General features: G+C 29.3%; 5 protein-coding genes across 5 annotated transcripts; 2 read left to right on the forward strand and 3 right to left on the reverse strand.

Annotated features, from left to right (window-relative positions):
• The first annotated feature begins 3738 nt into the window (after nt 1–3738).
• Nucleotides 3739–5352, forward strand: LOC136977739 (uncharacterized). The gene has a single exon (XM_067273289.1). It carries the CDS (start codon nt 3739–3741, stop codon nt 5350–5352), a length of 1614 nt encoding a protein of 537 aa, XP_067129390.1.
• Nucleotides 5353–9790: 4438 nt separating this feature from the next.
• On the forward strand, nt 9791–15023 carry LOC136977740 (uncharacterized). Its single transcript, XM_067273290.1, has 2 exons — nt 9791–10923; nt 14849–15023. Exons 1-2 carry the CDS (start codon nt 9791–9793, stop codon nt 15021–15023), a joined length of 1308 nt encoding a protein of 435 aa, XP_067129391.1.
• A 34015-nt stretch (nt 15024–49038) lies between these two features.
• On the reverse strand, nt 49039–50907 carry LOC136977741 (uncharacterized). The gene is made up of 2 exons (XM_067273291.1): nt 49725–50907; nt 49039–49661 (listed from the first exon to the last, which is right to left on the reverse strand). Exons 1-2 carry the CDS (start codon nt 50905–50907, stop codon nt 49039–49041), a joined length of 1806 nt encoding a protein of 601 aa, XP_067129392.1.
• Nucleotides 50908–51300: 393 nt separating this feature from the next.
• Nucleotides 51301–81957, reverse strand: LOC136977760 (uncharacterized). Its single transcript, XM_067273308.1, has 5 exons — nt 81840–81957; nt 71393–71522; nt 67051–67193; nt 54348–54492; nt 51301–51546 (listed from the first exon to the last, which is right to left on the reverse strand). The coding sequence occupies exons 1-5, from the start codon at nt 81886–81888 to the stop codon at nt 51303–51305; spliced, it is 711 nt and encodes a 236-aa protein (XP_067129409.1). The 5' UTR covers nt 81889–81957; the 3' UTR covers nt 51301–51302.
• Nucleotides 81958–135967: 54010 nt separating this feature from the next.
• On the reverse strand, nt 135968–139254 carry LOC136977742 (uncharacterized). The gene is made up of 2 exons (XM_067273292.1): nt 138449–139254; nt 135968–136412 (listed from the first exon to the last, which is right to left on the reverse strand). Exons 1-2 carry the CDS (start codon nt 139252–139254, stop codon nt 135968–135970), a joined length of 1251 nt encoding a protein of 416 aa, XP_067129393.1.
• Nucleotides 139255–144179: the final 4925 nt, after the last annotated feature.

Below are 144179 nucleotides of genomic sequence, written 5' to 3' on the forward strand. Positions count from 1 at the left end.
CGTTATAAGTATTTTATTCTTTTATTCTTATTATCAATGATAACTTTTCATACACATTAAAAGTAACTATGAGGAAAATTGAAAATTTAGAAGTATTTTACAAATAATTTGAAATCAACTTTTTATCTAGTTCTGCTGATATTATTTGCCTGTATTTTATTTTTGTATAGTTATCTATCAATTAGCCTATAAACTACATCTTTATATTATAACTTGATTAAAAATGCTACTTTTAAGTATTTAGAACAACAAAGAATATTTCAATACATAGATCTGAAAAATTAAATGAATTTATAAATAATGAATTAAACTGCAATATTTAAGACTAATATATTTAAATTCTAATACAGTCAATCTTCAATTTATATTAAGTATTTTCTGATAATCAAACTCATCATCCAAAGAAAAACGGGCTGATGGGCTTGGTTTCCCAAAAGTATTCAAAAAAGTGCTTTTATTTAAGAAATGATTCAGTTAGTGAGCTCCAATAAGCAGATTTTTAAGTTTAAATGCTTACATTAAAGTTTAATTGTTTATCTTAATAAAAAAATAATTAAAAATATGATTATAACATATTTAAAATATTAATTTCTAATGGTTTAATGTTTTTGAGTTACTCTGTCTTTCAATTAGCGATGAGCTATAAATGGCATCATGTTTGTGAATAATAAAAGTTATAATATTTTCTATTAGATGGGATTTAGGTTAATGATTTTTTTTAGTGTTTTTATAATTTAGAAATGTTTTTGTGATTGTGGGGTTTTGAAAGCAGTATAATATATATATCATACTGCTGACTATAGTATTTATTGTCTATTGACAAGAAAATAAACTGACAAAAATATCCTCTTTATCAGAAATAAGTATAAAATCTTCAAAATTTATGGTTTGTTTATATAAAGATAGCTTTACTGATAAATCTCAAATAATACGACATTTTTCACATAAAATAGAAAGCTTTATTTTTATAGAAATTTAAAAGATGATAGACTACACTTGAATTCTGACAGATTGAATGATATCAAACAACAACGTTATTGAATAAGAGTCAATGTATTTCCATGGGAATCCACAATAAATTTTTAAAAAATGGCCTACATTTTTATTATTCAGTAAATTCGATTTTAAATAGTTACATTAGAATATTCTGTAATAATAATCAAAATCTTAACAGAAAACAACTTATTTGCATCATGAGAAAGTTTTCTTATATTTCTGAACATAAATATATTTTAATTATAGTAAATAAAACGATAAAATATTAATATAATAGTAAATAATAATGATATAGAAAATATAGTGTAGGATGAAAGGTCTCCAAAAAATTAGTTGACCATGGTAAAGATTAAACTGCTGTCTTAATTCGAATATTGCATTCTATTACTTGTAACTAAGGTTAGATAGAACATCCACACACTAAAAATGATACTCGTTACAAATTTTATAACTATATCATTTTTGATGCTTAGATGTCCCAGTTCTACTTGCGACTACAAAACTTGTTCGAAACAAGTTATATTAATTACTAATGCTTTAATACACAAATTGCTGATTTTAAATTATTTTTGCAAAAAAAAAAAAAAAATAGCTTAATTGGGTTACCATACGTTCAGTGGCGAATTTCTGCACAGGCGCGCGCCTGGGGCCTCATAAATCACGGGGGCCGAAAATTCAGCTCAAAAATCTAGGTTAATGTTACCTATGGTTCCAAAATGGCGGCTCGTCTCTGATTCCAGCAAACAGAAGAAAGGAAACAGTGGGAACGAACGTTCTAACCTGGTTTAACATTGAAATCCGTAAGTAATATAAGATGGGAGAGCAGAATAAAATTATCAAATATTTTAACGGATTTTTTTTTTAACTTTTGTCAACTATACAGAATTATCATAAAACCATACCAGTAAATTCCTATCGGTTGGGTTAAGTTATTCTAGAAGATACGAAAGGTCATGAATAGGGACAGTTCAAGTGCATAGATTATGTCACTAAAGTGTCAATGAAAGGAATTCAAAAGAACATATAAATATAAATCTAGGGTCCAATATCACTTCACACTGTTTAAATTGCCACCGTATTTGATTTCAAAACTATTATTGTCCTCTGTTAATAATAGAAGTGCAACTTAAATTATTATACCTTTTTAGTCATTTTTAAGCTTGTGTATTACAATTTTGTTACGGTCCGAAATTAAAAAATTGAAACAACTTTTAAACTAGTAATCATTTTAATATAAAAATTTACTAAAATGTATTAAATTATATTACTACTCAGACACCTTATACCTCTGAGAAATTATTAATTTAATCATGCAAACGTTTTCCACCTGTTCCACAGGCCATCTTCAAGCAATTTTTACTTTTGGAATGTTATTTCGTGCAGGATCGAATGTATATGCGCAAGATATTTCAAATTTTAAAAAACCGTTAGAACATTCCATGTAAAATATAAAATATAAACAATAATAAAAACATTAATAAAATTAATTAAATAAATTATTATTTAGCGGATCAATACGTTTATTTAATTAATTTTATTAATGTTTTTATTATTGTTTATGTTTTATATTTTACATGGAATGTTCCAACGGTTTTTTAAAATTTGAAATATCTTGCGCATATACATTCGATCCTGCACGAAATAACATTCCAAAAGTAAAAATTGCTTGAAGATGGCCTGTGGAACAGGTGGAAAACGTTTGCATGATTAAATTAATAATTTCTTAGAAGTATAAGGTGTCTGAGTAGTAATATTTTAAAACTCTGAGCATTGATTCAAGTATAGAAATGGCGTTACCGGCCACATTGTATAGGAAGTATAGGAAGATAGCAGTTAAAATGATAAGGATGGATACTAAGTTGGAATTCCTGAAGGAGTGCAAATTAAATGGGGTGTACCCGATGTCAATATTTCGGATCAAACTTCCAGAAGAATGCAAGTCGGTAAGAAGAAGAATACAAGAGATTTGCTTAAATAGGTCAGTCAGACACACCAAGAATGTTAGGTATAAAACTCTAAATAAAATTATTCAACTAGAGAATCAAATTAATGTACAAGACCGTAGTATGCTGGTAGATATCAACGCGGGTGTTACCAAATTAACGGACAAACTACAGCATAAATTAAGAATGAAGTATAAGAAAAAATTTAGTTGGATATGTGCCAAGCAAATAAAGATGATTACAAAGGAAAAGCCAGTTCCGTATATATTATGGCACCAAGGGCGTCGCCAGAGGGGGGCAGAGGGGCAGTTGCCCCTCCCTAGACATGCGAAAAAAATTATTTAAATGCTAAGTCATTTATTGCCCGATTTATAATTCCCGCGCGAAAAACCCAAGAAGATTATGTTTTAATTAAAATAATCTTCTTAAGCTTCTTAAAATTTATGTATCGTTTTTATTTTACCTACATACAATTCATATCCTCTATCAATTTATATCATCTTGCCCCCCCTGGCCCATTGGCTGGCGACGCCCTTGTATGGCACCAGATATCGATTCCACCGGATATTAAAAGCGTACTAGAAAAAGGCCCCAACTATGCCCTAGACAACAACAAGGACTGGAAAAACACCATGGCGGAAATTGAAAGAGGAATCAGAGGCATGGAAGAAGTGAACAAAGACTATTTTCGTTGGAAAACAACCCTTAAGAGCATGAACAAATTAAGCGCACGAAACGGTGGTTGGCCGACAACAACTTAATATTGACACGAACGGACAAAAGCAAACACTTAGTAATAATGGATAAGCAACATTATATCAACACACTGGAAGAATATATAAGAAATACAGAATGCGAAAGGGTGGATCAAAATATAATTGATAACCTAGACAGGAAGGTCAAAAAATTACAGAAATCACCAATCACCACAATACTTCCATTTCTCAAAGGAACAAGTGTAACAGGCCCAAGTGTACCGAGACTCTTCGGATTCGCTAAAACGCATAAAGATAATAAGCAGATTAGACCAGTGGTTGAAAAGCACAAAGGTCCAACTTACAAACTAGAAAAGAACCTGCATAGATATCTGTCGGAGCACATTGAGAATAACCAATATGTCACAAAGAACTCGTTGAACGTCGTTAACGAGCTCCAAAACATATCTTTAGTAGAAGAAGAAATTGCTTCAATTATGGATTTTGAAAATCTATATCCATCAATTAAACTGGATGCATGTTTTCAGGCTTTGATGGACACCCTCAGCACGTTAGACCCAAGGATAACAGCCTATCCTGAGGACATGAAACTACTGGCTGACCTAATATGTTACCATTCAGTGTTCGTTTTTGATGGCAAGATTTATAAGCAAAGGAAAGGTGTGCCCATGGGCAGCCCAATGTCTGGGCTACTTTGTGAATTGGTGATACGTAAGTTGGAGGAAACTACTATTAGAGCATTTAAGGATGATATCGTTTTATACAAGCGATACGTGGACGACATACTAATTGTATGGAAGAAAGACGAAAAAATACAGCATTTTTTGAATGCGATGAATTCGAATAACCATGGCCTAATACTAAAACTGGAACAGCTCAGCACAACAGAGGTACATTTTTTGGATATCACAGTTACATTTAAAGAAGGTTCCATATCCACGAAAGTATATATCAAACCCACGCATGACCCACTATACATTCCCTCCACATCAAACGATCCGCCCACTTACAAACTATCGGCATTTAGGGCCATTATTAGAAGAGCATTTGCCTATTGCTCCAACGTTTATGACAGAATACTAGAGTTGAATAGAATTAGAACCATTGCGACAACCCTAGGATTTAAAAAGTCAATAGTCGAAAACCTAATAAAATCTTACATAACACCTAGTAAAAAGAAACCGAAAGGGAATTCAAACGGAGAAATAACTAAATTCACGTACAGAGAAGGATTGTCCACCATAATGAAGGAAATAGCCAAGTGTAAGAATGCTAAGCTGATTTATAAGCGGGCACCCACCATCTACAGTGCCCTCAGGAACGATAAAGATAGCACAAAAGCGGATGAATGCTCTGGGGTCTATAAAATACCATATGAAAATGATCAACTGGGCCTGAATAAAGAATACATAGGAGTCACTAACAGAGGCTTAAACAAAAGACTAAAAGAACACATGTATGACATCAGTAAAGGACACTGCACTACCACCTTATCAAGAATGGCACAAACGGAGGGATCAGTAATTAATTGGAATGAAGCCAAAGTTATCAAACAAGTACGCTCACCATCGTTAGCATTAACCATGGAAAAATTTGAAATATACAGATCAGCGACAACAGGTAGATGTTTGAACTATAAAGACGCAACGAATTTGCCAACTGCGTGGAAATTCATGATTGACAAACACCCCATTTAATCAAGCATACAGCGTATTCTCATCCCGTATAGAATATAGAAATATATTATGTCAGCTTACATTTCTTATTATTTAGCGGATCAATACGTTTATTTAATTAATTTTATTAATGTTTTTATTATTGTTTATGTTTTATATTTTACATGGAATGTTCCAACGGTTTTTTAAAATTTGAAATATCTTGCGCATATACATTCGATCCTGCACGAAATAACATTCCAAAAGTAAAAATTGCTTGAAGATGGCCTGTGGAACAGGTGGAAAACGTTTGCATGATTAAATTAATAATTTCTCAGAGGTATAAGGTGTCTGAGTAGTAATATTTTAAAACTCTGAGCATTGATTCAAGTATTAAAATATATTTAAAATCTGTAGATATAAGTAATTCTTATAGCTTTTTTACGTAAAATTAAAAAAAACAGGTGTGTTTATACATTTGTTACAGACTAGAATTCGGTGTATATTTATATTAACTACAGAAACTCCCTCTAAACTCCACATTTTAAATGTCCCCAGCCACGTGAATTTTTTGACAAGGCATACTCAAAGATAAGGCAGAAAGCTACCTCTGCACCATGCCTTCCTGCTCGGCATTGGCGTGTGTCTCTCTTAGTTGAATCCGGCCGCAACACTCTGACGACAAATCCCATCAAGACACTGCAGCACAGATCACCAAGCCTCCCCACCACGACAAGGTGGAGACACGACGGAGAGGAAAAACTACCCCCTGCCTTGTTAGCGTATTCCTATCTCGCTTCCCGTCACTGACTAGGGTACTTATGGGTTAAAAGGACGTCAATCGGAAATTGCGATTTTTCCGAATAATGCAAGTTTTTATTTAGAAAAATTTAGAAAAATATTTAGAAGTATTTATTATATCTAAATTATTTATTTAATGTATCATTGTAATCTTATATATAAAATTCTCGTGTCACAATGTTAGTTACCTTACTCCTCCGAAACGGCTTTACCGATTTTTACCAAATTTCATATGCATATTCAGTAGGTCTGAGAATCGGCTACTATCTATTTTTCATACCTATACACCATTTTCCTCCTTTCAAAAATATATTTATATATGGATTAAGGCTTTTATGTCCAACAGATGGCGCTAACTTCCGACGACCTAAGTTTGCTTTTCTGTCAGGCATTATGCTTTTCTGTGAGAATGGACTGAAGTAGATCATTTTCTATCTATCTATATAAATAAAATATAACGTTCGTTTGTTCCTACCGATTCCTTTGAAATTTTGACACAACGTTGCATTCGAATACGCACGTGTTTTTATATAATATACATGTCGAAATTCCCCCCAGTGGGGGGAGATGGACGGGATTAAGGCTTACCGTGAAGAACTCGGCTTCTATTATACTATTTTACATGCGGTTTTTTGCGTTTTTAATTGCGTTTTAATAGGTTACGTCAACAGAATATACACTAAAAAGGGATTTTTCGATATTCCCCAGCGGGAAAAGTGACGGGATTAAGGCTTACTGTGAAGAACTCGGCTTTTATTATACTATTTTAGATGCGTTTTAATAGGGTACGTCAAGAGAATGTACACTAAGAAGGGATTTTTTGAAATTCCCCCCACGGGGGAAGTGTTATACATTTATAATAGATACATTTTGAGCCACAACAACGCGTGGGTGGGTCAGCTAGAAATTACCTAGAAATAATTTATATGGCAAAACAACGTTTGCCGGGTCAGCTAGTAATATATAATATTGTGATCTCGTGTTCATTGTATCGCAGTGTTTATTTTTTGGAGATGGTTTTGCTACACTAATCAAGAAGTGTATCCACTAGGGGATACACTCCTTGATTAGTGTAATAATAATAATAAATAAATAAATAAATAAATAAATAAATAAATAAATAATTTAGAAATATTTAGAAGAATTTATAAAACTATTTAGAAAAATATTTAGTTAGTATTTAACTAATTTCAAAAACTACTTACTTGAACGGTAACAACTTAATTTTGTCTTACAACTTAAACAGTAATTTTTGTTCTTTTTAGAGTAAAATTTACTAGTCTATTGTTATTTAGATAATTTCGATCGCAATTTCTGACTGGCGTCCTCTTAACGCAGAAGTCCTGGTCAGATCACACGAGAATGCGGCAGATAGGAAGTACCCCGGGGGCACCACGAGGAGTAAGGCTAGGAAAATTTGGGTTTTCGCCCCCATTTAGTCCGGAGAGACGCGTATTTCGTCTCTTATTTCCGGACTAAATGAAGTCAAACAAATAAGACGTCCGATTGTTATATTACATTCTTATTATTTGTATTGTCGATTGTTTATTGTTTCGTCAATCGGTATATTGATATTTTCACAGAAATTTTTGCAATTTATAAATCAAATTCTTAACAATTATATTAATGTGTAATTAATGAATTAAATTATTGCAGACAATTTGTAAATTCGTTCTAACAACAACATTCTCCATTGCAACTTTTTACTTATCCTGTTTTAAATTTACGTAAATTAATAAGCATTCACTTTTTCTAAACATATTTCTTGTCATTGTCTTAACGGTAACCACAAATTAATTATTTAATTATTTTACAGAGAAATCTTCTTTTTAGTCATCTTGAAACACGTTGTTTTGCACGTGGAACGAACAAGGGAGGGTTTTCTCGTGCGAGTCTTACATTTTAATAAAAATATATATCATTGGAGAGAGGGGGAAAGTATTTTTACTTTCTCGGCTGTTACATATAGCAGCGAGAAAGAATGGCGATCGGTCAAAGAAATGACCCTTCAAAATTTTCACATTTTTGGACTCGGGGACCGTGAAATTACGAGAAATGCAAAGAAATTCGGGTGGAGGGGTTCTGCATGTATGGATGTTAGTGTGTGTGTGTTGCACGATTTTGTTCACCCTGTTTGAAGCCTAATAACTCTTGTGCTTTTTGTCGAAAATTTTAGGAATTTTGCAGGAAGAGTTCGTGTATTACAGGAATTGATTCAATTAAATTTTGGTGGTTAAAGTTCGAGAAGGTTGGGAGATAATGGGAGTTGTGTGTATCTCCAGTAGGATCGGATCTAATGACGATTTTACTCGTTATTAGCATTTACAGTTTTTTTTCTGTAAAACTCATCTCTACCCTCAAAATTGCGCTTTTTGCCATTCGATAATAATTAAAAATATAAAAAATTATTTAAAAAGTAAAAAAATTAGCAACGAACAGAATAGTTACACAACTTGTTGCTGGATTTTTTCACCAGCTGCTAGATGTGAAAATTCGAACCCGCCGGAACCAAGCCGTTAATAATAAAATTATTTTATTACTTGGTTCCCACGGAGAAAATATGAATCAGGAGGAACAAGAGTCGAAAAACGCGGGTTGGCGAAACTGGAACTTGTGACCAAGAGAATAAAAGGGCGACGACTGAGAAAAGGGGGGTCGGTTACGTTTGTCTTTTAGACTGTGCGTGTGCGGACAAAATCGAGGGGAACCGCCTGAAATCAACGGAATATTGTCGGCTACGAGGACCGACCCGGATCACGAGGTATGACCCGAATTTATGTAAACTCTCCCTCCGCGAATCCAGAAAGAGGCGACCGTCGCGCGTCCCTTTTGTAATTATCCTGCTAGCTTAAATAAATTCTCGTTGTTGTTATTACCCGTTGGCTATGTCTTTTATTCGGGTATCGTCTCCGCCGCTCTATCGTCGGACCCATTCACTTCCTCCACTCGCATAAAAACGCGTAACGCGTAACACTTCAGAACCGCCATCTTGACGTGGGCAGGTCTCACGGACCTGTTAGCCGACAAAAAGAAAGAACGAGACTTTGGCCGCCTCCCGGCACCCACATAGATTTAAAATATGGTAACATTTTAAGTTCCTTTTTTAAAAGAAAGAGATGTTAATAATTTTTACTGGAAGGTATTTAATGAAATTTGTGTTAATGGCATGACGAACAAAAGGTTAGTTCATGTTAATTTACTTTTGTTATCCAGAACGATGCATATACTGCACAATTTGTACACATGTAATGTGCAGTTTCTATATATCAGTCTCTTGCACTTCCTGGCATGTTTTCTTTGTCTATTTTTGATGGGAATGAGACACTTCTATTTCTTACAATTATTTGCTCCTTATTACTTCTTTGATGCATTTCAACTTCAACAGTGTGGTTCATAACATGACAAAAGTCAAAATGTCGTTCTTCATTGTAAATATTTTCACAAATAAACTATAATTATAATAAAAACACAAGAACACTACTTATATTCTGCAAAAGAAAAAAAAACAACTCTGAAGTGAACTCACTCAGCTAAAATTATACGATCAGAAACAACCAAACACCTTAAGTTGCTGAGAAAAATTTAATAAATAACAAACGTTTTCAGCCAAACCTGTTGGCCATCATCAGGTTAAACATATTCGAATGCAAACACAAAATGGAACAAAGCATTAGTCATCATGAAAAGACAAACGTATAATAACGCTTTGGAGGATTATATTAAGAAAACCGAATGCGAGCGTGTTGACGAAAAGATTATCGATAGCGTCGACAGAAGAGTTAAAAAACTTGAAAAAGCTAAAATCACTAATTTATTACCTTTTCTCAAAAATTGTCGGAATCCTAGGCCAGGTATGCCGAGATTATTTGCGTTTGCCAAAACCCATAAAGAGGGCAAGGAAGTAAGACCCATAGTTGAAAGATGCAGAGGACCAACCTTTTTTCTTGAAAAGAGATTACACAAGTTTCTCACCTCTCAGCTCGAGAATAACATATATGTGGCACAGGATCCCAGGGAAGTGGTTAATGAGATACAGGATCTAATTTTAATGGATAATGAGGTTGGAACTGTAATGGACTACGAGAGCTTATACCCCTCTATAAAAATTGAGTCATGCAAGGTAGCGCTTTTGGATTTCATGCACAGCAAGAGCCCAGATTTGGCAAATTACAATAATGATTTGATAGAACTAGCTAACCTTGTCTGCTATGAATCTTTTTTCGCCTTTAATGGCCGTCAATACAAACAAAAAAGGGGAGTCCCAATGGGAAGTCCTATGTCAGGATTGTTGTGTGAACTTGTATTGAGAAGGTTAGAAAAGAGTGTTATTTGTGGTTTCATGAATGACATTATGTATTTTAAAAGATACGTGGACGATGTCCTTGTAATATGGAAAAATGACCAGAAAATCGAGGAATTTATTAATAGAATCAACAACAACGATGACGGCCTCATGCTAAATATTGAACAGACGTGTTCCTCACGGATACATTTTTTAGACATTGACATTGAATTCAAGGAAGGACATTTGACCACTAAAGTGTACGTAAAACCAACGCATAGCCCTTTGTACATTCCGTCGCGTTCGAATGATCCTTATCAATACAAAATGGCTGCTTTCCGTGCTCTTGTTCACAGGGCTTTTCTCTACTGCAGTAGTGTGGTTGATAGACAAAAAGAAATCTGCAGGATATCGCATATCGCTAGAACTCTAGGGTACAGGGCGGATATGATAACCGCACTAATCAAAAACTACAAGATTCACAAAACAAAAGCTCAAAGAGGGGATATCCGCAAATTCACAAAGTTCACGTATGACAGAAAGAAAGAAGCTATCATGAAGGAAATCTCAGCCCGCAAAAATACCAAATTAATTTTCAAGAGGGCTCCAAACCTGTACAAATTATTAAGGAACGACAAAGACAACATTGATAAAGAAAGAATGGCTGGAGTGTACAAAATTCCTTATGAAAACCAAGAACTAGGCATTAACAAAAACTACATTGGAGTCACTAATAGAAGCTTAGGGATTAGATTGAGGGAGCACAAGTACAACATCAGCAAAAGATCTAACGCCACAATTCTATCTCAGATGGCGCAGGTTGAAGGCTCTGTAGTCAAGTGGGGTGAAGCAGGCATTATTAAACCTGTACATTCACCGACTTTAGCGTTATGCGCCGAAAAAATTGAAATATTTAAGAGCAAATTACATAATGCCTGCATTAATGCCAGGGATGCTGAAGGGTTGCCTTCGGCATGGAAATATTTAATTAAGAAGTTTGATAGCTCTTAATTTAATGCCTTGATTTTGTTATCACTGCATATCTTATATTTGTCAGAATTTCATATAATTTATTGATAAATGCATGTCTTGCATTTATTAGAGTTTCATGTAATTTATTAATATTTACTTATTTAACCTATACATATTTTTTATATTTTTTGTTATTTATATTTATTTTTTACTTTCTTATATGTATAATTTATCCGTTATTTTATTTTGTTTGTATTTAAATTTTTTGTTCCATTTTGTGTTTGCATTCGAATATGTTTAACCTGATGATGGCCAACAGGTTTGGCTGAAAACGTTTGTTATTTATTAAATTTTTCTCAGCAACTTAAGGTGTTTGGTTGTTTCTGGAAAAAAAAACACTGTCCGAAAAAAATCAACAACGTACTGAGTATTATACGGATGAGAGTGACCTGAGGACAGTATAATTATTCAATCATATGGCTGAGAGTAAAGCTCTTTCAAGAGTTGGAACGCACTTACATTATAAAAATATTGGTATATTAAGGGTTAAGTACTACACATACAAGCTTAAACTCTGATCTGACTTTATAATAATTAAAATAAAAATAGAAAAGAGAGAAATTCGAGATGAAATAATGTAGATTTATATCATTTAACTAATCACTCTCATTGAACTGGAAAAATTTCTGTCTTTATTATCTAATATTACGAAGAAATCAGTCCCCACTGTACTCGGCTAGAGATTGGTTCGGTTAAGCTTTTGTGTAAGTAAAATTCTGGCTCTTTCGGCAGGGTTTTATTTATATCCTCAATTCCTTGATCTCTTAATTATTTAATTACTTCTTAAGTAGAAATAAGTTGAAACCGGTTACTTTGTACCTGAATATTTGTAGTCATGGGAAAAAAGTGGAAAGACAAATTTTTATGACAACGGATATATAAATCGTAAATTTAAGGAAAATAAATTCTGGAGCTTTTTGTACCTTGTGCGTCTCATTCATTAAATTTGGTTGTAAATGATGCTGCCAAAGTAACAGTTAATTTTTTACAAACGTTTTTTCCTACATACCCTTATAGATGGGACATACGAAATCGTAATATCACTGGTTTAACATTGAAATCCGTAAGTAATATAAGATGGGAGAGCGGAATAAAAATATCAAATATTTTAATGGATTTTTTAAAAAACTTTTGTCAACTATACAGAACTATCATAAAAAACATACCAGTAAATTCCTATCGGTTGGGTTAAGTTATAAATGTACTGTGGTCTGAAGACCACGTGTTCTGTTGCGTAACCGGCTAGTAACCAGCCCCTTGGGTGGTTTACGTAGTAAAGGAGGGATGGGCCCTCATAGTGTAAAAGTTCCCCGTTTGTTGTAAAAGTTAATGGGAGAAGGAGAGATATGTGGTCTGAAGATCACGTGTTCTATTGCGTAACCAACTGCTTTGGTGGGCTACAGGGTAAAGAAGGTATATGCATTCTCGATGACAACCGAAAAATCCGGATCAAAGAGGAAAGGAGGTGGATCGCGCATGCTCAAGGGAAGAAGAGGGACTTTTTCGGAAGAAAGAAAGGGAGTGAGGACGTGTAGACGAGAGAGTCGCGAGATTGTTTTGTTTTGTATGATGTTTCCTTTGTTTTTGTGTCTGTTTTAGTGGAAGGACAGAGTAGTGATTGGATAGTGATTACAACCATTGTTCTGTTAAATTTTTTAATAATTTGTATTCTACTAATGTATAAATGTACTTCCCCTCGCAATCAGAAAATTTTACTACTGTTAATCAATTCATTACTTTTGATAATTTATCACCACGAGATAAAAAAATCTGTTAAATTTGGAAATTTCTTACAAGACATGTATTTATCATATAAAAATCATGATTTTGGAATGTCATAGTAAGGTATATGAAATTTTATTTAACTTATATAAAAAGTACAATATAATTTATTACAAGGAGGAAATATTGAATTTAATTTTTTAAACTTAACCGAAGCAATAATGTACATAAAAATTCCATCATTTGACATTGAAAAGTTGGGGGTACCTAAATCCTCAAAAATTGACAAAAAATGGACAGATAGAAATTTTTATTTTTTAAATAAAACTACAATTATTTAGACATCGAACTTCTTGAATGTCTAAGATTAAATAATATTTTTAAAAAAATTATTATTACCACAAATATTTTAAAAAGAAATGTTTTTTTTGCAATATTCTATCTTACGAACAATTCTTAATTACACAAGTAAGAAATATAATTTAGATAATTAATATATTGAACTATTTCTGTATTTTACTTTGTCTTATTGTTAAAATGTTATTTTAAGTTGTCGTGTTTTAATTTACTCTTTATATTAGAACAAATTGTAAAAATTATTAATGCAAATTAATTTTATAATAATAAATTTAATAATTAGAAAGAATATATTAATTAAACTTTGCTTTACTGTTACAAGATGTTTTATAAAAACTAAAGAAATGAACTGAAAAGTTTTCTAAATATGAAAACTGAAACAATGAATTGTATTGATCTATTCGACAAATTTTTATTTGTAACCTTAATTTAATATACTCAATAAATATTTATAATAAATATGAATTGAGAAAATAATTAATTTAAAAACATAATTTCAAAAAATTATTTCATTAGATTTTAAAAATTATCCGTAATCTTAATTTAATTGACAAATATTAATTAAATTATCGCTGCAACTTAATTTTATATTAAAAGAAATCTTAAAAATTAATTTTATGATCAAAGCTTCCAAATATTGTTCAAATAAAATTAATTTAATTCAAATTTGTAATTAGAAAATTAATTTTGTGATCAGTATGGCCCAAACCTATTCTACTATTAATTTAAAATATTTCTTCATTATTAAAATTTTTAAATTTTATGTTGGAAATGATGAGACGTTAGGTTAAAATTAAATAATTTTTAAAAGTTTGAATTAAATAATATAAACATTTTAGTCGCAAGATGGCGCTTAGTGCATATAAAACAATTACTTTCCCCCTTTTTTAATTGATTAAAATATATAAATATTAAAGCCTATTTCTTTTATATATACATTGATATTAAAGATGTTGATTTACAATTATCAATATATCTGTATATTTACATTTTGTCTCTAATTTTAATAATTTATCTTCTGAAGTTAATAGCTATTCAGCTACTATGAAGCTATTAACAATAATAAAGCCATTGATTGCAATTAGAAAATTTTGAAATTTTTGTTTACGAAATTAAAGGGTTAAATAAAAATAATTGTATATATTGATCGGATTATTTAAATAATAGCGAAATTAGTTAGTACTTACGGGGTCCGATTTGCAAGATGTATGCTCGTGCTGGACTAAATATATTTTTTTTTATAACGATCATAAAATTATTATAATTGTGATAATTTATTGTAATCGTCATAATTTTGTGATAAATTATACACGTTTTTACACATGATCTAACTTGCTAACTCAGTATACCTTTCAAGGATACTTGGAACACTTTTTATCTCTACCCTCTTAGCCAATTAGATTTCTTACTTAGCGTTACTGAACATGGCTCAGATCAAGAACTTGAGGTAGATAAAAATGATGTCATTGTTGTGACTGAAAAGTGCAAACATCCAGCTTCGTATTCTGGATTAGCCTAGTTTAATTATTCGGCTAGCTTATTTTAAACTACATTCATTGCTAGTACATATAAAATATAACGCAACGTTTTAAAGATATTTCGTGTACGAACTAGAACCATGTGAGACGAGCAGTCGCCAAACAAGTACAGGGGAGACAATGCATTTGATAGTTTTAATAAATGAACTGTTTTACTAGACGTTCAAATTGGTAATATAACTTGAGTCTAAACCAGGGATTATATTCGAACTCGGATGCAATGACATTAGAATGGTTGCTTCCATGGCCAGGTAGAATTTCTTTTCCAACACATTTCGATTCGTATAACTTCAGAAGATTTCTTAACTTTAAGATCTACGTTAGTAAAACTTATAAATTAACTTTTATTCGTAATTGGTCTTATAGAATTATTACGTGAGTAGTCAATAACTTTTTCAAAATGATCTTAGGCCTATATTAATTATTGGAATGGACTCGTGTTAGAGTTACTATTCGAAATTGAGGAGCTAGATATACAGTATTGGGATAAATGCAAGAACTTCCCTTCCTTACATTTATTGAGTTTTCTACAAAAACAATCTTCATTTGCTTACAACCAAGAAAACAAAAGAAAAAACATCGTAGAGTCATTGAAGGGTATTTTGGTATTCTTGAAAATCAAAAGCGTTATTTCAAAATCATAAAAATTCCTCAAACCAGACATTAGAATTTTTGCAACAGGAAACAGTACAAAAATTATATATTTCCATATATTTAGTTCCTAGATTTTTCTCGGGACAATGTATTTCCGATAAACCGGAACGCTTGGACAACTTAATTTATATCTTTGTCATTGTACAATATCGAATTCAGTATTCTTTGATAACTTATGCTAATGTATACATATGTTTATTTTTGAATAAACATAAAATGCATGATGTGAATGGTAATTTTCAACTTGCTGAAATGAAAACAGAGCTTAGATATGGCCGGTTTTACTTTATTAACAGTTGCAGTAAATAATAATGATCTAAAAACTTTATAGTGCATAAACTAAATTAGGAGAGATTGCAATAGATACAGATATATCTGGAGCATTGAAAAAGCAAGGTTAATATAAAGAGTGGCAGAGCAGTCTTCGCCTTTTCCTTTTTTCTTGTACACACAATACGTGACACAATTAGCGACATAATTCATTTCTCTAATAGCGATATGTTTAATAATTAACTTTTTGTGGAAAATAATGCTTTTCATACCATGCAATACTGGTGATACTCGAAATATTCTTATATTTAAAATTTAAGATTATTAACTATTAAAAAAATTATGGATAGCTTCCAATGTGGTGCTGTCGCCATATATTCACTTCAGGCTGTTGAAACAATGGTTTGTTTACTAAAGATTGTGTCTACTTTGAATTCGCTCCAGGTCATTAAGAAGGCAATGATAAACAACAAACTTTGTATCTATTAAAAATGTTGGACGATGATCGTACACTTGAGATCGTTTTGACGAGTTAGAAAACATCCACTTGCAATTGCCTAAATTTTGTTTCCGCCGCAGTTGATGTTATGTTGAAGATAAAAAGATTTATGCCTGTTATAGGTTAAGTGAAGTTGAAGTACTTTACGTTAAGCCATAAAGAGCTTTAATGGTGATTTTATACGTAATTTCAGGACGTTCATTAATACTCGCCATCTGATGAAAAATGCGAGAAATATTTAAGCATTTTGGTTCGTTTATATTACAACCTAAATAATATAAATTATTTTTAACTTATTTAAGTCTGTTTATATCAATAAGATAGCATGTATCTATAAAAATAGTCATTATTGAATTGTCACAAGACAGTTTCTATAAAATAAATGAAGGAAAAGAAATTTCAGAATGACTATATGAATCTTTAAGTTTATTTAACATAATAAACTAAAAATTATACTTATCATTCAATTTTATAGTTATACATAATATTATATTATAAAATTTTGGTGTTAACAATTATTCTCTCACTTAACATTCCTTAAAATACTTTAAACATAAATTACTTTAAAACCTTGCCACTAGCTGAAAGTATCATACTTTATGATACTTTCAGTACCTATCAGAGAAAATACGCATGAAAAAAGCCCAAACCAAAATTGCCACAGAAAAACTTCATTGTCATAAATACATATAAGAATAATGCGTACACGAAAAGTTGCTCACACAGAAAAATGCCTACTGCTAAAATGTTTATCGTTTAACATAGTCATAAGAATTGTTTTGATGAATATAATTTATTTTTTCAATTTCTTCTTAAATAAATGGAACATTTTTGTAAGGTTTTTCCCTCTTTATTTGATGACATTTTTAACTTATACAAACTTTATTCAGGAATAATGATTACAAAAATATTATACAATTTATTCTTCTTTTAGACACATTTTTATAAGTGTAATTTTAAATTTTAAACCGCAATCCATCTGTTTATTGAAAATTTTAAGCAATCGAATATATCTTTCAATTCGACTTAATTCATTTGCGAAACTAGAAAGGCCAGAAGGCCCGTACTACTTTATTTTTATTTATTATTTACCTTTGGTAAATAATAAATAAAAATAAAACTAAGTAATTACTGGAAAATGATTTGAATGTGAAAAACACACTTACACATATGTATATACAATATGTAATAGCTTAATCCACAGCGCTGATGACTAGATCCACAGTATTTCAGTAAATATAGGTTCGCGTATTCTAATTCCCCTCGTAATTTCGGTTCTAGTTACGCTACTGAGACGTTTATTGTTTTAAAATTATTTATTTTGTTTATATTATTAAGCTAGAATTTTCAAGTTTCAGACGTGTATATTCTCAATGGTGTCTGCCTCTCTGTTCTTTAATCTCGAGAACGGAGTTAGATAGATGAAAATCGACACCAGATATGGAAAGCTAAGGACCCGAGGCCCCGATTAACTATATACGAACTTCGGACTGGACCTAAAGTTATGTAATTTCAATTCAAAATTTTCTTGACAACAGAGTTTTATAGATGACCGGCATGGCTCGATTGTTATCAGAAGAAGCAAGACACCATTAAAATCGAGACCCAATACTGAAAGCTTAATAGCCAAAGACCTTAATTAAATATATATGAACTTCTGGTCTGTACCTTGAAATTGCGCACACATTTTCACCTTTAGATTAAAATTTGAATTATAAATTAAATTAAGTTTATTTTTTAAAAATTAATTTTCCCAGAATTCAAATTATAAATTACACGTATACATACTACAGACGATATATTTTATTTCATTAAAATTACTAATCCGGCCTCATTAATCCGACATAATATTATTATAATAGGTTTGTTTCTAATTCATGTCTTTTTTAAAATAGAGTAAGCTTGTAACATTAAATTTAATAAAAAAATATTTAAACTTTCAATTAATGTATAAATTTACAGTACATAATTTCGCAATAACAAAAATAGTACAGCTCCAAAAAAGAATCAGTGCCAAAGGGCGATAGGTGACGTCATGCATTATTTTTAGCTTAATTAATAGGCTAAGAAAACAATTTTCTTTCGAACGAGATATTCGGAACAACTTCAAGTGTTTGGGGGTCGGAGAAATCGACCCTCGAAAATTGGTAACTCTGATTCCTGTATATATAGTCAGTGACTCTTTTACTTGGCTGGGAGTCACTACCGTGACTCCTGTTACCAGTAACCTGGAGCTCGCAATAATCTGGCATCCCAAGGAATTGCCAGATTATCGAGAGTCTAGTGTATTTTAAAAATAAATAAAATTTCTATTCAGATTTGATTTTATTTTCAAAAAATAATATATTTTATAAAAATATTATGTAGTTACTTTGTTTTTAACTGTAGAACCATAATATATATGATACTTTAAAGTTTTGTCTAAAACTTTTTAGTCAAGTAAATTAATATGATATTGTTTTTGATCAATAAGCCATTAAAAAAAATAACTTATAACTTTATTTTACACACAGATATTAGAATTTTTCCTGTATGTTTCCCATTTTTTTATATATTTTCTCATTTTTATTTTCTATTCTATTGAAATTCGTTTTCCCTTCATATGTTATAACTTTTAAATCCAAATTATTTATTGAAAGATATACATTTAAAAATATTTATCTCTTCCATAAATTCTATAATATATATATGTTTTTTATTTAACAATTTATGATGATGCCATTAATCTAGATTCTGGATTTACACCAGTCGTGAATCAATTCTGCGCTTTGTTTCTAAATTCTCAAAATGTATGAACCAAGTATCGATTCCAAGATGTAGTACTACTTGTAAAATATAATTTATGGCTATACTTTTATTAACTGAAAAATTATACGTAGACGATATTTAAGTTAGCAAATTAATACAACTCGAACTCGTTTACACTTTTAAATTTCCGCTTTCATTTCTTAATTAATTCAAATTATTTAAAGATATATATTTAAATAATCGATCATATTTTTTGTATTTAATATCTCTAAATTTGGATTTATTTTAAAGAGTTGATCCTCTATTTTATAGGAAAATTCTAATTTTTGTTGGTCGTAATTAGGTAGAATATGGTGTGTTTAATAAACATTTTAAAAAAATCACTGGAGATTTTCGTAATTTATTTGGACAGAGATCCAACTTCTCTATTCTCAGTGAAGCATAAATATTAGGTCTGTTCCATTGATTGTGATAATCTCATTTATACACAAATTTGACGCCATTCTTTAGAATTTTTCATTGTGAAATTCACGTCAAAATATACACTACCCCAACCAATCGTACTGACCCATTACGAGACTTCCTTAATCTTCCTGCATTAATCTTACTATTACTATTACTATTAATCATACAATGATATATCTTACTACTACTTAATCTTTCTATAATAGTCTTACTATTACAATAATATTGTAACTTAGTATTTCGTCATGATCTTTGTTTCTTCCAGTTTTTGTCTTAGAGCAATGTTACCTTTATAGCCTTTGTGACAAAATAAAATAATATCAATCAGTTAACCAATTGTCCCCTAACGTTAAACTAAATTCGATAATTCTATAATTTTGAATAATGTTATTACTTTTTATTGCATATTACTTTAGAAATTTTAATTTTTAATTATAATTATAATATTATTTGAATGCTGCACAGAAATTTAAAAAAAATATTTAAAAAATTAAAAATTATTTTATGATTATTTTAAATGAACTTAATATAATTATTCAACATTTAGATAATTTTCTATGGAGTAATTGAAAATAAAATTTTCATTAATATTGGAATAATTCAATGTTTTAAGTTAATGAAACACAACTTTGAAATTTAATTGAAATTTTAGAATTTAAGTTATTGTTATTTAATATTTTTAAAAATAAAATTTAAGAATTAATAGATTAAATCTTCAACTAAAGCAACAATTTACTACTGAAACTAAATAATTGGACATCTCTTGTAATGTGTCAACCTTTTGGTTCTTTTATCTACTTGTAATTAAATGTATCTAAGGAATTAGCACGTCTGGCTTGATGTTTAATTAACCTTATCTCGATGTATTCTAACAAACGGGAAAAGACAAAAGTAAGGTCATTTGACAGCAAAGCCGAAAATGAAAGATGTTAAAAATCAATATCAATCAATGTAAAGTACTATTCATTTCATTAAATCAAATTACTCATTTTCTGAAATCCAAACGAAGAAAACCACCAAAATTTAAGGTGTTAAAGTAGTTTTAAAATAATAATTTTCATTCAAAACTAAAAAATTAGGGTCTAAGTCTACATTAGCAGTACAGACTAAGGCCCTGTATAATGAAATTTTTTATATATAATTCAGTGATTTCCAAACATTTAATATTTACATAACCTTTAAGTGTTATTTTTTCGAACTCTCAGTAATAAAGTTTAAAGAATAAAGAGCACACGAAAAAGATTTCAATGTTGGTTTTATTATTTTTTTTAAGTAATAGCTCTTCTTATAGTAGAATTTTTTACTTTTTGATATTTTTACGGTTCTATGTTTAAGTAATATTCATATAGTTTTCCTTGATCCTACTATTATGGTGCTGTTTATGGTGATTTTTCTAAAAAGTTGCATTGCATGTCTAAACTATTATTTATTAAAGTACTTGTTTTGTTATCTAATAATTGAAGACACGAGTAGATGAAGGTGTTATGTTAGAAAATTAAAGTTTTGAGTGAATTGATATTTAAGTTTTTATTATTTGGGCTAATCATTTCGGTATAAGTTTGTCTACGAAATAATGTATGGCAAAGATTATTACGGTGTTTAATTTCTGAGATCCTTGATGGTTGTATGTGAGAGGAAAATGTAATGCACCTTCATCCATACAGGACAATCGGATTTTGAATGATTGTAACACACCTTCATCTACTCATGTTTCGATTGTTCTTAAAAATTAATATAAAGAAGTATTCGATAAATGAAGTCCAACTATAAACTTTATTATTAAGTAAATTACAACATTTGTAAATATTGCAACATGATATTTACTCAATATCATTTTGAATTGTATTTTTGATGCTTAACTATTATTTTACTAACTTTTCTTATGAAATTAATCATAAAAGTTTATTTGATAATATTCAAATACAAAATTTTTTATTTAAATATTTTGAATCCATCGTATCAAGTACTGACAATTTCACCTGTTTTAACTTATTCATCTACATTTAAGTGAATATAGAATAATTTCTTTGATTTTTAAACTTATTTAAGTTCGGGTTTCGATAATATACTATTAACCACGCGATTATATTACATTTAGTAATGTTATTCTGCTTCAACTTTGATGGATCATAAAGTAATCGGAGCAAACTGAAAATTAGAGTAAAGGTTGAAGATGATGGATCATTAAACATGCATATGAATATATATACATATAACTTATGTAAATTTAAGGAAATTAACTATATAAGATTTACATATATGAACCATTAAAATTTTGTTAAATTTTGTTTAAAAATTAAGTCTTTGGAGGAAGAAAAACTAATTTGTAATTCTTGGAATAATTTAATTTAATGCGTTTTTCCCCATTGCTTTCTTATTAATTTTTGTTTATTTTATAGTGCGTAAAATTATATAAAACACTTATCAAATTAGCAAATAATAGGGTTAATGTTAACGAGTGTTAAATTCATTTCAGAATCAAAATGTCATCAAGGCGAAAGTAAACAACTTAACGTTAAGTGAACAAGGCATAAAAGAGAGAAACTGTTGTAAAAGATAATTAATGGGCTTGGTCACTACATAAATTAAATCTATTATAGAAGACAAGCGGAAGATATTCGTGAATAGCAAGCAGAAAATCATTAAAATTGAAGTAATCGGAGAAGTATTTGATAGAGAAAGGACTGTTAAATAACCCAAGAATATTATTAATGCACTTATAATAAAGTAGGGGATTATAATTCTTATTCTCATAATATAGAAGTGAATCAAATCATTCAGATTTAATTATTATTATTATTATTTTTCTAAAATTTCAATTAACAAAGCTCAAAAATAAATCATATTTAACTGAAATCTGTGTAAATTGTTTAATTGAATAATTAATATTTATAATTTGATATAATTTTTTCTAATATTTTTATTAACAAATTAAAATTTCATTACATTCGTATTCAAGATGTTTGACATTCAATATTAATAACTAGAAACAAACTACTTAAAAATGTATGCAGTAGTGTAATATAAAATATTAATTAAGTACAATATAAACAAACTGTTAATTTTTAAAAACTAATATAGATACGGATGGACAGATATTAATAAAAATTTAATAAAATATTTGTTTATATATTGACATATAATTATTAAATAAAATTAATTAATTAATGATTTTATACTATTTTTATCTCAATGAAGAAATCATTAGAGGAAAAAAACATCTATTTTTTTAAATTTTACTTATTAAATTTCGAAATTTATAAGTAATTTTATTAACCAAATAAGCGAGAAGATGGCATAATAAATTTTAATAACAACTTTTTCCGGATTTCTAACGTGTTTTTTATTATAATTAAACTATTCTGGAGAGATTTACTTCCTCTACTCTAGGAAAAATCAATTAAATATTTTATTCTTTCTAATTTTACTTTATCTTTTTTGTTGAAAATTCAGTGCCTTAAAATGAAAAGATTATAGTTATATAAGAAATATATTAAATTTAGAAATTTTATAATAAATATTTGCTGCGAGTGTTTAAAGATTTCAATTGAATTTAACAAGTTTATCACAATTGGTAGGAATAATACATTTATATGTTAATTTTATTTGTTTCTCATCTGATTCCATTAACCTGCCATAAAAGAAGAATCTTCGGCACAAAACGATTTTTTTAAAAGTAAAATTTGTGTAAATATTTTAATATATTTCATAATTATTAAACAGCGAGTGTCAAAATCCTCTCTTCCGTTTATCTCATTCTAGTGGTAAGTTTTATATAAGTCTTATAAGTTAAATTTTATGCATTGCTCTTTCATATAAGCTATTTTCATTTGTAAAAAAAAGTCTTAAATAATCAAGCATAAAGTGACAATTTTACAAGCTTCGCTGCTGTCACGTATAAAATGATAAAGCTTTTCTCACAGTCATAAAGATGTTTTTTCTTTTCCCGACTATTATAACACGGGAAAGTATTGTAATCGTGTCAAATCTGACCCAAATTTTTTGCAAATCTGGACATGAAACTTTTTTTAATTCAAAAAGCAGTAAAAGTTTTATCGTATTAATTAAAGTTTTCACTAAAATAATAATTAATACGGTTCTAAAATTTTATGAAAATAAAGTCTATGAGATGCTATATATAGTTTATACATTGAATTTTATGAAATGTATTTTGTTTGCAATAGTTTTTTTTATTTACGAAAAATATCTATTTGAATCATGCCAAAACAATCTTTTTGTTTAGCTGGGAAACAAAATATGAGTTTATGCAAGAAGAATTCATACAAAAGGAAAATTAATTAAATTAACGTTCAATTGACAATAAAACAGGCAAAATTACTATTTTCTTGACAGAAATCTCAAAACGAATTTTAATACTCTGATGGATAAATAACTGAATTTAGAAATTCAAAAATATTCGAGCCTGAACCAATCAAAATCGAATCAAAATTCGAACATGAACTGAAAAGAAACACCAAAGATGTAGGTAGCATTTACCGGAAGTTCCCATCTATATGAAATTTTAAAAAATTTATAAGATATTAATGTGAAGCAAATTAGATGCCCAACTTCATAAACATTTTATAAACTGTTTCAAGTTGGATAGCCATATAAAAATTTGCTTAATAAGTATTTTCGAAAATATATATTTTAGTATTCAACGCCAGCTTGATTTAATATTGGCTCAAGAAACAAATTTTATTAAACTGAAGTTTGTTTGATTTTAAGAATAGTATCTGAATAACAGAAGAGATTTAGAGCGAACATACGTCACAATACAATTTAATATCGATCAAATTTATTCCAACATTTTATGTTATTTTTCGAATATTTATTGAAACAACAATAAATCTCCTTTTGTATTTTATTATTTTGTATCGCATAAAGTGTTTTTTTTTTTGCCAACATAATATAAACACCATAAACTCAGCTCTTTATTAACAATTACTGTATATTGAAATGAAGATGGGTATTTCGATATATTGTATTTAAAGATTAATTAATTATTTTTAAATTAATTTAATTATTTAAAAGATTCCAATTGTTATTATTCATTCCATTAAAAATAACGTCCGGAAATCTGCTGGGAATAGATAAATCTGGGAATAAAGCAGATATGCGAATTTACATAAAGAATATCTGTACAGCATTTGAATAAGCATAGCAAAATGTTTCCTATCTGGAAAATCTTCATTATTTTTAAGAGAATTTGATAAATAGGTAAAATTTTATTTTAAAAGCTGTCAATTTGAGGAAAATTTTCCCTCAAATTAAATATATTTGCTTAAAAGTTAAAATTTGATCAATGGAACAGGATAATTTATTAAACTTTTAAAAAACTAATCTGAAAACATTTACAAGGATTAACTTCTCGTTCAATGCCGATTTTTAGAGGTTTAGCATTTAAGTTACAGTTCACAGCAGTCAAAAGAAATAGTTTTTATTTGATACTTTTTAAAAAATTACCTCCTGCGCTCCCACTGAAGCGGTCTAGACTAAGTAATCTAGACGAAATGCATTTGGAGATAATTTTTTAAAAGTATCAGAATAAAAACTATTTCTTTTGACTGCTGTGAACTGTAACTTAAATGCTAAACCTCTAAAAATCGGCATTGAACGAGAAGTTAATCCTTGTAAATGTTTTAAGATTATTTTTTAAAATATTTAAAAAAAATAATCTTAAAGTTTTAAAACAGCATTGCTGTTTTAAAACTTTCTTTTATTCCAAAAATTCTCTTTTACATTCGAAGTTTATAAAGTTATCCAAATGATCTACGAGTATATTTAATTAACGAACATAAAGCACGGCAAATTGATAGCTTTTAGGTAAAATTTTACCTATTGATCAGATTTGCTTGATAATAATTTAATTCGCAATTCAATTCGTTAAATTTTGTATAACAAACCAATTTTTATAATTTTCATATTCAAATCTATTAGGCTTCAATACTACTAGATAGAATCAATAGCTACTAATAGAATCAATTTGTTTCAATTCGAAGACCTAGGGAAATCAAAAGTTCAAATTATGTTTCTGTAAATGAAAATTAGTTTTTTGCAGTGTTCGGCGTATTTGTTATTCGTTGACTTTATCACATTTTCTCTATACATTCCTTTCCATTCCTTTAATCACATCTTATGCTAAAGATAGGCTTTTGTATGGGTTTCACTTACTCGTTAGACATAAATATAGCTAAACAACTCGGCCATTTAGATGCAAATGTCACTAAAATTGTAAGACACATGATAATTTCGTTCATATCCCAGAGGGATACAGAAAACGTACCGTACATTTTGGAGAATCGACAAAACGCACGCAGTCTACAAATCAATAAACTTAATGGTAGTTTCTCATTTCGAAGTTCGTATTCGAAATATGAAATATCTTAACTTCGAGTTAATTTCAGTTTTTACACCAATTGAATAACGAATGCATATAAATTTATATACAGTGAAATATGCTGTACGCGAAGTCATTATATAAGCCAAAGCATATTACAACTTAGGCCTTACGGTTTTAAATTTATTACTACTTAATAGAAGAGAAAAATATCTTATATTTAACAGCTTAGGATCAACAGATCTAAATCCAATCTTATATATAATGTACTATGCATGAAATAAAGAAAAAAAAAAAACATTTAAAAATAATATGAATTATTTCAAAAGAATATTTTTATCTTCCAAATTTTAAACTGGATATCCTATATTTCATTTTTCTTTTTTGTATTTACATTATTTAATAAAAATATATGAATATATTTCAGTTAAAAATAATAAATTAAATATATTTAATAGTTATAAAATCCTATTTATTAGAATATTTTCTGATATTTTTAATCAAAACGAACAATAGAGTGAGACATTTCCTGCTTCACGCGATACTTAGAGTCATTTACATGATTTGGAAACAATGCGAGTAATTAAAAGCAGAAGGTAATTACACGTTACAAAAGGAGAAAAAATTACACAGAAAAAAGTATAGAATGAAAAACATTAAAAAAGTATAAGGAGCAATTACAAGTAACAAAATACCAGAACAAAATCCATTCTTTTCATATCAAGAACTTAGAAAAAAAAATGTTCAAAAACTTAAAAGTTTTACATGTAATCGATATTTATATGAAATTTACACAAAAAATAGTTCATCCGCTATCTACTTTGAATAAATAAATATTCAAATTTTAATGAATAAAAATTGAAAAACATAAAGTGAACCAAATAAATAGTGTTGTACCAATTAATAATTATTTTAATATTTAATCTTTTAATATATTTTAAATAAATTTTCCGATACTTCTTATGTAATATTACGTGATATATTGTTGTAAGCAGACTCTTTAGTAATTGGTTAGCTAATTAAACGATAGATTTAACTAAAACAACTTAATTAAGCTAATGTTACATCCTGTGAGAAAGTTAATAAACTTATAATAAATTTCACAATTTATTATATATTTATTAGTCACTGTAAGAAACTAATCAAAATTAAACGGTTACGAAAATATAATTTTAAACATGTGAGAAGTAATTAAATGTAGAAGGTTTATTAATATACTGGGTTCTGATGACAGAAACTTTTAATAATAGAAAAAAACGGAGTTGAGATTTGATGAGGATTTAAGGGACATTTACATTATAAAGTTAATAAAATTATATAAAGAAGTTTATTGAAACAAGTTAATATCAACGTACAGATTATATTAGAATATAATAAATGAATCTGTTTGATAATAATGAAGTTGATGTAAGTATAGAAGACCAAAAGATAAGTTAACCGAGAATATTTGATTATTTTATTAGCGAAATAACTTAAATATGTTTGGAATATTGTTTACTGGACGTGGAGGAGGACTCATTTTAAACAATTTTTTAAAAAAAATTTATTGGTATAAATGTAATAAAATTGTTTTACATTAAAATAATTAACTACTTTTTAGGTTATCCTGTATTTTAGATAAAAAATAAGATAACACAAGAGAATAAATTGCTGTCTTAAAAATAAAAATAATGAGAGACAATATAAAATTTGAAAGGTATTTTCTCTATTATCGAGTTAAAAAATAAGCAAAGTAATGAAATTAACTAATTACTTTGATAATATTATTTAAATTAGCAAATTTGAATAATTGTACAAAAATTTATAATGTTTAATTTTTTTTCCTGTTAATTTTGTAATAAAATTCATTTTTTAAAAATAGAATATAATTATTTTTCTGTTTAAAAAAGAGAACTCAACATTATCAAAATGACGATAATTAATTTTTTAATCATTGCTATTAAGAAATTGCTTTTTGTGGAATATAAATGAACATTTTTAAAATTAAACTTTGAAAATATCAATAAAATAAAATTGTGTTAATTTATTATTATTATTATTTAATCATTTACTTTTTCATTCAGAGAAAATCTTTCGATATTCAAATTTAATTCTCGAAAGAAATATAACACTACACTTATATATATATCTATATAATTTACAGAATATCTACTCCAAAAATATTTATACACATAAGATATGAAGAATATACATATATTTAAAAGCACAGAATTTACAGTAACATAAATGCCGGAGAAATGATAAAAGAAAAAAAATTAAATAAGAAGTTCTTATAAGATTTATATTTATAGCAGCTTTTTACTTAAATTATTATACGGTTTCATCTAATATATTTTATATAAAATCAGTTATAAGAGATTTTAATGAATATTTGTTGATAATATAATAGACATAAGTTTATAATCTTTACTTATTTTTATTTATCGACTTAGATAAGTATAAGAATCTTTTTAGTATAAGCATATTTATAATTCAGTTTCTTTACTTTGGCTGATTTTTCTGCATATTTTGGCACTTTTATACGTTTAAAAATCTATCTTAGTAAGAGTTTAGCAAGAGATGTTTCCTTTTTTAGCAAGAACTTTTCTTGCTTTTGTTTACCAAAAGTATAAAAGAATTAAAGAGAATGATGTGGTCGATTTTCTCATATAATAAGTACTGATATGCTAATATTATCCTGAGATATTTCGTTCTAAAAAATGATTTTAAATGTTAAATACTCAGGAATTCCATTTGTGCCACACTGTAAATATTATGTTTAAATGATTAAGAAAAGGAATTGAATTCAGAGTCAGATTAGATGAGTTGCTGTAATTTTTATTCTTCAAATCTTTTAGATAAAGAAAATTATAATTTGATTTATCGTAGTAATGCTAAGTAAAATCTTTTATTTTTGAAAATAAACAAAAGATAGCTTAATCAAGATTCGAAAAGTAATATTAAAAAAGGAAGGAAAGGGATTAGTTGGAGTCAAGAAACAAACTGACATCTCTGTAACTGTTTAATCGAAATTGTTTAAATATTCTTGTGTATCAAACTTTTAACTAATGATTTAAAATCAACTTAATTTTACTATCATTTAAATTAAACAAGAAAATAAAAATAATGCTTGGACAATAATATTTAATATCTTACCTCACTGGCTAGGAGCAAACCGGGATTAACTACCGGTGTTTAGTAATTGTATCTATTCAGCAACTGATAAGCTAGAAAACTGTATTTAAATCTGTTTTTCGTTTATAATACTAAATATTAATTTCTAAAAAATTGAGAGTTTTCAGTATTTAAATCACATTTTTAGATTTCTGAAAATAATCAATTGCTTATGATTATGAAGTTTTAGAGAAGTATTGACGTGAATGTTTAACAAGAATCATTTTTAAAGTTTTATTACTTGCAATTGTTCATAGTCTTTTAACTTTTTATAGTAAGAATAAATACAAAACATTTAATCGTAATAGTATATACAAAATAGTTTCTGCTTCATGTCACTATTAAACTCGATTGTAAAAATGCACGATTTGTTGGATTTGTCTGCAAGATCTAAAATCATACAGACAAATAAACCATCTTTTATTCATTTACTGGAAATCTCTCGCACTTAAAATTTTAAAATTTAATAAATTTTTGGTACGTCTTATTTTCGTTCTTAGTGGCACGCGTTTGATAACTGTTTTTATTTCTAAGGTTAGGATGAGACTCCACTACAGTAAAAACGAACGTGAAAACCCTCACCTAATTGTTTTTATTTCGGCCTTTATTAGCTTTATTAGTTAGCTTAGCTTTTTTTTTTATTATATACTCATCTAAATTGAAGGATTTTTTTTTGGCCATCCGTATCGCTTGTTTCAAGCATCCATTCTTATAATCGAGATACCTCTTCTCATAGATACATAGATACTTTCTGATGTTTTTTGATAAATCTTTCCAGATCTATTATAAATCTTTTCTCAGTAGCCATGAGAAAATGTACATGAAAGCTCGTTTCCTGACAATTTTCGGACGATGTCACAATGACGTAAATTCTACTGACTTCTGAATGGTTGATGGTACCGTTTTACGGACGTATTCACGACCACTACTCGACTAGCTTTAGGCCGCGACTCCACTAGCCGTAAAAGGGCCGTAAAACCCCTCACCGTAAAAGCTTTTAATCACGTGATCATGATATTTTACGCCTGAGCAGGTCGTAAAACCAACGTAAAAGCGAGTTGAACACTGCTCAACTCGCTTTTACGTTGGTTTTACGACCTGCTCAGGCGTAAAATATCATGATCACGTGATTAAAAGCTTTTACGGTGAGGGGTTTTACGGCCCTTTTACGGCTAGTGGAGTCGCGGCCTTACACTCGTTTTACGCCCTTCTCCGGCGTAAAATATCATGATCATGCGATTAAAAATAATTACGTTGAGTGTTTTTAGTCGTTTTTACGCCAGTGGAGTCTCGGTCTTAGGGCTTACATTATTTAAATCATCATCATCATCATTGTTTTTTTTTAAACATTGTGTCCTCTGCAATCCTTTACGATTCTCAAATTTTCCTCGTAGACTGTACCATGGTGAGTCCCGTCAATTTCTTAGTTTGATCAGTATATCTCAAAGGAAGACTACTTATTTCCCGGTAGCCATCGACCCTCACTCGCATTACAGTTCTTTCCACTACACTTTTTCAAACTAAAAGTCCAAAATATTTCAATAGAGGTAACTCTTGATGTATGCATTTTATGCAGTTTTGATCAGTGCGGGTTTCGTTAATGAGGGTCTGCTCTAAAGGAAGTTATGTTGCCAATACAGCTAGCAACGCTAACCCGACCGCTTCTCTCCATTTTTGCTCTCTCATCAGTTAATAGGGAGAAGTGAATCTTAGTTTTCCTATTGCTGTGCTCTTGTTTGAATAATTTATTTTCACATTTAGTGTATTTTCTGTTTTAAGTCTTCAGCTTTTGTAAGAAACTCTACCAAGAAAATAAGAAGGTAGCAACTGTATAGGCCACGTTTGATAAATGATTTGCTTGAATTTTAAAATTTTTTTACTTTATGTTTTTCTTTTTCGGGATACTTTCGTGGTTTTTTCTAAACTATAATCGATCTTAAATGTTATTTTCCGATTTATTTTGATTTTTGCGCGAAACTACACCATACTTTGTTAAAAATCCTTAATTCATTAATAATTCATCAATAACTTTTTAAAATTTGATTTCTTTATTTTTCATGTTTTTACTGCGCCCAAGTGAATATTAATATAGAAATTATGAGTTCAAACTTCTTAATGATTTAATTCACGAACTTATTTATTTCCCATTGATTGTTAACTTCGATATGTGCGCTATAGTAAGCAGAACTAATAAATCGCATATAACGAGTATTATCATTTATGCATTTGATAGCAATCTGTCTGATCCTGTATTCTTAGTAACTTAAATACTACTCATATATATTAATTAAATAAATAAATATTTAATTTTGTTTAATTAAAAAACACCAATGCTTATTACTAAAGTGCGTGTCAAAAGTGAGAAGTTTTAAAGTTCCTAATAGGTATATGAAATCATCAAATAATTATATCTCTTATTAAATAATAAATGAATCAAGTTGTAAAAATTGCTAATTAGAATATAGAATGAATTATGTGTATTGTACGTTGTCAAACCTCGATACAGCGTCATCCTCGTAAGGCACTATAACATGTGAACTCATTTTCCCTCATAAACATTAAATTGAGAATTTTTCAGTATCTGAGTTGCAAAATGTATAATATTGTATTACAAACAACATTTTTTATCACCAAATCTTGTGCCTTTCAGACTGCCAAATTCAAACTTTTATGTAGATCTCATACATATAATTCTCGCTGTTTGAGAAACTTCAGTTTACTGCCACATTCAATTTAGTGTCAATTTCAGAGAAGAATAAATGGTGGCGATAGAATGAAGTTTCACTGTATTTAGCAATTATTCTTGTGCTATTCTTCTATTTTTAATTGGTTTTGGATATGTAATTCTCAATAAGTTCTTTTTCTGTAGAAGTATAAAAATGGCCATGGCATAGCCATTTTAATACAATTACAGTCTACAGATTTTGTTACAATTATTGATTCACGGCATAAATAAAACTGAATAAATATTATAATTTTTAATGTAATGATCTTATATTTGTATATATTTATTTTAAAGTGTAAAATTTAAAATGATTGAGAGAAATGCATATTTTAATATTAATATTAAATAATTATCAAAACTTAAACTGTTAGAGATAAATGAAACGCTTTAAAAATTCTAAATAATAAGATTTAAATGTTTATATTCAATATATTAATTGTTTTTCGTTATTTTAGAACGATGTTAGACGCAGAAATTTTACTACATTTTTCCTGCTAAAGAATTTTCCACAAAAATATATTAAGATATGAAAATTCTTAAAATTAATCAAAAGTTTATATTTAAATGAAAATGTAAGCATTTTTATTGCGAAATAAAATGTTAATATTACTGGAGAAAATGCGATAAAAGAATAGTTCTAGAAGCAAAGTCTGAAATTAATTTTGAAGGAAAGCAACTGAAAATTCAAAACTTGTCGTATAGTTGACCTATTTAATGTTCTGGATACGATATGCTACTTCCAACTTATAATTTCTTATTTTCTTTGGAATTTTTAATTAAAATCGCACGATTTAAACAAAAAAAAAATTATGTTAAATTATAATCGTTTGAATTTTTTGTTATTTTATAAAACTTTCGGTACTTATTCAAAATAAATTTATGCAAAAGTATTTATAATTAAACTTTCTTTTCGTTATTAAATTTAATAAAAAAGTAAATAAATTTCAATATAAATCAATACTGTATAGCTTTTCCTTTGAAATTAAATCTACGTTTCATTAATTTTACTAACAAATAAATACAATTTTTATATTTTCCTTTAATACAAGATAAAAAGCTTCTGCAATATACTAATTTATTCAATATTTATGGAAAATTTTAGTCACTCATGCTCTTAACAGGCATTAACTTTATTTAATGATTGATTTGTTCATATAAGAATTCGATAATATCTGCTCTTAAATAATATATCTTACAATGAAAGAATTCAGCAATGATATTGATGTTTCTAATACAGAATATATTGATTAACAATACAGTATTTTGAAATTTACTTTATAAACAAGTATTTACTTTATAAACAAGTATTATATTCAACACAATTGTTAAATGCTTCATAAACAAAAGCTTTCTATGCAAGTATTTTATATCTAGTTTCCAAAACTTTTACTTATTATGAATTAGATGTAACAAAATTCCCTATATTGTTTAGAAAATAAATCTTCATTTTTCAGAAAAGTTAAATCCTTTTGAATATTACTTCTACATCATTTACGAGTATGGGATTAAGTCCATCCTAGAACTGTCCCGTCAAATTCAAGTGCTCACTCTCCATCTTCTCCATGGTCTTCCTTAATCTCGCTTGTCTGTAAGTTGACACCGAAGGACAGCTCTAGGTAATCTACTTTCTGCCATTTCTTTAACATGCTGTAGCCATTGGTATTTCTGTATTTCTTCCACTATAATTATTTCTTATTAAATAATTATTTAGTCGAATGCTGTCTAATAAAGCCGTAATGACTGTAATAATCGAGAATATTAAAAATCATTATTCTATATTCTTTTCTTGAAACCACATGCTTTTTGCTTATTTAGTTCTTATATTCTTTAGTTTCATTTCAAACTCATTAAAGCACACGATAGACTTATAGGATAAATCTTTTTTAAATAGGATATAAAACCCCTCATCCCTTATGAAATGGAAAAACCTGAAATGCATATTATCCAACTGTCATTGTTCATTGTGCCATTGTATATTTTTAAAAGTAAATTAAAAATTTGTCTACAAGTCTAGCGTGTGTTTAATGCCTTTGCAATGTAACTAAAGAATATAAGAACCTTATACATAAATGTATTTATTTGATATTTCTCTTCAATTACGAAATTCCAAAAATCTTTCACTAACAAAGAAACTGAGAATTTCGAATTAATAACATTTTAAACACATAATTCAAATTTAACATTTAAAAGGGCAATATTCCATCACACCAACAAACAAACCCCAAGGAAGATCTCGTATTGTATTTTAACGGAGTTTTATTTGCTCCACGTCCCTCTTCATCGTCAGTAGCGCATTATCCTATTAGCAAAAATAGCAATTGTCTGGGATCCCTACCAACAAGGGACACCAAATGAATCTTTTATATGAAAATATTTCCCAAAAATTCCCTCGTAGAAATATTTCTGAATACAACACTGTACAGTACACGAGGACGACTAATTCAAATTCGCCTGGGCCCCAAGAAGCTACAACGCGGAACTGTTCAGTGTTACCCTTTATACACGTTTTAATATAGAATTGGTATATTAATATTAATTTTATACAAATTTAGCTAAACCTTTTTTGTGTAACTGAGATGTTGAACTAATTATACACAAAGATTTTCAGTTATATTTTGTAAAACCAATAAAAACATAACAAAATATACTTCATAAATTAGACACATTGACAAAACAAATAATACTAGGTATTTCTGTAAATGTAACTATAAATGAATAAATGAACACACTTTAATTTAAAGAATATAATTAATTATTAGCTTTAAAAACAAACTTTTGAAAATTTCATCTCTAAGGAATATGTACTTAAATATTTTATATCTAACCTACGGATTTATGTTATATTTTTTCTAAGTAATAACGTAAAATTAGTTAGAGATATGTGTGTAAAACCATATACAATTATATAAAAAGTAATTAAGCACATTGCTTGCGTCTAAATATCTGAATCAGAATTAATAACACGAATTTGCATTTGACTCTATAATCGATTTTTGTGAATGAAAGATTTATTACAAATATTACGAAAAAGTTTATTGTCATTTAGCAGTTTTTGTGTTTCGAACGATTTCCTTCCTTCATCGATTTTTGCTTGTTTAGAGCTGTTTTTGTCGTATTCAGGCGATGGATCACAGAATAATGGTACTGATGACTCTTTCGAAGACATTAAAGTTCCGGTTTTCTGTTCTTCATTTTGGGGAAGTTTTGAAGTCAAGAAATAAGAATTTATTATCTGTATAACCATGCACTTATATATTAATTTTTCATTAATTTTAGCGACATTTGATGAAGATCATCATTCCCATCTTAAGTTTGAAGTTTATTTGCAACGTTTAGAAATTCTGACAGTTAATCATGAGATATGCCAATTTTCTCCATAGTATCAAAAATCTATTGTTTAATTGAAAGACTTAATAGATTTTTGATATTTTGGAGAAAATTGGCATATCTCGTGATTAACTGTCAGAATATTTTATATGTGTGGATATTTTACATGGGCGAAATACACTTCTACATTGTTTTCTGAATTTACGTATAATTTAAAATATTGATATTGATGTTCCTGATCCTAAAACGAAGGAATGAATAATTAAATTCGAGACTCGATTATAACGATTTAAGAGGCAAATTTTAAAATGTAAATTGTGATGTTACCATTAACTAAAGGAGATTGTATAAAGCAGATAAGTAAGCAAATGGCTTTCGGGATTAGTCCAATTGAATACTTGTAGCCCAATTAGAAACCTTGATTAAGAAATAAATGAGTTATTTGATGTTTATAAACAGTATTTCTTTTAATGAGAAAATATTATGTGAATTTATATAAAATTTAAAAAAGTTCCAGCAAAAGTTTTAATTTTTCTAACGTTTTCGGCTATTTATGCAGCCATAATCAGGAATGAACATATAATTTTTGCTGGAACAGATTGGAACTTTCTTAATTTTACATTTATTCCAGTTAAGGAGTTTTATTATTAAATTTATATAATTAATACCGTAATAATAAAACGTGTTATTACACTGAAATTTATGAATAAATTTTAAATTGTCGATAATAACAGGCAAATTTCAGCAAGCAATTTTTTTTTTGGCCAAATTACCGCGTGGTTAGGGTCTGAGTTTATAGCTCTTGGGGACCAAGTTACGAATTCGGACGGATCAAAAAACCCCAGGACTTTTTCAGAGGTAATCTGTCCGGGATATGATGGGTCAGTTCCTCATCACCCTATCACCGCATTGTGGGCTTGGCCTAACCCCACGATAGGCTTGATAATACCTTAGTGTCCACAGGACAGAAAGAGTAAAAACAAAATTTTGTTATATATTATATATATATATATATACATACATACATACATACATACTCTGTATATAAATCACTATATTTTCAAAAATTGAAATAAAGATAAAATTACTTTTATAACAGAAACAAGCGTTAATTCTATGTTTTTTTTGTTTTTTAAACGTGACGCTACACATTTTTGAACTGGCAACATTGATATTATGTTAATTAAATAACAAACTTACACAAATTATTTTTTTATAATTTTATTCTGCACAAATTTGAAAAATCATTCTGGACAACATAAACCATTTTTGATTCATGTTGTCCAGAATGATTTTTCTGAAACCGGAGTATTTTACACTAATAATACGTCTTTTTAGATTGCTAATGAATTGCTACTGTGGGTCCATAGCAGCAATTCTCATTTTTAGAGTAACTCAAAATTATAATTAGTTAGGCAAGAAACAGAAAAATATTTTTATTCATTTACGTTACTAACTGGGCTTTAATTTGAAAAAATTGTAGACCTATAAATTTCCAGTGTTGGCTGTTCGTCCATATGTCTGTCTTTCCTTAATCTCGAAAACGAAGTTAGATTGATGAAAGGCAAGATCAGATATGTAAATCTTAGCTGCAGGAGGCCCCAATTAAGTCTAAACAAACTATCGGACAAAATTACGTCACGTTATTTCAATTCAAAACATTTTTTCCTGAAAAGTGTTAGGTACATCACCGGTACGACTCTATTGTTAAAGAAAGTGTGTGATGTGCAGGAGCAAGCTACTATTAATTTGAGATGGAGAGCATATATTTTCATATTGTGAGAAATTGTCATTATTCATTCATTTTAATATGGTTGAAGAGCATGGTATACCGATATCAGTTTTTTAAATGAAACATAATTTATGAGCAAATATTCTAACCCATGTTTTTGTTTATCTCGGAGAAAACCAAAGCTCGGTAGCCCATTGCATTTCTACATTCTTCTTCTTTTTCTCCTAGTACATATGTACAACAATATTCCATTAAATCATTAATGAAATCGTAAATTAAAAAGTTTGAACCGCCACCATCCATAAAGTTTTGTATAGGCAAAGCGCAACTGTGTGGCGCAATATCTGCAAAAGAGCCAAAAATAATCTAAATACAGTGGTACCTCGTATAACGTACACCTCGAATAACGGACGCTGCGAACAACGGAACTTTCTGTTTGGCCGTTACGTGACTCGAGCAACGGACTGGCTGCGAACAACGGACTTTCCGTTCGGCAGATACGTGAGGCGAACAACGGACTTTCTGCGAACAAGTGCGAATGATGTTTCCACTCTTTTGCCGTTGCCAATGACAATCTGCTTTTTTTCCCTTCTTGGCTTCCCAGAATAGCTTCTTGATGTAGGTATTTTGGGAACCTTTGAAAACAGTTGCTCTTTGGCTGCAGAAGAGTAAGCTGTTTTTTTCCTTCTTCTTCTTTGTCCAACCTGCCTGTCCATTGGAAGTCTAACCCAAAAAGCCTGGGTGACCCAGGTGTTGTCTTCAAGGAATGGATCCTGGAAACCTTTGCTCCTGCTGTAAAGAAATACCTGCTGGACAAAAAGCTGCCGCTCAAAACCCTGTTGATACTGGACAATGCCCCTGGTCACCCAAAAGACCTGGAGGAGATCCTGGAAGAAAGCTATCCTTTCATCAAGGTGCAGTATCTGCCAGCAAACACCACTGCCATCCTTCAGCCAATGGATCAGCAATCATTGTCAACTTCAAAAAACTGTACACCAGAGCTCTCTTCATGAAGGTGTTTAAAGAATAATGTCAGCTTTGTGGAGACATGACTGTCCGAAAGTTCTGGAAAGAGAAGTTTGATGTTCTTGTGGCAATCAGACTCATCCAGAAGGCCTTGGGAGAAGTCACGCAGAAGACCCTCAATTCAGCCTGGTAGAGGCTTGTTCCTGAATGGACCCAGGAAGAACCAGCTGAGGATACAGAAGTGGTGCAGGAGATCATCTCGACGGCCCGAGAGTTGGAATTGGAGGTAAAAATGGAGGATGTGGAGGAGCTCATTGATGAACACCAAGAAGAGCTCCAAGCACTTCTGGCCCAGGAACATGATGAAGCTCAAAGGGAAGCTTCATCTTTCGAGGAGGAGGAGCAATCCAATCAACTAATTTCAACTGCTACCATTAAGAACTTCCTTGTCAAATGGGGAGAGGTTCAAGAGTTTACCAACACTCACTATCCAAACACAGCTGAGGCCAACAGGATCAATGATCTCTACAATGACACCCTTGCTCGTCATTTCCGACAGGTGTTGAAAAAGAGAGAAAACAGACCACCTTGGACATGTTTTTCAAGAAGCCAGCTGCCAAAACACAAAGGATGGAACAAGAGGAGTTGACCCTGCAAGTCCCGGTAGCCTCTCTTGAAACTGATTCCGATTAAAAAACAATAAAAAAGAGACCTGCTGAAATGTGTAAAAAGTGTGTGTCTGTATGAATGTGTGAAAAAGTTTCCTCCACCTCCTCCTCACAACATCTGACTACCCAGCATAATTGGTGACTGCTCCATTTTCATTTTTTTATGGTACAGTATGGTTATTTTATGCGGCGGAACGAATTAGATGTTTTAACATGTATTTCTATGGGAAAATGCGTTTCGTATAACGGACTTTTCACTTAACGGACTTTACCTGAAACGGATTAAGTACGTTATATGAGGCACCACTGTATTTGTAATCAGCTCAAAAAAACTGTACAAGAAGTAATATTCTTAGTTTTTTGACCGAGGTAGTGTACATAATCTAAAGTTCAACTTAAATATTCGAAAAGTACAAGGGATATATATGTGGAAAGTTGACGTTAAAAGTCTGCGTTTATTTACATTAAAAAATATACAATTAATATGAAAAAGTAGAGAAACAATTAGCTTTTAAAATTTGTTTTTGAAAATTTATGACACTGTTATAAGAAGTTGGCAGAATACCATTGAAAACTAGGTAAGTTTATATTTGATTGCACACATTTTTAGAGATTTATTACAAATTTGCAATCATTTTTAAAGATTACGATTATTTAAGTAAAAAGTAATTTATTTGATGGGTTTTTATTAAGAAATTAAAACGTAAAGCATATAAAATTTTTTTAATTTGCATCTATATATCAATTTAAAAAAAAATTCAACTAATGAGAGAAACTTTGATAATTACATACGACTGAAATAAATTACAAAGTTTTAAACATACTAAATTACTTGTCTATAATGTATATTCTAATTAAAAGAAATAATTATAAGATTATATCCTTTAAAAATATTTTTTTATTTGCGAGTATTAAATACTTCTTTATAATTATTATATAATTAAAAAATTACTTTTAAAAGTATATTTTGAGTCTTATTATGTATTATGTTTTTAATTATAATATACATTATTCTATTTATTTAATAATATTCATAAAATGAAGGGGTTAGAATAATTAATTTAAAATATATATACCTACATACATTTTAATACAAAGTGCCACATTTTAATAGAAAATTCTGTTCGACAAATTTCAAATTATTTTATTTTTGTTTTTTTATCTTATTATTGGCTGTCATTATATTAATAATAACCGACTTGGAGTGAATAGTTTTGAAATCATAAGGTAAGATTTATTTTTTATCTTCCTGATATGATATTTTGATTGTTCACATACCATATTTCATAATTATGTATAAAGTTAAGAAAATTATTTGTTAGACATTTTGATAGACGTAATAATTTTGATAATTTCTCGATTAACAGTTACTACTTAACGTATTACATATTTTTATAATAGTACATTTTGCATTTAGAATCTCTATTTTTCCAGTATTCTAACATCGAACTCTATTCTATTTCTATACATTGTATTTACATAAAAGGATATTACGACCATGGCACACAGCAGTAATATAGATTATGACATTTTTTAACACAAATAAAATTTTTGATTTATAAATATTGTTTGGTTTTCCGCAGCCAACATCTCGTAATTTTTTTTTCTTTCTCAGCTTCAGTAGCGAAATGGATAAAGCGAGTGAGTGACTATTTATGATCTGTGTTAAGATTTTTTATCTATCTCTTTGGTGATATTATGGTTTTATTTTTTCAGAATAATCTATTATATGTAAACGAGAGTTTTACTACGCCGTTATATTTTTTATTCTTTTGTTTTCTGTACAAAATGAAACCAAAATATAATTTATTTCAGTGCAAAGCATTCGAATGGACTGCTATAAGCTAATACAGTATGTTGGTACTTCACTTTAATCAATCAGTTAATATTTACTTTTTAAAAAACTGTATTCTTATATATTTATTTACAGCAACGTAAGCTTCATAATTTTTTTTAAATTAATTAATTTTTTCATCATTAATATCATATATAGCACATTTAATGTTTCTTGCCTCTATTAGAAAAAGCATTTTTAAAAATCAATGTAAGATCAGAAAAGGCATTCAACGCTGATAAATGTCAGAAAATAGTTTATAAGTATATTTTAAAAAACTTAGTCTAATGTTACTAATCAGAAATTTAAATATTTTATTAACATTTAATTAATAAATGATGTTTTAATTATTTACAGTTTTTATTTACTGAGTGATTTCTCTTTCGGATCTTGTTTATTATTTGAAATAAACATTTTACAGGGCTGTAATTGATTTTATGACGCAGGTTGTTAAGAAATTGAAAAGAATATGACTTCTCTAGAGAAATGTTTAGATATATCTAAAATATCTAGGGACACCTTACAATGAAATATTAAGACTAGAAGTAATATAAGACCACGTCTTAATTCGCTATTAATGGTACTAATTTCACTTTCTATTAAAATTACTTAACTAATAAGTAAAATTTGCATGCTAATTTTACTTTTATATAATACTATTTAATATTATAGAAGTAAAGATATTGATCTTTACTTTTTTAATTAGTCTAACTTTCATTTTCTATTTACAAAAAGGAAGTTAATTAAGAAGTAAAGCATCTGCAGAAATTTTCGCTTTATTTTAAGATATTTTCGTTTTTTAGTCTTCATTTTTTGAGTTTATTTCATTCAAATTAAAAATTTTCCTTTGTGTATTTGAATTTGAAGCTGTACATTCTCATATTTGATTCCTATTTGCTCTTTTATTAATAATTCTTATGCAAATATTAATATTAAGTTATTTTAATTGCTAGTAAAAGTAGATCATTTTTAACAAATTCAAAATCTCAATGAACTAAAACATTTAATAACGTATGCAGAAATATTGTAAATTTATTTCATATTTTTAAAATTGAAACATTAAATTTTTATGCTATTTTTCGTAAATAAAAGACTATATTTTACAAGAACCTGTATCTGTATTCGAAGCAAGAATGTTATCAAGAAATTTTTAAAATATTTCCCGTAGAAAATCTCATCTGACGAATATCGAGTATTATCATTTATAAAGTAAATAACTAAACACTATATTTTATTATTAGATTTTAAAGAAGTATCTAGCTTCAATAATCATATAAACATACATCTATGTTAAAAATCGATGTAAATTTTTATAACAAATCTTTGTAATAAATTATATTATCATATATTTTCTTTTCAATTTTTGTCTCGAGGCTCTATTTATAAGAAATAAGTTGTAAATAATAAATTAATAATAGAAATTATTTTTATCAAGTTGTTTATTATTTTATGAATTTATTCAAGAGGAGTTTTAAATACAGTAATATCGATTTGATTCTATTTATAAAAATAAAAATTATTAAATATTAAAATGATTTTATTTGTATTTTACGTATTTATCACTTTCCAGGCTGTTTTAACGTAACAGGGAAAGCATTGTTAAATTTGATTCTCCTGGTTTTTGGAATCTCTACGTTTTAAGACCCACAGTATTAAAAAAAAAAGTAAAAATCAGAGGGTAAGTAAGCGTGTATGTGTTTATTTAGGTGTCTGTGTAGATGTGTATATACAGTATATGTTTATATATTTCGTTTAAAATCTTAGGATGGGGTTAAGATTAAGAAACGAAATTTGACATGGTAACTTGTATATAAGGGACATTGATACTATTAAATTTTCGAATACGGAACTCTAGGATATGGGGAAATAGAGGGGTCGTATATCGTATCTCGAGTGGTCGGACTTAATAAAAATTTTACTCGTTATCGGCATTTACAATATGTTTTAAAAACGCATTTTTACCTACAAAAGTAAGCCCTATTTTCTTTTTATAATAATTAATAATATAAAAGTTCTTTTTTAAAACATCTAACAGATGGTGCCACACACGATTTTAACTTGATCACAGTGTCATAGTGTGATATGATTTTTATCATAATTCAACAAAACTGCTTTTAAACTTTTTTTATTACTTAAATTTTAACCTAGTATAATTTAAATTTATAGGACTTCTTAATGACCCGTTTACTTCTGAGTGCTGGAAAAGTCGAGCAAGTGCAAAACTTAAATTGTAAAAAATGTAATAATTTAACTATTAAAACGATACGTTTAATAGAATATCTCGCAATTTATAATAATGCTGATAAGTCGTGAGTATAAACTGATTTATATTCACAATCCGTATTAATTCTATCGAATGCATTTATACATATTATCACAAAAAAGATACTTTCTATGCTGTAAGTAATCATATTTAATTGAGAAATTTTGTAATATCAACTATGGGAGAACCAAAAGAAGAAAAATTTTTTTCCTTGTTGCCGTGACGTCTCCATTTTCTGCCCCTAAAGTGTTGTAATCTTACTTAAATAGCAGAGAATTAATATTTTATATTTAAATGGGGATGGTACGTTTGAAAACATTCCTTAATTCTATAATTTTTTTATTATTCCTGTCGATAGAATAGGTTTGCAATATATCAATCAATTGCCTGCAACTAATGAATATTATATAGGTTTTATTTTTGTATGTGTTTCAAAAGGAAGAATAAAATGCCAGGAAAAGAGAGAATCTAAAGTTACTTTTATAGCAACTATAGCAGGAGTGGTTTAAGAAAATTGTAAGATTACCTTACCGGGTGTCCGGGATTACGGATTATCTCAGTAAAAGGGGTACGAGGAATATTTCGCCCTGGGAAAAGTTTTTGAAATATAATATATAATACAATTAAATTATTTACGTACACAACGATAGAAAAATATTCGAAATTTAACGATAAAAATTTTCTATTTAACTAAAAAATATAAATAATCAAGCATAATTTTGAAACCATGCACAAGGATGGCTTAAAATTTTCTAGGGATGGCTGATTCCTTGTAGCTTCAGGCCTGGTTCCTTGTTTAATAATTCTAACGTATCTTTTAGTAAACTGAAAAGAATTGAGGTTGATAACGATCGTGCGAACTATTACTTTCACCTAATATAAGTAGAACTTTCGCGTTTTCTATTATTATTTACTATCGATGAACTATACTATTTTATTTTATGTATAAAGTAATGTAAAATTTCATGATACTAATGTCTTTTATTAAAGTTGAGAAGAGTACAGCAAAAATATCATGTAATTTGATAATGATTTATTCATATATATAACAAATATAAATTATATTCCTTCAATAAAATAAAAACTAAATGAAATAAATACAGGATATGCCGAATCGTAACAACGAAACTTGCTTTTGTGTGGAACGATCAAGTAAAAACATTAATTAAAATATTATGTAAATTAGTTAATATAGTAGTTATATATACATATTATATAATATAACTCATTTTATATTGAGTAGCAAAGTGAAAAGTTATTTTGAAAAGAAGAGCAAATTGTTTATCACTTGTTTTGTGGACTCACTCCAAAACACAGCTTCCATGTGAGATATAAGCGAGCCAACAGTTTCAGATGTATTAATAAAAAATAATAATATTCTTTAATGATTATCTGACTCTTCGAGTTATTAAACTGTAAAAATGTACAGTTACTTAGCTCAATTAATTAAAAGAAATTAATTAATGTAATATAGATAAGGATAACGACAAACGTATTCAAATCTAAACTTCAACAATATAAAGTTTAAAAAAATAAAATAAATGGAAGAATAAAAACAAAAGAATATTTTTATTAAAAACAAATAATATTGGATTTTTCTATAAAGTATAGAAATTGCACAAAAAATGATCGACGAAGATTACTTTCTTTAGAGGCAAAATTAACCAGTTTTTAGATCACAAAATACCAACATTACCGGAGAAGAACGAGTAAAGCTTTCTAAGATGACCGCATTGCATGCGTAACGTAATGAGTAACGATTTGAAGATGCTTTACATCAAAAGGTGTGGATTGTCACTGTCGAATCGACGTAAATCTTGCTACTGATTTTTACATGGATATATTCACAAACAATGTTTATTACCTACGTTAACTTTTTAGCGCTTAAAAAGTAAAAAAAAAAAGTCTTCTAACACGACAACAACCTTACGTATAGTCTACTGACTTCGCTATTACATTTGATTAAATCAAAAACAAATAAAAATTTGTAACTGATCACTTCAATCACCAAGAATAAACCAATTATATTCTAACGAACACATCTGGAATGAACTAAAAAATGAATTTCAAATGTAGATAATATGCCATTAAGTTTAGAACTTTAGGAAATAATAGGAACTACTTAGATCAAAAAATTTTCAGAAAATTTATTGGTTCCAAACCTTGGAATTCAGGCTCTTTGAAATTTTTTGTGGCCGAAGCCATTGATAAATGCGATCGTTGTTTGAAGATTATTGTATATTCATTTTGGTTCAAACGAAACATTCCTGGAAAACAGCCGTCGTTTAGAGGTGACCGTGGTTGAGAAGTATAATCGAAAATAAAAATGAAAATAGATATTATATTAACTTTCAACTAAATAAATATATCTATTCACAATATAAATAGTTTAAATTCTCGAAAAGAAGTAAAATATGTTGTTAATACACCTGACTCCCACTAATGACTCCCACTGTCGTCGGTTTGTCTATTGTCTGTCCTTAATCTCAAGAAAGGTGTTAGATAGATGAAAGTCGAGAACACGTGTGGAAAGCTAAAGGACAGAAGGCCCAGAGTAACTAATTTCCCGAGTATACTAATTTCCGGTCTAATTCGGAAGTCATGTTATTTCAATTCAAAAATTTTCCCCAGTACGGAGTTACATAGATCACCGGCATGACTCTACTGTTATCAGGATAAGTATGATGTACAGGGACAAGACACTACTAATTCGAAGTGGAGAGCATATATTTTAAATTAAATAAATAAAAAATATGATAAAAAATCGCATTCCGGCATATTTTTTGCTCGTTTTCTTTAAAATCAATCGAATGAATAAATATAATTTTAAGAAAAAAGAACAACAAGTTACAAATTTAATTTTATATAAATCTCTACTTTATTTCGAACTTAGATTTTGTGTTTTTTATTTTAATTTTGTTTATTTTATTTTCCTTTTAGGATTTATACTATTATTCAACATTATGTATTTTAATCAACAGCACGTTAAGTTTCCATTAGATTTAGGCATTTTAAAAACTTTGATATGTTTATGTAATTTAGACATTGTGTTTTAAAGATATTCATCATTATTAAACAGCAGTAAGAAGTTTAGAAAGCGGAAAATAATTAAATTATTGCATCATAAAATTATTTATAATTAGTTTAATAATTGCAAGAATATTCGAACATTTTGTCAGTTTAATTACTGATTGTTAGAATTAATTAAATGTCATAGAGCACTTGTTGAATAATAAAGAATAATTATAATACCGAGTACTTAATACTTATTGTTTACTCACTAATATCCATCAATTATCTGTTTAATTTCTGCATAAATTAATTTATTAGTCTGTGATTTTACAGTTCATTAAATTGGAAATGTTTTATGAAACTTTTTAAGTTTTATTTTAATTTTATTTTTATTGGCAAAAGAATATTCGCTTAAATTTTATATATAGTTTATTTGTACTTATTAAAATTGTAAAAAAAATTACACATGTTAAAAATAAAATGTACTGCAAAAATTACATGAAAATTACAGAAAAGAAATGTTAAGGTCGTTATATATTGTATAGTATGATGCAGTTTTAATAGTATTAAAGAAAATAATCCATACAAAAAACCATTTTGACCAGTAAACGCCATTAAACACCAGTAATGGACATAGAAATCAGTTGATATGTTTCTCATTCATTAATTTTATTTTATATTAAGTATTATAAAAATAAAATAAATATTTTTATAATCCTTAATATAAGTAGCCAAAACCTCAGTGTTCTTCCATATGTTATAGTAACTTATGTAAAATAGTCAATTTAATTGAAAATTCACCAATATTTCATATGAATATGATTTGATACTTTAAAGAAATTAAGAATTTTAACAGATACTCTCTAAATATTTTCATTTTTTCTTTATTTTTATAGATTAATTGTTATATTAAAAAATATAGTATATTAATGTTGAATAAAAAGTCACTCGAACTAGAATAATGAATTGAATAAAAAGAAAATTTCACATTAAAATGTTTGTAAAGATTTTCTTTATAGAAAGACATTTATAGACATTTTGGTAAATAGAATTAACGATTCTGCTCTTACTAATTTATTCGTTTTAATTGAGAAAAAGTAAGTAGAAAAAGAAGTTTTGATCATAATGGACAATTTTTCATTATAATCAAAACTTTTTCCTCCAAGTTAATTAATAAAATGTCATATATCTAATTGAATTCTAATATAAAAATTTTTCCTTGTCAATTAATGAACAGAAATAAATTATAAAATATTATTTAATAAAATTTACATCTATTATTATTATTATTATTATTATTTCTGCACGATTTACATCGGAGTAAAAAATACCTCGTCCCGTAACCCACAGAAAAGAAGGTATCTGTTTCCACCCTTTTGTTGTATTAGATGCACTTTAAGTGCAAGTAGTTCCTCTTCTCCCCCTTTTCCTCTTCTTAAAAGGTTTCCAGATGAGCATTGTGTACTAGTCTCAACAGTCGTATTGGGTAACTCTGGATTAACTGATGAATGATGTCTATCTGTTAATTGCTGCGTGTCTGAGGATTGCTGTATGTCTTGAGATTGCTGCATATTATGCTTGACTGGATCTGGTGTGTTGACCACAAAGATAGTATTATCAAGCACTCTACTGAGTATGAGGGATGTGTGTATGGCTGCCTGTTTCTGAAGAATGCTGATGTCAATGTTGGCTTCTAATTGATCTATGTATTTCTTTATGGTTTTTGCTACTATTCCTGTTGCTCCTATTACTATTGGGATGACAGTTGTCTGTGTATTCCATAGACGGCTAACTTCAGATTTCAAAAGATGATATTTACTTAATTTTTCAATTTCTTTAGCACCAATGTTGTAATCTGATGGTACAGTTATATCTATTAAGAATGTTTTATTGCGATTTTTATCAACATAAATTAAATCCGGTCTATTGTGAGATACAGTGACATCAGTTTGTACAGGCATTTCCCATAAGATCTTGGCCGTACAATTTTCTTTAACTTGTGGCTGGATTAATGTTTCCTTCCACCATTGGTTAGGAACTTCTATTTTATGTTTTCGGGCCAGGCACCAGTAGACGTACTGGACAAGATTATTATGACGTTTTACATAACAGGTCCCCGCCAATTTTTCGCATCCTGATATAATGTGCTGCGTGGTCTCGTCTTTGGTCGTACAAAGGCGACATTTTCCATCCAGTGGCTCCTTTAATATGTCACGTTGATATTGTCGTGTCATTACAGCTTGGTCCTGAATAGCAAATATTAATGATTCAACTCTTGGGGCTATTTGTTGCTTTTTAATCCATTCAAATGCAAGCTCTCTGTCTATATTGCCCTGATCCAATATCCTTTTTGAAAATTGACCATGTAATTGTTTGCTTCTCCATACATCATTATGCCGTTTTATTATTGATTTTTTAATTTCTTCATCTGTATGTGTATTTCCTCGTGGTAGATGTAATTCACTTCTATCTCTTGGGCTTCTTTTATTATTGAGTATTTATCCCTGCCTATATCATGCTTTACTATTACTTTAATCAGATGATCTCTTTCCTCTTTTAGGTATTGGTTGTATTTAACTATTTGTGCTTTATACATGTACTCTATATTCAATAGTCCTCTTCCTCCCTGATTTACTGGCAAATACAACCTTTCTACTTCTGCTTTTTGCTGATGTGCTTTTTTTACTGCTAGTAGCTTTCGTGTTTTAACATCTATTTTCTTTAGGTCACTATTTTTATAGTTGATTATACCGAATGAGTAAAGTAAGACCGGGATAGCATACGTATTTATACCCTTTATTAGATAACGTGAGTTAAGGTGTGTCTTTAAAAGTTTTTTAATCCTTCTAAAATATTCTTTTGTTATCTGTTCCCTAATAATACTATGCTCTATTTTTCTTGATTCATGCACTCCTAAATATTTGTATCTATCACCTATTGCAAGTTGGTCAAAAGTTTCTCCATTCAGTAGTATATGTCCTTCTCCTACTGCACTGCTTCTGCGTCCTGCAGTTATATGTATTACTTTGCATTTATTCAGTCCAAACGCCATCCCTATATCACTTGTAAAATTCTCGACGCTTTCCAATAATACTTTTAGGTTATTTCTACTATTTGCATAAACCTTAAGGTCATCCATATATAAAAGATGATTAACCCAGATACTATCTTTCAGTTTATAGCCTTTCCTTTCATACTTATTTAGTATGAATGAAAGCGGGTTTATAGCCAAGCAGAACAACAGTGGAGAGAGAGAGTCACCCTGGAATATCCCTCGTCTTATGTAGATCGGTTGAGTAGTGATTGAATCTTGGGAGCCACGTGCAGTCATGATCACTCTCTATGTAGGCATAGTCATTTGGAGGAATCTTTTAACAACAGATGGGCATTTATAGATATCAAGAATTTTAAGGAGCCATTCGTGCGATACACTATCGTAGGCTTTTTGGTAGTCTGTCCACGCCATACTCAGATTTTTTTGAGATTGGTGTGCATCCTCCAATATTGCTTTATTGACCATTAAGTGATCTTTACAACCCCTGGTTCTACGGCGACACCCTCTTTGTTCCTCTGCTATTATGCCATTTTCATGGCAGCAGCCATAAAGTACATCAGCTAGTATGGCGGTAAGTAATTTGTACATACTTGGCAGGCACGCTATAGGTCTCCAGTTTTCTGGATCTTCGGTGTTTTCATTTTTGGGTATTAGTATGACTTTACCTGTAGTAAACCAATCTTCTAACATCTCTTTTCCTGAGATTATATTTGTAAATAATACGGCAAAGTATTTGTGAACACTAGTCAAACACTTAATGTAGTAATTTTGAATTTTGTCTATTCCCGGCGATTTCCAGTTCATTAATTTTCGTACAGCAAATTTTACTTGATCTTCTGTAATCTCTTCTACTTTTACTTCATTAATTTCATTTGAAGCTTTTTCTATTTCTTTAACCCATTTAGCCTCTGTATTTTATTGTTTAGGATTAGATAGCTCTGATGTCCAAAATTCTTCTACATTTTCTTTACTTGGTATTTTGATATTTTTAGTAGCGTTGCTTCCCAAGCTTCTGTACAACCTATGCTCGTTTTCTTTAAAAAACCTGTTCTGTTCCTTTTTTGTATTCATTTCATCATATCTTTTAATTCTTCCAGCCAGCGCTTTGACTTTTTGTTTGATAATTTCTATTATATTATTCTGATCGTTTTCAGTTTGGATATTGTATTTTATATAGAGATTTTTCCTAATTTTCCTCATTCTATGTGTGTCGATTCCTCTTTTTATCTCCACTAGTTGTCCTAGTTCTTTCCTAAAATTATCTATTTTAGTTTGTATTCTTTTTTTCCAAACTGGGACACATTTTGATTTTATATTCGCTGTAGATATGTATGGCGTTTGATTATTGCCTTGTATTAAAGTTTTAGCAGTTGCATATATTATATCATTTATTTCACGCAGGCTGTTATTAGTAATTAATAAATTAGGTAGATAATTGTTGAGGATATTTAGATTTTCTATGAAACTTCTATTTATTTTTGCTTTAGGTAGAAGTAACCGTTCCTCAAACGAGATTTCTTTCGTTTCAGCCAGTATTCGGAGGAATTGCAAGACTATGGGAATTGCAAGATCCTCATCTTCTATTATGTTTCGTGTCTGCTGGTCTATATTTTCTACATAAACTGGTATGGGTTCTATATCATACAGGTTGTCGTGCACTGTAGTTGTTCGAGTGTTCTCAGGTTCCGCAATCACTGTTGAAGACAGTTCTGTAGGTGTTAATTCTTCTGCTTGTGTTTGTATACGGTTAAGTAGTTCTTGTGATATTACATTCTGTTTAATTATTCTGCGAGCTTGAGTTGACAAAGTATTTCCATTAAATTTATGTATTTTAGGATTGTTAGGGTTTCTTTTAATAAAAAGTGTCTCCAATCTGCTCATATATCCGGGTCCTTCTGATCTTGCTTTAAAATAACAGAACATGAGTTCTTCTAGTTCTTCTGTTGACCACTTGCATCTTCTATCTTTACTTAGTGTATTACTCTTGGTCATTGCTGATGAGCCAGCAATGTCTGTGGGCAAAGCCCTACTCTGCAGAGCATCATCTGCCCCCTCTCCTCCTCGTTGATCGGCTGTAATCTCTTCGGGTCCCCCGACTCTCGCCCGCCTGCTCAGTAGAGAGTCACTGACGGCTTGCATGCTGTCATGTTCCATGTTAAATCCCACTTTGATGATAATAACAAAAGGAAAGTAAAGCGATTTGACCGTTAAATCGAATTTCCAATTTTGTTTTATTATTATTATTATTATTATTATCTAAAAAATTTAATTAATTAATCTATTTTAAATTTTGTAAAAAATTCATTGTTTTAAAATTGCGCTTAAGGGAAATTCTATATTATTTGTAAATTCAAATTTATCGAATTACTCAAATTTTTATTTGAGTAATTCGATATAATTTTCCGATGTTATATACAGTATTGTAATATATAATATTTTAAAAAGAATAGACTTATACAAAATTTTTGATTGTAATTTTTTATTTATTTAATGAAATAATTAAATATTATTTCCGATAACAATTATTCGAATGAAAAATAAGGCAAATTTTATTGTAACAGCATAGAAATTTTCCATGCCAAAGCGATCGAGAATATCATCCACCATTCGTTTATCGTCAAGATGATATTTGCTGTGCCACAAGCATCCGATTGAAAAGTATATAAGGAGCAATGTTGGTGGATTAATGATCCAGACATCCTATCCATGTGATTTTGAAGAAAATTCGCTGCATCTTGACCGCAATCCTTAACTGTATGGGTGTACTTACAATGAACAAATTCTGTAAAAGCACTGAAAGTATATACAATAATGGAAAGTGTTAAAACGAAAATAGAAAAGACTGAGAATAAAAAATATTTAAACAAAGTAGATAAAATTTAATTAAAAATTAAGAAATTTAAAAAGTTGATAAATAAAAATTATTACAAAGTTTTTAATTCTCAAGTTTTTGTAATTTTGTAAAAATACTATCTTAAATGATTGATAAATATTTCAATTATTAAGGATATATTTTTATAAATTACTTAAGCAGTTAACGAATAAATCATTATACAAATAATTTTAAAAATATATATATATTGACTGCTTGAAATGTTTCAAGAAATATTACGAATAATAAAACTTAAGATTTAAAAACTGGAACTGCATTGTATACCTCTCAAATAATATACATCAAATACTACATGTCTTATAGTTATTAATGTTTATTTTACAATATCACTGTCTTAAAGCTAATCATTGACTTCGTAATACAGGGTGAATCAAAAGTCATTTAACACTCGTATAACATCGGACTAAGTTGGGCAAGAGAAATTTTGGCATAGAAACGTCTTATCTGCCATTTTGGCATGATATAATACGTTTCTATTAAGCCAGAACTTCTCCATTTTGGTTCGAGTTTATAAAAGTATTAAGCAACTTTTGACTCATTCTGTATTCAATTTATGATATTGTTTTCTTAACCCAGTTTCTCTAATTAGTCAGCCAGTTTATTATAATTACGATCTTATTATAAGAGATTCATTATTTGACGATTATTATTCTTAAGATTAAGTGAAGATTTATAAATTCGATCCGCATTACTTACTTACATACATTACCACTACGTAGAACTTACCGACTTACAAAAAATATAAATTTAATTGAATTTTTTAACAAAAAATGCACTGTCTATTTTCTACTCTGTGCCGGAGTTTAGCGGAGAAATTTCACAAATGATCATATGCTTATCATGAATACAGAAACACTTTGCAACTATCTGCAGATTAATTTTACAGAAGTGTTCAACGTAGAAAAAAGCAATGGACAAATTGCACGAATGGAAACGTCGCAAAAACGATCGAACAGATTACACGAATGATCGGAAAGATTTCTGCTTACGTACGACTTAGTAGGAAATACTACTCATTATGCAGAATAGAGACGAATTCCACAATTTAACGGAATGATTTCGCCTAATTACGAACAAATTAGTATGTTGCTCTGGCGAAAATTATTCTGTTTTTTTTCATTTTGATAGGTATAGGCAGTGCCGTAACTAGGATTTTGGACGCCTATGGCCAAGAATAAAAATGACGCCTTTTTAATTTTTGTTATTAAATAAAAATAAAAATGGTGGTTTATTTTTGAAATATATGTTCGCAGAAATTACATATCATAAATACTATATAAATATAAATATAAAAGTTTTTTTGTGTTATTAATTTTGAATACATATTATTCCGAAACCTTCTCGGCGCCTATGGCGGGGGCCACGTTGGCCATACCCTAGTTACTGCTCTGGGTATAGGCTAAAGTGAGATGTGACAAATGTTTTTGCGTGTTTTTAAATATTTCTCGCGATAATATACCGCAGTTGCCGAGTGAAATAAAAAGAAGAAATTCGACCTAAAAAACAACGAATAGGGTTGATATATAGAATAGTATTTGATGGCTTTATATTCTCAATGTTCTTACGAAACTATTGGATAGAGACGAAAAGTTCTAAGTTTCAATGAGATTAAAATTCTTTTACTGATGCATGAGAATGCATCAGTAACAATTATTAATATCCATCGAATATTAATATCCTATCGAATCCTGTCCATCGAATAAAGGGGGGACTATAAGTCCTGTTGCTAATTTGGTTTCAACCGGAATTGTGAAACATAAGGGTGTAAAAGACTCGTACAACTCGAAATTATTTTTGTCCTTTCTATGTGAACATTGTGACGATGTAAAGAACAGATTTCCGGGTTTTTACTTAATAATGGACAACGTAAAATTTCATCATTCTGATTCGTTACATTATATTTGACGGAGCAGTCCCTAAATTACAAATACTTATCCTGCACTCGCAACAACTTAATCCCAGAGAGGAGTGTTTCTCCGCATTCACAAGCAGATACTACAATGTCACACACAACCCTACAACAACTGATGAATTGATGCGTGCCCTATGATCGATACAATGAATTCGGACATTGAATTTCATCGTCTTTACTTGCATGACTATGGAGCATAACTCTCATGCAAGTAAAGACGATGAAAGGAAATAACTCTTATATGCATATAATGTATTACCGTTAGTACAACTTCATCGAACACTAACTGCTGAAATCTTATTTCTGTAGCAGTCTTCTATCAGAGTAAGAGGTATCCATTTTATGTAATTTATGCCTGCCTTTATATCTCTGAGACACTAAATTTTTGAATTCGAAATGACAGAAAATAAAACATAGAGTTTGTTATATTATTTAGTGAGAGTTCTTCTTTCATACATTTACATAACGCAATAGAATAAAAAAATTTTCGCGAGAACAACCTACAAATCTAATCTGTCCGTAATTAGGCGAAATCATTTCGCTAAATTGTTGTATTCGTCCTCTCTATTCTGTATAATGAGTCGTATTTTCTGCCATACCGTACGTTCAAGGTAAATCCTTTCAATCATTCGTGCAATCTATTCGATCGTTTTTGCGACGAGTCTTCCTTTCGGGCAATCTGTCCATTGCTTTTGTCTACGTCGAACACTTCTGTGAAATTAATCCGCAAATGTTCATTTATGAATCTTTCCGCTAAACTCTGTCACGGAGTGTAATAAATAATCTTACCAGCAAGTTTCTTTTAAACCATCCTCAACTTCATCATTGATATCTTCTTCGGATTCTGATAATTGAACCATCCTGTGATACTGAGTTGCACATTTACTCTTGTCAGTTGAAACATTTTTGAAACATTTAGCATATCTCAAGTAATCTATCAAAATAAAAATTAATTTATTATATTGTTCAATTATAGATTTTACTCATTGGTATATTGAAATTATATTGTTTATCATAAATTTGAACCTTTACCGATGTTATGAACTCAAAGTTCTAAACTCAAAATTTAAGTTTTAAAAACCTTTCACCAAGTAAAAACTTTGACAATTTAGACGCCGATCAAAATTTTTCTTAGCAGTTTTTCTTTGGTAAAGATAAGCTTGGTGATTGGAAGCGAAATGTAGAAAACGATAATGCGGATAAAAATCTTGAGGATACCGCTTCCAAGTACCAATGTTATCTTTACCAAAGAAAAACTCTTAAGAAAACTTTTGACCGTCGTCTAAATTTTCATAAGTTTTTGCTTGGCGAAATTTTTTTACACTCAGATGTTTTTGTTTGACTTCATAATTTGATTTCAACTTTGACCTTTCACCCGGAAGTTTCGTCAGCATTGATAACGAGAAAAGCTTAAGTTTAAATTTTGAGCTTTCTAGACCCGGTATTTTTTTCTCTACGAACGTCTGCAGTGCCGGATGAAGGAAAAAAAATGTAGCTTTTTTGAGATTTTTTCACTTTTGAATTGCGTATATTTCGGCAACCACTTTATAGAAAATCTTGTAATTTTGTACACTACCTAAGAAAAAACTGTCTTTCTAAAGAGTAATTCGGAATTACTTCAGGGTGTTTGGGGGGGCGAAGAAATCGACTCCCTAAAACGGGCAACTCTGATTCCGCTATATGTAGTCAGTCAGTGACATTTTACTTGAAGGAGAGTCACAGCAGTGACTTTCCTTCAAGTAAATCAGGAGTATTAATCAGGAGTCACTGCTGTGACTCCTGATTAATACAACCATATACTAACTGATTATTCGTAATGATAAACAGTAAAAATCTTTATCAGTAACACTGTCGTTATGAAAATCAAACATTTTCAATTAATCTTATAGCCATTATCAGAATACCAGAAAATTATATTCGAAAACTGATGACTGCAAAAACAGCTTCAAATGTTTAATTTTTATAATTAATATGTTGCTGGTATATTTTTATACTGTTTAGAATCATATACAGTAAATTAATTTTAATTTCAAAGTTATATGGAAAATCTTCGAATTACCTATTTTGCTAATTATCAAAAATGTGTAATGAAATAACAAAAATTCGAATACATTAAACTGTCTACAATTAGAGAAAAATAAAACACAACATATTTATTGAATCAGAAATATTAAACATAAATTATTATAAAATTTAAAATACAAGTTTCTTTTTAAACAAAGCAAAAGCGCTGTAAATCTAAGATATTAGAGTCCTGCGACAATGGCAATTAAAATTCTAGAAAGATTTTGTTAAAGATTTAGAAGATATAAACAACACAATGCGGTTAGGAAGATCGATTAAATCATCTGCTCAAGTCACCTGATTTTTATGTAATAAGCATCCTTCGTAATGCATAATTCAGTGCAATCTTTTATAAGTGTGTTCAAAATTTTAAAAAGTAATTGAAAATTATAATTATTTTTCTATTTTAGTATATTTTTTATATAAAAAATCTTCAACATCACTTTTCGTTTATAAGTATCATTGATGTGACACTTGTTCTTTGATCGTCACTAACGTTACCCCAAAAAGATGAGAACTGGTAGCTTAATTTATTTTTTGTTCAATTTATCTGAAAACGTTTCAAAATATAAAAATAAAGCATGTAATACAATGTTAATACTTATGGTATGAGAAATGATAGTATTATTTAATCAATTCAAATTAACGAAAGTGTCTTGTATTATGAAATACCATTAGTTGCTATCTCTATCCATTTTTCTAAAATTGTCAGAATTTTCCCCCAGTATTACAATAAAATTTCAAAACACCCAATAAATATTTTCTTTTCTGCATAAATTACGTAGGAATTTATCGATTAAAAGTAATTTCAAAAACTATACAAATGATAAGAATTGTATTAATCACCATATATTGCAAATTAATTTGTACTGTATACACACTAAATAGAGTAAATTAAAATATTATTTTGTACAAAAGATAATCCTAAATTATCTGAAGACATAACATCAAACTCGGCAAAGCTTGTAACTCGCTTTCAAGTATACGTTCTGCCATGGACATTAGATTAAATTCAATGAAATGATTAAATATTTTCCTAATTCCTTTTTTAGAATATTATATTTACTTCATCATCGATTCACTCATCTACTTTACTAATTGATTACTTAGTTTCTTATTTAAATTTATTATGTGTTTCCTTTGAGCATTTTTCCTGATGAATTAAAAACTTTTAAATTTACTAAAATTATTCGGAAGGTTTTCTGTTGTTCTGTTTTCATACAAATTCATATAGGTGCCATATGAGATTTATGTGCTGTAAATCCAGATGTGCCTAACCGAATTGCTAATTAAATTATATAATATATTAGCATGTAATTTTGTGCATTTGAATAATATGAGATAAATTATAAATTATCCCAGGCATTTAAATTTATGACTTTTCTAATAGATAATTGTTTTATTAAATTACATGTTTAGGATAGTAATAAAGACATTTCTCTTCTTTATATAATATTTTGTAATTAGTAGTACGCATTATAAAAGTCCAAACTTTCGATGTAATTAGGCACTATAAATCAAATATTGTAATGAATAATGTAGAAATATTTATATTTAAATGACTCTATTTCGTCTTGTCTATTCTATTTATATGAATAAATAGAATAGACAAGTAATGTCCAGTTTATGATTACAGAGGTTCATTCGAGACAACAATAACAGTATAATGAAGACATTAATTACATACTGTATAACTTTTTATATCTTAGATATTTTATATAATATTTTCCAAAAATAAACTATTCGAAATCTAATATTAAATTAAACTGTCAAATTGCTATATAGAATACAGTATATATTAACTAAGGACACCGCGCGACTTTATCGTATTGCTATAGAATTGAAGCGGGGCTTCGAGTTTCTGTTTTTAAAACTAGAATTAGTACTGTACTTATAAATTATCTTTCGCTCCATCTATTCCGAGCGCTGACACGTGTTTGGATGTGTATGTAAAGGCTGCATGTGTGAGTGTGATCGGAAGAAAACGGTTGATAGCCACACGACCGGAAAGGACAGGTAATTCGCGCGAATATAACTTATTTGAGGTGGAGCGTTAGCGAAGCCTCTTCTATGTCGCTTACAAAACTGTGTTCGTTCTCAAAATCTGTTCGATCGATTTGATTAAACTTTGCCATTTTCCATTAATTCTGATGAGAAATCCAAAAATGTAATAAAAATGGGGATCAATTACTTCGTTTTCGAGATATAAGGTCGTAGCAAGAGTGTGCGCGATAAAGCGATATCACACGATTCGCGCGACTTTGTCGTGCGATGTTTTATGTTCGCGAACATGCCTTCTATGAGCTAACAAGAAAAGTATGATAATGATAAAGTAACGCGAAGAAAATCCAGAAACTCCTGTGGGTTGTCCGTTGGCCATGCGCGAACCCACGACCGATTAACGGCGTTCGGTGGATTTCTACTCGTGTTACTTGAGTATACATATTGGGCTGCAATTTGAAAAAAAAAAACTGTAGTGCTAATTCCCAGTCGTCCGTCCGTTTTTGGCCTTCCTTAATCTCGAGAACGGAGTTTGATAGATGAAAGTCGAGACCAGACATGAAAATCGTAAGGAAAAAGAACGTGATTACCTATATATGAACTTCCGGTTTGTACCGCGAGTCACGTTATTTCAATACAAAAATTTTCTCCCGAACGGAGTTAGATGCGTGAACAAACGTCTACGCCCTGGTAACGCTTAGTTCTAAATTATGCCGCTACGGCGAACACCGCCAGTCGCGGGAACTGGATTTGTTAGTTTTGGGTCGTAGTTACACGTGGGTCTTGTCTTTGTTCAGTCTTGATTAATAATTGAATGCAGTACATGCTTATCATTTGTTTATCATACTGTCAACGTTGTTGAACGCGTTACACGTTAAATAAAATGGAGTATAGTCCGTGTGGTTTAAAATATACCGGTACAATACTTGTGCTTTCTGTTCATAATTATAAATTATAAATGCTTTGTTCAAAATTATTAGTTAAAAGTGAAAATAAAATAAATTTATGAATAAAATTATTCTTGCTTAAAAATAAATTATTCTTTAAAAAATTGATATTGTAAGATTCAGATGGAACTACTAATAAAAGAAAACATAGGGGGACTTAAAATTTGATATTTTTCCACTGAGAGAAGTGTTATTATTAGTAATTGAACGTTCTGTAATATGCATAAAAGTATATAGCCTAAAAACATTACTGTTTGCATTAATTATAAATTCATTACTAACATGACGTACGCAACTATCATATTGTCTGGATAATATTGTTTTGGAAATGATACTTAGAGTAAAAGACAGGATTCAAGACTAAAACCTCCTAAAAACTCAGCTAATTATAGATGGAGGAGACGTAATGTTTGCTAGGGGAAACTACTCGGTATATTTTTCTTTAATAACTATAACTTTGCAATTTCTGAATATAATTCAGTTTGATGGCCTACATATTGCGGTGTGAAGGTAATAACACACTTTTCGTCGTCTTTTATGCTCACTTTCTTTTGGGATTGACAGAATCCATCAATCTTTTTGCTTCCTTGTATTTTTAAATGACGAATACCTTTTCCCTTACTTTTGACATAACCAGATCTATGACAGTTATAATATATAGAACTATTAGGCTTAATGTTCCTTTCTGAACCACTCATTATAATGTACTTAACGGTATTTTCCACTTCGTATATCTGTTTTCATTCCTTAAAATCACTAAATGAATTATATGTCTGAATATTATTAGATATAAAAATGTCATGTACCTTGCCGAAATGTGACAATATTTCTTATTTTTTTGATATTCACTTAAAAGTATTTAAATGTAGTTTGTGTTTAAAACTGTTTCCTTGCTATAATCCTTTTTATGCTTCTCTCTCATGTGTTTGCTTAAACTTTGTTTATATTTACTAGGGTTCTAGACGTTTGTGATGCATACTGGCACGACTGTATTGCCAACAGAAAGTATGATATAAGGGACAAAACACTATTACACTCCACGCAGGCAAGTGCTATGTGCTACTTGTTGCAATAATGGCATAATGGCGCATCTATTTCGTGCTATATCATTGTCACAGTAATTTAGTAAATATAATATATATATTTTTTAAAATCATAACCTTTTTTGTAAGAATTATATATAGTTAATTATTTTGTTAACTTTTTTGTCAGTAGATGATGCTATGTGTAACTTAGAAAATCGAATTTAAATAAAAATTAATTGATTTATAGAAATGCAATCGATTTTTGGAGTGGGATGCACGACATGATCCATGTTGGAAGTATTTGAATGTAAAAATCGAATTTCGTAGCAATTGGTCGAACGTCCTAAGACTGTATAGCGAACAAACAAACAATTATCCTCATTTACACACACACACACACACACACACACACACACACACAAACACACACACACATACATATATATATAGAAAATATTTTATTCAAACTCTTACGGTTAGAAAATTTAATCTATATATGTATATGTAAATTAAATTTTCTAACTGTAAGAATTTGAATAAAATATTTTCTCCAAATATTAAGATGTAAATATTTCCAAAATTCGATTTATATCAGATACCGTATATTAAAAGATATTTAAATATAAAATAAAATTATTTTAACTTCTTAATTTGCGCTATAAAATTGTTTTCCTTGCTATTTTAAAAATCAGAAATTGTCATATATATGTTACAGTCAAAACCCGTTTTTAGTTAGAACGCGTTTTAACTAGTTTAAACTAGTATATACTGCATGTCTTTATTAAAAACCGTTTTGTCTAGTTAAAACTAGAATTTATTGCTAGTCAAAAATGAATTTGAGTTAAAACTAATTTTAACTAGACAAAACGGGTTTTAACAAAGACATCCACTATAAACTAGTTTCAACTAGTTAAAACGCGTTCTAACTAAAAACGGGTTTTGACTGTAACATATATATTCTTTAATTATTAAAATATAATTAAACGTGAACATATTTTAAAATAATTTTCTTAAATCGAAACAAAATGAAAATAAACAACAAAATAAGTAAAAGATATTAGTTAGTGAATGTAATTTATCATTTTATATACATAGATGTAATATAGTAATCAATGTTTTAAAATTCTACACATAGTAACTATAAGTTAAAAAAAGATTCAAACGAATGTTAAATTTATATATTTCATTTTTGACTTTCCACTGTGAACACTAAAAGGACCTTTTTAATCGTACCATCGGTTGGCCAGACCAACAATGGAGACGGCCGAGTGGTGACGAACGGACCCTGAAAAATTCGAACCCCAAAACGTTCTTGGGGAGTTGATCGCCCAGATTCGATTCCTGACCCCAGAATGATAGTTTGACGCTTTAACCGCCTTGGCCATCCGGCAAATGATTAATTATATTCAAACAGAACATTTGTGATGATGTTAAGTTCGCTAAAAAAAATAATGATATTGAAATGATATTAATTATAAAAATAAATTTAAAGGTTTTCTTATTTCCTTGACATTAATGAGAAAACTTTTATATCATTTTTATAGTTATTATAAATTTAAATTATTTTAATAATTCCTTCAAAAAGATATTCAATTTGAATCTAATTATGTAAATATAGTTTTTAGATGTAATTGTATTTAATTCAGTATAAAAACTATTTTCAATATTTAGATTTAAAATAACTTTAAATATATAAGTTCAAGTTTTAATTCGAATATAAATTAAATATTTATAAAAGAGTTATTATTTTATTCAATATAAGTTAATTAATAAGTAATGTAGTTGTCTTTCTAATCTCTTATCCTGGTTTGTTATAAAAAGCCAGGATTGTTTCCAACAGGGATATTATTTTATATAAGAATAAGTATATTATTTAAAATTATGAAATCTGGAATTAAATCTTTTATGACAAACAATTAATATTGAAATTTGGACTTATAAATTAAAATATTTTAAATATAAACAACAAAACCCCATAGTTATATTTTAAAGCAAAACGATTACCGAATTATATCGGGCTATATTACTACAACTATCATTAATTAGCAAATTACTTAGCATTTAATAAATAAAGTAGTAGAAATATAGCCCGATATAATTCGGCAATCGTTTTGCTTTAAAATATTTCTTCAAAACTTTAAAAATTTATAAAAAGATCAAACGGTTTTTGAAGGTTAATTCTTACAGATCTTATTGCAAATATAAGTTTGTAATATGTATTTATTAATAATTACAGAATTCATATATCATAATAAGACAATATACTCTAAAAATATATATGTCGTTTCGATTAAGCTTTTCTAAAAAGAAAAAAAAACAATGATTAAAGATTGTTTCAGTAGATAATATTTTATATAATTTAATTAATTCCTAACAATAAAAAGTATTACCAGAATTCTAAGAAATGTTAGAAACATATTAGCAGTTAAAGCCAAATGACTATTTGTTTAGTTGAAGTCGTTGTTTGATTTTAAAATATAATGGAAGGTGTTTAAGAAATTACTTTTAAAGATATTTTTACATAAAAGTTGATTAATATAGAAAATTTTATTCTTGGATCTTATTTCGTTATGTAAAAGTACAATGATTTTAAAATTCTTTTATAATGTAAACATCTGGCAACTATGCTTCTATTATTTAGAAAAGTTTGTTGTTAAACAATACTGTTGCCAAAAATGTTTTATCATATTTTGAAGTCATGTATTTTCTTGTTTCTCAATAAAAGCTAAAATAATAAAATGTTTTCGGAACAAAGTTTAGAATAGAATAGCAGGAGCTCGTTACTATCAAGTCAAGTTTTCACTGTGGTTTAAAAGGAAAAGTTAGGAAATTGAAACTTTTAACTTTTCTTTCTATAAAATTGCCAGTTACTTTTTAAGGAATAAGCTTATGTAAACAACTTCAGGCAAAGATCTCTAAATTACGTTATTTACATGTATAGAGATCCTTGCGTGAGATTCGCCTATTGAGATGAAGGATCAAAGTCCAAATCCATATTTCCAGATTGAGGAGTCATTTTATACTACTGATTTATTCCACTTGAATTCAGGAACTGCAATGCTAGACTTGCTTTAAGATTTTTGTCCTTATATAACTATACTTCTTTAAACTGACCTTCTTGCTTGGACTCAAAAATAAAAACAACATTTCGTATGCCTAACGGAAAATAGGCGTGAAAATGAACAAAACACAAGAACAAAGCAATCGATGGCGATTGTTTTCTTCTTGAATCGTCTCTCTATGTCGGCGAGTGCAAGGATCTTGTTTCCCATGGCCAGCAGGTACAAGCACTGATGCACTTAGGATTTACTCTTGGGTGGCCAAATTGAACCGATAAAATTTTTTTAATGCGAATTCAATAAAGTTCCCACCTTAAGTTACCGCTAATTAGTATATAAATAGAAGACACCACAGAATATAAATAAAAAGATGAATTTTAGCTATATATGAACTTTTGATGAAAATTGGAAGTCATGTTATTTAGTTTTAAACTTTTCTCCTGAATGCAGTTAATAGATGACCGCACGACTCCATTGCTAACGGAAAAGTATGACGTACAGGGGCAAGACACTACAGTACTAATTTGAGGTGGAGAGCATATATTTTAAATTAAATAAATTTAAAATATGATTAAAAATTGCATCCAGGCATTGTGACGAAGTCACAATAAATAATTGCTCGTTTTCCTTTGTCTTTGGATAGAACGAGGGCTCTTTGGTCTCTCTAGGTATAAGGATAGGTAGCTTCTTTTGTGGTGGTAAGTGTAACATTCACTTGTCCGCGTTCGTCAGGTACAAGGATCGTATCTTCTATGCTTAATAGGTGCAGGGATCGCTTCTCTCTTTCCAGCTCCGCGTAAATTCTATCGCGATACAACAAAGTCGCGCGATGTCCTAGTATGTTTTACACGTCGTCAAGAAGCAGATTGTATCGTTGGAATGCCTTTAAAAATGTAAGAAAATGCGTTATCTAAACGTATTACCATATCATAATTTGTTTTAAATTATTTAAATGTATTACTGTTAATAAGTAATTCACTTATATATACTGTATTTTCATCAATACGTTGTGTCATATTAAGCTAAATACGAAAGTAAATTGATTTCTCTCTGGAATATTATGAAATTGTGAAAATCATTGTTTGTTAGTAAAATAATAACACAACAATTTAAAAGCTTTGTCAAATATTTAAGCAAGAATAGTCAGCTTAAAAAAGAATATAAAATTAGAATTTAAGGCCAATCATATGGTTTACATAGCATGCCTCAACATACGATGTTAATTCTTCTAGACAAGCGAATTCTTTTGTCACGAAATTCTATTAAGAGAATAATTAGGAGTTCTTAATGCCACCGAGAGGCTCAAACATTCAAAACTAAATATATTTTTACAGTGGAAAAGTAATTTACATTTATCTAAGTTCATTTATGACTTGGTATAGTGAATACTGTCTTGGATCGTTTCTGAAATCGAAAATAAATTGTTACTCTTCTATTGCTGAAATGATCGTTTTCTAGAAGTAAACATCAATCTTTGTCTGCTTTTACAAACTTATGCAAAACAATCTTGCAAAGTTTCATTTGCATGTCCACAAAATTGATTAACTCGAGAACCTTTTCCTAGAGGAAATCTATTTTTCCAAGCCTTTTCCAATCTGTTCTAAGATTTCAAATGTTTCTCAGTGATGATTTTCATTTAAACTGAGGATACTTTTTCTGATTAAATTTTCATCAATAGATGCTATTTCTTTCTGAAGTAGGTCAGAATGAGCGTTCGCAAGTTTTTATCCTTTTCTTATTTACGTTCATATCACAATTCGTGTTAAACTAAATGCTGTATGTATCTGTAATAATATTAACTGTGCCCTCACCGTTTTTGATGCTTTAGATAATCTTTTTGTTTCCTTTTTAAAGTTTAAACTTTTATAAATAACTTTAGTTTATTATTACCATAATGATAATTTTTCCACAGGTTTTCTATTTTTAAAAATTGTTTTCAAAACTTTGCAAATTCATTGCAATTATTTAAAAACTATAAAATAATTATTAATACGGGTCTAATCATAGATAAACAGAATTGAGGCTCAGATCGTATTTGTACTGTGTATGTTATCAGTCTCGTTATGTTTTTCATAAGTTTGGGATGTGATATATTTTTTCAATGTAAAATTTAATATTAAAATTAAAACTTGTATCTTACTATTTTATGCATTATGAGAAAGTCATAAAAAGCTACACATTCCCATCTCTAATATAAACAATGTAAAAGTCTTGTGTGTTACTTTTTACTAAACTTTACCTCTGATATATCGGCCAGGAAATAAAAATACAATACTTAAATATTTAAACTGAATAAAACTATATACTTTAAAAGCTATTAATAATATTTCACTACGATAAGTGTTATGCGTGAAGCTAAGACATTGCCAATAGCCTATTATGTCATTTTAGGGCTTTTTGTATCAAAACATATAGGATACTGATTAATATATCAAAAAGTAACAGTTTTGGGTATGAACATACTGTACATATGAATATATACACTCATGCAATACAATATACAATATGCAATATAATACATCTTTTAAGTGTAAGGAAGTTTAAAAGAATTTTACAAATATGGAGTTAATAAATCTAACGTTCTAATGCTAACGAAGTATGAAATTGAAATTATCAACAAATTTCACTTGTTTGTAATTTAAATTTTAATTCTTTGTGGATGAAACTACAAATCATTTTTCAGGAGATTTACTGTTAATGTAACAGTAGGAAAACTTGATTCTAAAGCTCCTGCTATTCTACACATGGTACTATTCTTCTATTCCAAAGAAATTGGAGCACTAACAGTTCAACAATTGCAATACCTGTCCATGATACTTTACGTATGTTTAATTATATTTTATAAAACTTATGTTAATTCCATTGTAAATTCATCCTATAGGTGTTTTTGTGTGGTTATTATCTGTAGTGAATATTGTATTTTTTTCTTCCAAAGTTATTATAGCATGCAAAAAATGTGAACGACAAGTTTCTGCTTGTAATCTCGGACAATGCTACCTACATGTAAAATTGAGAAAATTCTTAAAGCCTTTCGTATAAAATTGCTCTGTATCGCCTGTATTACTCATGTTCTCCATCGATTTGCCAAAAGTACAAAAATTTGCTTTCCCACTATCAATGCAGTGATACTATCAGTAAAAAGTGTTTCTAAATGCTCCTCAAGAATAACAGTGTTTATAGAAACTTTGCAAAATGTTCCTCTGCCATCACAGACAGTTTTGACTCGTTAAAGTACTGTACATAGTTGAACATTGCATTGAATGTGGTACTACGCAAACAACATTGAAGCAGTGGAAAAGGTTAATCAGAGAAAATAGTTTTATTAAATTAACTTACAAGCTGATTTTGTTTACTTCATTTTTAGGTGGTTCAAATATTTGATTTTGATGAAGCTTAAGAAATTGAGGATGCAAAACTTGGCGATGTCTTTCTGCTTAGATGATCAGAAAGATATACGCTGCAGTACGTCTGAAGATCGGACTTGACATACATCTTGGAGATATTTTGAAGCTATTTCAAACCATACAGCTGAATTAAAGAGCAAAGGATTGCTGCTGGTGATAGCTGTTGCTATTATATATGGTGCTAGGAACAATCCGCACTCCTAATAGACTTTCAACGGCAATTAGAACAAAACACGAAAAAGTTATGAAAAAGAATCCAGATTTGCAAACTATAATTAAAATTGTAGATATTATATCTGGAGCTTGCACATCACAGCAGACCATGAATGTTCTCCAAGTAAAATTAGTACACTCAAGTATACTCTAACTACATTCTGTGATGTAGATAGTTATTCTCGTTTTAAAAACATTGTAGGAGAAAAGAGAACTTCTCTTCTACAGAGTAATTTACAAAAGTGCTTGTAGTTTATTACAGTAACATTTTAATGAAAAAAATGATTTTGAAATATATACACAGAATATAGATTTTTGAGTGTTTCTTGTCCCTATTTTTATTTTTATTAATATTAAGCAATATAACAAAAATTCTATAAATGTTTACCGGAAAAGTCAGTATACAATCTGTAGGATACTATTGTTCGAATCACTTTGTTTATTGTTAAAAATAATTTTTAATTTACTGACGCATGAAAGCAAAAAGTATTTCAGTATTAGTGCCTACAAATCTACCCATTTTAATTGCCTATTTATGTGGTTTTTAGTACATAGATGACCTAGCCTGAGTTATATGTAATAATTTACACAGATTTACACAGTAATTTAAATAATGATGTATTTAATAATTCGAAAAACTTAGTAATGAAATTAAGCCACTAAATTTTTATAGTGTGTTCCAGAATGAAGTATTTGCTTTTTTGTAAACTTTACAATTTTGTGTAAAAATTTATTATAGCTAAATTTAAATTATTTTTAATTGTCAAATCTCGACCTACTTTCTTGTACAACTCCAGAAACGCATAAATCTTCGATAACATTCCGCGATCCAGAGACAACGGAATCGAATAATCGCTTTTGAGAAGGAGAAAAACATCTTTTGCTGTGATTTTCTACACAATAAAATCCTTCTTGAAGTTGTCTAAAAATATTAAAAATAACTTTTAATTGATTAATGTATAAAAGTAAAAAATAGGTATAAATCACGTTTATTTATAAATATAATAAGTTATAAATATAAAAATAAGTTAAGGAAATTCGAATTTTACGTTTTTGAACTGAATTAACAGTGAAGTTGTAAATCAAAAAATTTTAATTTTAAAATAAATTTTTAATAAATTGTTTACGGATGATGATGAAATCGACTTTTTATAATTTTTCTTTTACTTTTCCCCGTGAGAAGGCCTTTACTCCATACTCCTCACGGGTTCGGCCAAACTCACAAGGGCAGCTGGATGGTGTAGGGAAAAGACTCAAGATATACGGAACAGACTACCTCATGAAAGTTTCCTGATATATTTCGATCCTGGATCTTGGATCTCCCAGAGCAGTAGACTGTTGCCTTAACTGCATTGGCTATCCAACCATAATCTTTTATATTTATTTTCTTCATTATGTCTATTAATTAAAATGCATCTCTGATAATACAGTATACTGTAGACATAAGTCAAGTACGTCTTGCATATCACAAATATTTAAAATTTTATAAAATATACAGTATTTGCAATGGAATTATTATAAAAATTCTTTACATTCAACTTTTTAAATAATGTTTATATACTTATAATTTACATGCAGAATTTTCGAAAGAGAGCATCATGTAAGGCAATAATTTTCTGATATTTTAATACAAAAAGCATATTTGTTTTCTCTGAAACGTGTTAAATTAAAAAATATATATATTAGGCAAATTTGTAAAGGTTTATGATGGTTTACTATACATTTATAAATATTTGTTGTTACCCAAGTAATTTGTAATTTATATGTTTGTAACCTATCCAGGAGCAAAAGAGAATTTTTCATCATTGCACGAGTATATGCATGTGGTACCTGCTTATTCCAGTGCTAATATAACCGAAGAGAATCAATTTAAGACGATTTAGCTTAAAATATAAATAATCTCTGACTGAAAAAGATAAAGACAACATTGCAGATACTGATACAAAAAGTAAGCTTTACTTTGCTACAGAACATGTTCCAAACGATCACCTTCACGGATGTTAGGGATAATTCTATAGAATTCCATCTATGTAAATTTAAGATTTTTGGAATGTTAAACGAGAAATAGAAAAATCGCTGCCGCGACAGCAAATCAATGGAACGAATGTTTTTGTTTTGGAACGTCGAAATAGAACGGCTTGAGTTTAGAAGATTGAAATAGAACAATTGGAGAGTTACGCAGTAGATTTTTAGTACTGGAAGCAAGAGAACCGTTTTTCTTCTTTCTGACTTAAGATCTGTAGTCATATGGGATGAACGTTGGCACTAAAGGATATTAAACAGGGATGGGGAGTCGGTGGAAAAATACACGACTCCCAACTCCTCAGTCATTATTTTTTTAAATCGACTCCGACTCCTGACTCCCATATAACATTCGATTCCTCGTGTCCCGACTCTTCATCTCTAATGTTCTGAACAATTGTCGAGCTATTCCGGATAGAACGGTAGCAGTGACTTTGTATGTGTACCTCGAAATTACCGTGTTTTCTTGTTTTATGTGTTATTGTGGTGAACCTGTGTGGAACTAAATGAACATTTATCTTATATTGTCGTCATACCTATGGCAGAATTCGTTTTATTTTCGTTAGTCGAGAAAGTAACTAGAGGCAATACAAAGATGTAGACGGTAGAGCATGGCATTATTTATGGTACGTTTGCATTGCTGATATATCCGTCTCTCCGTTTGCCAATATCAAGCGGCGCTGCTGATTACTCATTATGCACTGATGCTTTTAAGTGATCCCTACAAGAAAAAAATCCAAAGGAATCGAGTCTGGGTAACCTGGTGACTATAGACAGGGCCGTGTTATCTTATCCAATTGTTGCGAAACCGCACTGATAGACACCGATGCATGTCTGTCCAGGAACGAGATGCAAAATCAGCACGCCATCGTGCTGATACCAAACTTGCCGTAGCTGCGCCAATGACAAGTCTTCAGTCCATAATCGTCTTTAGGATGTTTTAATATCGGTTACTATCCAGGCTTCCGTCATTGAATAGAGGACACAGAAACTGATCACTAAAAACTCCACAACAGACAGGGTAAAACGTACTTTCCACGATTATTCCGTGTCCATTCCGGAAAACAGTGCCTCGTCAGTCCATAAAATGTGTTGAAGGAGATGTAGTTTGCCACGCTGTAAATTTATCATCAATTTGTACTACTCAAATCTCTGTGCTACATTTTCTGCTGGTTGTAGATAACAGAGGAATGGATGCATGTCATGGCGTCGTAATATCAGTTGTATGTGCATCACTAAAGTCTTATTCTTTTACTGTTTCCGCCCTGTGGACACTAAGACGATCTGTTTAGCTAGTCGTTATGGGTTTGGCTAGACCAACAATGGAGCGGCTGGCTAACGAGGGTAGGGGCCAGATATATCTGGACAGACCGCACCTAAAAATTCCTGAGGTTTTTCGATTGTCCGGATTTGATCTAGGATCGGTACGCTACCGCCATAATCGCTCGGCTAAATGGCCGTCCAGCTGAAGTCCACATCCTAATCTAATTTAACTAATGCTAGGAAGATTTCTTTTGCTTCTGGATAGATGTTTAAGTGGACATCCTGTATAATTCCTGTTTAGTTATACTGTAAGCTAACTAGATAAGTTTATGTATTTACACAGATTTTTTAAAATTAATTGATGAATTGATAATTGATGAATTTTGAAAAAGTATTAATCACTTGCATTTAGCAAGTGATTAATACTTTTTCAAAATTCATACCGTTCATCAAGTGATTAATATTTTTTCAAAATTCATACCGTTCTATGAAGATATTACTTAAAATTAACAATTGAAAATTAATAAAGCAGTATTTATTTAATTGTAAATTAATCTGTTCTATTTTATTACACGCATAATTTTTGTTAATAATGTCATATAATATAGAGATTATAAACGTAATAAATAAAAATGAAAATTTATAACACATAAAGAATAATTCAAAATGTTTCGCTTGAAATATATAAATTTTTAAAATAAAATAAACATTTTCAATGGAAATTTTATACCGATAAGTTTTGCAATAAATTGATAATATTAATAAGTTATGTACGAAACAAGTAGTGAAATATCCATAAAGATATGTAAAAATTGTATAAAATATTATTCTCAACGGTGATTATTTAATAACTAGAATAATAAATATTACTATTAATATTTTCTTATCAATAAACAATTAATTTTTAATTAAATTAATAACTTTTTCTCACTATATCAAATTAATTGTATAAATAAAGCTAATAATTTAATACAAAAGATAAGAATGCCATTCTTTATAAAGTATTTTCAAGTACAAAATTCATAAACAGTAAATAGCATTTTTCAGTTACTCGTATAAAGCATGTAATGGTATAATATAATAAGAACAATTAAACGATCATTAAAGAGCTACTGATACTATGTAATTAGTTTAGTAATAAAATACTAATCACAGGAAAGTTTCAGAATACATTGCATTATTTTATATAAATGTACAAAAATAAATAAATAAAATAAAAGAATTGTATATAGAAATAATATTGAAAAAAAAACTCTAGAAGTATATTCTGGATAAAGTCAAAAAGATAACGAGAAAAACATAATAAAATAAGCTAAATTTGTCTTAAAACAGCTAATTAAGTATGTATTTAAATACAATACTGTATATTTAAAAAAATAATAACATCAAAAATTTAGTTTTCAAATCAGAGAATCAAATAATTTAAAAATAAACATATATACTATATTTATCTCGTTTCAATAAAAGAGAAAACACCATTGTGAAGTAAATAAGAACAAAATGAAAATGAAGAGTAATAATGAAATAGTTTATTTTAAAAAAATATAATTTATAAATGATATTTAACTTTAGAATTGTTTATAATATTCTATGTAATTTACATACATTTATAATTTTTTATAAATTCAAAATGAATAAAAATATAATAAAAAAATTGAGAACAAATGATTCTTTAACTTAAAGTAATAATTTACTACATTTTGAATATGTTTTATTAATCTTAAAAAACGTAAACGTAGAAAATAAAGAATAAAAAAGAAAATCAGAATTTAAATAATTCACATTTTACAGCCAGTGTCTGTATCTTCCATTTTAGTTAGACTTAAATATACTAACTGACAGACATTTGTCAGCTCCTCTTTGGTGGTTGCAAATGCCAATTTTTTACTTTTCGTCACTTCTTGCAAAGAAGCCATACACTTCTGGAAATTCTCCAAGGAACAATTGAAGCTTTTCCCATTGAATTCTGAAAAAAAAATATTAAAAATACTTTTTACAATATATGCATGTACTGAATTTTTCTTATACAGTTTAAATCCGATAGTTTTTTTAAATAATATAAATAGTAATATACATATAGACATATTAAAGATAATATTGTATGTTAGTAGACCTAATAGTGGAATTAAAACATATTTAAATCTATAAAATAAAGAAAAACCAGATGCATAAATACATTCAAGGAACAATTAACGTAAGAAGCTAAAAATTAGCTAACCGAGATTTTACTTTGAGATTTATTTCTTCTAACTGTAATTTTACAATAGGAAAGAATTCATTCGATTTTCTATTAGGATTAAAATTGTAGTTAGTAGAAAATTTAAATGTAACAATAATTAAATAAATTAAAAGTCCAAAGATTTGAAGGTTTATAAAAAAGCAAAACAATGAACGTGTAAACGTCTAAACGTAAAAAAAAACTTCTATTCAATATTGATGATAGTGTTTTGTGGACGTTAACTATTTTTCATTCCATGGTATTAAATGTAGCACCTGTCTGAAAAAGAATAAAGTTCGTATCAGCAAAAGTCGAATCCGGATTTGATCTGGGTTCGATTTTTGCTGATAAAATTGTGCGATAAAATATTGCTGATAAAAAATTGTGAATAGACTGGTGTCACTGGACATGTAATCTGTTGACACTAGTCTATTCATCTCTGTATCAGAAAATAAAATCATTGGATTTATTTATATTTTTGCTTTTATTTTGATCATTTAATAAATTGTGAAACCTATCTCAGAAAATATACGGGCTTTTCAGAAAAGAAAATTATAAATAATAACATTTGTTAGTTTATTTATCTGATATTTTATTAATGTTGGCGAAGATTTTATTCTTAAAATTGAAAAAAAAATTACTCTTTCAATATCTGTACAAATACTTTTTAAGTTGTATCTTCTTATATAATATTAACTAATTTATTTCTAGTCACCATTCCTTGATTCTTCTAATAGTTTACATTAATTACGTTATTTATAAACTTCAGGACTATAGTTCAGTACAACCTGTTCAAAACGGAACCTGAATAAAAAGCAAACTTGCCTAAAACGGAACATCTCTTCGGAACGGAGTGATTTTCTATGTTAAAAAACCTATTTAGAACGGAAACCTGCCAAACAGGATAAAATATTTGGTATCGTGCGATTCCGGTTTATACAGTTTACTGTATATCCATTATTTAAATCTTGAATAGCATTTCGGCGATTATAATTCAAAAACACCGTAATGATTATATTATATAGCAATTCTTGAATAAAATTTTCTAGTATTGGTTAAAAACAAAATGATTATTTAGATTAGTGTCCCGTAAATTCTTTTACCGACAATCCATTATTTAGATAGCAATTTGAACGTTTCCAATTACTTTTTAGTCTATTTTAATTTTTATTATTTAATAAGTTACTAACATACTGTGAGGTTTGGTTGGTTTATATTTTCCTGTTTATATGTCAAATTTTATTAAAGCTTTCAAGCAACCTATAAAATGATTTTTATTACTTCTTTGTGGTCGCGAATTTGCGTATCTTAAGCATTTTCTTTATATAATATAAAAACAAAGTTATATGATATATGAAAACGAAGTATTTTTCTAATATATCGTACGTTTTGTCATGTATAAGTCTATACCAAAAAATACAATATTCGTTCAGAATTTTCTGAACGATGAACTCAGTCACTTGCAAAAAGATAGAGTCACGATGTTTGTTGAGACTATATAAGATTTTAATAACTATAAATAAAAATAGTTATTTATTTGTTTAAATGTATATAATAACTGTTTATACAATACGAATAATAAGTCATTTAATTTATTGGATATGAAACAATAAAGAAAACTTATGTTTAATTATTAGCAAAATGTTAAAGCAGTCAAAGTTTACAAATGTAACAACTAATGTCGGGGTAGGATCGTGTAAGAACACGATTCCCGCCGTTTTTTAAAAATGGTAACGATCGCCGTTGCAAAAGGACGGTTGAGGAAGCGACTGTTGGATTTTGAATGCGTAACCGCTGATTGGTCGGCAGATCACGCCACCAGCGGACCTCCGTTAAAGCTACGACCAGCGTAAATCAGTGATTGGTCGACGGCTACAAAAGGTTAATGTCGGAGCGGGAGATTCCCGTTCGTCAAAGTTAGCTTCGGAGCTTCAGGTCTACATAGAGTTCATCCAGGAACTTCAGGTTACTCGTCAAGTTCACTTCAAGTTTGCCGTGGAACTTCATATTGATAGCAAGTTCGTCCAGAGATGTTTATTCACACAGAAGCCAACAAAAGTTAGTAGTTTTCAATACAGCATAATCGTCGCAAGGTGCCTTCTCGACGAACCAGATCAGAATATACGACCTAATTGCACTTCTGAACTTTGTTATTGTTATTGACGCACCGAATTGGTCGCCAATCGAGTACGAATTGTACAGTTTAAACTTCACTATTAGTAAATTAATTTTCTCTTACAATACTCCGAAAATTTAATAATATGAATAGGTATGCTATCAATTAGTTTGTGACGAATTTCAACTGTTATTGATTTATACGCATTCCTAAATATTTTTTAAGATTATTATATCTTTTACACTAATATTGTTTCCCTCATTCATACATGTTTTCTAACGGGTTTAGATCTAGACTTGGTGTTAGCCAATAGCAATCCATTGTAACCCAGCTCCTATTTTAACTAAATATAAAAATATAAAAAAATCTTACCACTGTATTTCAATTTTATTACTAAAAGTTTTTCGGCTCTATGAGCCTTCGTCATGTAAATTGTGCTCGAATTCGGAACAACATAACATTGAATGTTCTTTTGCAAATTCAAAACGGAATAAACAAGAATATAGTTAACGAATTTTTTAACATTAAAATCCTAAATTACTATAGTAATAATAAACTATCTCCAAAAATTAATACAATAACCTAACTAATTAATATTTTAGTTTGACAACTGTTCAATATTCTTTACATATTACAAGGTGTTTTTACTCGTCCCAAGACATTTTTGATAGCGTATTTCCATGCCGTTGAAAAATCCCTGTACGTCCCTGGTGTTAACGCATTCATTTCTAGGTTTGTGTTTAAAAATCTAAATTTTTTCTTCATTAATGATTTTAGATTCTTCCCAAAGTACCGAAGTTCCTTTCACGTTTGCGACTGCTCTGAATTAAAAAACACCAATATGATGTAAGGAAATAGAAAAACACGGCGACGGCCGTGTTTTCTATTTCCTTACATCATATTGGTGTTTTTAATTCTGGTTTTAAATTCTTCTTAGTTACTTCAACATACGCTGTTTTTAGGTTACGCTCTTTATTAAGTATCGGGATCTTGTACACTCCTGCTTTAGTTTCTTCTGGGAATGGATCCTTGTCGTTTCGCCCTACACGATATAAATTAGGAGCTCTTTTATATACGATTTAAGAGTTCTTTTGTTTGGAAAGCTCCTTCATTATATGCCTGGTCTCCTTTTGGTATGTGAACTTTCTACGAACCATCTTATTTGTTTTTTATTTTAATGGTACTGATCTTGTTATAACGATAAACCAGACTCTTAAACCATTTGTTAAAATATCCCAGTTCTTTAGTTATCCTTATGTTGTACACATGGGTTTTTTAAATTAAAGCTCTGAATGCGGACGCTGTTTTCTAAAAGATATGTTGGAGCATTAATTTTTTCCACAACTGATCTGAATAGTTTCCCATCCTTATGTATTTTTGCAAAGGCAAACAACCTGGGAATTGCTGGGCATGTTGGTTTACATTTCTTAAGGAATGTCCAATGTTTGGCCAATGAAGAGTTTTGTAATTTTCTAATTATGTATAATGTTGACGATAAAATGTTTTCAACTTCTATACATCGGGTATCTTCAATATACTTCTCTAATACTTCTAAATATGTGGACCTTTTTTGTAACTACCAAGTGTTTGCTTTTAGTAAGTATTAGCTTGTAACCATCTTTTAGTTATTTTTATGTTATTCTTTACAATATTTTTCTTTCTACGCTTCTGTGCTCGCAGTATAGTTTTCCGTCTAAAATAATCTTTATTTGTCTCGTTTAGGCCCTTTAGTTCCCTTTCCATTTCAGGAATGAACGAATTACCTAAGTCGTTTCCATCTGGAACGAAATTTGTGCATTTCTGTGTGGAGAAAGGAAATGACATCCCACAGCTGTCAGATGTTGTCTGGATTGCAGAGCTTGGTTTTGCTGTTGATATGACTTCCCTAATGAATGAACTAAAGGTCAAATAGCAGTGGAAGGGACTTTTTATGCATGAAATGTACCGCTTGGTGAAGGCTTTTATTAGAAAGTTGCAGGTTCTCTTAATTCAACTAAATGACAACATTCACATCCACTTGCCAAAACTGAATGAAGCCACACCTTCTGCTGACCACTACCACAGATACTCATCCATGCTCTCTGTATGTGAAATTTACAAGGCAATTTTAAAACTTTAAAACTGTTGAGAATGAAATCCATATGATCTCTTCCCCATTCACATGCAATGTGGAGAAAGCATCTAGTGATGTCCAGCTTGAGCTTATTGACCTGCAGTATGACGCACTTATAACAGAGCACTTCAGATCCGTCTTACTGCTCGAATTTTACTCTTCTTTCAAAGAGGAGAATTTTTGCCATAGGAGGCAAAAGATTCTAATCCTCTATGGATCCACCTATATATGTGAATAGACTTTCTCAGTGCTGAGGTTCGACAAATCCAAACACAGATCCTTTATCACTGATGTGCACCTCTTAGCAGTGCTTTGTATATCCACTTCAGACCTTCAGCCAGATTTCAGTGTACTTGTTAAAGCCAAAACAAACCTGATTTTTAAAAACAATTGTTCACCCCTACTTTAGCAACTTGTGTAGATTCATTTCCTGATGATATAACTATTTATCGCCAATACTTTCTCTAATTAGTAACAATACCGCCTCCATTTAGCATGTATAGTCTTTTGAATTCATTCATCTATTAACAACTTCTAAAACATGCTTTTCAAACTCAACCCAAATCATAATCGATGCACCACCCTGAACTCGTTTTTAAGTCATTGCGGTACATCTCTAAGGTCATTCCAATAGTTGTGAGTTCCATTTACGCAGTCTACGTTCTCAGAGAATATGATTATATTCTAATTATTCCAGTTTTTATTCTGATGTCAGGCGAAATCAAGGCGAACAGTGATGTAGTGGTGCTTTCTAGCAGGTTGTTCCATTCTTCGTGTATATTCTACATTTGGTGATGACTTAACAACTCGATAAATGGTCCAATAAGAACCAAGAAATTCTTTAGCAGTTTGTACTTTGTTTATTTTTGGTCATGGTTGTCAAATTTTTCAAAAGTTAATGTATTTAGCATGTGGCGATAGACATAGAAACGTTATTTTTTTCATAATTTTTATTGTTTTTTAAAAATCTGTTGGCAATATTAGTTATCTTCTTATTTTCAATGCAATTTCTCTGTTCGATAAATTGCCATAATCTTTTTAATCATTGATTTGTCAGTTTTCATAAACCATCAGTGTTTTGCATTTTCGTATACTTTCAATAGATATCTATCTAACTTAACAAATTAAAACCGAATATAAATTTTAACTATATAAGTAATAACTAAAAGAAACAAAAGTAAAAGAAATGAAACCTGATTTAAAACTGTCAATGAAATTGCCAAAAAACTTCATAAATAAACTAACGCATCTTTTTTGCAAAGGTAACTATTGACAATAAAAAGGTTTAATCAAATAAAAGCTGTTAGAATAACTTTTAATTTAAAAACTCAATTACTTGAAAAGAATGTAAAACTCTATACATTTTTAATCAAAGTTTGCATTTTTTACTGACTATCTTTTTGTACACATTTAATGTTTTTCGATATGATCGTGCGTATGAATGTTTAAGAAAAATCAATTGAAAAAAATCATAATCTGAAGCGAAAAAATTACTAACTTGCTGCCAAAAATTTATAATTTTTTTACGTGATTTTCATTCATTACTTTTCAGAATTTAAAATACCGGAAATAAAAGTTATTAATGTTTATTGCTTTATTAATGAGGCATCATATTCAGAAATATCGTCAATAATGCTGTATAATGACTACAATAATTGTTTTATTGAAAACCAGTTTCGTTTTTCTTTTAATCTAAAACGATTTAAACATTTAAACCATTTTTACAGCCTAATTTTGGTTGTTTTTAAAACTAACAAAATTATTCTAGAATTCCCGAGAAATAACGTAGAATTTTAAACTGTAATCACTAGAATATTATTAAAACATTCAAAAGCCACTTTATATAAGTTATGTATATGTATATTACACATAATTTAATTAAAAGCACATAGTTTGTTCCAGAATTCTCAGATATATTGTAAGAAAGATTATCCCGTCGATTAATGGACTTTTGAGCCATCTTGTATTTGTCTACGAAATACTTCTTGTAACTTGTAACTGGCATTGTAAGTTATAGATCATAATTTATATAGAAAGTGTACATGAAGAAATTTCCCGGATAATAAGCCTAAAAACTTTATACGTATATTTTATTTTGAGACAGCAAATCTGTAAATTGGATATAAAATTTAAAAATCAATTTATTTAATTGAGTAAAATCACGTTATCATTAAGAATCTTTTATAAACTAGAAAATTTTGTTGTTTCTTTCGCATATAGAAATTTTATTCTGTTAAATATAAAATGCAGGTTTTAAAATTACAAAACCAATATTTTCGTTTTAAGACAAAGACATTACATATAAGCTTAATACAACATTAAACGTTGTTTGCCTTTTAAATGCGTTTAAACCAACAAAAAATATTAAACTGTAACTTTTGTGAATCTATTTTCGATATTTATTGTTGTTCCTTTTTGTCAGAAAATGTTTTATATAAATGGAAATTTTTCCAAAATATACAAATATTCTATTTTTTTCTCCAGAGTATAATTTATGGTTTTTCAAGCATTTTAACTTTTGATTTGTTACTATTACATTTTTCTTACAAACAGTTTTTTATTACAAACATATACACATTCAACAGAATGCGTAGTCAATATTTACGTAAATTAGAATCATGTATTTGAATCTATTTCTCGGATTTGCTTATAAAATATTACTTAATCAATCAAGTTAATTAACACATTTAATAGATATAAAGTAACTTTTTAAAGCCATTTTGTAATTATTTAAGTTTATAAAAATCCAGTTTTAATAACAAGAGCATTGAATTTTTAATATGTAGAGCATATAAATAAATCTTTAGAAGTATTAATTTATTAAAATAATTATTTAAAGCTAGTTTTTTTATGTTATTTTAGTGATAAAATTTAATGTTTAAGAATGATAAGTGCAGAAAATCTAATACAGAATTACAATTTTGTAAGTATTAGTTTCATAAAAATACATTTTTTTTTATTTAGAAGTTACAAACAGAATAAGAAACCTTTTTAGTTAGAATAACGAGCTTCATTTTAATCAATCTCATTTCATAACACACATAAGGGTGTATTGTAGGTTGTATAAGTTATTGATTCAGCAAATGTATGCATATATTATATTTAAATATATATCCTTATTGAGAAGAGACTTCATTACTAAAAAACCATGATTAAAATAATAAGTTTTCACTATTTTATATTTTATACAGCAATAAAAGGTCATGTAAGATTTCTGAAGTTTTTTAGTAATTTTGTGGAATACTTTTAATCAATATTATTTAAATATTAAAGATATTCAAAATATTAAAGTAAACTTTAATATCTCGCTAACTTCTTTAAAATATTCAATGAAAATTAATACATCGAGTAGCATAAAAATTCATAAGAAAACATAAGCAATACCGCGATTTGTTTATATTTAAAATGATTGAAAAACAGAATATTCCCTTGAAATGTTTTAAAATTTAGTCATTTAAATTAAAAAGAAAATTATAATTTATCTAAAAAATAAATGTTTAGTTTTATTTATTTATAAAACTTTAAATTTTATATTAAAAAAAACATTAGGTTTAAACAGTACATGGTAATGACAATTTTTCTCTTCAGTAAAAGTAAAATAAAAAAATGAATATATAAATTGGAAAATTTTCGAAAGTTGTAGGATGTCTCTAGAGATCGCTGATAACATTTTGAAAATATTTAATTTATCTATAAAATATATTTCAAACTAAAATTTAATGTTATTCTAGACGAATAAAAGTAAGTAAAAAAGAAGTTTTGTTGACGATCGAAGTTTACATTTATTAGAAAATTTAAATGTTTTCATATTTAATAAAAATAATAATAATTTTAACTTATGAAATAAGTGGAAAAATAACACGTTAATTGCAATATATGAATTATTTTGCATACATATTAAAATAATAAATAAATATTATGGATAACAGATTTGAAAACTTACATTTAATAAAATTTATATGTATTTTAAAGATTATTTATTAAAAGTATAGCTAAACTTTAATTTATTTACCTCTAAACTAGGCACTGAATCGAGTGTTAAACTGAAGTATCAAACAATAAGAATTATATATAATAATAAAATTTACAAATAAGTTCGAATTTGAGAGTTTGAAAGTTACAAGAATTGGTGATAGTGACACCGATTGGAAGCCAAATCACGCAGTAATTCACGGATGCAGAAGGATTTACTATTTAATATTTATGGGAAAGAACCATTCATAAGTATACATATATTAGTGCATGATGAGAGTGGCACTATTTACGAGAACGCTATATCGAGATTTGACTGTATATAGAGTTCTAATTTACATATAATATATAATATATATTATAAATAAAAATTAATCTGTATTTACACTTGTATATTTAGTAAAATACTATTTATGAAACACCTTCTATAAATATTTGAATGTTTACATCCATGATTATGACAAACGTGTTTTTCTTTCTTAATATTCTGGTAGTAATATCAAAATCAATTAATATTTTATACAATGAATAAATTTCATTTTTAAAGTATGAATTGTTTTTTAAAGAATTTAGGAGAAAAAGACGAATTTATTTAATATGTATTAATATTGAAAAGTGAAAACGCAATGGAAGAATAAATATTTTATAGTAAAAGATGGGCTTTATATTTCGTAGAAAGAATTATCTTAATTGCAAAATTAATAGTCCCAAAGAGATTGATTATAAAGCTTATTTTAAATGTAAGACACGTTTCAACTTTTCAAGGAGTTTATTCAACAGATTTCTTTAGAAACTCTTGGTTTTTCTCTAAAGCTTTGTGTACTCTTACATTATTCAGTAAGTCTAATCACGAAATGAGTTTGTCGTCATAGGTATTTCATTTAATCTTTTAAGAAATTAAAAATATATTTTAAATAAATAAAATACAAAATTTTATTAGATTTACATTTAAAATAATTAAATAGCAAATTTAAAACTTATTTTATATAAAAGTTGTATTAAATTTTCTGTTAGTTATCCATGAATATGATGAAGAATTTATAGACATAAATAAATATAAATTCTTTAATCTTTCTTCTTAGAAAAGCATTCAATTTTACCCGATTTCTATATAAAATTAATTTAAAAACGTAAATTTATTAAGAGATTTTAAGTAATTTGTATTAATTTGTGACAGATATAATATTAAAATAATTATTTTGTGTTAAAGCACAGAGAAATTTTAAAAGAAGCGCTTCAAACTATTTTTTAAATAAAGGTGGAAAGAATAATTTTCAATTTACAATATTGTAATATTCAAGTAAATAAATAAATTATTATAATTCGGCTTTTTCAATAAATATTAATTACATCATACAAAAATTTTTATAGACAACTCACATAAATATTTAAAAAATTAGTTAAACTAACTAAACTCCATTTGTCCTGCAAAATAATAAAATCTTAATAATATATATTATTTATTATTAATTTAATATTTTACGATCAAATATATAATAATTTATTCATATTTAATCAATTGCTTAAAGTTATTTATAATTAACAAGTAAAATATAAATGAAATTCTTAGAGAAATATTTACAATAATAATTTATTAAATAATATATTTCTAGATTATAAAAATATATTTACTTATCATTTTCTAGCATATTTTCATTAATTAATATTCAATTTAAATAATTCCGTGGTTTTTATTAAATAACTCAAAAATTTCAAATTTAAATACTAATGAAATTTTTGTTTGAATGTAAACGAGATATTTGAATCGAGTTTGAAGTACTAATTTTTCGACAAATGAATATATTAAAGTGTATCAATAAATTTATATTTAGGCTTTTAAGGAAGATATTATGATTAAACTTACCGTAAGACAAGCAAAGTAACATAAACAAAGTCTTGAGAGATGATTGCATGAAAGGACCCTCGGGAGACCCGGTTGTATACGTCGTGTCTCCTATAGCTCCAATCACTAAGTGTAGCCGCACTTCTCATCCACCAACTGATCAATAGGAAAGGTTCATTCTATTGCACGCGGGCGGAGCACTCATATCCTTACACAGATCAAAGGTTAATAGTTTACTAAATGACGATAAACTTATACCACGACCTTTCATATAACTCACATTACCCATCACGTTTCTTTTTTATTTTATGTTCTTTATCCATAAAAAAAAGCATTTGATAGAAGGATTACGTAGGGTTACGTAAGATAAAACTAATTAAAATTTCTTATATAAAATTTTATTATTTATACATCAAAAGAAAAATTGAATAAGGTTATTGTTACATAAGTTTAAATTATTTTAAATAAAGTGCAATACGCTCGATTTATATAATTGGAAAGAGTAAGAAACTTATTTATCTTGTTTAACTTGATTTATTATATACAAAATAAAAATATAATTAAATATTCTGAATTTACCATTCCATTAAGAGACTTTCTAGTAAATTTATTTAAATAATTAAATTGAAAAAAACAAATAAAATAAAATAAAGGTTAGAAAGAAAACAAAAAAAAAGGAGAATTGATTAGAAGCTTGTATATTCTTAATTTATTTACATTACTAGTTTTATATATTATAGTGTTATTGCGTAATTGTAGTTATATCAATATTTAATCTTAAAAGAAATGCATTAACAATATAAAGTGAGCTAAAGATAGATCTAAACCTTCAGTATACTACTTCTAAGAGTTCTTAAAATAAATATAAGAATTACTTTAGAAAGAAAAGTATAATATGACATGTGTAAATTTAATATAATAAAAAATTAAATTTTTATCATAACAGTTATTTGCAATTTAGTAAAATATTAAATTAAACAACTGTTTTTTTCTTTTTTTAAGCTTCATTACATTTGAAACTTTTATATATAGAAGAAATTTTCATCTAATTATCATGTTAAAATATACTCTTACGAAATATAAAAACAAAGAAACTTTGAACATTTTTCTATTGAAATTCACTTACTAGTAAAGGAAATTTGAGAAGTTTTAACACATCTTAGCATATTCTGTCAATGTTTATTGAATAAAGCATTTTTCTTGCCGAAGTTTACTGTCCAGTGTAATGTCAAATATTATCATTGACAGATTTTTCACAAGTAGAAACAACTTATCATCATTCTCTCATAATATATAACATTTACTTTAGTAAAACTTTTCGTCATAATAAATAATTTCCCAGTTGATAAATTTTTATTACGTCAAAACTTTTCAGTCAGATTGTCACTATTCTGTTTTTAGATCAGATAAAAATAATATATATATATATAATGCAAAAATTTCTGAATTTCAAATAGAATAAATTGTGATTATTTAAAATTAATGAAGCTAATTTGTGCTGTAGTACAATTTACAATTAAAATACAATTAAAATGATCATTTAATTTAATTATTCTTTTCAAAAGTAACTGAAAGATATGATTAATGAGGAAAGCTTGCTTATATCATTGAAAGTCGTCATTTTTATACACTTGTTATAAATATGACCATTTTAAATTATTTATTTCGATATTGATAAAAACAATCATATAATGAATTGTTTAAAGTGTAAGCTAGACGGACGAATGGCCGAGGTTAAGACGTCAGCCTATCACTCTGAGAAACCCGGGATTGAATTTGGGCGAGTAACTCTAGAAATTTTTCTAAAGATATTGTCGGGTCCAGTCCTTCTTCATTGGGGCCCTGGCTCAATCCATAACGGGCATGGAAGAAAAGCCATTGAAAATAAAAAAAAGAATACTTTATTAAGAAATTAAGTCAATGTATAACTAGATCGTTGAGAATAAAAGCAATGAATGTAAACTATTCTTCCAGTTAATATAACCGATTACTGTTTTCCTATGTTTTGTTGAAGATTGTGTATTCTATGTTTCTGTCAATAGCTGTAATGCTAATTTACTAAAAGATAAACTGGGCGGTGATACATATACAGTATATCGCCTATACGTCAAATCCGGAATTTTGCTCGTTTCGTGAAATGGGCAAAATTTTGTGTAATTTGACAATATTCCATCCAAATTCACAAAATTGTCAATTGTGCCAAATGACAACAGAGCACATTGTTGTAAATTTATGAACTTAGTATTTTAAAAAGTTTTCATTTACTATTGTTTTTAGATTTCTAATTTCGCTGTAAATATTTATATTTTTATTATGTATAATTAAGCTATAATCTAGCATTTTAATATATTTAATTATTAATAGAATTGCATTTTAGTCGTGCAACTAGCATTTCTGTGCTCAAATATAACTTCCAGTATTTTATTTTTTATTTTATGGTATTACATTCTGTTCAATGATGGTAAACGTTTCGAATTAATTTTTGATAAGCGGTTAAGACATCAGACCAGTAATCGTTATTTAATGTCATAAACTCGTCAATTTTTATTTTAATATAAAATTAAAAAGCGATAAAATAATTATTGATTAAAAATCATTTATATTATACTACTAATTCCCCCATTTTCTGACGAAACTGAATATAAATATAAGATCTTTACCATTTTTATTTATTCGATTACATTTTTTTAATCGAATAAATAAAACTTAAAATATAAATCTCCAGAACGTATAAATTCATTTTATATATTATTAAATGAATATTATTAGTTCGGTTTTATTAATACAAAGTAATACAACACAGGAGAGATCTGGTGATGGGCGAATGCCTCACGGAAGATTTTTATGGAAGACAGGTACCAACTTAGGTGCTACTAACGTGAAGAAAACCGAAAATGCACGTGGCTGGCCCGTTAGGCGAGGCCAGTGTTCAGTGGTTCTATCCAATCCGTCACTGATGGGCGTAAACATTATTAGGAAATATAAAATAGCATTAATTAAGTAAAAATACTAAAATATATCTTCGCATGACGTTTAATAAGCATAATTCTATGATCGAAACAATTGTAGGTAAAAAATATTGATATTTGGAAAATATAAAATGACGATTTCACGAAAAAAGCAATTCAGAATTTCGTGAATTCGGCAGAAAATTTTACTAATTCATGAATTTGGCAGTTGACGTACAAAGTCCACATATTATGTGTAAACATATTACACAAATGTTTACACGTGAATAGGAAATATACCCGAATTTGGCGTAACAGGAAAATGGAACAAATCGATGTAGATATAGCATTATAGGGATGCAAAGCGATAACTATAGTATACTATACGTCCTTTCAACTTTCATTTACGTTTTTTCACATCGTGTATAAATAATATACTTAACAACACAAGCATAGAGAAAAGAAATTTGACATCGTTTAGTTGATTAATGTTTTTTCGAAATACTATTAGATAAGTCGTGTTATATTAGACATAACTCACAATGTCAGATTGCTGAATGACAGGCATTAATGGCATCAAATTGCTACTATTGGCTTCTAATCCAATCAGATTAGTAACTTTCATGGATGGATTGTTCTGATTATTCACTATGCCACCTTTATTACAAGCCTAAATTAATTCACGAAGAGCATGGAAAGACTTACGGAGAGTGTCACGAGAAGCCTTTGAACTTACTGTTTTTTCTGAAGCACGTCTATTGGAAGCACATGATTTTTTGTATATTTTTCTTTTACTTTTGTGCTTAAGTTTAGTTATTTTCCAATGGGACAACCCAGAATGCGAGAACTACATACCTAGGTTATTATCGTTTTTTTTCCTTTGTTGATTATTTGCATTACGCGTGAATTCAAATTGGTTGAGGCGTTGTGGAAATTAAGCTACTCATAAAAAAGTCACCGTATATACGAAAATAAATTATTTGCAGCAATTTATATTACAGCAGTGTATTAGCGTTTCCAACAGCGGTTTTTTCAACATAGATTATCATTGTTTTCTGATGAGAAAAATTAAGAATTGTGGAAGAATGTCAAGCTCTGCTTATTTTTTATAAGTCTGAGTTTGTGAAAAGGGATGTTGTCCTAAAATTGATTATGCTATGCAATTTCGATATAACTTATATAAAAAAAAATCTAGCAACGAATTGCTTAACTTTCCCGGGGACAACATTTAAACTTACGTATGGCGCCATCTGTTATGATATTTTATTAATAAAAATTTTTATGTGATTAATTATTATATAATGGCAAAAAAACTTAACTTTAAGGATAGGAATGAGTTTTATAAAAAAAAATTGCTAATTCCAATAACCATAAAATACATCTCGATCTTCCCATCCCCGTACCTTTAACCACCAAAATTTAATAGCATCAATCCCCTAATACGCAAAGTTCTCTACAAAACTTCAGAAATTTTAAACAAAAATCACAGGAGTTATTAAGCTTGAAAATGGTTAAACAAAATTACGTTCCTCACACACACTAACATCCATAAATACAGAAAACAAACCAAATTTTTAAGCATTTCTGGACGTTTGAAGGTCCCGAGTCCAAAAATGTATAAAAACTTCGGGGGGGGGTCAATTTCGGACCGATCGCCATACTTTTGCTCTGTTATATATACCAGAGTCTGGAAAGTAATTTTATATATGAGTTAGATTATGAAAATTATTCAGAAGTGAGGTATCAAAATGAAGAAATTTGGAAAATGTCATATCAAACAACATTGTACTAAAACACTGTTCTAAAGAAACATAATGATGCAATCTTGGATTCTACACTTAAAAAGTTTATGTTCATTAATGAGGATAGTGTAAAAATTTTTATATCTGTTTCGCTATCCGAATAAAATATTACGTATTGAATATAATTAGTATTTTAAAAAGTTAATTTGCTTAGATTTATTAGGAGTTTGAGAACCAGAAATCTGGAAAGTATCAAAGAATAAGATATTCGTTGATCTTTAATCTTCCCAAATGTTTAATTTTATGAAATTTTTAGTATATTTTACGTATTGAATATTTTTAAAAAAATTGAGTAAAAGTAATTTTGTTTCTATATTTTAGTATTGAAGAACAACTTTATAAATTCTTTTTTAATTATATTTTTTATATCATAAGTTTGTAACTTCCTATACCTATGTAATCTGACGCGCAACATGTTTTGAATTTATTTTTGAATTGGATATATGAATGTAAATCCACAAATATTAATATAAAATACGTTGGCCTCACTTCTCATTGCTGACATGAAATATTTGAAAGGAAACAGACACCTTAAAAAACGAAATGATTCATTCGAAAACGGATACCGAATGATATGCGAATACGTTATCAGGAAAATCCAAAATCTCGAAACATATTTATTTGAGTGAGTCGTCAAAGTTTTTATCTCTGTTCACAATATGATATGAAATCAAATATTCTCAGCATTATAGTAAAAATATAAAAATAAGAGGAGAAAACGTAGCTTATACAACATATTTTTGTAGGAATATGAAGAGGTTATGACAAATCGGTAAATGTTTTTCAAATGTCCTTTAGAACCGTTCATTCCAGGAAGATCACCTTTGCTGTATCTCGAATGAGAGATAGCAAAGTTTGCAAGGGCTGTCGTATGAGGATTTCCCACGAGATTTAATCACGGATCCGAATTATTTGAAGTAGCATGGTCAATAGTCTCGTTTTGTATAATAAAGCTGTCGTTCAGGATACAGAGAGGGAGTGAATGGAGTACATGAGTGGAGTGCGAGGACTCCGTTTACAATTAAAATCTGTTTTATTTGAAATAGAGGATAGCTTACGAGCAAAAGTCTTCCTCTGAGGATGATTACGTGAGATCAGTACGGATTATTGTCCGGAGTAGTCTTCGACTCCCATTCCAAGTGTCAGCTGGCGTCTCTCGCTGCTTTTTGGTCCCGGGAGAGCCTTACTAGGCGATGGTCTCTGGAGATGGACACAGTTCGCTTCGCTGATACAGACTAGCACAGTCAAGCAGAGACATGACAACGTCTCGTTCCAACGAAGAAATGGAGGGAAACTTGCGGTCCAAGACGGATAGGAAAATCCTGATATGTCGGGGACCGAAACATCTCGTTTCGATGTGACACGAGTTCAAACACTCTGGTTGTCTCGATCCCGTGTCCTCACTTTCCAATTAGTTCTCGTTCTGTTGCATGGGCTTATTTGGGACCAAATTCGGGAACGAGGAGATGGGCGACATCTCCCTTTCTTTTAAAGTCGAATTCCAATCCCAACCTGAGATGTTTATTGAACTGTGGGGACCCGTAATTCATTGTATTGTGTCTGTAATAGTTTCCAGTTGCCCTCGAGTGACAAGCTGTTTAAAACAAAACTTCCTTCTGTTTTTTTACAGTTGTCGAAATGAGAGGTCGAATTCCCCGTTCGATTCTCCCTCTCTCTTTTATGAATTTCTTTGTATATAAATCATTTTTTAAACATTTTCATTTATTTTGTGAGGGATTCGGACCAGGTCTGAAGAAAGATAAATTAGTCAGAACATCAAACTTGAATTTTCAGAACATCAAACTTGAATTTATTTAAAAAAGCTAGCAAAAGCTCTTTCTCGACTTTCTGGCACCCGAACAGGAGGTTAAGAGTGCAGGAAGAAAGCTCAATAATTTTCAATAATATACTCAATAATATCCTAATATAATTTATATCCTAAATTATATTAGGATAAAATTTAAATAATAAATGCTTAAAAGGAGTAATTTTTGATGAATTGTGAGAAATTTCTGTATTTAAAAGAGCCCATAAAAATAATCAAAGTCAAAGAATAATAAGCAGAGTAATGTGCTTAATATTATAATTTTAATTATACTTGAGTTTATTTATTAAAAATCCTCACCGAAGTGAAAATTTTCTATTTAAAAATCAAACAAACAAACAGTTAAAATTATCAATGTAATTTGTATTCAAGCAATCGGGTTGTAGATTTCCGTTTTGTTGAAAGATTTTTCACAAGTAAACTCAAGTACAATTGAATTGTAATAGCCTATTAATTATAATTAATAAATTGCTGCTAGAAACATTAGAATATAACGTGCTGTTTATTATACTATATTAAGAAGAGACTTTCATTTATATCATGATGTAAAACACTTAAAAGTTTCTTCTTAATAGAGTTTTTACTTAATAATATAAGTTAAATACGGTATTTTCTCGATTAAACCCACGGATTCAAATAAACCCCGGGTTGATAAGCACGGGGAGCACGTTGAATCATTGCACTATATAAAATAATGTAGTTTAGAATGTCAGGTAGGATATTTAAAGTATTTCAATTTTTACGCATTCGTCACTTATTGCAAAGTAATAAACGCTGACGTCGGAAAGTTTCCGGGATTTGAAAGAAATCCCAGGGGATACGTATGTTTTAAAAGTAAACTCTCGAAGTTTATTGGAGGAAATACGATATATCAGAAAATAAAAGTTATCTTAATCCTTATTTCAATAATACTTTTTAAAAAGCAACATCCGCCGCAGCCATCATTTATGATAAATTTTTTTAAGCCATTGCTTTTTCCTCAAACATAATATTCAAATAGTACTTTATACCAAGAGGAATAATAAAAAATTGCGTGATAAACAAAGAATAAAATAAAAATGATATAAAAAAGTAATGTAAACAACTACATAAACAATTTAGATTGTTAACATAAATTTAGATAAACATGAAAACAATCTATAAGTTATATTGTATGAAATGCCCAAGTGAAATGACATTATTGACAGTCAAAGTCTTATTGGTGGCAACATCTAGCTTTACAAAATGGTTTTACATCTGGAGTAGTATATGTTTTGACGTTTGAGTACTTGATTGTTTACAAAATGTTTTTGTTTAGAATGGAAATAAAAGTAGATATAAGCGCTATAATAACTTTTCAGGGAAATTTGAGACTCGTTAAAGAAAGTGAAGCAGTTTATAATACTGGTCACGTAATAGTATGTAAAATAATGGCTGAAAATGTAAATAAAATTACAATTGTTGGAGATGTTTAAAACAAGCAAATTATATTGCAAACTTTACAAAATTTCAGAGAAATTGTTAAAAGATTTGCGTGAATAGACAGTAAAATGTTTCTATAAAGCTGGCCAAAGCGAAAAATGTGAAGTTTTAATATTTATTTATTTATTCTACGTAAGGTCTTTGTTATCCTCTGGAAAGGGAAACAAATTAATTTGGGTTTAGATAAATGGAAATAATATACAAATGAACAGATTATTATAATGAAAAACAGATTGATATATGGAGGTATTAATACAAACTACCTACAATTAATCAATAATATGATTATGTTGAGATAAAGAAAAAAATAGTATTATTTGGAATAAAACGTTAAAAGCTTTACTTAATCCGTAAAAAAAAATATAAAATTTTATTCTTTTTTTACGTATCAACTAAAGCTTTGTAATTGTTTTAACTAAAACACAAAAATATCACAAAATAACATGTACTGTACCCATTTCTGCGATTATTATATCAACGGAAACCGGCCTAAACGGGAAAATTCTTAGAAACGCTAATTCATAAATCCTTTATCTATCGTATCCATACTGTTGCAATTTTAACATATGTATTTTTGTTTATTTGTAGATACATTTGCTAATTATTTTACAGAAATAAATTGCAGAAATTAAGTTGTACCTATTTAGAGCAGTTATAGGATTCTGTTGGATTAAAACTAAATAATAATAAAGAAGATTACAAAAAGGATGACCACAGAAAGATTTATGGCATCCTGAAATAACAAATTATAAGAAACAGCTGCATGAGGTACTATTCCGAAAAAACTTTGCATTTTCAGCAATATTTATAATTATTTTTTAAATATTTTTTGAGTTCCTTAATATAACAGTGATGCAAGTCAATTTTTAAAAAAAAATTTCAGCCAGGAGAGCAACTCTTTAGAATTTTTCATATACCTTTGGCTCTGTCTCTCAACACTCGACCGTCCACAATGAAGAATGTTATGGGCCTGGTCGACTGCATAATTTATGTTGATAAAAGACCTTAATGTTCACAGGACGAGAATAATTAAAAAAGAAAAACAAGCAAGAATTATTGTGGCTTCGTCACAATGCTGGCCTGATATTTTTAATTTGTTTACATTTAAATACATGTATATGATCTCAATATTAATGTCTAGCCCCTGTATATCATACTTTCCCTGACAATAACAGTGTCATGCAGCTCATCAATTCAAAAATTTTCTCCGTTCCGGAGAAAATTTTTGAATTGATGACGTGACATCCGACACGTTATTTCAATTCAAAAATTTTCTCCGTTCCGGAGAAAATTTTTGAATTGAAATAACGTGACTTCCGGACCAAACATAAAGTTCATGTAAAGTTTAATCGGGGTCTTCTGCTCCAAAGTTTTCCATATTTGGTCCCGTCTATCTAAGGCTGTTTACGAGATTAAAGAAGAAAGACAGACGGACTACATTAAGAATTTATATGTCTACAATTTTTTAAAAATTGCTGCCCAATAACTAGTATAGTAATATTTTAAGCAAAGACTCATCTCTAAAAAAAATTCATTTGAAAGAAGACATTCGCCGTTTGTTGATTTTTAAAATTAAAATCCACGCACTGTAATATTACAATCGAAAAGTGAAAAATTAATGAGATTTCGATTTTGTTTTTAATGATACTACGTTTACACGTAGTTCAAATACGAAAGTAGCGCGACGTTATCTTACCTGCTACGGTTTTCAAGATGGCCACTGGATGTCAACTACTTTGTTTTCAACCGCTAGTAATCGAAATGTTAACCTAATTTTTATCCCTAGAAGATAAAATCTGTTACGTAAGTTTTATATTAAATTCTTAAATTAGATAAGTTTATCGATTTATAACTAACACTCATCGTCCTACAAGAAGAAATATCGTTATTTATTAACACGCTCACTGCCAATAGATGCAATTTTACGTCATGTAAAGTTCACGCAAAATCGCATCATAAAACTTTCACATGATACGATTTTGGATGCAAGTTACAAATGAATAAGTAAAGATTTTCATCACAAAGCAGTGTAGTGACACACATCTATGTATGTAATAATCTAAAGCGTAAACAAGGAACTTTAAAACAATATAATGTTCATGTTATTGATTTATGTATAATTGATGCTTCGTTTGCATTCAGTTTATATTCATAAATAATTTACATAATGATTTTTCATGTAAAAAAATAATCTTGACTAACTACATTTATATATACGTTTATATATTATTACATAACTACCTGATTAATGTAATATTACTATGAAAAAAATAAAAATATTCTCTATAGTTTATTGAAATAATCATTATATGTGAGACTAAAGAATTGCAGACAAACAGAAATTTTACAAGAACATTAATAGAAATATCATACTTAGTAGAAAAATTGTATTTAACGTTTATGGCGAATTAACCGACTTACATCCAAACAAACCACTGAATTGTTGAATTAACTGCAGAGTTTACTAGCATTAAGATCGTTAATTTGAAATTATAGACAAAATTATAGACAAGTACGTAAGTAAATAACTTTATCCAGAGCTTTGCCTTGAAATAGAGTCTCCCAGTTAACATAGTTGAAGTGGTTATATTTCAGGACACTTAATGGAAACGGTATTAATAAATCGGTAGACTTCTCATCAATTTACAACACGGCACAGCCGAAATGAACTAAAATTTTGGCACATTGCTAGCATTATCATTGTTTAAAACGTTAGAAATATGAATGCTATGGATCTCGGAATATTTTTAAATATAAGAAAATTTTATGCATCAATAATAGGGTTTTCAAACGGGATCCCGTTTGTTTTTTAACCCGGGAAATATCCCGGAAAATCTCGCAAATTTCTTAAAAATTCACTTTTTTCTTATTTTATGTTAAGGTTGAGGAAATTTTGCAAACAAAAAGTATAATTAACTTATAAACTGTCAGAATACATTTGTATTTATTAATTTTAAACCTACTTATTAGTTTTTTTTTTAATTTTTGCTCGTTATGGCACATCACAAATGGTCAATAATCAATACGGAGCTTATTTGTGGCAGGACTCTCAAAAATCTTTACTAGTAATATCTGGAATAATTGTGCTTATGCTGTCTTAATTTTTAACCATGCCCAGTAGCTTCGATAACTGCGTAATGCCAGGTTGTGAAAATTTGGCAAGGATACAAATGAGTACGAAGTCTGCAAGTATGAGGTTTTTCTTCATAACCTGATTATTAAAGACAAACGAACTGCCGAATTATTGGGCTATGATGTTTCTATTAAAGCAGTCGAGGTACACAAGTCAAGAATACTAGAGATCAAAAGAAGTACTACAATCTCGAAAAAGGAACTAAAAATCTTTCAGGATACAGGTGAAAAACACATAATATTTGTCTTCTCTTAAATGCATTAAACACGATTCCAATCACATCAATTGAATCGGAAAAGGCATTCTCGGTAGCAAGACTTTTCATTACTAAAATAAGAATCAGATTGAGTAATCGGAGTATTGACCATCTTTGCTTTTTAAAATCTTATACAAATTTACAATATTTTGTATTATATTTTATTTAAGAAAAAAACAAAAATTACCTTCTAAGTTAGAAGTTTGATCTAAGTTCATTTCTATTAATTTTCAACTCAATTCAAAAGCATTTTTGTTGTTGTTGTATGCAGTCTCCAAGAAACTTTAATAAATTTTTTCTATTTGTGAAAATTTCTACGTAATTCAAACGTAATTTTTAATATATATCTTACACAGCATTATTAATATGATTTTGGAGGTTACAGAACATATTAAATTACTTTAAAAAACGAAAAATAATTATATCATTTGATTTCATGATATTTTGTATATCTTAAAAATAATTAAGTTTGTCCAGGGATTCCGGGAAACAGTTCACTTTTATCCCGGAATCCCGGGACAAGCAAAAGACCAGGAAATGAGAAATCCTAACCAATAAGACAATTTTATTTTACAGAAGTTAAGTAAAACACATACTATAGTTTCTTACGTTATTAAAAGTACATTAGTCAACTCCTATTTCCGTCTCTACTTGTAAGGGATCTCCATTCCAATGAATTTGATGTTTGGGCTGCAATTTTTAAAAAATGTTAGACCTATAAATTTCCTCTGTCGTCCGTCTGTTTGTCTTTCCCGAATGTCGAGAACGGAGTTAGATAGTTAAAAGACAAGACTAGATATGAAAACCATAGGGGCAGGAGACCCGATTAACTATATACGAACGTTCGATGCAAACGTGAATTCATGTTACGCCAATTTGAAAATTTTATCCTGAAAGATGTTAGATAGATGACCGGCACGACTCTATTGATAAAGGGAAAATATGATGTACAGAGAGAAGCCAATACTAATTTGGAGCATTGCAGCCCAACAATAAGTAATCGCTCGTTGAAATTCAAATTCATGTAGGAAAACATGTGTGTAAATATCGCACATATTTTTTATTCTATTATTTGATTTCAGAAGTCTGATAAGCCCCTCTATTATTCATAGTTACCTCCAAATCTGTCATTTCAATTCAAAAGATTGAAGTTTCCTGTACGTCTGTTATCTCACGGACAAATTTCTAATATTGCTGGTGGATTTGTAAGACAATTGTTTCGATCACAATCAATATGTAGCAGTTTCTAATATTTGTTCTTGAAAAAATTTATATGTTGTCACATCAGACGAAACTCAATAAATGCTTATAAACAAGTCCTGTCATAAAAAACAATGTTTTGAAGAGCCTAAGTTTGAATCACATAATATATTCGTTACTTCATCGAAATTGTTGTCAATTTACAATTCCAAACTAATTTTTCTTTCGATACACGTACCGTATCTAATTCATATTTATATTCATTTAGGCCTATTAAATCTGTCTTGTCGCACGATGTCGTGTTGATTAGCAAATACTCTTAATTAAAAAAATTATTTTATCTCGGATAGTTTTAAGGACTTTTCTCATTTACAAGATTCCATTTGTGTGCTAACAAATATTGAGAAGCACCATATAACATATTTAAGGAATATGAATTGTTGAATTTCTTATTTATCTTTATTATCCAACAATATTTCTTGTGTTATCAATGGATATGCTGTGTTAATTGATTGCACATTATATACCAACTACGTAGCTATAATCCCATTACAGCGTTTTCATTATATTTTTCGGGACAGTGTTCAGTGCTTCGGCTAATAGTTTCATATGCTGATTTATGAAGTTTAGAAAATCATCGATTTTCACTATCCCTTACAGAAAAATAACAGTTATTTACTGTTTTTTTCTGCATATAAGAAGAAATAATACTTTAACAAGATTAATTTTGAAAAATATAACATTTTGAAAGAAGTAACAGATAAAATTCTAATGCAGAATCAAAATAAGTAACTGTTATCTGGAGCTCTTTGTATTTTATCAATGGAAACAAATAATTTATTAATAAGATTGAGGATGACTGTTAACTAATTAAGATACAATAATAATTAGTTAAGAAAGAATTATTTTAAGATAATTTTTGTAAATAAGACGACAACACAGAAACACAGATGTTTTCATGGTTCGTTCCCTAGGATTTATGATGATTGTATTAACATTTACTGTAAATGTACATATTTTAATATGATTTTATGTGCTTTCAACGCTTTTCTAGTGATATTACGACTTCAATGTTTATGGCGGACGGATTTAAAGTCGAATAAACTGACTTAAACTTGATTTTTATTTTTCCATATACTTTTTTGACAAACGACGTAAAATCGGGAACGGCGTAACTCGAGAGGGACGTAAGTCGAGGTATACCTGTAATTATGTTCAGCAGACTTAACAGTCCGGAGTGGTTGAGTATTTTTCTGCTGAACGCTATCTACAGAAGTGCTACTTCAGAATATGTTAGGGTGTATTATAACAGCAGATTTTATTTCGCTACTATTGGTACTGATAGTAACAAGAAAGATGGCTGCGATCACACAAAAAATTAAGTACACGAATATGAATACGTGCATTCTAGCATTAATAGACTAACACAAACCTACCAACAAATAAAAACGAATAAACGCAAAATATAGATTTAAGTAAGAATTTAATTTACTTCGAATGTTTTTTAGTTTGCTGAAACGAGCAGAGCGTATCAACTCGTAATTTGTGGTCCATCAAATTCATTGCTATTACTCAGCAGTTACTGATATTGCCTGGCAGAGCGGCTTCAATACTGTGCTGGACAAGCAAACCAATGATATACTCCGTTTCAAATGAAACGGACTATCATTGACTTGCTTATCTAGCTGCAGTAAGTAAAACCGTTTCACCAAGCAACGCGCCCTTTGCTCTGTTTAACTAGAACTGTTGATACCTGTAAACGATGCCAATGAGCGTAAATAACTAACTTAGACAAATAAGCCAAATCATTACTTTAAAAACTAACTACTTATTAAAATTAAAAAGTTAAAAGATAAGTCAAATATATCTGCTCCGACTTAAACCAATCACAAGTAATAACTGGAAATATGTAAATAAGCTGTATAATAATCATTGGCAAAAGAAGAAAAAAAAAGCTAAGTTGAAGTGTCATTTAAGCGTATATATAGGTCTATATGAATATTTTATAGAATTTTTATGCTTATTAAAAATTCTATCAACTAAATTTTAATTACAATCCTATATTAAAATGAAGATTTTATTAACTTGTGAAAACTTTATTATCTGCTTACTATTATTACGTTGAAAAATAAATCTAAACTATTTATTTCTATAATATTTATTTTATCTTTATTCATCCTTAATAATAACACAATAAAGTATAATTTATTATAAGTTTAATTAATTATTAATAATATCAAGTACTTAGTTATTCATATAAAACATTAAATAAACGAATACATAATTTGTTTAATTTTATTTATTATTAACATGGTAAAACCTATATAAAGCAGAACATAAATAAAACGGAAGTCTCTCCTTTCAGGAAGAGATTTCCTATGTTAAATTTTACTATAAACCGGTAAGCCTGTCTAACGCGGAAAAGGTTTTTGGATATAAAAAACTTAATTTAACCTGAATAAAGCAGAAAATTAAGTTTCTACTTATGAACAAATCAGTAAAATCGCTTTCTGGTATAACAGTCGTCTGAAACATAACAAACTGTATTCCCAAAATTATTTCAGAGAAATGAAGATCACGTCACAAAGGGACATATGCCTTGTTAGAATAAACAAGAAGCAGAATCGAATACTTTTAAAAATTGAAAACTGAAGATTCGAATGAGTTTCTCAGAACAGTTTTCGAGGATAAGTAACGAACAGAATTCGTTACTAGTCCGTGAAAACAACAAGAATAAGATAATACAGTGCTGACAATTTGCCTTGAAGGACTAGGGTATAGTTAGTAACAAACTAATACTGGGTGTTCGAGAACAAGTCGATTAGAATTATTGGTAATTATAGAGATTGAAGATAACGATTAATTAAAGTATTTTAAAATTCCTCGAGAAATCATCATCATCAATTCATCTTTATTTGTATTAGGCCTTGGCCTGTTACAAGGGGAGTTTTGTTTAACATTCATTAAATAAGCAATTATGTAGTTACAAATTTTTTAACAAAATTATACAAGTTATAAATAGATTTTAACGTAGCCACATGAAAAAAATATACATTTCTTTTCCGAGGAGCACTCATTTAAATTATTTAAATCGAAACTTTGTCTTAGGAATATTATTTTTTCGCATCCACAAACCAGATGGAATTTAGAGAAGTTTTCTAAACACCTCGGACATACAATTTTAGAATAGATATAAATCTTGTTATCAATGGTTATTATGTCATTATTAAGGCGAAGCTGAATGAAGAACCCCTTAACACCAAAGGGAAAATTAAGCTACATATAATTATTGATATTAGGTATTATATTATATGAATTCGGCAGATTTCGTGTTCGGATATCCTCCACGTCAAGTATCAATGAATTCTCCATTACATTTCTAGTTAGTTGTTTACATAATTCTTCACTAATCTCCGGAAGGTGTATAAACGGGCCCATCGAAATCCAAAATTGTTAATTACTCTGGTCAGCTGACTTACCCAGTTCTTTCTCGATTCTGTTTGTAATGATTTCCGATATAATTGGTTCAAAAAAACTAAATAACAGCCGACCACTAAAAAAGACTCTGGTTTAATTCCACCAATGCGAATATAAAACTGGAAGTAGTATGTGATTGCACTAGATGACCAACCGATTTCCTAATTAATAGTAACAAACCTCCAGCTGGTCGACCAAATCTTTGTGGCCTTTGAGCATTTTGCTATATAAAATCCAAAACTTATCTTCTAGGGATCTCTTCCTTATCTTATTTATATCTAATATCCAAGTCTCTGTAAATCCTATTACTTCATGCGATTGTAAAAACTGTATGACAGGATCTTTATAGATTTTTTTAAATAGACCTTGGATATTCCAAAAGCTTATACTTATTTTGTTTAGGATAGCCTGAATATTTTCTTTGACTTGGTCTGGAGGTAACGAGTTTAATGAACTCTCCTGGTGAAGATTACAATTTTCCTTAATATTAGTCAGCTTTTTAACCTCTAGTTCCAATCTTTCTTGCTCACGACTCTCTGTATCAGCAGTCTGGCGACTCATAAAAAATAACTGATCTGAATTACTTCCTCCAAATTTAAATCGTACGTGAAGATATTACCATCTTTTATGAAATAATCGTCTCTGACCGTTATTTTATGTCCCTTTGCCTTTTCTTGACTTATCGTTAAGGTTAATTTTTTTCTTCTGATCCTGGATCTCTTACATAGATCTGCTATAAATAGAAACTTTCCCTTTCCTATACTTGCTAATTTTGATCTTTTTTTCCAAAATTCTCGCAAAATCGAGTTTCTTTCATAGATTGAGCTTAACGTAATTTTCACAATGGATTTATCGTCCCCACTTGACACTCTGACCAAACTATCAGGCAAACAATCAGGTAGTCCTAGTTTATTCTCAATATAACAATTAATCTCATCCGTGAGATCGTTTGTCTTAAACGGGAAGTTCAGGACTATAATATTGTTCTTTACCTTCTCGTTTCTCAAAGAATCGATTTGAAACTCCAGCTTACCTTGCAGTTGTTTACCAGTCTTAACTATCTGGTCGAGATCGGTCACTTTCTGGAAGGCTTTATCCAATTCCTCTCTCAATTCTCTATTCTCTTTCTTTAGTGAGGTTACTTCTGCTTTTATCGTACTTAAATCTGAATTTAATTGCGTAAACTTTTCCTGAATCAAAACGTATATTCCTTTTAAAGTATATTGAGTCTCTTCCGTTTCGTATTCATCCTCTTCCGCTACCAATCCAAAGTAGTCTTGAATGTTTGAGTCTCTCACTATCCCACTTTTAGTTATAGAGGGAGTTTCTACAATTTGTTCTTGTTCACCATGCATCAGATTCAATAACTCATTTCCTCTCGCTAATTCTTTCGCACTACCTTTCCGGGGTCTTCCACGCCCCTTTCTTTGCATATCTGCACGATCCATCTCCTGAGGAGATCTAGCCAAAGGGCCAGGGTTAGACTCTATCCCCGCAATTTGCAATAAGCACCTTATTAAACTTAATCTTAAAATATTTGTGTATTCGTAAACTTTCTGATACACCATATTCAATTATCATATCATGAATAACTTGGTCTCTGTATTACTATAATGCAGTTAGAATTTTTGATTGAGGAGTGAAACTCTAGTTCTTGGATCTCGAATTGGCTTGTTCATTGCCGTGTGAACCAAAGGGAGCCTAAGATTTGTGATGCTACGGCAAAAGTTATTTTTAGGTCCTAAATAGAGCGATGGAGGTAGAAGGTAGATTTATTCAAGTTTCACATAAATAGGAAGATTTTAATATAGAAACAGATTGTAAAACAAAATAAAGTAATAAAAATATGTATGATAGTTTACAATGAAGTGGAAAATTCAGTAGGTGTGCAGAAATGTACTGTACCTGCCAAATTGGAAAAAGTTCGGTTCGTGCAATTTCGGTTTACATAAGTTTTACTATATAGTTATATTTCTTTACGCTAATTTCTAAGAGGTTTTCATTGTTTAATGACTTGTAAAAAGAGTAATTCCTTTTTTAAAAGAAATAAATTGATGGTTAGTGCTATTCTTTTAACAGATCTCTTTAATGATAAAATCTCTCTTACTCTGAATTGAAGACCTGCCACTTTTAATACCCTTTTTATTTTATTTTAAAAACTTAATATTGTAAGGTTAAATATTTTCTAAATCAGGGGGTTTTCAGTCTGGAGACTCTTATGGGGTCAATCGATTTACTGTAGGAGTCGATATTAAGGAGTGTCTAGGGATTGTTTGAGGGTCGGTAAACATATTTTAGTTTTATTATATTTTTAAATTTAATAAGAAATATCTTCACCGTGCAGTAAATAAAACACACAATTCCTTCATTTTGATTTATTTTTAATATAAAAATTATTATTAATTTCTTATTAAATTTTTACAGAAAGATGTCGGCGAATGTTCGGAAAAGAGCTGACAAGCGAAAAAGGTTGGAAATTCCCATTCTATATAATTTATCTGCTTAATTTAAGAAGAAAGTTTATAATACACTAAATATGTAATTAAGTAACTATGAAATTTTTATGTTAGCCTATTTAACTTATATAATTTAGCAAATATAAAACTAAAATATTGATGAATTTCTTATATAAAATTAATTTCATTTACGGTATTTAAAATTCATAAATTAATTCTTGTGTACAGTTATACAGTATTTATGTACCCAATATAATTAATAATGTATTTATAAGCAAAACTTAAGAATAATTTATGTAAACATAAATGTTTACTTAAATTATTGTTATAGAATCGCAATATAAAGAGATATTATGAGTATAGAATTGATAATATTATAATATAATTTGTAAATATGTAATATTCTTCAATTAAATTTTAAATATATAAAATTCAGAGACTACTACTCTTTATTTGAACAAAATTATTATTGAATTTTTTAATGTAATGACAATTAAATCTATAAAAAATAAAGTAAATAAAAATTAAATTTTATTTAGAATATCATTTAATTGCTAAATTTTCAGTATAAATGATTCAATCATAATTTAATAAATGCTAAAATTTAAAGTTTTTGTTGTGTCAATAAATATGGTATCAATACTTATAGCGAGTTAAATAGCGTTAATAATTATAAGAGAATATTACAACCGAACAATATTTCTAATGTGAAATGAGTCGAATTTAATGATTATTACATTGATTGCTTATCAGTCACTGGTCCAATTGCAAATGTCTTCTAAAGTTATATCTAATAAGATCTGATAGTATATAATAATTTACAGTTGATGTTGAGTTTAAACCAAAATCATTAAACTTACTAAGCGATTAACCTTAATGTATTGAGTCTGATTAAAGTTTCAGATAAGTTAGATTTCTAATTAGGTAAAGACAAAACGTTATTCATAAATATCTGCCAATTTGAATTCTCTAGAATTTATTTTATTCTGCAATAAATCGAAACATTTTATAGTTGAATACATCCATTTTACAGTTGAATTATCTTTAAGTCAAATGAAATCGGCCAGATTTTTCAAATAATGCTTGAGAAAATTCTACTTTGATAATTTGATATGATAGAAGCAAAGAAGTATTCAAAGAGAACCATTTGTAAATGGAGAAAATTTAATTTTCTCGAATTTGTGAAAGAAGCGTTTAGGATTCACATTTAAAAAAGCATTTTATAAAGAATTTATAATTGATAATTAAAACAAAATCTTTATGAGAATTAATATAAATATATCTACTATATGTGTTATTAAAATTAAACTTGTGTTATACCGTATATATAAATATACAGCATATTATTAATTATCTATTTCTTTTCTTTATATAAACCCAGAACAGATGTTTCTTTAATAATCAATTTATCACAAAACTTTTTTGTGATAAATTGATTATTAAAGAAACATCTGAAATTCGAGCAATATTACTCTCGTTGATATCAAGTAAATAAAATATGCGTCGAATAAATTATTTAAGTGTAAAAAAGTTTTTAAATAAAGTTTAATACAAGTAGCAAAAATGATTGTGACCTCGCAAATGTCTTCTAAAGTTATATCTAATAAGATATAACTGTGGAACCAGACTTCAATTCTTAATTATATTTTTTAATTTATTTAATTTAAAATATATGTTCTCGATCTCAAATTAGTGTCTTGCCCCTGTACATCATACTTTTCCTGTTAGCAACAGAGTCGTGCCGGTTATCTATGTAACTCCGTTCAAAGAAATGTTTTGAATTGAAAATCGCGACTTTGTTCTAAATCGGAACCTCCTTCCCCTAAGCTTTTCAGATTTGGTCTCGACTTTCATCTATTTAACGCCCTTCTCGATATTAAGGAAGAACAGGCAGACATCGGACGACAATGGGGATTTAAGTCTACAATTTTTTCATATTTCAGCCATTAACGGCAGCCTCTAAACAGCGACCACTTTCTGAGGATTTTTTAAAACATTGTAAAAATGCATGTTGAATAACATCCACACAACGTCCATTTTTTAATATTCTAATTACTAGCCTGGTTCAAAGATTTGGCTATATTTTAAATTATGTTATAAACGTCAATATATGATATTGAATGTTTGTAAGTAAATACGGTATATTAAATCTCATAAGAGAAAATTATTGGTAAACTTATACGAGTAAATATAACTATTTCACATTAAAAATAAATGTTATTTGATTTTTCTTGTAATGTTTCATGTACTGTAAGCTATATTTCAGTTAATACAATTTAAAGACTTACAGAATTACGGTTATTATTTTACAGATTTTATGCATAGAAATACAAGCTAGTGGCATACAAATATTCGAGAATTATTTAGCCAAGTTTTTTAAGCGTAATTTTAAATTTACGAATTTTTTTCAGATACTGTATTATAAAAAATTGTAAATTTAGAATATGACTGAAATTTATATACTATTAAAAGTCTGAGATTGTTCAGTTGGTTGTAATTAAATACAGAAAAATTGGCGCAAAATACTGCTACATTTTTAAGAATCCTATACTCAAAAATGCGAATAGAAACAAAACTAGTTTCATTAAAATCAGGCAAAGGATAGTCGTATTTTCTATTGACAATGTCACTACTTAATTACTGTCTTATAACAACACTTAAATCGTCCGACGGGATAATTTCGGTCCAATAATGAAATTATCTTGTATTCTCTATAGCTACTAAATTTCTGGAATTGTTATTCTCTCAAGTTAATGATATAAACGAACAAATATGTTAACCTATTTGAAAGTATTAGGCGACCCAATGGGTTATGGATAGAGTAGTAGCCTACATATCCATAAATTTGGTTATAACTTAGATGAATATAGTGAGTTCTAACTATTTTAAATGTTATTATATATATATATATAATAGAATGGCTGGTGTCTGTCCTCTATACACTTCTTAATTAATATAGAGTCACTTTGCGTATACTTCACAATAGGTTCCCATTTCGGACTCGAATCTTTTCTCACGCCAAAAAAAGGCTCTCTACGCCACGGTTTAACCGTGGCGTAGAGAGCCTTTTTTTGGCGTGAGAAAAGATTCGAGTCCGAGATGATTCGAGATATATTAATAGAGAAAATATATAAAACGAGGTATGCGGAGGCGTTACACATCTATCAAACGTTACTATTATCTTTTATTGTACCTTTTATTCTTTATAAATTTTAAGTAGGACACTAAAATTTACTGTTAACGAAGTTACAATTTTTGACTTAAAATTTTTCTAATAACTCTTTTCTCCCAAATTTTGTACTGTAATCTGTACAATTTAAAAAGGATGTAACCTACTAGTAATTGCAATTTTAGGAAATTAAGAGCCTAACTCGCGATAAACATTTGAATTCGTCGCCGACTATTCAGATAAAATAATGCTGAATTTTGTATAGGAGTCTACTTCAGATTTTAATCTATCCTTTTAGTTTTTCATTTAATCGCAGTTCTCTTAATAATGCTGATGTCGTAAGAAAAAGATTTCAAATAAACTTGTCAAAAGTTTGCCAAAATTAGCTAAAGGGGTAATTGTAAAATGAAAGTATTTGAAACATTGTAAGTGTAAATTTCTAATTATGGAAGACTATATTGTAACCATAAGAAAGAATATGTAATAATAATCAATAAACAAAAGTAAAATTAACATCTTAAGTACATTGTTTTCTTATTTTTATCATGAAATCTGAGACTTTTAAATAATATTTTGAAAAATTCTTAAGCTTAAAATTCTCATTGTCTAATTGCAAAACCTGTATATTATTATGTAATTAGCTTTAACAGAATTTATAAATGAAGAGAAAAACGGATGTGGAAAGATCCCGGAAGAGGTGGATGACCTTTAAATCCAGAACAGGCGAAATCGCCTAATCCTTCAATGATCCAAGAAGTTTTAAACATTTGTTAATGAATAAAATTTTTAATTGATTTATTTCGAACACGAAGTACTAAACTTTAGCTAAAACATTTTTCAAAGCCTATACAAAGATAATGTTATTAGTAATAGATTAAAACAATATCAATCAATTAAATTATTCACTAAGATTGTTATGATGGAGAAAAATTCGTATTGCAAACATAAATAAATCAAGATATTAGGATATATAAATAAAACACTGAACGTAATACAAATAATGAAATTTCTAAAATTGTTATTCTCCGAAATAAATGATTGAAACAAACAAATATGTTATCCTATTTGAAAAGTAAATTTGATAATAAACTAAATTGGTTTTCTTACACACTGTACTGTACCTCTTAGAAAATTTAAAACACAACATATAATGAATTAGAATATAGATTCTGCTAACTTCGAAAAGAGTAAAGGTATATTTAGATTTGTAAAAATATAAATTAATATATAATTTGAGTATGAACGAACGACATAAAACATCCTGTATTATTTCTAGAACAAAAAGAGACTCTTCTCCTTCACTATTAAATCGAAAAATAATTTGAGTCTTGTTAATTATTTTGTATCGAATGAGAAATTCTGGACTCTTAATTGTGTATTTTCCATTAAAGCATGCTGATGGATTCACATCGCATTCCGTCATTTCGAAATAGTCGTTCTAAAGAATTAAAAACTAAAATAAACATAATCGTATTTATTTGCATGCAAATAAGAGTATCATCTTATATGTGAAAATCGCTTGTTTTTGCGTTTTTGAAACACTTGTCCTGCTTCGTTTTTAAAAGGATACTTCACATAGAATAGCTTTACATTTGCCATACTGTTTCGGTGTGTAGAGCACTGCAATGCCGTGTCAATGTAAATTAAATGTAAATGTCATCGAATAGTTACTTATACAGAAACTGTTCAATGACGTCTTTATGGTAACCATTATTTAAAATAAACCAAAATAAAAAATTGCTTCTGATACTACAAAAAATTTTTTAATGATGGTCTTTTTAGGTACTTTGAGGAATATATGCTGATTTTGCTCTATCTATAATAGCAAACTCTTATATGTGCAGAAATTGTATATAACCAATTAAACAGATTTATCGAATAATCAGCAAATACTGTATATTTATTAGCCACATTACTTTTATTTCTTCCCAAAATACATTAGGAGGTCTACATGAAAAAATGTAGAAACTCTTGCTCCAAAATTTCTGAATGCTCTCCAATGTGACATTCAATAAGTTATATAAAATAAATAAATGCACTATTGCCACAATAAAGTTATTTTCTATGAAAGCTTCATACGATAATTCTTCCATTAGTTTTCTCTTAATCATATCGTGTAATATATATTTCCACAAATCCTAACTAATACTGTAGTGTTTGCCCTGTTGCCGTACGCCCAGGTCGATGACGTGCCATAAGATCAAAGAAAGGCTCCTATAAATCTTCCTTAGAATAAAGTTCTTTTATGCGGATCCACTGCTATAAAAATGCTGCAGACACATTACTCATTTAAAAGGACTGCTTTATTATCCGGTGTTCTGTTAACAGGAGTCCCATTACGCAGTGCCTGATTTAGGGTATGAGGACTGCGTAACATTTTGTGCGTCCTTTACAAACGTAATATTTCCTCTCTAACGTAATTTTTTTGTATTTTTCTAATAAAAAATTACACTATTTTAGTAGAATTAATTCTGGTAAATTGTTGTAAATACAAATTTTCTATTTCTTCACCAACAAAATATTCTTTAACATACAAAAAAAAAAAAAAAAAAAAAAATGTGCGCCCTAGGCTATAGCTTACTCATCCTAATTGTAGGGAGGAAAATATAGGGAGAAAACATAGAAAGGAAAATCGTGAACATGGAAGCGTGCTCTGCAACGTCTTATATCAATAAATTTTATTATGATATGAAGGAATCTTAAAAGAAAAATTTTGAAATATTTTAATTTGAAATTTGAGAGACAAGCGTGTTTATTGTTTTGTAACGTCATTTTACGTTCCTGGTTCTGTTATATATAACAGAGGGGAAAGTGTGGCAATAGGTAAAAAAATGACCTCCGAAGATTTTTATACTTTTGGACACGGGGACTTTGAAACGTCAAGAATTGCAAAAAAAAATCAGAGGTTTATCTTTACGTATGGATGGTACTGTTTGGGAGACACGATTTTGTTTACCCTCTTTGAAGCATAATAGCTACTGTGCTTTTTTGTCAAAAATTTCTGAAATTTTGCAGGGAGGTTTATGTATTAGGGGATTGATGCTATTATGTTTTATTGGTTAAAGGTTGAGGGGATGGGGAGATAAAGGGGGCGTGTGTCAAATCTCGAGTAGAGTAGAACTTAATGATGATTTTACTCGTTATTAGTATTTACATTTTTAAAATAAAAACCCATTCCTACTCTCAAAATGAAGCTTTGTGCTATTTTGTAATAATTAAAAATATAAAGTTTTTAATAAAATATTTTAACAGATGACGCCACACGCAGTTTCAAATGCCGGAAAGGTTAAGTAACTCGTTGTAAGATTTTCTTTCTATTAAATAAAGCAGTATACAGTTAAAATAAGCATACAACGTATATACAATAGCATTCATGTGAAATTTGTCATACTTAACATGCTATTTATTTCCCTTAAATGAAACCTTTTTCTTTTATATTAAACAGTACTGTACATTTAATTACAATTAATTACAACACCGATATCAACTGACTTGATCTTATTTAAACTGTCTTGTCTTTTAATCTATTTTTAGGATACTTTTGAAATTATCAAATTTGTAAATCATTCTTATAACTTTTTCAAAAACGTTACTAATGTACTGTATGTTGATCATTGATCATCATAGTTGAATTCTAATTTGAGAATGTTAATATCGATTTAACAAAAAATATTGCACATATTTTTAAATGAAGATTGCTTCTAACATTTAATTAACTAATCAAATTACTTTACATTTATGAGATTTTCTGAAATTTTAGTCAAATATTTCCAATTTTAAAACTACAGTACTCTAAAACTATCATTTTATACCAGCGGTTCCCAATCAGTGGTCCGCGGACTACCAGTGGTCCGCAAGAGCTAAAATATGGTCCGCGAAAGATTTAAAACTTTTATTCATTTTAAATTATTATTCCCACGTTGATACAAACTGAATTTAATTTTTACTAAAAATGTTATGTTTTCTATTATAATAGTACTGTTAAAGCATGTTACTCTTGAGTTTAACGATTACTTACGTTAAAAGTTTTGATTAAAGTTTATTTTTAGATTGACAGTTTATTTTTCTTAAACCTTGTGGTCCCTGCTAACAACAATGAAATCAAAGTGGTCCCTGGTCAAAAAAAGGTTGGTAACCGCTGCTTTATACGAAACCGCTGCTTATAAATATCATAGTAACTTGTAAGTATGACGATATTTGACGAACGTATGACGAAGTAGTTTTAAACCTAGTATTCGTATTACGTTTAATATTTTTTATAATTTTCCTGATTAGTAGTTTATGCTTTGTTCCGACATGCTTGTTTTCATTCTACTGTCCTTATGAATAAGTGGAATCTTTGAAAGTGTAGGCTAAATTCCATGTCATTCGGGTACAACATGACATGCAACTTTCAAATTGTTTTCTTAGATCACTTTCAAATCATTATTATTTTTAAAATCAGTTATTCTATCATTGCCCAATAAAGAACTTCTCAACGAAGCTTCTCAGTACTATGAACAAAACCGTACAAATTGGTCATTATTGATAACTAATTTATTCTGGTACCAAGAAGGTTTGTTCAACAGATTCATTATTTGGATTTATTAGTACTGAATTAGATATTCAATGTCAGCCAAGATATTACATAGACTGGTTGTATTTTTACAATTACAAGTTACCGGTTTGGACCAGCTTCAGTTAAGCGTTTGATACGATAGAATCACGATCAATACTATAAAATTACTTCAAACCGATTTAATTGCATTGAAAATAATCTTACGAAGTTCCTATCTCGGCTATCTGATATTTAGACCACCCTTACAGCATGTCATCTTAATTAAACTGTAAAAACCCATTATCTACTTAAATAAAATAATTTCGAATCCGTTTAATATTCATTAATTTTACTATTAAAATTTTAAATTTTTTCTAAAAATACAGTATAACTGAATGGCCATACATATTAATTTAACATATAGCTAACTTACTTTATATACATTTTATATATTAAATCGAAATATCACAAAAGATGATTAATTTAACATCATATTGAAGAGATTTTATAACATTTTAAACCCCGATTTAATATATAAATAAATCCATATTTTTAATTAAACATTCTCGATATTTAATTAAAATGTTGAAAATTAAATAATAAATACTTTTTAGATTCAATTCATTTGATTTATTATTAAATTCATTAATTGATTCGATTAAACATCGCTCATTTACCAAACATAATGAAAAAAAATAATTTACTTTTTATTTAATATGTTGCATAATTATTTGAGAATTATAAAAACGAATACTGAATTATTATTTTCTAAAAATATAATTTGCCTATAAACCTATAAGTAGATAAAATTATATTTTATTAAAATTTTAAATGAATTCTACTGTGTTTTGTAATAACGATATTGTAAACGTGATCAATATCTAAGTTAATCCTTTAGGGATGTAAAATTACAAGTTACAAGCTACAAGCTACAAGCTTGTTACTGATTATAAGTAATTTTATGTAGTTACTGACCAAAAAACTTGTGGTTTGTAACTTGTTACAAAACTTTTTATTTTATATATTTTACTTGTAATTTCTATCTTGTAAAGCTTTAACTACCATAAGGGTTTTATGAAGTATGACCTTATTCTTGTAATATTTTTAACGTTGCATGTTTCATTTTTGTTTTCGACTCTTTACGCCCTATAGACAATAAGAGGGTCTTAAATCATACCCATTATGGATTCGACCAGGCCCACAATGAGGTCGGCCGAGTAGTGAGAGACGGGCCATCCCGGATGTTTTTGGAGAGTTGCTCGCCCAGATTCGATGTACAGTACATCTTAAGCAGCATCCCCTGTATTAATAAGGTTTATTTATAACATCTTTATAGCATTGTAGAAATAAAATGTTTGTTGCTTGCAGCACTAAACATGCCACAGTAGTGAGTTTTGGTATTAATTGCTTTTTACGGAAATGTCTTCCTCGTGTCCTTAAATATCATCATACTTGATTTGGTTGCATTTTGACCGCTAAATATTCCTCTAGACCAGTGTTTCTCAAACTTTTTGCCTACGTGACCCAAACGTTTATAAATTGTTTTAAAAAACCTAGTAAACTGGAGGTCACTGGATATGATATAACGAAATAAAATTATTGATTATAACTTTATACCTGTGAAATATAACATTGAGTATGTTTCTATTAAGAGCGGTTCAGGCCAATTTCGATTTGTAATCGGAAAGAAAAGAGAAGGGGATTGAAATTAATTCTACAAAAATAGTTGTTGACCTCTTCCTTGATGAGAGAATTGTCTCTAAAAAGTTTCAGTGCATTTGTACTCAAACCGTGTCGAAATATTAAGAACAATAAATACTGTATAAAGAACAAACTAACTAAGACTTTCTTCTTTATATATTTGATTTTGTATAGGGCTATCTTTAAGAAGCAGATTTACAACGATCAACAGTATAACAACCGTGAAAAACTCGATGTCATTAATTGGCTACCAATTTAAACAAGCTAAAATCAAGAATGTATATAAATTTGCAACTACTTCTTGAGGAGAAGGAGAAACAGAGAGATCAAATACAATGAAAAGGCAGACCTAGATTTCTGTCTTTGACGTGGTACCTGGTTCATTGATGGGAACAAACATCATATCCAAGTGGAAAACTTATGTTTAATAAAAATTGTAACAGAATACACCAACACTACCTTTATCACTTTGTAGGACTATATTCCTAACATTTTTTTCAGGAATGTAGTAACAAGAAATGGATCATCAAAATGTTGAATGACAGCAATCATTTCACCAATGTGCTGTACTGTACAGTACATTAGACATGTCCAATTATGACCGAATTTTATGTGCTTAGATTATCTCCGTTTGTTGACTATAACTTATAAATAATTCATAATTATGATTTATTATAAACAGTTGAATTAATCATTGATAAAAAAATTTCTTTATATTGTAATGCTTTTCTAATATGAACAGATAGTGATTGGGAAGATGTTTTGAATGTTTTCTTACGATGGTCAAATGCGGATCAGGCTGAATGGAACAATATTATTTTCATATCGTCAATTGATTGAAAAGACGGCCAGATGGCCAAGCGGTTGAAGTGGAAGCCGCTTGGCCCTCTCGGGATCAGGCTGGACGGGTCTAAAAACTTCAGGAATTTTTCGGGGGTGATCCGTCCGGTATGTCGGGCCCCGTATCTCAATATCCGTAGCCCCATTATAAGCCTGGAAAAATCTATAATGGGTTTTCTAAAAAAAGCCTTCTTAATGCTCACAAAGCGGAAAAAGTTTAAAAATTAATCAATAAAGGTTAAAAAAAACCGTAAGAGCCTCTTTCACTATTAATGGTAAAACTGTAATTCATATATTGTACTTTTTAACGTGAAATAATAAATGTATAATAACTAGTATTACTGATAAGTATAGATAAAGATTTCAAAAACAACCTGATAATAATTTTTCCGATGATTAAAATTTGAAAAAATTAATATAATTATTTAAAGATGGAAATTATTTTGCAAACATTTTTGAACTTCGGAAGTCCTGGAAATATTTGTTGTTATAAAAAATAATAAAGATACTATATAGACTAAATAGGTTATAAAAATTTTATTTTACATATTTGTAATGTATTTACAACAAATTTGATTTAGATTATTAGTCAAGTAATATATATACAATAACAGAAATAAACAGTTCAACAATTCAGAAAACAAAAGTTTATATAAATGAAAGAAATAATAATTGTATTTAAAATTTAATTTAGATATTTTGAAAATAATAATAACTAAAAACTATTTCTTAGCTACCTATTTTTTAAAGACAGCAGTATTTAAATTTAATAAAGTAGAATTTGAGAAAAAGTTGTTGATAAGCGGCATGTAAGGAGGTTTTCATAAATGAATTTTTTGCAAGTTCATTAAAAGAGAGAAAAAACAAATAAAATAAGTTTAAAAATATTAAATTAAATACGTATAACAATAAATATAAAAGAATAAGAAAAAAATATAAAAGAATACTTAATTTTATCTTTCTTTATTTTAAAATATTCATCGTAAATTATATACATAGAATCTCTATTATTTGAATGTTTGTAACGTTGAGTAGACCGAATACTTGTAAAGGCTACCCATATTCTATATCGTTCTATATTATAATCGTCTGGACTGACCGTCTCTCATCATTGCATTGTGGACCTAGCTGAAGCCACGGCGGGTATGGAAGAAGGGCCCTACTAGTGTATAGTAACAATATTAAAACAGACTTGAATAAAAGTTTCGTAAGTTTTATTATTTTAGCTTTAGCATTTTCAAAATCTTTTAGAAAATTATTACTTATTTTATCAGTTTGATCATATTAATTTATTAAGAATCTCAAAAGTTCCGGCAGTGACGATGCCAATTATATCTGTTTCTTATTGATTAATGTACAAGAACGATGGTGTTAACTTTTATCCCCCTTCTCATTCTTCCCATTCTATTTAACACAACTTAGAAAACATATACAAGATTGTAAATTATGAAGTTTAAATATTTTATATTGAAAGAAAAATAAAAATTAGTTGATTTGATTTCACAACTGTCTTAAACTGAAAAGGTTTTATGCATTTTGTTGAAGTTTGCTTTTATTGTATTAAAAACTATGACAAGATCTTCATACCGTAAATATTTTAGTCGATATCGATTATATACATTACTGTACATCAAATGGAACTTGCTTGAGACAGATCAAATGTTATTCTTTCTAAAATAAATTTGTCTATTTTCAGGCTTCTAAAAGGTTATTAGGATAACGTCGTATTAATATTTCTATATTTTTCTAAAATATTTTTTAAACGTGGTCATTTTTAGTCAGGAACATTTTATACAATAATAATGCACTTTTACCCAAATAATTAAATATATTCTTGAGACTTTTGTATTTAATAATTAAGTTTTCTAGGAGCCGAAAGGTTTCTTGCAAGCTTTTAATGTTCCCTTGAAAATATTAATAGTTATTTTAAGTGACTAGTTATTTCAGAGTCTGAATGTACTTAAGTAGCATATTTCTCTAATAAGGTTCCTGAATCTTAAAGAACAGTTAATCTAAATTACTAGTAATTTTGATAGCTGGAAAGATCTGAAACTGCATCTATTAGGAATTCCACAAAATAAATATTTAAAAAATTATTTACATCTAAGAAAAATATATAAAATCCCGATATAATTTAAAATTAATGAAGAACAGTTATCTAAACTTATCTATAATATTAATCAATATTATGTAGTAATAAATAATTTTATTAATTAATTAGAGAAGATTTTATATTGGTATATTCAATTTAAAGTTGTTAATTTATTCGATTATTTTATATTTATGGAAACAACCCGAAAGATTTCTACGGCTAAATATTGTTTCAGTAAATCCCGAACAACGACTTTCATTCGACCTCTAATGCCATTTCTATATCTCTGCACTAACTGAACAATGCCCTGAGTTGTCATGAAGAAAACATCTCTATCTGATCGTTTATGTAACAATGCAGCATAACTGTCTATAACACTGGCTATCTGCTGACTTGGAAACTGAGCTAGAACAGAGGTTATGTTGCTAGAATACATATTCATTAAGTTTTTAATATTTTTTTCCACATTTACTGGTATTCTTCCAGAAATTGATGATATAATCTCTTGTAATTCTAGAAGAGGCAGGCTTGGATCTCTCAGAGTTTCCATTAAAGTGTTGACACTTTTTATCATTCTTGGAACATAATGTGGATCAGGTAATACGTATCCAGCCAAAATATTTTCTAATTCGGCTCGTGATGACTGAAAAACTTGATTCTTTTTACTAGCTGATAAATTTCCTTCTTCTGCAGCAGGGAATTCGCCTTCAAAAAGTTTGGCTTTATTAACACGTGAAGGATCATCTAACTCTAAATGAGCAAGAAGCTTCCTGCCTCCAGAACAGCACCAGGTCGTTTTGTAAAATTTATGCATCCACTTTCACTGGTAACCAGTGTCATTACCATTTTCATTACTTCTATCTCAGCATAAGCCTGATTAGCTTCAATATGTGCTCCGTCATCCACTAAAAACTGCAGTAATTTCCCTGTTGATGGTGATCTAAGAATTGTTGGATCATTCTCCTTCTCAAACACCCACGTCTGATTTCCAATTACAACTCGGTAGCGATCAACTTCTTCTTTAATGTAAGTAGTATGACTCAAGCAATCCACAGAAAGCAGAAGTCCTCCATCACTCATTCGATGAATTTCGACCTCTTTATATGAATTGTTTAAGCAGAGTAAATATGTATTTGGTCCTGATTTGGTTGCTTGAACAATGTATTTGATTCCATCATAAATAAGCTCAACTTCTACAGTGTTATTAAGAGTATTTGCAGGTAATATTTGTCCTTTTTCGAGAGATGTTTGAAATTTATGAAAATTATTAAGAATGAAACAACCCGAAAGAAATAATAATATTATTTATTACAGCATTAGATCGATTAATGTTAAATTTAAACTTAGCCAATTCTGCATTAAATCTCGACGTACGGTACACTTGTACAGTATCTTAATGTACAGCACAGTACCTAATTTTAAAATTGTAACAATTGATAGATAGCATTAACTTAATATTTATAAATAATTATATGATAATTTTTCCTGTTTACTTTTTGTTTTCTTGTAACTTAGAATGGTTATTTCTGAGATAAAAATCAATTAAGTTAGAGTATAAGATAGATTAAACTATTTAATTAATTAATTTATACTGCATTTAAGTAGGAAATTAATTTTAAATCGATCTCTTTTAATTGTCGTTCTGTTATTAGATACAATTTTTAAAATATTAAATTATATATATAAAGTTTATTTCATTTTACTATAGAAATCTGTAATAATATAAATTTAAAGAATTTGTTTGCGCATAAACTTTAGCATATTTTTAAGAAATAAAAAAGTTAATTTAGAAGAAAATAAAAAAAATTATAAAAAACGTGGAAAAAATAAAAATAATAAACGTTAAAAATAGAACTCTTCACTAATTGCACGAAGTAGAAAAAAACGTATTTTACGTCCGTCTCATTTAGTTCTTGTATTTGTTTTATTAGGATAACTACATTTTTAAAATATAATAATTATTCAAAATTAAATTTTCTCCTTTCACAAGAACATGTTTTAAATAGATTCGTTATAAAAGTTTAGAGAAATTTTTAAAACATTTTACCAATTATTTTTCACATCCTTGGTCAGCAAAATGTAATGCTGGCCATTTTAAATTATTATTTCCATATAATAATATCTTATATAACAAATAGTATGTTCTCTCTATGTCCTTTTTCTACATTCTATATTTTCTATAAGTTATTCTTTTATTATCTGTACTTTCATTTAAAATTAATCAACTATTTTTAACAATTAAAAAATCAAGGAATATAGATTATATTCTTTATACATATAAAAATCTCAAATACAACTTATAAAGTTCATTCAAAGCACATATATGTAATAGAATTCTATATGACATTTCTTCATTTATTGGGCTGCAATTTGAAAAAAAATATAGACCTATAAATTCTACTGTCTAATTGTCTGTCCATCTGTCCTTCTGTAATCTCGAAGAAGGAGTTAAATAGATGAGAGCCAAAACAAAGTATAGAGTATAGACACCTTGAAGCAGAAAGCTCCGATTAAATGCATACAAACTTCCGATGCAAACCGTGAGTCACATTATTTCAATTCAAAAATTTTTCCTGAAAGGAGTTAGATAGATGATTGGCATGACTCTATTAATAAATAGAAGTATGATATACAGGGGCAAGCCTACTAATTTGAGGTTGAGAGCATATATTTAGATTAAATAAATTTTAAAAAAATATGGTTAAAAACTGCAGCCCGGCATTGTGACGATGTCACAATAAATAATTGCTCGTATTTATATTAATATTCTTCAATTTATAGATTATACAAGTTACGTTGTTTATTTCTTGAATTGTAAGAAAAAATTAAAGTATTTGAGTAATTAATTGAATGAAATTATTTTTATCCAATCAGTTTATCGTATTTTATCATTACATAATTCTATCTTAATACAAGAAGTTCAAGAAAACAAAACATATACACAAATATGACTTAGGAAAGTTTATTATTAACAGCATATAACCCAGTTTTTTTAAATACTAAGTTATTATTTATAGAAATGCAATCTTATTTTAATTCAAAAATATTTATATAATTTAAAATTTTTTTAATGATATACTTAATAATATCAAGCGAAAACTAAGAATTATGCTAAAGAAAATTTAACTTTTAAATTTGGAAATTTTTATATTCTCTAGTGAATAAAGTATTTTTATTTGTTTCGTATGTTTTAAATAAATGAAAAAAAAATTTCATGCGTTAATAAACTATACTTGATTGCTTATAAAATTATTTGAAATGATTTTTTAAATTTACTTTAAAAATATCCCATAAATTATTATATACGTATGAATATGCGTAAATATATATTTAAAATAATAAGCTTTAAAAATTTGATAAATATAGTAAAGAAATTTTGAAAATATTTTTGAAAATTTGAATGTATTTTTAACTTTTTATATATGGAAAACATATTAGAATTGTGATCATTTGGCAACATTTGATTTCTTAGCAGAGATCCTACTATAGGTCATTACATGTATCATCTTATTCCATCTTTAGGCATGTATACAAATATAATTTATTATTTAAATATACAGTATAATATAGGGCTATATATGTTTTATGTTTGGTTGATGTGGAATAATATTTCGCAAACAATAGAAGAAGAAAATTTATAGCTACCGCTATTTCATTTTCCTTAATGATTATTTGAAGACGAAAGTAATCATCAAATAATGAAAAATTAATCAGAGCATGTTTGTTCATTTTAAAAATCTGTTTCATTACGAATAAAAAAGTGCAAACTTTAATTACAAACATCATTAAGAATTCGAAGTAATTTGTTGATAGTTTCAGGAAAATTGGCCAAGAATAAAAATTACTTTCTGTAATTGCTTGTTCCTTCTAAATGAAGGATTTTAAATAAATAAAACTGTATTAAAAAGCAGTATTAATTTTTTAAAATAGATTAGTAATTAATAAAATATTTAAAGTATTCAATGGAGTCGTAAATTTAAATAGTTTAAATGGTACTGTGACGTCACCGTGATATTTGCATTGTAATGACGCAAATTGTAATATTAATACGGATAATATTAAAATATTGTTTAAAAGAAAAGAATATTGTTAAGAGAAAAATTAAAGAATGTTTCTCGATAATAAATAAATAAATATATAAATAATATAAATTTAAATAATAGCATCAATGTTGATGCGTGTTGGGATAGATTTGTTAACTATAAATGCAATGCACTCGGATTGAATTGTATTACTGTAGAGGCCAAAGCGTCGATACTTTGGTGACATGCATATGATAAGTAACATAGTTGTATAATGAAATTGAAAGTAAATAATTCCTTTCTTGTTATAAGTGTTGTTTGAATATGTTCATCGCTCCTAAAGTCTGAACAGATTCAGAGTTTTCATTGTATTTTTGAAGTATTTTAATTTTAGATTAATAATTTTATAATGTGAAGTAATTCACACTAACGTACGAATTGCTACTAATAAATGAAATAAATTAGAGAAACGAAAAAGTATTGTCCAGTTGATAAATAGAATGCGAGTTATAGATTGATTTACTTCACATCAGTTAAAACAGAACCATTATTTTCAAATAGATTCAATCAATTACAAAGAATTCCTAATAGCAATCAATCATGAATTGTTCTTTTAAAAGTAAACTGTTATGTTGTATTAAAGGGTATAACAAAAGCAATTTTTAACTTTAACTAGATTTATAGAAATTGTAGTGTTTAGTAACTTGAATTTATACTCGTTAGTTTTACCCAAATGGCTTAGTATATATTTAAATATGCAATAACATTATATATATATATATATAAATTTATATGCGTTCTCAGAAAACGTGTTTTAATTCTTCATTCTTACGAATATAAACATATGATCATTCAGTTATTTGGTATACTGATTTTTTATTATTTGAATTTTCAATATTGCATTTTTTGTGGTATGTTTTCAGAGTGAAAAATTGATAAAAATAGTAATCAAACTCTGAGTGATGAAAAGATTATTATTACATGAGATATTGAAATTATATAAGTATGATTCATATAATATGAAAACTACGATATAAAATCATGATGATTTAAAAGTCGGAAAATAAGCTATAATTTATAAATATAATATAGGTTACAAATATATAAACATGCTTTATGAATCGAATGTAAAATATTTATAAAATTTCATAAGAAAACATTTACATTTTAAAAATCTTTGTGACAATTCAAATATTTTTCGTGTAAGTTCAAGAACAAAGGTAACGACTAAGGTACGTGATAGGTAATTGAACTTTTTATGAAAACAGTTCATTACAAGTACACTTTCAACTGAATTAATTTGAAACTGGATCAGACAATTTACGAAAACTTTCTGAAGTTTTGATCCTAATTCCAATTGGAAATCAGACTCTTCATAAAAATTAGACAATTTCTGTAACAAAAACAGTTTAAACGTATTAAATTTAATTTTGAAAAATTGTTCGAAGTAAAGCCTACTTTGAGAAGCTGTTATCAAAGATAAGTGTTTATTGTCATTTCATTTTTCTAGTATCATATAAATACATAACTTTGGTAAGTTAAATGTAACGTATAGTAAGTCTTATAATTTAATCTAGAAGAAATAAGATTTACAACAGATATTCAAATATTTTTTTAACCTGTTTCCTCAGAGTTCTGTGGAAGTAAACTTAAATTGATGCGCCTAATTTTAAATTAATAGTTCTAAGTAGAATTTATTCTCATTTAAAAATAATTTATGAACTAAGACATGCCAAAGGTTAAGCATTCACGTCTATTTAACTATTATTTAAAATAATGCGCTACGTATTATTTTAAATTATGCTGTTTTGTTTTTCTTAATGTCAATTAACTTTTTATTAAAGACTTGTTTATATAGATTAAATAATTATAGATATATAATAAGGGGAGTCTATCCGCTGTCTGACGTGACAACTTAATTCGTTTTGTTTTTTTTATAGGTAAGTTCTTCTTGTTTTATTATGTCTCAAGGAGTAAAGAGGAAGACTTTTTCACCAACTGTTCCGGAGAGGTTTCAAGTAGACCTAGAAGGAGTAGTTCCGGTCAGGACGAGGAGGTTTCTGAATTACTACAAAATCCGAGTTTTGATGTATCGGAAGGTGTTCGTTTATTACTGCGTATGCATGCTGCTCTTAATGGTAAAGTGGAGGATTTTATAAAGCGACTCAACCATCTTACGGAATGGCTTAAGAATGTGGATGAGGCTCTTGTTGATTTTTTGAGGTTAGATTAGTTAATATTGAGACCAGGATTGGTTCGGGTGGGTCGGAGACGATGAGCTCCTTCCTTATTGATAATATCAGTATGAAAGTGTCGAAAATGGAACGAGAGATGGATTATATGGACAATCAGCGGAGAATTAATAACTTAGTGATACACGGTTTGGAGGAGGGAGCTGGAGAATCGGCAATGGATACATTGGAGACAGTTAAATCTTTCGCTGTGAATAAGTTGAATTTGCCTCTGTTGCGATAAGTTGATGCTAGGCGAGTTGGTAAAAAATTTGGTGATAGGCCTAGAATAATAATTTGTCAGTTTAGTTCTCTTAGTGATAAATTATCTTATAAAAAAGCAGTTTTTGAGTCGCGTAACTTAAATGTATTTGTTAACGATGACTTTTCTCAACGACTAAGAGACATTAGGTATAAGTTACGTGTGTTTGGAAGGCAGAAGAAATCAGAAGGTGCTCATAGAATTCGTTTAACCTATGATAAAATATTTATTGATGGAGTGAAATATGGATATGATGAGAATTTGGGTAAAATTATTGTTGTTTCCTCATAGCAACCACTAATCCAGGCTACCTCTATAGTGGCGTGGAATTGCGCCGGTATCAAAAATAAGCCGAACTCATTTTGGAAGTATAATATCGCAATTTGATATAATTTTTTTATCTGAAACTTGGCATTCTCTAAAGGTAATAAAAGTAATTTTGAGGTTTTATCGGATTATAATTGTATCATTGGTGATGCTTTCCGAGATGGTAGTAGGGGTAGATTTAAGGCTGGATGGCTGCTGTTTATAAAAGTATGTTTTTGTTATAAAGTAATTTATAGAGATGATTTTTTTGGTTTTGATTAATATCATATTCCCTGCGGGTAATTCTTGTTATGTTTTGTTTATATGCAAGAGCATAGTTGGCAGGAAATTTTTGAGATTTTAATTAATTTTCATTTCAATGAAGAATCTAACCTAATTATTTTGGGTGATCTTAATGCTCGGATGGGTGCGGGAAATGTTATCCCTGATTACATTGGTGATGTTTTTGGTATTGATTATGCTAAAAGAAGCAGAACATCTAAGGATGCTATCGTGAACAGCAGAGGTCAAAAGATGCTTCAGTTCTGTATAGATAAAAACCTAATAATATTAAATGGTAGAATGTCGGGTGATGAAGCCGGTGAATATACATTTGTGTCCAGTTTGGGATCATCGGTTATTGATTTTGGTCTAACAACTTCCTGTGTATGGGATTGTGTTAAATCTTTTTTTTTGTTGATGATTGTTGTTTATCGGATCATTTTCCTATAGTATTATGTTTGGACAATCCTGTTCAACCTAAGGTGACTAATAAGGGCAGTTTTTACGAAAGAATTTTTTGGAATTGTGAGACTATGAACAGATTTGTGCTTGATTTTGAGAAATATTTGTTAGATTGTGATTCTGTTTCTTTATCAAGTGTTAGTAAAGTAATTGTCGAAATAGCTAATTCCCATAATATGAACTTTAAACCTAAGGACTATATAAATATTAACAATTGGTTTGATCTGGATTGTCGCCTAATGATCCGTAACAGAAATAGAGCTTGGCGAGCGTTTAAGAAAAATGGTTTTGAATCGTATCGTAAATTATTTGTGTTATTTCGTAGTTTGGTTAAAAAAATTTGTTTAGCTAAGAAAAAAAAGTTCTTGTATACGGTTCAGAATTCGGATATTTTCCGTAAAAATAACAAATGGTTTTGGAATTTGTGTAAAATTAGAAATTATAATAGTAAAGTGAATATTTCTTTGGAGGAGTGGTTTACTTATTTTTATTCTTTATATGGTTCTTCACTTCCTTATAGTGTGGATTTGTCTGTCTTCAATGAGTGTTTAATTTGGTCTGATGAAATTTTGGATGTAGACATTATGGACTCTGAATTGAGCTATGTTTTAAGTAAAGTTAAAGTTGGTTCTGCGCCTGGGGTTGATGGTATACCTTCTGAATTTTGGAGGATGGATTCTGTTTTTCCGATACTGCTTAGAAGTTTTGATAGAATTTTGAGAACGGGGGTAGTCCCAAAAGATTGGGGCAGTGCTATTCTATGTCCGGTATATAAAAATGGCTCTAAATCAATCCCTAGTAATTATAGAGGAATTTCACTGCTGAACTGTGTGTCAAAGATTTTTTGTAATATATTGTATCACAGGTTGGTTACTTGGTTAAATTTAAACAATATTTTATTTGAGAATCAGGCCGGTTTTCGTGAAAAATATTCTACGATAGATAATGTATTTATTCTGCATACCCTTATTACTAAGACTTTAATGAGGAAAAGGCGAAAAGTTTATGCATTCTTTGTTGATTTGTCCTCAGCTTTTGATACTGTAGATAGGAATTTAATGTGGAAAAAACTCTTGAAATATGGCATTAGTTTTAAATTTGTTTCTTTACTTACAGAATTATATAGTGAGTCTAATGTAAAGATTAAATGGGGTCGTCTCTGTTCTAGGTCTTTTTTCACTGCTACTGGGTTTAGACAGGGCTGTGTTTTAAGTCCTGTGTTGTTTAGTGTATATTTAAATGATTTAATTGAACAAATAACTAATTCTGACTATGAAGGTATAGAGGTGAACGGCATTGGTATCAAAATATTGGCTTTATGCAGATGACATAGTCTTGATAGCCGATTCTGTTAGAGGTTTACAAGGATTTATTAATATTTTGGATAAATATTTATTAGAAAATAACATAAGCTTGAATCATATGAAATCTAAAGTTGTTGTCTTCCGTAATGGTGGTAAACTTGCTAAGTCGGACAAATGGTGGTTTAGAAACGATGTAATTCAGGTAGTTTCTCAATATAAATATCTGGGTGTCATATTTAAATCTAATAGAAAATATAAATCCCATATTCAGACTGTTAAAAGGAACGCCTTTATTAAAACTGATAGCCGATCTACACATCTGTATAACTCTAAATTACGTAATTAAAAAGATTGTTTAAGGATTTTTAATTCAATTGTCACATCATCTTTGTTATATGCTGCCGAGGTTTGGAGATATCAATCTGATGAGTTAGATCCGGTCCTGGCTAATTTTATTAAAAAGTTATTTGGTTTGTCTCGTTGTACCCCAAGATATTTGATTTTTATGGAATGTTTGCTATTACCTTTGTCTTTTACAATAATAAAAAAGTGTCTGAATTGGATCTTTAGGACTATTGAATTGGATGAAAAGAGATGGAGTAGAACGTGCTTATGTTATGTGTTAAATAAAAGGGATTTGCTGTGGTCTAAAAGTTTAAGGAAAATTTGTGCTGATAACGGTATTAATTTTCATGAATTATTAAATAATTATTACTGTTGCTCTACTTTGAAATTAAATTATTTTAATTAATTTTATTCTTGATTTAAATCGACGTATTAATTAAGTTCTTATAATGTTTGGTATAAGCACTTAAACAAATCCTTTTTTGACTGTTCGATTTATGACAACAATTTCTCTTTTAATATTAGCTCTACGATAATGCAAATGTAATTCCCTTAATTTTTTACAGAATCATTGCAGAGAAATTTGCATATATTGTCAAGGTGATCAACTATTGAGATGCTTTTCATGTGATAGCAAGGTGTACTAACTTAGAAAAAATTCGTGAAAGTATTTTCGGTATACCCATTATTCCGTTTGATAATTTTTTGGACCTTATTGGTGATGCACGCAATTTTAATTTAATTAATTTTGTTCAGAAAATTAAATTATGCCTTAGGTAATCTTTTGTTGTCTTATTGTTTCAGTGAGCCTTTGTACGAAGTGTGGTGTACATTTTGTTTCATTTTGCATATTGGAATATTCGATTTTGCCCAAAGGTGGCATTTGCTTTCTTCCTTTAAAAGTGTGTTCGTGGCAAAGAATTTTTGGGAGTCTATCCGCTGTCTGACGTGACAACTTAATTCTTTTGTTTTTTTTATAGGTGGGTGTGATTATTTCTTTATATAAATGTTCTTTTTGTTCGGATAGTTCTCCCCACAATTTTGTTTTTCTTTTATATATATATATATATTTTTGATTAAATATATATTTTTGATATCGCTTTGTTTAATATATTTGTTTTTTTATGTAATATTTTAATTTTCTCTGTAATAACTTATGAATTGTATTTGTATATTAGTTTAGTTTGTAACGTATAAATGTTATGTATTGATTTTTGTATTCCCCGCATCATGGGTTCTTTCCAGTATGACTAAATAAATAAATAAAAATAAAAATATATATATAATAATGATTCATTTCTTTCTACAATAAAATTTATTATGTTACAGGGGGCAATAAAGAAGGCATTACAGCAATAATAAAATATGGTTGAACAATAATCACAAAATAAACACGCATAATAACAGGCCAATGTAATAATAATTACCGCAATGGCAAGACAAGGTTGCAATTTTACATGAAGAGAACAGCATTTTTATTGAGAGAAATTATTTCATTTTAAGATATCAGGAAGGTAGCTTATACAATCCATATAACACGTTTATAGAAATGTCTTTTAAAAAAATACCAGAATTGACATTTGTAAACAAAGTTGGCAAATTATTAAAATGTAAACTGCTTCTAACATCATTCATCGTGTTGCAGATGCAAAGGTGTGAAAGGTTGAAATTATTTTTGAGCACTGATTACAAGTTTTACCTGATATAAGAAAATCTGTCTTTCATGATAGATCGATTTAATCTGTTTTTATCTAGGAAGGTTTTAAATCTGTATGGGATACGGGAGAAGGAAATCGTTCTTGCTAGGGAAGTCTCATAAAATATCATATCCGAGATGTCGGAGAGAAAGACGTTGTCTTTGAAAGTCAGAAGCAATTGAGCTATTAGTCATGCTTTGACAAGGATTTCAGGAGACATTTTTCTTTAAGTATCATCTTGCGTGAAGCCTGATAGAAATAAACCTGATATATAGAATTTGAAAAACCCTAGCCCACCAGTTTTTGTTTACATTTTCATAGCCGTTAGATCTGAAGTATTACTTTTTGATTGTTGATAATTGAGTAGTAGATTTTCACAATCCTTAGTGCTATAATCGTAATCATGCTTGTCCGGTTAAACTCCATCTAATAGCATATCCTGGCGCATCATAGTTGAGTTTATAAAGAAATCTAAAGAATTTGTTTTGAATGAATTCCAGTTTATCTATAAAACTTGATTTTATAGATAAACTGATTCATTGAAAACAAGATACAGTATTATATGAATCTCGAATTTTATTTCGGAAAATAGAGTTAAAAAGATGAATAGTATTTTAAAGTTAATATTATTTGCAAAAGGTTTTTTAAATTACAAAACGTGGTAAAGTGAAACGTTCGGTCAGCGAAGGCAAACTGGGGTCCATAGTTTTTATTTTACCGGCTCTGTTATGTAGCCTATAACAGGGATAGTATGGCGATTGGTAAAATAATGACCCCCGAAGATTTTTATATTTACAGACTCAAATTTATAGAAATGCTATTTATGGAAATGGAAAAAAAAATTCTAGGGGTTTTTTTTAATATGTATGGATGTTAGTGTGTGTGTGTGTGTGTGTGTGTGTGAAGCACGATTTTGTTCAACCTCTTTGAAGCTTAACTCCTGTGTTCTTTGTCGAAAATTTCTGATATTTTGCAGGGATGTTTGTGTATTTGGGGTCTTGATAATATTAAATTTTGATGGTTAAAGATCGATGGGATGAGGAGATAAAGGGGATCGTGTGTCATATCTCTAGTAGGGTCGGACTTGACGATTTTACTCGTTATTTACATTTACAAATTTTTAAAAATTAAATCCTCCCCTACCTTCAAAATTAATCTTTCTGCAATTTCGTAATAATTAAAAATATAAAAAGTTTTTAATTAAATATCATAACATAAGGCACCACCAAATGTTGCCGGGAAAGTTAAGCAACTCGTTGCTGGATTGTTTATAAATAATTAACATATCATTATTTTTGTTTTTTTAAACAGAGAAGTAACGAAGCTCTTTGCTTTTTATTTTTTAAATACTGTATTACAAAATAATTAGATAGCAGTACTTTACATGAAGCAATCAACTAATTTAAACAAAACACGATACCATTAAAACATAATTTTTGGATATTCTTTACACTGTACCTTGTTAATTGTAAAAATTCATCATCCATTTCGAAGAATGAAACAATCATAGTAATCATTTCTAAACAGATGTATTTAATTTCATTTCTTTATCATCAACATGTTTATAAATTCACAAAAATATATTTATCGGAACGTTAAATCGTATTTTAATAATAATAATAATAATAATAATAAATTAAAAAACATTCATTTAAATACGACAAAAGTTTGATAAACTAAAAATAAAATCTTGGTTAACATATATAAATTTATACTCGGGATTAGTGTTTGAGAATAAAAAATAATAGAATAACAAAGAACGGATATTTCATGACAACAGAGATTAGTTTGTTCTCAAGAGATTTCTCTCTGTTTATTTCATTAACAAATAATCCTACTTTACAATTACACGAGCCAAATCTTATGCTAATTTTTAAAGTAAATTTATTTTCTTTTTCATTAAAAGGCATTTAAAATTATTTAAATATTTATTTTATACAGTTATTTACGGATTTGGAATGTTTGTATATAACTATTTAGCAAATTTTGTTAGTTGAAATAGACTAATATAACTTAAGTTTCCTGTAGTGATAGAAAGTAAGAAAGTAGAATAGCCGAGTGGTTAAGGTGTCAAGATACCGCTATGGGGAGGCAGGAATGAATCCGGAATAGACGAAAAACGACAGCAATTTTTCTGGAATGGTCTCACGTCCCGGATATGTCGGACGCCATTCCTCTCCACTCAGCTGTCTCGTTGTCAGCCTCGGTAAACTCACTGTAGGCTTAATTAAAAGGCAGTCTTGGTTCTCACATGGCAGAAAAAGTAGAGGGAAAAAAGTATATTTCTAAATTATGCGCATTTATTATATTTTTTTTCTGTTATTTATTACTCCACTAGTGACTATGCTGAAAAAAATCACTGTTATTGTTTGCGTCTCATCAAAGCGATTCCCGTATGGAGCTTTCTGAGTTTTCTTCACGTATCTAATAGGTAAATAGGGACAGTTTTCCCATAGAAAGCCATCTTAAGAGCACTCTCCTTGGAAGATCGCCCACTGTATTGCCGTGTCTCATCAAACCAAATAAAACCTAATATTTCTTATTATAAGTCCATGATGTAATAATAACATTAAATTTTATTAAATAGCATCTTACTAACTAAAGAATTGTTTAATGCAATAATTTGGCAATGTATAGAGATAGAATTAAAAAAAATATTTTATAAATGAAATTATTTAGCGATAAATTTTGAAAGTAATGACTATATAAAGTATTAATTTGATTTGATCTAAAAATAGTATTTTAGATTAAATATGACTTCTTTTGGTTTTAGATCAGAATTTTTAAAAAAATGATTTACTTTTTAATGCATCATTGTCAAGTTTCGTGCTTTTATTTATGCATCTTAAATGTGGATCTTAATATGAATTTAATACGGTTATGTATAAATGTATATATCGAATCCCGGTATATCAGTCCTAAAGAAGACGCATATAATAATTTATTATTTATTCTAAAAAAATATTTCTAAATGATAACATAGGAAATTATTAGCATGCATTTTACAAAGTTAAATAACTATAATAGTTTAATTTATTCTCTGGGAATTCCAATTAAAAATTATTGTTAATTAACTTTTAATAGCTGTAATTATTTGAAGATGATTTTGTTGAGCTTGAAACATAAATTGAAATTTAAAAAAAATTTAGTTTTAGCAAGAACATACATGCGAGAATGTTTTGAAAACACCGTCATTAATATTTCAGAAAATGTGATAGATTAATAAAGAACAAAAATGTTTATCCCAAAATTTAAACTGAAATGCTGTATAATAATAATAATAATAATAATAATAATAATAATAATAACACTTGAACGTATCAAACAACAGGTTGCTGATCAAATACATCAACAGACAGAAACATCTAACATTAACGAAGACCATGTAACCTGTCAGGATAATCCAGCAACAAGCATTGATAATAACACACATACAACAATTACCACTAATGATACTACAGACACTTCCTCATCCATCACTGATAACATAGACATGGATTTAGTTAATACGCTCTCACTTATATTTCAGGAAACACTCACTAAATATACAGGCACAGATCCCACACAAAGACCACGAATATCAAAAATCAACACGTCGAAGGAAGTAGGAAAAACACTAAATTATGTAAACATTCACTTACTACCACACTACATTCATTCAATTTCTACACTCACAGACATTCATACATTAGTTTATGCTGGGGCAGTCACAGTAGTGACACACCATGGACTGAAAGTACAATCACAGACAAATACACAGAAAACACAATTCTATCACAAGCCTGCCTGGCAGAGAAGAATAGAAACACAAATAAATGACATTAGACAGCAATTAGGCAGGCTGACACAATACACTAAAAACAACATAACACCCAAATTAAGGAAACAGCTCAAAAACATTTTCAAGATAATAAAAACACACACAAAACACGAACATCACAACACACAAATTACAGAATACATTGATACACTAAAACAAAAACTTGCTGCCAAAGCACGTAGACTCAAACGATACAAAACATGTACACTACGAAAACAACAAAATAAATTATTTACAAACAATGAAAAACTCTTTTACAGACAAATTAATAACAAAGCAAACACTGATACACAGCACAGTGGCACACCAACAGAAGAAGAACTCACAACATATTGGTCTTCTCTTTGGTCCAGTGCTGTCACGCACAATGCTGAAGCAGGCTGGATCGAGGAGGAGAACAGAAACTTACACAACATACCAACTATGCCCTGTGTTGAAATAAGCATACATGATTTCCAATACACTGTTAACAGAACACACAACTGGAAGACACCTGGTGTAGACAACATTCACAATTTCTGGTACAAAAAGTTTACATCACTGCACCAGGAACTAGCTAAACACCTAACACACATCATCATCAATCCACAAGACATGCCAAATTTTCTTACTCAGGGCATCACCTACATGAAACCTAAAAACAACAATACCACAGACCCCACACAATACAGATCAATTACATGTCTTCCAACACTCTACAAATTATTGACATCCTGTATTGCAAACAAAATATACAAACATGTTGAAGAACACGACATTCTAACAGAACAACAAAAAGGTTGCCGTAGAAATCACAAGGGATGCAAAGAACAGTTACTCATAGATTCAGTCATTCTACGGCAAGCACACAAACAACACAGAAACATACACATGGCATATATAGACTACAGAAAAGCATTCGACAGTGTTCCACACAGTTGGCTGCTACATATTCTACACATGTACAAAATACATCCATCACTCATTACATTCTTTCAAAACGCTATGCAGCACTGGAGAACAACACTACATCTCAGGGTTCATAACACTTCCATACAAACAAACCAAATCTTTATTAGGCGAGGAATTTTTCAAGGAGATTCCTTGAGTCCTCTCTGGTTCTGCTTAGCCCTGAACCCATTATCCAACATGTTAAACAACACACAATATGGCTACAATATCAGGCATGAAAAAACAACACAGTATACACTGTCACATCTCATGTACATGGATGACATAAAACTTTATGCATCCACACAAAAACAACTTCATCAACTCCTACAAATCACACATTCATACACCAAGGACATACAAATGGAATTTGGCCTAGATAAATGCAAAACACTTCACATAGAAAAAGGAATCCTGAAGAAAGAAGATTTTGCACTTGGAAATGGAGACGTTATTGAATCCATGGAAGAGGGCGAGTTCTACAAGTATTTAGGATTCCAACAGGCCAAACTAACAGAACATGCACAAATAAAGCAAAGATTAATTAAAGAATGCCAAAGTAGGTTAAATGCTATTCTCAGAACACAGTTAAATGCAAAACACACAGTTAAAGCAATAAACACATATGTCATCCCAGTACTCACATATTCTTTTGGAGTTATACATTGGACTCACACAGATCTCGAGCAACTCCAAAGGAAAACAAGAACAACACTTACTAAGCATAAACAACATCATCCTAAATCCGCCACAGAAAGATTAATTCTTCCACGTAAAGATGGCGGACGTGGCCTGATTGACATAGTTAACCTTCACTACAAACAAATACAGTCACTGCGAGAGTTTTTCTACAAAAAACAAGAAACATCACAATTACATAAAGCAGTAACTCTAGCAGACTCGAATAACACACCATTAAACTTACACTCACATCATATGGACACAACACAACATATAAAAAGCATAGACACCATTAAGCAATCGTGGGCTCGAAAGGCACTCCATGGCAGGCATCCTTACGATCTGGCCCAGGATTTTGTTGACAAAACTGCGTCAAACAGCTGGTTAGCTCGGGGATGCCTCTTTGGGGAGACAGAAGGATTCATGATTGCCATACAGGATCAGGTCATAAATACTAAAAACTACAGAAAACACATACTCAAAGATGCAACACTCACAAATGACACATGCAGAAAATGTCACATCATGCCAGAAACTATACAACACATCACCTCTGGTTGCAAGCTCTTGGCACAGACAGATTATTTACACAGACATAACCAAGTAGCAAATATAATACACCAAGAGCTTGCAAAGAAACACAAATTAGTAGACATCCACGAACCATACTACAAATACATCCCACAGACAGTATTGGAAAACAACACGCACAAAATGTACTACGACAGAGCCATAATCACAGATAAAACAATTTACCACAACAGACCAGACATCACACTCATTGACAAACACAATAAAATCACATACATTATAGACATATCCATTCCAAACACTCACAATATACAAAACGCATGCACTGAAAAAATTAGCAAGTACACAGAACTCGCCCAGGAAATAAGGCATCTGTGGAGGATGGATAGGGTGCTTATTGTACCTGTAGTTCTCTCCTCTACAGGTGTCATACCACACACACTACACAAAAGCCTGGGCACATTAGAATTGAATAGAAACACATACATCACTCTACAGAAGGCCACTATATTGAATACATGTCATATTGTGAGAAAATTCCTGAATACAGACACACACACTGATACACTTCTTTAATTTCTGTTTTGGTTACTATGCCTTGACTTTGGTCCGGCATAGTACACAGCCACCGGTGTTAACCAAGTATATCTCACTTAACCCAACATAATAACAATAATAATAATAATATTAATCTTTATTTGGCGTAAAAGGCTTTCGCCTGTTATAAGGGCATTTTATTTTAGACGCGTATTAACATCTCATATAATATCGTCTTAGCAGCATTCTATAGATCGGTAGACTATATCAGTTTCATTAGTATTTTGTCACAATTATCAATTAATAAATTGTTTAACGTAGTTATATAACATATAAATCGTGTTAGTATTTGCTCTGTCAAACGTTTTATACATTTCCATCTCACTAGTACAGTTAGCCAGTGGCCCAATTTGGAGCCTTTGTAGTTTATCCTTTTCATTGCAGTATTCGCATATAATATGAATTTTAGATAAAGTTTTGGTACAATTTGGACATTTAGATTAGGAGTAGTCTATATATTTATCATTTATTATTATTCAATTTTTATTTAATTTAATCTGTATAAAAAAACTTTTTGATGTTAAAAGCTAAATTTGTCAATATATATTTGTTATTTACTGGGTAATTTAGAATTGTTGTATACCAGCTTGTGTTTTCCCGTTTTCGTATATCTGCAATGTCTTGAACAATAGAGTGCTCCATAGCTCTGTATATTATTTCTTTACTATACTGCTCCATATTGTATGTACGATCCGAAAACAGTTTAATAGAGAATCCGTATTTATTTACTATCTTTGATAGCTGAATTATCCAACTTCGTCTTACATCTGTCTCCCTTGATTTGTGGTATAGTAAAAACAGCAATTTTGTTGTTATATCTTCTGCCTTAATAATTTTTTGTAGAAACATAAGATATCTTTTTATTAATATAGTATTTAATCTGAATCTATTTGTTTCTAATTTTAAGGAGCTGCCCGGGATATTAAATTCTAGCTGGAATATCTTGCGTATAAATATATTCTGTATTTTTTCAGTCATTAAATTTATCCTTACTCCAAACTGAGGCCGCATAGCCCATTGAATTCATCACAAGCGAATTAAAAAGTTGAAAATGTGTTTCTAAGTTCTTTAATTTTGTTTTACAGAATAGACCAATTAAATTGTTTATTGCAATTTTTGCTTTATTTAGTGAATTTTTATAATGTTTATCAAACGAGAGGTAAGATGTAAACGTTATTCCTAAAAATTTAATTTTATTAACTATTTTCACTTCTTCTTTATTAATAAAAAAGGACATGTGCTTTTTGGATATGTTACTTCCATTTCTAAATATCATTATTGTTGATTTTTTTGGATTAATTTTAACTCTTAACTTTTCTAAGTACTCACAAATTTGTTGGATCTTTCTACGGAGTGCAGCTGCCGTAGGAGCTACCAGCACAATGTCATCAGCATATGATATAGTATGTATAGTCTGATTTTCGATTTGAATTCCATCTTCGTCTCTTTTAAAGCAATTATTTAGATCAAATAGATAAAAGTTGACAAGATATGGGGACAACGAATCTCTTTGTAATAGTCCTCTGTAGGTAATGAACGGCGTCCAGATATTTTTATCCTGTTTAATGATTGTCTTATATTTTCCAAACAGCAACCCTATCATTTTTATCAGAAGTTCATTCGCCTCATATCTCTTCATTTTACTCTGTAGGTCTGTAATGCTAATCATATCATATGCTTTTTCAAGATCCAAAAAAGGGCAAACTCTTTATGTCTTTTCTTAAGCAACTGTATTTGAATTAGTGACAACAACACAAAAAGGGCTGTCTGGGTACTACCACCTTCTACAAACGTGAATTGCGTATCATTTCTATAATTATTAGCGTCTGTCCAATGATTAAATTTACCAGCTAATACTGCAGTGAATACTTTCCGTAGACAAGACGAAAGAGCTATTGGTCTATAGTTGGTTGGGTCCTGTCTGTTCCCTTGTTTGAATTTCATGTAAAAATGATTTTGTTCCATTTGGCCGGTATTATACTATAACTGTAGAATTGATTGAATTGTCTGGTTAGATATCGAATGATTTCTAGTGACAGCATTTTGATGAGTGAATTCGGTATTGTGTCCGGTCCCGGTGTTGATTTGTCTTTAAGTTTTTTAATACAATCCTGAAGTTCTTCCGTCTTAATTATCTCATCTTGATGAATTTCTGGTCTTGTCTTAGTTTCCATATATTTTTGACAAAAATTTTTTCGATAGTTTTCTGAGAATTTATTGTAGTATTTAAGCCAAACATTATATCCTACTCTAGCTGTATGTCCGAACCTGACTTTCTTTTACGAAAACTGTTGATTATCCCCCAGAAAACTCTCGAGTCTTTAGCTTCTGATAATTTCTTACTGATGTCTGAAAAATATAGTTTCTTTTTGGCTTTGATTAAATTATTATACATTTTCTTATGCTTTAGATAATTCATTAGTGCTTTGCTGGTATTTGTTCTTCTGAAGACCTGTAAACTCTTTTGTTTTTTAATTTTGTAGCTATAACATGTATTGTTATACCATTCACATTTGAATATTTTTTCATTCTGTCGTATACAATTTTTGTACCTGTATTTCTCTAATTTAGTTGTAAGACTTAAATAATTTTCTATTGGATTATTTTCTTTTTCCAAGGTTAACATTTTCCCAATCATATGATCGAACTCTTTTGACAATTTCCGTTTATTATAGGATGGTCTTAATTCCAGATTAATAGAGTGACGCTGTTAACAATTATTTATCTTATTTCTTATTTTTTGATATTTTATTAATTCCAACTGTATAGGAAAATGGTCTGCAAGATCATCCCCCAGAACATTCATAGAGTTACAGCACTTTATCATTTCTTCTGAACAAATAATATAATCCACTATTGATTTCCCATTTGGGGAAACAGGTAATTTCTGCAGGGGTATCTCCCCTCGTCCTACCGTTCAGAATTATTAATTGGTTATTATGAGCAAAATCTAGAAGTATTTTCCCCTCTGTAGTGGATGGAATCGCCCAGGCGAGCGATTCCCGCTCTGTTTGTAAGATAACGAGAACTTTCGTAATTCAAAATCATAGCCGTTACGGAAGAACCGTTAGAAAATATCCGTTGGGAAAGTCGTTGTGGTTTGAATCGACGATCGACGGACGATTGGCTGCCGGAGAATGGCCGTTGGCCGGACTTTATGAAGACATCGAAGCTGATTGGCGGAGAATTTGAATGCCAGCTACTATATAGAGGGGTTTCAAGGTCGCATGTCACGTGATAAAACACACGTTTGCTCCGCCCATTCGCCATTTTTGTGGTAGTTTTCGCTCGCTTAGCTTGCACGTAGTCTGTTATTCGACGTCTTTTTTTAGTTTAAACGTACAAAAATACTGCAGTTCTATTATCATGGATTAAGTTAAAAAAGATTCTTTTCTTGCAAGCTATTCTAGCAGTCTAACAGGACGAGATGCAGCTCTGTACGAAGAGAAAATTTCGTTATGTCAAGGCGATCCATACGAAGCCAGTTTATCAGACTTCGTCGTATATCAAGAGTTGTGGCCGAAAGTAGAATTTGGTGACATTATAAACTATTTGGTTTTTACAACAAATTTCTACACCCTGTCACAAATGAAAGCTTATAAATCTTTAGAGGCCCATAACTATTTAACAAGTGGCTGGGTTTCTCCTGATATAAAAGTAAAAGTAATGAATAACAGCGAAGTAATATTGCTTGGAAAGATATGTTTTCTTTTATTTGTTTAAACTCGTGTTTTTACGTATTTCTTAAGTAAGAATTTTTGTCTGAAAGTAAAAGTCTAATTAAAAACAGCCGTGGAAATTTTTTAATTCAAATTGTTCAGTACCTTTATTTTCTAGTTGAAACTAGCATATAATAAGTCTACTTGCTTTTCGTTTTAACGTGTAATGTTTATAAGTTTGCACTAGCTAAAGCCTGAAATTACGTTAGTTATTCGTTTATAAATGCACTATACCTAACTAAATTAATATAAGCAAATCAGTAAACTCTTTTAGGTTTTAAAATATAACTTAGTGTTTATTAACGTAAATATTGAAATGAAATGTTTCTGACAAACTCTTGTATTGATATTCACTTTATTCGTAACGAAATTTTTCCGGTTAATTCTCGAGAGCCATGCAGTTTGCCTTCGTCGTGAAAGCTCCTCAGTTTGAGATCCTTGATGACAAATAATGCCGGGAATTTTAAAAAATGATGTTCCTTTGTTCTTGAGTGAACTAGCATTACACCCAATTACACAACAAATCACCATAGTGATATTCTCGACGAAAAAAAACAACACAAGAACTCCAGTTAAAACGCACGTGAACACACACAAAACGTAAACAAGTCACAAAGATGGCGCTGGACAATTGCGCATGCTCATGACGTCACTCGTGATGTCAACATTGAAACCTCTCTATATAAGAAGCAGTTTTCGGCGGGAAAGAGAGTTCTATCTATCTCTCTTTGGGACCTTGATGAAACCTGGTGCAAGTGGACTCCCGTTGGATTATCACGAACTTTTCCTGACTCAGAGGTGTTGCGAGTACTAAGTCTGTTAGCGGAGGTCGTAAGGTGTCCTTCCTTCCGAACTTGTACGGAACATAGTCGGTTGTAACTTAGATTAGTGTATTGTGGATACCTAGTTGTAAACGTTATTTCGTATTTATTTTGTATGTTTGTCTCGGCAATATAAACGTTGTGTTTTCTCAATCCGACTGGTGTTATTTTGAACATTACTCCCTCTGTGTTTAACACTATCTTTGGATGTTCTCTTATTGGCTATATTTTCGAATGTCTGAAAAAATATGGTATCAGTGACTTCGCCAATACGTGCATTTAGATCACCTCCTATTATCTATAGTTGTCAGAATAGACCATTTATCCAAACTTTTTGCACTTCATTTAAAATTGGTTTCTTCTCAATAGCGGTTGCTATATATATTCCTATAACTCCCAAATATGTGTAAGTCCATCTCATTTTGATTTTATTTTCTAATTTTATTATAATAGCAATGACATAGTCCGATGTATATTGGAGAAAAATTTCACCTAATCTCTTCTTAATTAGTAACAGAATTCCACGTGATGGGCGTCCAAACCTATTTTTGCGTTGAGCATTGCTAATTATTATGCTATTGTCTTGTTCTAGATATTTTATTTCCATATCTATAAATTTTAGAATCCAGGTTTCTAAAAATCCAATTATTTTATTTGAGTCCAGGAATTTTTTCATCGAGGTTTTGAATAATTTTCCTCTTAACCCTTGAATATTCCAAAAACTCAGCAACACATTATTTTTATCTTTTATTGGAATTCCTACTTTTTTCTCATTCTGTTCCCTATCTTTGGCTATCAATTTATCTCCACTCATTTTTCTATTTTTATCTTCTATATTATTCTTCATTCTCCGTTTTCCCCGTGTTATATTTAAGCTATACTTTGTACTAATCTTGTATTATATTTGTCTCTAAAAAATGATTCACCGGAATTATTTCTCTAGTGTTCAAATCATATGTATACATTGTGTTTTTTAAAAAATAGTCATCTCTTATTTTTATCCTGTTATCATATGATTTCTCTAGTTTAATTTTTTTTAATAATAACTTTCCCCTGATCCTAGATCTTAGACATAAGTCCGTTGATATTATTATTTTTTTCATTTCGTCCATCATTTTTGATCTTGTGGTTCAGAATTTACTAAGAATTAAGTTTCTATCTTTAACCGATTCGGTCATAACCTTAATTACTTGGTTATTTTTTCTATTTCCTAATTGAATAAGACCCTCAATTTCTATACAATTAAGTTCTAAGTTTTCTTTTATAAATTTTTTTCAACTCTTCTACATATTCCGATGTTTTGAATGGAAAATTAAATATTATTAGATTCTTCTTAGTCATCTCGTTTAACATTTTATCAATTTCAAAATCCACCATACCTTTTAGCTTGTTATGCGAATCAGTTCTTTCTTCTAATGTACGTATTTTTTGGCACACCTCTTTCATTTCTTCCCTGAGCTTTAAATTTTCTTCGTTCATATTGTTGATTTCGGCTCTCATGGAACGGATTTCGAAGTTCAGACGATCAAATTTGTCTTGGATCAATTCATAGACCGATTTTAGTGAGTATTCAGGTTCCATAGTACTCGTTGATAGAAGATCTTCTGCCGGTTCAAAAAAGTCTTTGATTGTAGCATACCTCGAGATATCAGTAGTATTCTTAGAGTGTTCCTCAAGTTTTCCTTTCCTGATATTTCGGTTGTCTGAATATTTTCTTCGATATCCCCCGTATTTCTTTACGTGGTCTCCCTCTCCCCCTTTTTTGCATAACTTCTTGACTTGGTATTGGAGGAGATCGAGGAAGGGGTCCGGGATTTAATTCTATGCCAGCAATCATCAGTAAGATGATAATTAGTATTCGAGTTAGTGAAACACTTAAACTTCTTATTTCAGTTCTACACTTCATATTGTGTTGTAAAACTTCCATGTCTAACGTTGCTATAACAGCTCAGCAGAAAAGTCACCAACACCTTCGCAGGCAAATCACGCCCCCCGAAATGCTGTATAAAGAAAATACCGTTCTTTATTTCGAATTGTAAGATATAATTATAAATTGACGTTTATTATATTCCGAAAGCGCGATACAAAACTTGCTTGTTTTCTAATTATTTAATTCAGTCAAGTAAACTGTTTTGAAGTTTTTAGAAAGTTTTGTTTTGTTTTCTTCAAAGAACATATGTCAACATCAGTAGAATATAATATATCAAATAGAATATTTAATGTATTATAATCTACTGATACAGTTTAAGGACATTGTGTGTTTTAGTGTTTTAATTATTTTTTTATTAATATTTACCTATCTTTTTATCAATTTTTATTTTATTTACGCCCTTTCCTCATACTCTGGCTTTAATAGTAAACAAAATTTGAATTTATATACAGTAGAGCGTCGATAAGTGGAATGGCCGGAAAGTGGAACGATTTTCAGTCGGACTGTGTCGTGCTGAATCGAATGTTTTTGATACTAAATTTACTTCTAAAGTATAATTTTCATGTTTTTTATATTCTTTAATATATTTATTTTGTTTGTACAAAGTGCAGAAATAATTTTTAACAATACGATAGCCTCGATGATTATTATAAAAATTTTCGTTAGGCTTAAAATCGACGAAAATTCAACACGAAGCGACACGCAACGGAGAAAAATTCAACAGGAAGCGATACGCGACGGAGAAAAATTTGAACATCGGACAGGTTAATGTATTTTTTCGTACAAAGTCGGAAACTGGAACAAATCATTAACTGGAAGGACCCCAGTCCTCAATTGGTTCCACTTATCGACGCTCTACTGTATATTATTTTAGGTTAATGTTACCCGTGGTATCGAAGATGGCGACGGGGAAATTTTTTCCCCTAGATACTAGACGTCGACGAAGAAATTTTTTTTCCCTACGTTCGAGATGGCCGCGTTTCCGGTCGCCGTCTTGTCTGCACGCAAGCTAACGTGCAAACAAGATGGCGACCGTCGACGATGACAATAAATTATACTTAACTAGATGTTAAAAGATATTTTAAACTATTTTAAACATATATATATATATATATATAGATGGTATAAATAAACTTACATTAGCGTTGGTCCTTCGCGGTCCTTCGACGCTTTGTTGAAATCGATGTTGAAGACTCGGAAATACTTGATGTTGTTTTTTTATGTTTCTTTTTAGTAGTACTTTTCTCTGCAATCTTCTTAGTTGCCCCCCCCGCATTCCCTTTTTCTTCCGAACGTTTTTCCGCTATAGGGGCTGCTGGGACTGTCGCGGGCTCCTTCCATATTGGTTCCTTTCCACGTCCGGGATATATATTCCGTAAATGTCGAACGAAGGTAAAAAAAAACGATCTCCTAGTTTTTTTGAAGGCCAATTCAGGTATTTTCTATACATAAATGCGTACATGTAACAATCGGAAATGTCTTCTGTATAGTGTTTTGGAAGGTGGCCGGATGGCCGAGCGGTCAAGGTTAGCAGCCTGCCGCCCAGGGGACCCGGGATCGAAGCCGGACGGGTCGAAATATCCCCAGGAATTTTTCGGGGGGTGGTCCGTCCGGATATGTCGGTCCCCGTCCCTCACCACCCGGCCACCCCATTGTGGGCCTGGCCGAACTCATAATGGGCTTGCTATAAGAGGCCCTCTTAGTGCCCACTGGGCGGAAAGAGTTACAAAAAAAAAAAAAAAAAAAAAAATAGTGTTTTGGAAGGTTTTTTTTTATTTTTCAAATATCCCCACAGTCTTTCGATATTTTGGGTGTGGACTCCCGTTTTTGGATCGACGAAATTTTCAGAGTGATTAACCGTCCTGTGTGATATTTCGATTCCTTCCAATTTGTCGATATTGTAGTAGCCTTTCCATTCGTCAGTCAATACAGTAGTGCCCGAATTAATAAATTTCGATATAATCCAATTGAGAGTATTTTCCGACCTGTCGTTTACTTGGCAAACGAAACAGCTTTTATCTTCTCGGCAAATGCCTCCGACGACCCATTTTGTGCTTTTAAGCTTTCTACCTTTTTCGTATTTTCTTTTACAAATAACGGTCTCGTCTATTTCGACAGTTTTATTTGGTCCTCCTATTTTGAACGATAGAATATTATGTAGTGCTACTAGCATTACAAATCTGATATGGTTCGACCAATCGACTGCAGCTTTGTTAGATATTCCGGCGGCATTAGCAGAAATATTTGTAGAGCAATCGAGCGCAAGGTGATGCCATATAAACGACAAAATCGAATTCCACGGTAAGTTTCCACATTTACCTTTAAACGTACCGTCGAAGGCAGAACTGAAGTTCCAACATTTGTGGCATCTCATCGCACACGATTTTCTGTCGTTGCGATATACTACTTTGCACGGTTTGGAACATTTCGAACAAATGCCTACAGTGTGCTGTAACCCCAATTTGACAGCTAATTTAAACCCTCTGTCTATTCGCGAGTCAAGTCCAAGTTCAGTATAATCGTGTTCCAACAATCGGAAAAAAGTCTGGGAAGTACATCCCGCCCAAAATTCTTCGGAATTAATATCTATATCACTCATATCTTGAGTTAAAAAAAAAAAACTACAAATTAAATAACAAAGCTATCGTTAATAATATTATCACACAAAATGCGAATTATCTCGAAATATACAAACCTAAATCACAAAAAAAAAAAAAAAGACTTCTCTTACGAATAAATTTTCGTTTCGCCGCACGTCGAAACTTTCCTCTCGTCGAAAAATTAGTATTAATTTGCATAATGCGACAGATAGTACGGGTACGCCCTCAGTAGAGATTATCACTCGAGAATCTGATTCGAGATTACCGGAAACGCGGCCATCTTGAAAGTAGAGAGGGGAGAAATTTCCCCATCGCCGATGAGTCGCTAGGGAAAATATTTTCCCGTCTCCATCTTCGATACCATAGGTAATATTAACCTTATTTTATACATTTATATAGTTTATAGTATCATTCAATATCAGAATAAGATTTAATTACTAGATAAGTTTATAATTTTCTACTCTCTTTTTTATTAACTGCAACCTTTGATATTATATGTTTATATGATGCACGAAAGTGCATATGCTAGAAAGTGCACATATTAAAAATGCACGGACATTTCTTGTAATGTTTTGAATAACAGTTTTAATAAGATAATAACTGTTTTGAATAATTAAGTTTAACTATACTTCGGCTGTTTTTACATCGAAGAATCAATGGTTAAAGTTACAAATTAACTAATACGAATTTTACTTATTAAAAGTAAAGTAAACAATAATCAGTTAACTTATAAATGGGCTTCCCAAATATATCCGTTAATAGACTCAATGTAACATCATCCTGGATAGCATCAAAGAGTTACATTCACTTATTGCATTTATCTTATGTTAGTGATAAATTTACATAACGTTTTCTGAATAAGTTACCTCAAATGGATAATAAATAACGACGAATTTTGCTCATATGTTAGGTATATATATATAGCCTATATATTTACAGTTTGTATATCCTTGAAACTTTGAGAAAATCAATAAATATTTATTTTTCATAAAATGATTTATAAACACTATAAAGCAGGAAACTGCTTAAAGTAGAATTTATAAATATAGAATAACAAATTCTTACGTAAAAATTTTAGATATTAAAGGTTTGACAAATCTTCACTTTTCAATCCAAACTGAATTAGTAAATAATTTCGTTTTTTAAATTATTTTCTGTTCTTTGATGATTAGGATTTCTTTTACGGATAAAAATATAAACTAACTACTTTTACCATTAAATTTTTCTTATTATTCTTTGATATTCATGAAAGACGTGTGTGGTGTCACACATACCGTATTTTACGGACTATAAGACGCACCTTAATTTTTAAACAATTTTTTAAAAATTTACCTATAAGACGCTACGGACTATAAGACGCACCTGAATTTTGGTGGCAATTTTTTGAACAAAAAAAGTGCGTCTTATAGTCCGTAAAATACGGTATCTATTACTCACATTCAGTTATTAAAGATCCACAGGAAATTTAATTTGATATAATTGATTCGTTTTAGTACTAAATAATAATTTTGATTTTACTCAAGAGATCAGAGAGAATCAACAAAAAAGTTCTTAAATGATCCGATTAGACCGAGATGATTTTCATTAATAGGCCTGAGAGAGAAATTTATTTCTCCTTACGAACACTTCCATTAAATTTATTAATAAAAATACCATAAACATTTTTCGACTTACCTTATACAAACGAAAAAATCTAGTAGTGTGTTGCGTAAATTCACCGGCTATTATGAAAGTTTATTAAAAAAGTATAACTATTATATTATTAATTATAATAAATAAAATTGTGAGTGGCGCCATCTGTTAGGAGATTTTACATAAAAAAGTTTATATTATTATTATTTATAACAAAAAAGGCAAAACTCTTAATTTTGATAATAGAGATGAGTTTTTAAAAATGTTGTAAATAATAACGATTAAAATTTTCATTATATCCGATATGACACATGATCCATCTCTATCTCTTCACACCATCGACCTTTAACGACCAAAATTTAATAGCATCAATGCCCCCTTATATACAACTTATTTGTCAAATTTCATTTCTTTATCTTTAACCCATTAAACGAAATACATGCCAACACATACACATTCTGGATATTAGTATTTTGGCATTTTGGGTTCAGAGGTGTCAAAACTCCAAGATTTCAAAAACTCAAAAACTTGGGGGGTCAAAAGTGACATGACTATAATATTATAACAGCCAGAATGTAACCCATATTACATTATTATTACTTTTCTGGCAGTTATAAAGTAAAACTTTGAGATTATTACAATATTTCACCGTGTTATAACAGTCAATTTACACGGTTTATTTTATGTTAATTTGAAATTTACTCTGTAATTTTATTAACAGATTAATCATTTTATTCTACTAACAGATATTTACCTTGTTAATTTTCGAAAAATAAAATCTTTATATAACAAATCGTAGTATATTTTAAGCAAATATTTGTACACTCCCATTAATTAATCACTTCAATTCACTTGTAAATCAGATCTTATAATAAAATTAAATATGAATAGACATATGACCTTCGATAAAAATATTATAGACAAGAAATATTTTATTTTTTTAATTTAAAATCTATAAATAATTTATAGAACAAGAAATAGAAATATACTTTGTTTCTTTGTTAATTTGAATAAATTCTGAAAGATATAGAATTTTCAACTTTCTTAAACGTTCACCCATTCAATAAATTCTATTCAAAGAATTTGTTTATTTATACACATAAATATAAATTATATTTATTTTTTAAACGGTTGAAACGTAAAAGTTTAAAATGTTTATCTAATTAGAAAATTTTATAGGAAAATAAATGTTTTATTATTGACTTAGTGATTTTCAAGATATTCAAATTTATAAGAGTTTGATGTAATGAATGCATTCAAACCCATTAGTCAATAGATCCATAAAGTCTTTCAAAAATCGAGAGCATTGTAAAATATAGAGCATTGTTTTCCAACCTTTTTGGCTTAACAACCTATTTGAATTTAATTCTATTCGAATAAATGCATAAAGAGCTAGTAGACCGCAACGTTTATACAGGCTTCAAAGAGTTGGTACTTCGGCGTACGCATGGACAAAATCAACTTTTGTGCTGATGCCGAAAATTTTGCAACAATCGGCATTTTAATGAATACTCCTTCTCCCTAAATTTTCATTTATTTTTCATTTTACTGCCGGTCAGTCTGACCGGCAGTAAAATGAAAAATAAATGAAAATTTAAAACAGAGCTTATTCAAAATTTTGAAAAATATTAAATATTTCCGTGATACACCTGACGTACTCTCGCGACTAACAGGTGTAATGAGGCATACAGGTTGGGAATCATTGCTATAGAGTATGACAAACCAGGGGCGGATTCTTTGGGCTTGCTTAGCATGCGCTGCATGCTTGAGAAAGATTTGACTGTCAATATACTTTTTATATGAGAACAAATATGCCAATAATAATTTATTCTATCATGTAAACTCTTTTATCAATTGTGTTTGCTTTTACATTGACAGCTATCGGTTAGCCGTTTTAAGTCACTGCGATGCTTGCGGGAACTCGATCGCTTGCTCGTGTGGAGGTTTGCCGCAGCAAACAAGTGCGCGCACATGACATAATCCGAAGCATTTAACACGGCCAGATTGTATCGAAAGCTTGCGGTACCCAGTCAGCATATATGTATTGTGTACAGAAGCGAATCTACATAGAGACTAATAGGGCTTAAGCTCTGGGCTCCCAGTGTCAAAGGCCAACAAAAATTGAATTATAATCATATATTATAATGAAAAAGTATTAAAAATTTATTTCATATATTTCATGTGAAAATATAATGAGCTTTATAATAATCCATACTTTTTTATTCACATCAAGTAACGTTTCTGCCTATTGTTTGGTGCTAGAGATAGGTCTATTATTCTTATTACAACTTTCAGCATGCCCAAAAATTTTGGTCAGGATTTGACTCTGTGACAAACTGATTTCGCGCTCTTCCGGTAAAGGAAAAAAAGTAGAGAAACAGAATCATTACAATGTTTAGTTTGTGGTGATTCTTCTATACCATGTACAGTACAATATTCCAGTACTGTATTTTGAAAGGAAAAATTTATTATGGATATATGCTATGCGCACATACGTACAGACACAATTTTTTATGGACAGATTCCAATTAGAGAGATAGAACGGTTATCATAAAAAACTATAATGAGAAAGCCTGAGTTCACTAGATTATTAGGAAGGACTAAAGAAAAGTTATCAATCAATGTGAAACATTCTACGTAGGAAATAAAAGTTACTTATCGAATTCAATTAAATACAAATGGGTACCTAGGTAGCCAAGATGGCGGCCGGGGAAATTTTTCCCTACATTCTAGACGGCGACGGGGAAAATTTTTTCCCTGTGTTCGACGTAGCGGCCGCGTTTCCTGTAACCTCGAAACGGAGACGCGCGATTTCGCGTTTGTGACGTGAGAGGGAGCTCTTTGGAAATGTTGTGACGAAATGTGTTGGTGCCGAAACCGTCGAATTATGCAAATTTCGTTTGCAGGGAGTTTAGAAGACAGTGGGTGTGTTGCATGTTCAGTGTTGGCATCGAAATTTTTTCTTTTTTGCAATATCTGTTCTCTCCGAATTGCTAAAAAGGTAATTTATATTTTTTACGAGTAAAAACAAAGATATTGCGTTCTTTTTGTTGAAATTTCGTGCACGTCATGGGCGACGTTAATTTGAGTTCGAAGGAATTCTGGGCCAAATGTACTACCAGGAAGTTTTATAAAATGATGGAAACAGATTATTCGGAATTGGGATTGAACCGGGCAATTGATAATGCATTCAAATTTGCTGTCAAATTAGGTATACAGCAGATAGAATCGCCGTGTTCTACGTGCGAATAAGACATGCAAATTATATCACAGAAGCGAAAGAAATGAATGT

Source organism: Centruroides vittatus, unplaced genomic scaffold, assembly GCF_030686945.1.
Source record: "Centruroides vittatus isolate TY-2023 unplaced genomic scaffold, ASM3068694v2 contig_474, whole genome shotgun sequence".
Classification (NCBI taxonomy): Eukaryota; Metazoa; Arthropoda; class Arachnida; order Scorpiones; family Buthidae; genus Centruroides; species Centruroides vittatus.

Excerpts from the sequence above, each read along its gene's own strand:
- LOC136977742 (XM_067273292.1), bottom strand. The coding sequence starts at position 139,254 with ATGAGTGATATAGATATTAATTCCGAAGAATTTTGGGCGGGATGTACT. Across the intron at positions 136,413-138,448 it reads ACCCAAAATATCGAAAGACT|GAAAGGAAAACTTGAGGAAC; the intron begins GTGGGGATATTT and ends CCGAAATATCAG.
- LOC136977760 (XM_067273308.1), bottom strand. The coding sequence starts at position 81,888 with ATGCAATCATCTCTCAAGACTTTGTTTATGTTACTTTGCTTGTCTTAC. Across the intron at positions 67,194-71,392 it reads GAGCTGACAAATGTCTGTCA|ACAACTTCAAGAAGGATTTT; the intron begins GTTAGTATATTT and ends TAATATTTTTAG. Across the intron at positions 51,547-54,347 it reads GGTTTAAAAGAAACTTGCTG|TGCTTTTACAGAATTTGTTC; the intron begins GTAAGATTATTT and ends ATATACTTTCAG.
- LOC136977739 (XM_067273289.1), top strand. The coding sequence starts at position 3,739 with ATGGATAAGCAACATTATATCAACACACTGGAAGAATATATAAGAAAT.
- LOC136977741 (XM_067273291.1), bottom strand. The coding sequence starts at position 50,907 with ATGGAACATGACAGCATGCAAGCCGTCAGTGACTCTCTACTGAGCAGG. Across the intron at positions 49,662-49,724 it reads TAAAAATATCAAAATACCAA|AGGCTAAATGGGTTAAAGAA; the intron begins GTAAAGAAAATG and ends AATAAAATACAG.
- LOC136977740 (XM_067273290.1), top strand. The coding sequence starts at position 9,791 with ATGAAAAGACAAACGTATAATAACGCTTTGGAGGATTATATTAAGAAA. Across the intron at positions 10,924-14,848 it reads CGCAAATTCACAAAGTTCAC|TATACCTTTCAAGGATACTT; the intron begins GTATGACAGAAA and ends TTGCTAACTCAG.